This window comes from Podarcis bocagei (genome assembly GCF_964188305.1).
Source record: "Podarcis bocagei genome assembly, chromosome: 2".
Taxonomy (NCBI): Eukaryota; Metazoa; Chordata; class Lepidosauria; order Squamata; family Lacertidae; genus Podarcis; species Podarcis bocagei.
Window position 1 is genome coordinate 62,104,072 of NC_138126.1, and position 110,862 is coordinate 62,214,933.

The 110,862-nt window shown below is 44.2% G+C and overlaps 1 protein-coding gene and 1 long non-coding RNA gene across 3 annotated transcripts; both read right to left on the minus strand.

Moving 5' to 3' along the window:
• Positions 1-13,654: 13,654 nt before the first annotated feature.
• DAG1 (dystroglycan 1) lies at positions 13,655-85,181 on the minus strand. 2 transcript variants are annotated; one of them, XM_081185832.1, is made up of 3 exons: positions 85,026-85,181; positions 34,586-34,986; positions 13,655-18,675 (listed from the first exon to the last, which is right to left on the minus strand). In XM_081185832.1, the coding sequence occupies exons 2-3, from the start codon at positions 34,862-34,864 to the stop codon at positions 16,288-16,290; spliced, it is 2,667 nt and encodes an 888-aa protein (XP_081041958.1). In that variant the 5' UTR covers positions 34,865-34,986; positions 85,026-85,181; the 3' UTR covers positions 13,655-16,287. The 2 variants fall into 2 exon arrangements, with proteins under 2 accessions (XP_081041958.1, XP_081041959.1); XM_081185833.1 differs by lacking the exon at positions 85,026-85,181 and adding an exon at positions 84,572-84,870.
• Positions 85,182-90,880: 5,699 nt separating this feature from the next.
• LOC308582623 lies at positions 90,881-98,897 on the minus strand. Its single transcript, XR_014005775.1, has 3 exons — positions 98,789-98,897; positions 93,380-95,777; positions 90,881-93,343 (listed from the first exon to the last, which is right to left on the minus strand). It is a non-coding gene; the product is annotated as an uncharacterized lncRNA (long non-coding RNA).
• Between the last annotated feature and the right edge of the window lie 11,965 nt (positions 98,898-110,862).

Below are 110,862 nucleotides of genomic sequence, written 5' to 3' on the forward strand. Positions count from 1 at the left end.
TGGTGCAAGTGTGTATGGGCCAGAGCCCAGTTCTTCAGATGTATAACCTCATTGGATAGGTAGGTTTCCTCAAACATCAAGTGGAGATATTTTTAAGTGAGACCCAAGTGCTAACCTCTCTTCTCTCTTTGGCGATCACTGGTAGCAGAGTAAGATAGTCTTCCATGAACACAGTCTGTAAGTGACTGTGGAGGCCAGTTCTGGATCCACACATCCTTCCACAGTGGGGATATAGGTTTCTGGGCAGGAGTTGATCATGGTGAGAGTTTGCCAAACGCGCCTTCCTCTTAGCTTGTTTCTCCTTTTTGCCCTGCGTTTGTGCTTCTTCAAAGTCCACAACACCTTTGGTAAAGGCTGTTCTCCAGTTGGAGCACTCACAGGCCAGTGTTTCCCAGCTATCAGGGCTTATACTACATTTTCCCCCCAATTTGCCTTGAGAGTGTCTTTAAACCTCTTTTGTTGTCCATTGGTATTTCACTTTCCATTCTTAAGCTGGGAATAGAGTAATTGCTTTGGAAGATGATAATCAGGCATCCGAACTACTTTCATCTGGTTTATGAATAGACAAAGCTGTATCATTAGTGTGCAGAAATACCTAAAGAGTGACAATTACTTTCTGAAGTGAGCTAAATCACTCCTGTACTTGTGCTAGGAGTAAGCCTACTTTCATAAAGACTTCCATATATCCAAAAACTTGAGGTTGGTGGCAGTGCAGGGCATCTACTTACTTCAGGGTGCAAATCGCTTCCCATATCTAAAGGAATACACATGGGTATAGCCTTACGTTTTTTGCAGTTCAGTGATTTTTCAGTTTGGCAGTTAGTAGCTTTCTAATAATTTGTGTCTATCACATCATTTTATTGTTTTATTTGGTTACAATGTGGCCAGTGATGTTATTCACCTTGATATTGTACTGTTGGATAAAGTTTATTTCCCCGCCCGCACTTGAACAAAGCCAGCTCACACATGCATGTATCTATCATTTGACTGCTTAGCACTCAGCCAATCACAGTTTAATATATCAACTGACTCTACTGAAAAGCAGTGTGTTTGAGGAAATGTAAAGTGGTATGAAAGTCCTGTCTGTGGCGATTGATCTATAATGGCTCATGCATACATGCCAAATAGTCTGAAGCTGTTGTTGAGCAAAGAAGATTCATGTGTGAAGTACATTTTAAGCTTAATATTTAGCTTTTGTTAGTTTGGTCGTATCCACTTTAGAACACTTATCCTCCTGATTCAGCTATCCTACTCTTGTGGTAGGGCATGAGTGGGGAATCTGTGGTTGAATTTACACCCATAAGCGACAGTCAGCAGGAATGGTCAAGGATGATGGGCGTTGTAGTCCAACAACATTATGAGAGCCATAGTGCACAGTATCATATGGAACTGTTCTTCTGCAAATGTCATTGCCTGTGGCAGGGATGGCCAGCCTGCAGCCCTCCAGATGTTGTTGGACTGCAACTCCCATCACCCCTGACCATTGGCCATGCTCCTGGAGCTGCTGGGAACTGGAGGTCAACAATATAGGAAGTACTACAGTTTCCCCATTCCTCACTTAAAGGATCCTGATACATACATACCAAAAAAAAGAGCAAATCCACATCCAGTGCATAGAAAATAGTACAGCATTCCTCTTTGTGCAGATTAAAGAAATCCCATGCAAACCAACAGAGTGGATTTATAGATCTGTTATCATATTTCATGGTGTCATGGTGTCATGTGTGCAGAAACAGACATGCTGTTATTTAGCTTCTCTCAAAACAGCCACCCATATGTTAATGTACACTAAAGTATTTTTTCCTTCGTTTTTCTTAAAAACAATTTTTATGTGTTGTATTTAATTTTTAAAAAAGCATCCTAGGCAGTGCATTTGGTTTAAGCCTAGTCTTGTAGGCCTATTAACCACATTCTCCCCATATGAAGCTGCCCTATTCGGTCAGGCCATTGGTCTACTTGGCACGGTTTACTTTGCTTAGCAGCAGCTCTCCACATCCCATGCAACATTCTTCCCTCCCCTCTGATTCCTGCTACGAGAAATACTTTAACTGGATATGGTGGGCATTGTTCCTGGGATGTTCTGCATGAAAAGCATTTGCTCTCCTGCTGAGCTATGCCTCCTCACTTATTATTGGAGTGGATCTGCGGGAAATGTAGCCGTCCAGAACCAAGTGGTAAAAGTCCTCTGGCATCTTCAGCAAAGCTTTAGTCATTGATTTTCATTGGGAAAGATCTCCAATATCACGACTGAGAAGGACCTCTGCCCAAGATGTTCCGAGTCAGAGTAAAGAGAATGCTTCTAGATGGCCCAATGAACGATTTCATTAGAAGCCAACTTTGTATGTTTATATTGATTACAGAGTTCTTTGTAAAAGTGCATCTGTCTTTCACTGACTAATTGAAACATCCCTATAGTCAACCAGAAAATTAAATTAAATGAGAGAGGACTAGGCTTTTCAGACCTGGAAAATATATCTTACACACTACAGCGGTCCAGAGATCTAAAAGGTAACCAAACAGTAGTTTTATTAAGAATGCAGTGAAACAGCTTCCTTGTCTGAAAGTTGCTTAATTGCAGAAGAATATGTGGTAGTGCACATATGTGGTAGTGGACACGGGTGGCGCTGTGGGTAAAACCTCAGCGCCTAGGACTTGCCGATCGCATGGTCGGCGGTTTGAATCCCCGTGGCGGGGTGCGCTCCCGTTGCTTGGTCCCAGCGCCTGCCAACTTAGCAGTTTGAAAGCACCCCTGGGTGCAAGTAGATAAATAGGGACCGCTTACTAGCGGGAAGGTAAACGGCGTTTCCATGTGCGGCTCTGGCTCGCCAGAGCAGCTTCGTCACGCTGGCCACGTGACCCGGAAGTGTCTGCGGACAGCGCTGGCTCCCGGCCTATAGAGTGAGATGAGCGCACAACCCTAGAGTCTGTCAAGACTGGCCCGTACGGGCAGGGGTACCTTTACCTTTACCTTTTGTGGTAGTGCAAAGCATTATACAGTATTCATTCTGCCATTGCTCCATATTAATCTTTCAAACTGGCCTATATTTAGAACAACTCTAAACTTAATAACAATTCTAGATAAATTATGGCTCGCTTCTATTGTATGTAAGTATAATATCTGATTTATTACTATGCCTCTTGAAGAGTAAGCCTCTCCTTGTCACTTTGGGGTATTTATCTGCCATCTCTGGTTTGTACATGTTAAGAGATCTGACCAGAAATGTTCTTCTCCTGGTCTCTACTTTTTATCACAAGTCCTGTTGATTTAAATTATTTGAGGGAAATCAATCCATTCTTATAACTTCTGCTCTTTCAAGATTTGCAGCACCTATACAGGTCTACCCAGAAGAAAGACTTGTTGTTTTCAATAGGGTTTATTTCCAGGTAAATGAATATAGGATTTCAGCTTTAGGCTGTAATCTTATACATTCATCTGGGAGTAAACCCCATTTAATTTAATGGGATAAATTTCTGCTTAGACATAGAAGTGTGCTGATCATCTAGTTGTAAACTCTGTTGGAATTATTGACAGCTGAGAGATTATAAAATAGTTCAGTGATGGCAATTCATAGAATCATAGAACTGTAGAGTTAGAAGGGATCCCAAGGGTAATCCAGTGCAACCCCCTGCAATGTAGGAATCTCAACACACGGTCCTCCCATCCAATTTGAAACCATACCAGGCCCTGCTTAGCTTTGCAAATGTGCTAGCAAGTTTATTGCTGCACCAAATGATGATTCTGGATCAGGCCATATGAGCAAAGAAGGTTACAAGAGGGTCACATCCAGCACCCAGAATTGCCCATTTCTGGATCTAGACCATATTGCCAGACATACAGTCTGTGACATCAGCTGTCATACCACCTATCATCACTTGAATGATCTCAGGTGCTGTGCTTCTGCCTTAGGAGGTAAACAATTTTGAACCCAGCCTTCTATAGGTTTTGGGCTACAACACCCAACCAGCACAGCCAATGGGCAGGGATGATGGGAGTTGTAGTTCAAAACCTTTGGATGGCACCAGGTTGCAGAAGGCTGCTCTAAGCTCATATAGGGGCTATCAGTTTGGCATAATTTTTTACACTCAATAGCAACTGTGCAGCCTGCTACTGTGTACAGGCTGTGTTAGACCAAGGCCAGACCCTCTTGTTTTTCTACTGTACAAATCTTCATCTCTTACTTTTCTAAATAAATAAATAAATGTTTGGATTGGGGCATGTATGTCCGTTAGGTTCAATGTGGAGCTAAACATCTCTTTCATATAATTCAACAGGGCCTAAATTTGCTTAACTTTGTTTGGTTCATGCCCCTTGTTAGTGCAGGGGTAAGATGCATACAAAGAGTAGACTGGGGGCTTGGCAGAGCTGTTGGGAATTGGCACTGGATTGCAACAGCTGCTGTGTAGGATTCTGGCCTGCTTTGCAGAAAGAGCTTAGGGGAAAGACATACTTGTTAGGAACCCCTTGCTTGTCTTTCCAAGCCCATTCCTTGGAGCAGTGTTTGCAACAAATGTTGGGTTCCCAATGCCAGAGGGTAATCCTTTCCCACCAAGCTCAGAGCTTCTCAGAGATGGATCTCAGACACAGCTCTGTTGTCAGGGATCAGCTGGAGAACAGCTGCCTGTAGAACAATCTTCTCAGTGTGGGTAGCAGACAGCAGGCCAAACGGGTAAACCCAGGAGGAGACCCACCCCAGAAAACCTGGCCAGGAGCCTTGACTGCAATGCTATCTCTCTATTCCCGTTCATCACCCTGCCGAACTTCCCATACAATATGGCCTCTCCTGACACACCCATGTCTTTTCTAAATTGCCACTTGCCAGATCCAGCTCATCATTGATAGCCTCTCTACTGGTCTATTACACGGAGCTGAAAGGCTGAACACCCATCATTCCCACACACCATCCTCTCACTCCTCCATTGAGGCCCTGTTTGACGGGGGAGGGACCTGTTGCCCCAGATGTTGCTGGTCTCAAGTCCCCACTTTGGCTAAGCTGGCTGGGGCTGGTGGGAGTTGTAACCCATCAACAGTTGGGGAGCCACAGGTTCCCCACCACTACTGTTAATCAATGATACCTTTTTGTTGTTGGCATTTATGGAGCAGAATTAAGGTAGCCTATAGCCTATCATACTTCTACCATAAAGCTCATGTCATCCATACCAATGGTAAGTATTGTGTACTGCAGCTGTATGGAGAAAACTGGCCTGAATGACATTCACATAGACATAAGTGGTACCTCGGGTTAAGAACTTAATTCGTTCCGAAGGTCCGTTCTTAACCTGAAACTGTTCTTAACCTGAAGCACCACTTTAGCTAATGGGGCCTCCCGCTGCTGCCGTGCCGCCACAGTGCGATTTCTGTTCTCATCCTGAAGCAAAGTTCTTAACCCGAGGTACTATTTCTGGGTTAGCGGAGTCTGTAACCTGAAGTTGTCTGTAACCTGAAGCGTCTGTAACCTGAGGTACCACTGTATTTGAATAATGTGTGAGATGACTTCTGTGAAGTATGGTATTTCTTTATGGTGCACAGACTACCATGGAAGGATATCCTGGGCTTGATAACCAAAGAAAACAGAGGCGAAGTATGGACATGCATGATGTCCATTCATATGAAAATATGTGTAATGATGTTATGGCTGCTGTGGCTGCTCCTCATTGGTTTTCAGCGGTGTAGTTTCCTGAAAAATATTAGACTCATCATTTAACATAAATAGAAATTGTGTCTGGGAAATCTTTTTTAAAAGTTAAAAACAAAACCAGTCTTGGCTTATTCAAAAGAATATTGTGAGGATGTATGACTAGCAGATTACTTAACCCTGAAAGCAGATTGCTAGTCAGCTTGGTGAAAAAAGGAAATGGATCCAAAGGAGAGATACTGTAGCTGAACAGAAAGAAACATATTTCCTTTAAGAATGGGATTTCTACCTATTGGATTCATATTAAATAGGGTAACAGTGTTTAATTCTAAGGTGTAGAACTGAGACACTCTATAGGAATCTCTAATATGACCCTAACATGATGACACATAGTTCAACAATACATGGTGAGTGAAACGTTTCTGCCTTTTACTGTGCATTAAGGCCACATTTCTACACACACTTACCTGGGAGTCTCATCAAATGCACTGGGAATTAGTTCAGAGTAGACATTCACAGGATTACACGGTCAGGCTTGTTGATCATAAGATTTCTGATGCTTACTTGAGAGTAGGCCATTTCTCTCAGTGGGGTTTACTGTCAAGTAAATGTGCATAATACTGGGCTGCATGCAGAACAGCTGATCAGCTACAGTCTTAAAGACTAGCCATGTACAAACCTTCACTTCAAGGTAATGACTGTAAAAAAGGTTTCCTTGGCAAGGCTGCATTTAGTCCCGTGCTCCTGACAAAGCAGGCCATGATGGGGAACACCTGTCCCTTCTCATATGGCCCCAGCAGTTGGTAGCCAAAAGATATGCTGCCTTTGGATGTGGAATATGGGGACATCCATTGTGGGAGAGATCTACCTACTATGAATTTGCCAAATACTTTTTAAAAAGTTACTCGGTTTTACTGTTCTTGAGTACGTAGCAGAAGTCTAATCTATTGACTCAGCTCATTCCTATGCAGCCAGCAATTCTGTGCTCCTAATTCTTCCTAAACTCCTAGTTTAACCGTTGGCATCATGGGCCACTCCCTGCCCGACTCCTCTTGCACCTGCCCTTTATCCAGGCTCTGCTCGGCAATTTGCTGTCTGGCATGTGCCTCTTTTATAGCTACACTCTAAGGAGTGGGAAAGCCAAGATGGGGAGAGTGGGGGCGGGGGCAGAGAGGGAAAAGACAGGCACTTGGCTCTGCTTCAGTTGTGTGGTTCAAAGGCAAATATTTCTGCTGGGCAAGGGAAGCCTCTTCTGCTCTTGAAGAACGCCGACAAGGCGGCGGCGGGGGGGGGGGGAATACCCAGGCCTTTCACAACAAAGCAGCTCAGGCTGCTCCTCTGTGCCCTTGCAGTCACGGCAGGAGGCAGAGTTTTTAAAAGGTCTGCCACTGAACTTCGGAGAGAGGCTCGGATGGAACCAAAAATAGGGAAGGCCTACCAGTGACCGTGATGGGCATACAGAGCTATTGAGCTGCCATCACATAATCCTGCAGAAAGATCCCAAGGGAGATGGTAATTTCCCTGCACCCCCTTTGCCTGATCATGAGAGACAGGTAGAGCACAAGCTGACTGTTCTCCCAGTATTCATAATCACATCAAGGAAGTAGGTTAGTGGAAGCTGTCACTGGCTGCAGAGACACAATTTGGGATGACATGTACAGAGCGGCAGATGCGGTAGGGAAGCGAACAGGCGTCCGCAGCACACGGGAGGTCAACATTGTCTTATCAGACCACAGGAGAGGGATCCTTGGCCAACAGCAGCTCAGCGCAACAGGGCTCCAGAAAAAAAACCCCAAGGCCACGCTTGAACTTCCTGGGAGGCAATGCTCCCCCAAGGAAGGCAGAGCTCGGCGTTATGGCGGAGGCAGCGAAGCAAAACCCAGCACTGAAGCCTTCTGTGCCTCGCCCTCAAATTACAGCAAATGCTGCTGGAGTCAAATTACAAAATATAAAATTTGCTCCACCCACGAAGGCTAAAAATTGCTTGTTTGTCCCCAGCGAGTTTGGGGCAGGCTTGATGCTGGGCCTCTCAAATGAAATATTTTTTTTTTTTTAAAAAAGAAGAAATAATGAGCGGCCTGGGGTGAGGCAAGGAGCTCCCGAGCAAGTTTCTCTTTAAATGTAGCTAGTCTGGATAAGGGAGGGAGCCATGTGATGTGGGTAAACTTCTGCTGTTAAGAGAGCCATAAATAGGGAAGGCCTTTTACAGAACCTTCCTTTCTCCCATCCTGGCAGAGTTTAAAATAGATGGGATGGGCTTAATGACTGCTTGTAAGCTTGCCAAAGCGAGGCCTGGAGCAAAAAAGCTTTGGAGCAGCAACAGGGACTGGGAGGGAGGGAGGGAGCACACAGCCAAGGCCTTCCTTTCCTGCCCTTCTGCAGCAGAAAAGCTAACAAGGCTGGGCTGGGAATCTTATCAGAGGCGCCATGTGCTCCCCTTTCTCTTTTTGCAGGCACACACATACACAAGACTAGCAAATGGCACAGACTCCCAAAGAAAGAAGGTGGGGGGGGGGAGCTGCTCTGACAGTAGTGGGTACGGCTGGCGGTGGAACACATGGAGGCCTGCCACTCAGCCTCTTCAGAGGAGATGCTAGAAAGCTTTTAAGCATCCATTTTCTCATTCTCTCCACATTCTCCTTCTGAATGCGGCCTGATTAACACACGGCTGAACAATCCAATTCATAGCCTTAGGGTGCAGCAGGAGCCACACACCAAAAATAGCAGCAGGAAAGTTTCAAACTTGCAATTGCTGAATGCCAGAAGGCAGCAGCTGCACTGTGCTGCCAATTACCCACCTTGACAGAGGCCGATTTGCCTTCCAGAAAGAGAAGACAAACCACAGGCTCCATTCTATACTTCATGTCAATCAGTTGCCCAAAAGATGCATGCAAACCATCCTGGGCTTGCAGCATGCCCTAAGGTAGGACCTGTGAGTCTGCACTGCTGGAGTTAAAACAAGGCTTGTGGCAAGTTGAAGGTGAATCAATCTGTTGTTTCCAGGTGTGTGTTTTTTTCTCTGCAAGAGCCTAATGCACAACAAAGAGTCTTGTGGCACCTTAAATACGTAATGTCAAATGCAATGTGGCAGATGCTTTTGTGGACTAGAGTCCATCCACTTCATTGAATGCATGAAGATTTTCCTGAGTGGCTGGTATAGGCACATGTTTTAACTGATTTCAAGCTTGTATTTTTCTCTTGCTGTAACCTGCCCTGGGACTTTGTGGTGAAGGGAGGATAACATACATTCTTTTTGGGGTAGTGATGATGGTAAAAGATGAGGTCAGAGGAAATGCAATGCAAAGAAGTGCAATAGTCATTCCATTACTAACAGTGATAAATCACAAAGATTGTGTAGTCCAATCTTCAATTTGTGAAGATAGTAAACATAGCCTTAAAAATCTAAATATTAAAAACTTAATTTTGTCCTGCTTATGATGAAAATGGAAAAAGGATGTAGAAAATTGGAAAAATGTGACATTAACATGGCTGGTCAGAATAGCAGTAAGAAAAGAAAATATCACACCCAAGAGTCATGAAGAAGAAAACCCCACACACTCACTGGCCTGGGCTCCCCAGGAGGGAAGATGGAATCCTGTGTGTTCTATATAGCAGCCTTCACCAACCTGGTGCCCTCCAGGTAGATTTGGACTACAATTCCCATAATCCCCCGTCAGCACAAGCTAGCTGTGGCTGATGGGAATTGAAGTCCAAATATGCCTGGAGGGCACTAGGCTGACAAAGGCCAATATACAACATAATCGTAGAATCAATTCTGAACATTCTTCCAGACACTTAACGTGATAAAGAAATGCCTTCAGATCCATTCTCGCAGTAAGAGGGATCCTTGTGTGGAGAGCCAGTGAGGAGGAGTGGGAAGTGCTGGACTAGGATCTGGGAGATCAAGATTCAAATCCCTACTCAGGGTTGTTGTGAGGACAGAATGGAGATGGGGAGAAGTGTGTACCCCACCTGGAGCGCCTTGGAGGAAAGGTGGAATATAGAAATAAAAATCATAATGATAAAACATTCCTGGTGTGTGGGTGTAACACGGGTGAAGAATTTTTCAGCCCAAGGGTTGCATTCCCTTGTGGGGCTTCATGCCAGTGGTGGGTGGGAACAAAGGCAAAAAAGCAGTTAGTGCACTGGACACTTGAGGTCAGGATGAATCAGAGGTTTGCATGTACCGAGATTTCCTGCCAGGGAACAAAGAGGCACAGTCACAGTTCAAGGCACATTCCAGTCAGGCAAAGGCGGTCAAGGGAGGGTATGGAGGAGCAGGATTGGAGACAAGTACGGCCTGAGGACAAGCGTGTCCAAGGAAGAGCCCAAAGACCAGACAGAGATGCCTCATTTGGCCTCCAGGCCTGAGGCGTCTCCACTCATCCCATGCGTCTCTGTGAGCAGAGCAGAATGCAGAGATGTGCTATATCCAGGGAGGATCTTTATAATATGCAAGCACCCGCCCTCCCTGCCTATACCCATTCTTGTGACAGGCATTTTACTAGTTAATAAATCATGGCTAACTTTAAAAAAACACACACCAAAAACCAGACACATTTTAGGAAGATAGCAACACAGTAAGCAGAGTAGCTAACAATACATAAGCAAACCACCAATAGTAACTTAGAAGGAACTTCTGAATCATTCCTTGTATGTTGCAGTCCAGTTTGGCATATCCAGGGCCTTGCAAGGACACGTAACACAGTAGACTGTAGCACTAGATTCACTTCAATCCAGCAAGCCAATAAAGTTTACCAGTTTCCAGAACAGTGCTTGAAAGCAAGATGCACACAGAATCAATAAAATGTCAATCTTACTGACTGCAAGTCCATACCTACTACACATAAAATGTATAAATCATCACAGCTTTTTGCTCTATCACCAGCTGAGCATTTGAAATTTGAGCTGCAAGCTGAGTTCTGGTCACATGGTATTGTTTCAGGTTCCTCTGAGGATGAGCAATGTTTGAACCAATATGAATTTTGCATTTGTGAGCGAAGGAACGGCAATGCCTACCAATTAGGTTAAATTTCACAGAGAGATTTGCAGAAACTGATTTAACTTGCACGGTGTGCAAACCAGTGATGGAAATGGATTGCACATCTTGCCAGAATTCCCTCATCTTTTGCTGGTATGCTTAAACTCATTGATTGATGTGGTTAAAATGTTTTGGGAGTGCTCTGCACCTGGCTAACCATGGCAGCTTTCACCACTGGTTTAAAAACAAGTACAAATAAGGCAAGTTCTTGGTTCAAAAAAGATGAAATAAAAAATGCCTTGAGACGAGGTTGGTGACTTTTAACAACTGTGCATTAAGTTTTGTGGATAAATAATAATAGTAAGAGCTAGTGCTGCCATGAATCATTTCATGCTGCAGTCTTTTTAGAGGTGGTTAAGTTGAATGGCTAGTGTGCAACTGCTGTCACACAGGAACACCTCCATAACTGACCTTTGGTTCATTTCTGTGACTGCTTTACTATGGCCATTAAATCATTTCAGAGTCCTACCTGTTCTATGTGTTGTTGGTCCTCAAGGATAAACATATCTGAAAAATCATCTGAGTACAAGCTAATTTCTTCATCACTTGTCCTGTTGGTGTTGTTCATTTTAAAATTATGAGCATGTTTAAATCTCACTCAGGGTCAAACAAGTAGGTTGGTGTTGTGTGGATCAAAACTGGAACCACAGGAGGGAGAGGGTTAACCCTTGCCTGCCACACCACGGTTCCAAAGATCATGCTGCCCTCCCCTTTCCTCCAAATATAGTGCTTGGCATCTCCCTAGGCATGATCACCTCCACACCTGCCCTTTAAAGTGTGTGTGTGTGTGTATGTAGGACAACCATGCAAAACCAAGCAATGGGTTGTATCCAAAGTAGAGCTATGGGACTTGTTTTGTCAGTGCAAGGATTTCTGCTTGGACAATTGAACTTTCCCCTCTCTTTTGCCCACCATGCCTCCGCTAAATCTGTTCTAAGGGTTCCCCCAACCCTCCAGAACAGATGTGGAGAGGGCACACTTGGGGAAGAAGTGAAGGAGTTCCACCATGCAAGCAGAAATCCTTGTACTGACGGAACAAGTGCACTGGATACTGTTCTATGGGTTGTATCTAACTCAGAGAATTGAAATTAATGGTCCCAAGTTAGCCATGTCCATTGATTTCAATGGGTTTCCTTGGAGTGTGGCTAATGTTAGTTACAGCTTGGAAGCTAAAGGAGAATGAAAAGCACGGATGTTGAGATCAGTGAAATTGTTTTGGATGTAACCAACAACACCACTAGCTCCAGAACATAAATGGATTGTGCATTATAACCTTGCACACCCTGATCCTATGCATTTACTCATAAGTAAATCCCACAAAGGGTTTAATTAGATTTGCTTCCAAGTGAGCGAATATATACGGTAATTTTAACCAAGCAGCATATACATATTTAAGAACATAAGAAGCTGCTCAATGTCCGTCCACCTGTTCTCACCATGGCCAACTAGACTCTGCAGCAACAGGTATTCAGAAGCAAACTGCTGCCACCCATAGAGGCAAAGCATAGCCACCATGGCTAGCAGTCACTGGTAAGGCAGATTCATGCATGATAAAGCTAATTCTTTTTTAAAGTCATCCAAGTTGGTGGCTATCACTGCTTTGTTTTTTTAATCTTCTAAGGGACTTACTCTTTAATAAGTGAAATCTGGTCTGCAGCCATAGTGTGTTCCTGTGTACTCAGTTTCACTTTGTTCAATGAAGCTTACTCCGCAATAAGGCTTGAAGCCTTAACAATGTAGAAAAATATTAGCTAGTGCAGGTAAAAACCCAGTAAAACCAAATACAAACAGCTAAGTGTTGGTGACTTGTATGTGCAGGGAGACCCCTTTCCTATAGAATTGAAACTGTGGTACGTTAATACTCTAGTACATCTCATTTTATTGATATTTATTACTCTAGCTCAGTAATTTTAGGGTATAGAACAGCAATTGAGATGTTAAAGAAATGGATAGATGTTTCAGACGTGTTCCCAGTCTGAATTATAGAAAGGGAACAGGAAAACTGTACACCTTGAATCAAAGGAGTGACAGTTTAAATGTTCACTATGAAGCAATATAAATTAAAAAGGTGGCTATGAAGTCCAATTCTCTCCTACCCTATACCTTCTCCTAAGCCAGCATCTTGCAGATCTCTATTAAGGTTGTTGCTCTAGTCATCGGCAGGGAGAAGCCCATTCTTCCACTGCTAAGTGGGCAGAAAGCAAGCAAAGGTATGAGGCCATAAACTGCAAAAAACAGAAATACCATCCAGTATTGCTTTTACACAGTACAGTTGTCCTTTGATGACTTGGGACTCTTACTGGACTAAGAGATTTAAATTCATGTTCAGCCAAGAACACACTAGGTTGTCTTGATTAAGGGCTGCAATCTTATACCCACCTAACTAGGAGTAAGCCCCATTGTACTTAACATGTACATCACCATACCTCTATTTCTCATCTGTAAAATGGAACCTAGTGAGCTACAAAATAGGGTTGTTATGAGGATGCATAAGAATTGAGACGCACTTGACAAAACAACATAACATATATTTGTAACGTATATGGAGAACGGTGCCTTGGTATTTGAAGGCTGCGACTCCAGGAATCTTTTATTGGTTTGACACTCAAAATAATTCCTTCCAGTAACGCAACCTTTGTACTACTTGTCAACTTCACTCTGACCTTTTTCTTTTTTTAAAAAATGGAGAAATAAATCTTTCTTTCATCACCGGGGAGGATTTAAGCAGATATCATTGTGCTTTGTTTCTCACATCTCCTAAACTGTAAAATCTTTAAGCCAGTAATGAGTATACAGCCTTGAATTATGCAAAGCAGAATGGAGCTCACTTACTGCACTCAACAGAGCACCCTCGAGATCAATGGGATTCTTCTCCTGCACTTTCTACAGCTTCTTTTCCAGTCTGAGCTTTCTATGTTATGGGAATATTGTGTGCTGGGAACCCAGAGGGGTCTAACGGAAGAGCACACTAGCCTCTGCGTTTGTAGTAAAGTACACTGGTTTATTTACTTGATATGTTTCTTTACAGAATGCAGAAAACACATTTTTAAAATAATTATATAAGGACATAAAAACACATCAGTGGTTGGTGAACACTTTTAATACAAGATTTTCTCCCACCATTACAGTGTCTAGTGGCATAAATAAACAGCACTGGTGCTTAGGGGGAAGGCGGCTGATGAGAATGCCATTGTTATTATTCTGTTCACTGCCCCTTCGCCTCCAGTTTCTATGGTGACAGGTAGGCCCAGGCCTGAAACCGTTTGCGCTTGCGCATGACCATTATAAAGTGGCATCAGTTGCTAGGGACAACGGCACTGTTTGGAAGGCCCTTCTAACTTGCAGCATTTGGGCTTAGCAGGCTGTGTGTGTTGATAACTTGGAGACATCTGAAATGCAGGCCTGCCAGTATAGATTTTGGCACTGTGCTGCCATGGTTGCTAGCTTGTGGGGGGAGGCATTCTTACAAACGTATTTCTAGTGTCTGTTCAAAAGCAGTCTGCCCTAAGTGGTGCCACTTAATCCCTTTCCCTTCAACCAGCTCTCCTGTGTGTGGAGCGGAATCCATCGCTTCTTCTCATCTGAGACACACACCAACTTTCAAGCACTGAAGGGATAGAGGAGAGGTGTGTGGTTGTTTTTTTAAGGGGAAAAAAACTTTGTGGGGCAAATCTATACCTGTCAAACTAGACAAAGGCTAAACCTGAAGCATTCTTTACAGTCACCCTCACTTCAACACAAACCCCTCCAGCCCACCTCAGGGGGCAGAAGCAGAGTGCAGAACTATATGGGGCCATAGTCAAATTAACAATTGTTTTAATAGACAAAATCCTATTCAAGTAGTCAAAAAAAGGCTTGATGGGAAATGCCACCCTAGCAAGTTCAGAGGTGAAGGCCATTTTAGCCATTCATCCACTAGTGTGTTAACTGGCCATGTCAGCACACCATCATACTTTGCAAAACAGTCAATATGGCTTAAAAGTGTCTGCTTTGTGTGCAAAGTCAGCCAGAGGCTGCCCAGCCCCCAGCCAGGGGATGGACTAATTATTGCAAAGGGCTTTTCCTCCCTCTAATGTACCAAAAATAGTCTCAAATGGACAAGAAAAATTAATAACTCATGCTTAAAATCATTTTGTTGAAAGGGGGGGAGAAAGGCATGGGGGTGACCTTGACAGTCACTCCAACTTCCCAGGAGAGACATGTGGAAGTTCATTTTTTTAAAAAGGCAAGAAACCTAGACATGGCTCTAATATTTAAAAACAATGACTATGAGAGACCAAAAAGAAAGGGGAAAAAACCCAAAATGAGCAAAGCAGTCAGTCCCGTTGAATTGATACTAAGAAGCTAAGCTCATACAAACTGCTGGCAGCATTACCATTTTTAATCACTTTTTTTTTAATAAAACAATTTGAGGCTGTATCAAAAATTTAGTAAAAAATTAGAGCTGAGAGTTCACTGATTTTCGCTATGAACTATTTCTGGCGCGCACATGTTTTTTATTTTATTTTGCCAACCGCCAGACAGCTACTATTGCGTCTGTGTGTGTGCAGAGGACAGCAGTGAGTGATCGGGGGGGAAGAGGGACTGTTCCAATACTGTGGTCCAGGAGGAGTCTTGATGTGAGGAAACTGCATTACACTACATAAAAATATTGCATGTTCACCAAAATATCTCAAGAGTGTTTCGAAAGCCAAAGGATGCCTTCCAGATGAAAAATCTCAGCACAGCACCATGACCCTTGCAGCCTGCAGCTACCACTGTTGGGGCCCCAGTTTCCGAAAGGCAGCAAATGCTGCTACATAGCTAGATTCAACCCTCTCTCTCTCGCTTCTTTTTTCTTTTTGGTAATTGCAAAGAGCTCTCCAAACTCCATCCCTTTTTCAGAAACCTACGGCTATCGGCCTGGCATCGGTCCAGCAATGGCAGGCTGGAGCAACAAGAGCTTGCAAAAAGGACCCCAGCTGATGACTGAACTGTATAATGTGTGAAAAAATAGGATTCCTTTGATTAAAAAAGACGGTCCCTCAGCCTGACTGGCATTGGAAACACCCCTGGAGCTTATTTGTAGTAAAGCATTTCCCCTCCCCCTCCCCATTCTATACATACAAGTTTAGGTAACAGCAATTAAATGTAAAAACTTAACATTGACCTCAGAAAGTCCTCCGGTTTTAATTTTTTAGGCTACGTTTCATGTTATGCCCTGTAGCTAGACACACGTGAAATAGAAAAAACAGTACAGTTAGTTTTAAAGGCAAACAGCAGAGACCCAGCGTGCCACCCCTAGCGCTGCCTGCATGTCCAGCCATTCTCCCTTTGCACAAGATGCTTCGAGACGCCTGCTGTCAGAAATACTTTTTGAGCCAAGTAGATCCCCCCCCCCTATGAATAAACAAAACAAAAGCTGTTAGGCAAAAATAAAATCAGTGTCCCGAAAATTCCACAAGCACTGTGGTGTAGCAAACGCATTCGGAGAGAGGGCCTGCCGGGACCGGGCTACGTTTGAGCTTATGTATGTTGGTTTCCTAATTGGTAACGGATTCGCAGGCCACCGACCCCTACAGACAACACTGGTGTGGAACTATAGGCCCCATCTCCGCAAGCGCCTCTTGTTCATTAAGGGGGGACGTAGGGAGGTGGAGACCTGTAGGGGGTCATGTTCTTCGGACGGGAGCCTTTGCCCTCCATGGGTGCTGTGAAGGGAGGGGGTGGCTGGTAGGGCGGTGCGTTGGGGTCTTCGTCTCGCAGTGGCGTGTACTCTCCTATGGTGTCTTGGTTGAGCGGGGTGGTTTCTGGCATATTCTGATTTGGGTACTCTGGGGGCGGGAGAGGGGCTTTCTCCTCCTGTAGAATCAGCGGCATGCTGGAGGAAGGGGGAGGCTTGGAGTCATCCAGCTCATCGGCAAAGATGATGGGCACTCCCTTCTTGATAAAGGTGGCTTGGTCTTCTATGGTGAGCTTGCCTTTTCTCTTCTTGCGATAGCAAATCATAGCGATGATCCCAGCAATCAGCAGGATTGCTGCCACCACCACAGCGGGGATGACCGTGTGGAGGTACACATCGTCTTCGCTGGTCTTTTCTGGATCCCGCGGAAGCACAACTGTAGGCGGCGCCGTTGTAGGAAGTCCTTCTCTATAGAAAGGAATAAACTGAATGCGTCCGCAGCTACCAGCACCAATAACGGAAATGTTCTTAGCCGGGAACTCTGGCGCTAAGGCATTCTTGAAAGCGTGGCTTGGCTTGCCAGAATTATCAGCAATTTTTCTGCTCATGGTGCGAATCATCTCTTTGGGGCATGGATCCAAAGGCAGAGTATTGTTTGTCCACTCAACTATAATGGAGCCGTTGACAATGTTTTCTATGGTAATAGTGCTACTGTTTCTGTCTCCGAGGGCAAAAGCCAACTTCTTCACCAACAAAATTTTCTTATGAATGTCATTGACAACTGTAGTATAGTCTCCCTCTAATGCGGCTTTAAATTTAACGGGAGGCACCTCGTCGGCTCCAAGACCATGGACAAATATTTCAAATGCATCCACTGTTGAAAGGCCCCCTTTGTCTGTGGCATGCATGAAAAATTCATGCCTGCCTGAGTGTGTGCGATTGGGTAGTCCATACATTAGCTGACTAGTGCTATTGAACTGCACCCACGAGTTTTCTTCCAATGGCTTCTCATTTTCTAGTTTCATGGTCAACTGCAGTTTATCAGTGGTGGTATCTTCCTTGTCATAGAAAGTGTCTGAAGGTATCTTGAGTTCAAAGTATGTGCCCACCCACGCATCAACCCTGTCAATGTGGTTTTTCAGTTCTGGTGGATCATTGGGCACACGGGGAGTTCCAACTGTAGTGGTGCGTATGCGAGTTGGTGGCGAAACTCTTTCTGGTGGAATGAAAGGCGATTTAGTAGTCCCGGGAGTCTTTGGAGGTCGAGGAATTTTGGTGGGTCTGGGAGTTCTTCGTGTCGTGCTTGTATCGGTGGTTGATGGTGTGGACGGTTTTGGCGTGGTTCTTTTTGGTTTCTTTGTTGTGGGCGGTGTAACTGCTGCAGTAGGTTCAACTTGCCCAGTCATTGTTGGCCGGATCTGGACAGGGGTAGTAGAAACTGCTTCTATCATTCTGGTTGGCTGAATTGGTCCAAGGGTTGGTGTCTGAACAATGGCACCTCTTGTTCTAATAGTAACTGTGGGTTTCCTAGGCAATGGAACAGGCTCTCTTACTGGAGGAGCTGTTGTTTCAGTGGGAGGTGCAATGGCTGGGGAAGTGGGTGTGGGAACAATTCTAATTGGCGGTTCTTGGAGGGCTGTTGTCGGAGGCCCAACAGCAGTCACAGGGGTTGGTGTAGCATTAATCTGCCGCCTTATTCTCTTTGGAAGATTAGGCTTCTTGTTTGCAATGTGCCAGCCAACCACGGGGTAGCCAAGATGAGCAGACATTGTACCTTCCTTAGCTGGAGATTCAACATTGCTTATGTTTGGGACACTATTCTGGCTCAAAGAACAGCCTAGTTTCCAAGATAGTAAGGCTCCATTTTCCACCACTTTCTTTGCGTTCCCTGGGCCAGCCATGAAGGCTGACATGTCAAAGAGTCTATTATTTACAACAGGAACCAATTTCATGTTATAAAGTTCCACTTCTGAGAAGGTTTTCATTCGGTTTAAAAGTTCAATCCTCTGCTTTGGTGTCATTTTTGTTAAGTCAGCATCCAAAATTACAGTCAAAATAGTGACTGGTTCCTCTGCGCTACACACAAACGGTGCTACTTCATTCACATCTTGTGAAGCCACCCGTACCGACTGAGGTTCATTATGATCTTCTGGGTGAACCTCAATGGAAAAGACATTGGTGGTTTGGGGCACGTAGCTTCCATTAGATACCAGATGCATTGAATTCACTGAGATATAATGAATGCCTTTATCTGTATCAAGCGGGAGACCTTCCAAGGTGCTACTCTCTGGTTCCCAATGCAACCAAGAAGGCAAAGTTTCTTTCCCAGCTTCGGTAATCTATGAAAGAGAAAGAAAGAAACAGTCACAGGTAGTTACAACATTCGTTAGAAATAATAATAATAATAATAATAATAATAATAATAATAATAATAATAATAATAATTTTTATTTATACCCCGCCCTCCCCAGCCAAGGCCGGGCTCAGTATAAGTATAACAGTAAACTCTGGTCTTTAAAGTTTGTGCAACAGGCGTTTAAGAACCCCTCCAGCAAGTACACATGGAATGTAAATCTTGAGAAGTAGCTCAACTTGACAGGTCAAAGAGATTGAAAACAACCAATTAATAAATTAAAACAGGATTGAAAACAGACACTCACTTGGTTGGGTACCAAAAGGTTTTTCCTAATAAAAAGAAAACACATAATTGAAACTCTTCAACTATCAAATTTAAAATGATCAAAGTGGTACTTAAGCCGTGCACTCAGTGTGTCTAGTGTGTTCCAATGTAGACAGAGGACCCTGATTTTTCACTGCTTCTTTACAGTATGCCTAGCCATTTGCATCAGGGCAACATGAGCAAACACAAAGTTCTACCAGAAAAGTGGAAAGATACGTACTGTGCCAAAGGGCCACCAGGAGCCAGAAAGAACAAACAAGAGTCCCCTTTTAAGGTTCCTGCTGGTGGTTCTGTTAGACCAACTTTATTGCTTCAAATATACATAATTGAAACACTCTAGAAAAAGTTTTTCAGAAACTTAAGGACACCAGTTAAGGATTCAAGTGTACTAAGGTCTCCTAAGACATTTGTATTCAGGAACAGAACACTTGATTATATACTTTCTCATAAGTAACTCTGTTGCATGACATGCGGCAGCGCTTAGCTCTCAGAGTCCAATTACATATATGAATGTATACTCAAAATCCTCTGGCCTACTTTAGGAAGTGGAAACTTAATGTACGAAAAAAAGCAAAAAAAAGCATTCCCATATGTCAAAAAGGATCTTATTAGAGGTCACTGCACCTAGTTCCTCCTCTTTGATTCCTGTTCCTTATTTCATCCATTTCCCCTCAATTATATAGCTTTCGGTTATAACTCTGTATTTCATGGTGTTGTGGATAGGAAGGAAGGAAGGAAGGAAAAGGGGCATGGATGAAACCTGCATACTTTTGTTGGTTTCATGGGTAGCCATGGGACCCAAAATATCAGTTAGCAGACTGTATGTTTACTGGGATCCTGCTTTTTCTATAGCCATTTGTTATCAGAGTAACTATCTGATAGCATGCCAAGCTGAGTTTTCCTTCTTCAGGATAGATGGAAAAGCTACATAAAATCTATTTCTGTGCGAATTCCTGTATGCTTTGAAACCAAGAGAGTCCCAGCAACCATCCTGCCCAGCAGGAGGAGGCACCATTTTGGTTCCATTTCAGGCAGCAAAACATTTTATGACTGCTCTATCTGTGATCTTTACAGTGCATGGTGCTCCTTCAGAATTAAAATAATATTTTAAAATAAGTAGTAATGTTGATTTGGTGTCTAGAAACTGTATCCAACAGTTGAAACAGAACAGGGTCATCTTGTTTTATTGAGGTTTGGTTTTTTTTTTTTTTGCATTCCAATGTATTTTTTTATTGGGGTTTTGTTTTTTGCATTACAAGGTATTCTGGGTCATGAGTAGAATCTGGGTCTTTCTAGGTATAGTTCCAAATGACTTTGCTGCAGTCTAGTGCACAGCTGTGATTAAGCTTTCAGAGTAAAAGACATTTTTGTTTCTCTAAAGGTCTGTAGAATTCATATATTTCATGATTTGCCAAAACTCAAATTTATACTCTGGATCCATTGCATATGTACTGTACCTCCCTCCTCTTAAAAAAAAAAGGAAGCAAAAGGGGAAACATAATAGGTGAACAGAAAAAAATAGGTGAACAAAAAAAAAAAAAAAATACTACTTCCATAACAGATAGATATCCCAATCCCAACTTGTTTCAGACTGTACAGTCATTTTCCGGGGAAATATTCAATGTAAAGAATAGTAACTCAGTTGTATCTGCCTTAAGATGGTTCTCATTTAACTAATGTGATACATGCAAACTGAGCCTAAATTATGAAAATACTCTCTCATTCTGGCAAATTGCAAGTATTGTTTAGCCCTCAGAACAGCTAAAGTTGAGGAAACAATTACATTTCAATATCAACAACATTATACAACACACAAACACATTTTACAAAAGGAACAATTAAATACTTTTTTTGGAGAAAAATTGCATGAATCACTACAATAGATAATGGTTTAGATTTAATTTAGATAGCTGATTGCAACCAGCAGCTTTGATTTTATTTTTGGTAAGTGGTGTGTTAACAAGGTAAGGTAAGAAAGAAAGAATACCACAGATAGGTGAATGGAAAAGTTCGTTTTCTCAGAAAACTTACAGTGCAATACTTTATGTGTCTACCCAGAAGAAAGCCATTTTCATTTTACTCTATAAACGCAGCCTGCAGCCTGAGTGTAACACTGTTGTCCCACTGACATCAATGGGAGAATTAAGCAAATGCTAAAATTCATGAGTTAAAAAATGTTTACTTCTGGCCAGATCATTCCCCGTTTTTCTACAAATACTGCCAACCACCTGGAGGTGCAAACATCTCAGTAAGCAAAATGCTATCTATGCTAGCTCCTTCTGTCTTGGGTCCTTGATATTAACAGCTTTCTCTTGAGTAGTTAAAAGTGTTTGTGAACATTCTGTGATATCACAGCAAGGCAGCCCCACTGAGAACATCTTCAGTCAGGGGATAGTATCTGCTAAGTGCTGAATATACTGCTCCCTTTTGAGGATTAATGTTTTTTTAAAAAATCCATTTTAAGAAATGCCTTTAAAATTATTATTGTTATTATTATTAACAATAATAACCATGGACTATTACCATGGATTTTTAAGTAAGGAGAAATTTCAAAGTGTATGCCCAATTCTAGAAATGTTTCAACCATGTGCCTTCCTCTTTTGTTCACTGCAGTCACTGGGTCACTAAATCAGTTCAACAAAGCAAGGAATGCAGAACAGAACTGCCCAAATTTTGCCACCTTAACATTCTTCAGCAAGAGTAAACTCCAGCTTGGCAGGATGACAGCCGAGACCAGCTGTCAGACAGTGTGAGCCACACCTTAAATTTAAGCCTCTTACCTTGTCAAGGTACCATATGTGGAACTGCTTATAGAATATTTCACAATTCCTTACTGCGACTTTAAACCTTACTGAGGTGATGCTTGTATTCAATTCTGTCAAAATCACATTGCCAACTGAAGAGACACAGTACTGGACAGATTTTAAATGGCTATCGTTTTAGAAACTAGGTGGAAGCATGAGAGGACACGAATTTGATATGCCTGACTCACAAGCAGACATGTAGTTAAGTCTCGAGGTGATACTGCATAGAAAGATTTTATACTTGGCATCTTTACAGCACTTTGAATATTTCAATAATATATGTGAAGCTTCTTAAGTTTTTACAGTGGGTACCAAAGGTAAGCCAGTATTGCTACTATCCACACTACTGTATTTTCTGTAATTATAAGTTCTTAAAATGTTTTACTGTTCTATTTTAAATTGTACCCTGCCCTGGGACCTTAGGGTAAAGGGCATGTTGTGGTGGTGGTGGTCAACAGCAGTGATCTGAGTGAGGCCAACTAGTGAATTGCCGAGGCAAAGTCTTCCCAGTGCATAGCTTACATCCTTAGATCTGAAACTCTCCATTGCCGCTGGAGCTCTACTCTGCCTTTTATCCGTGACAGACTTCGGGAAACAGAAGCAAGAAAGCCAATGAAAGCTGGCAGAGTGCCCTGTGGGCACTAAAGCTGAATACTAGGAGAATGAATCCCCCATGGTTTCCAAGTATTAACATTATCACTTGAGGGGTGCAAATGATTTTTTTTGGGGGGAAGCACTTTGGTACTAACTCAGCCCAATATAATAGTTAAGAACAAGAAAGGAACTATGATTTGCAGGTATCTAGTGTTACATGTGAACTGGATCAAAGACAGATACACACCTTCAATTTCTAATTGAATAATAAAGCCAATAAATAAATGACAACAAAAACAACAACATACTATTTCTGCTTCAGCTGATTAGTACTATTTTCAAGAAGTATTCAAATCTGAGGGACAAAGATGAGTAATATTTCCCGCATGATGCTAAACAGGAATGAAGCAACAGTATGTTGCTTCCCTCGTAAAGCTAAAGCAGCTTTGCAGAACTTCCTCACGCTAGAGTTCAGGAAATAAAGTTAACTCTAGCTTCTTTAAGTGCATTTCATACTATGTAGTATAGTATTACGACCTCTAACTTCAAAAAGGAGACATGCAGCCCAAAATTCTAACACCAGACCTTTATGACAACCACAAAGTACGTTTCCCTGCAGCATCCACACAAGCATGACTATAATATGTATAACTCTGGACAGAATATGAAACAAGCCAACCACTACCAGTGCAGTTTATGTAACTGAGCTCCAAAAGGCAAATGCAAGTAAAAAGAATACCAAGTATGGATTATGCACCAGACACTGTTTATGTATGGGAATGGTGCCCTTTTCAATAGGGCTTTCACTGCTCATCCTTGCCCCAAGAGTAGCAGATCACTGACAATTTATGCCTATTTAAATATATACAGATTTCAATTTCTTTTCTTTACTCCTTCCCCGATAATCAAAGAAGATGGGAGACAAAGCCAATTCTCAGATAGTGAAAAGTGCAAGATAACTTTCTAGCACCATAATTTTGCCAAAGTGTAAACCAGGGTTAGTTGTTCCATAATATCTTGCCAATGCTGCAGCTGTGAACTTAAGAAAACCCCTGCAGGATCAGACCAGCCACCCATCTACTTGTCACTCTGTGCTTCAGATGCATCTGTGTGTCAAGGGACTATTATTTTGTTAATGCCGATTTCCACAAACAAACAAATCCCATATACAGTAATTGCATCCTCACACATAGTAAACTTTGCAAGCAGTCAGACTATGGCTTTGACAGCCACAATATTTTTTACTAAGATTTCACATACAAATATAAACCCAAGAAACACTTTTCTAGTCATACCGCATATATTGGCCAGAATATGTAGTGGAATCTAGAAGAAATTCCATGGTTAAAGCCTCACTTCGGTGTGTACAGACAAGTGGCTACATTAATTCCTAAAAAGTGCATGGCTGTGTTTGTGATATTGCCTCCCCATGCTATCTTAGCAGAATAGAAAGATATTCAAGCCTAAGATGACTACAGATGGATAGATGAAAGAAGGCAGAAAGGGAAAAGAAGCTAAAAGGCAGAGAGTCAGGTCACTAAAACCTAGGCAGATTGCATGATTCTCAGATTATCATATCAAGACTCCTATACAGCTGGCTACTTTTAAGAAAGAACTTTTACCGCTAATTTTGTTTTTCTGAAAACTTATAGCTCTGAACACAAACAAATAAGGGTTTGTTTTTGAAGGATACAGTCCTCTCAAAACAAGAAAGGAGAGGCTTTGAAAAGCGTGTTATTTGCATATTTGAAAGCTATTGAAGAACTACCGTATTTTTTGCCCTATAGGACGCACTTTTCCCCCTCCAAAAATGAAGGGGAAATGTGTGTGCGTCCTATGGGGCGAATGCAGGCTTTCGCTGAAGCCTGGGGAGCGAGAGGGGTCGGTGCGCACCGACCCCTCTCGCTCTCCAGGCTTCGCACACCTCTCCGCAAGCAGCAGGAGCCCGGCGCTGGGCTCTCGCCGCTTGCGGGGAGTTGCCTGCATGCTGAAGCCTGCGCGCGCCGAGCTCAGCACGTCCAGGCTTCGCGCACCTCTCCGCAAGCAGCGGGAGCCGGCGCTGGGCTCCCATGGCTTGCAGAGAGCTGCCTGTTCTGGGGGCTGGGGTCGGGGGAAGCTCGGGCTTCCCCTGCCCCAGCCCCGCACCTGGGGGAAAAAAAATAACCCCCCCCCCAAAAAAAAACTAGGTGCGCCTTATGGGACGGTGCGTCCTATAAGGCGAAAAATACGGTAACTGAAAAATTGCAATGTTCACCATGCAAGAGAATCAGGTTAGTCAGTTACACCAGAAAAAGCCAAGCATTTTTGTCTCTCTCAGTCACCATTCTGCTTTCATCCATTCAGTTGTCTAGTGAAGTCACCAAACTTACATCTTCCTCCTCAAGACATTGTTTCTGCCACTCACTGAAATGACATGCAGACAAACTTTCAACTGTTAACAAGCATATTGCCTCCCTGCTTTTGATTGCATAAAAAGCCCTAGATACAGTAAGCAACAAGACTTAGGGAATCTATTATACCAGCTTTGGAACAGCAGCATTGGCTACAGCCCTATCCAAGCACAATTCAAAGTAGACATCCCCAGAGACCATCCTCTTGAGCATGAGATATTCAGAAATGCCTCGGCGACCCGACTCCATATTCCCTGCCAAGTGAAGTAAGGGAAGTGGTAACCTGAGACACTCAAACCTTGTTACGGAGGTCCCTTCCAAGAGAGGTTTGCTTGGTGCTGCCTTTTTATTTTTGGCACCAAGTGCATACTTTAAGAAGGTCTGGGCAAGGGATATTGTAAGAAACCTTTCATATATTTTGTTCTGATTTACTGGTTTTACTGCTCAAGTGACTGCTATTTTTATTGATCTAGGTTTGTATTGGCTTCATGTAAGCTACATGTAAGGGATGCGGGTGGCGCTGTGGTCTAAACCACTGAGCCTCTTGGGCTTGCCAGTCAGAAGGCTGGCAGTTCAAATCCGCACAACGGGGTGAGCTCCTGTTGCTCTGTCCCAGCTCGTGCCTACCTAGCAGTTTGAAAGCATGCCATTGCAAGTAGATAAATAGGTACCACTGTGGCAGGAAGGTAAACGGCGTTTCCGTGCACTCTGGCTTCCATCATGGTGTTCCGTTGTGCCAGAAGCGGTTTTAACCATGCTGGCCACATGACTCAGAAAGCTGTCTGTGGACAAACGCCCGCTCCCACAGCCTGAAAGCGAGATGAGCGCTGCAACCCCATAGTCGCCTTTGACTGGACTTAACCACCCAGGGGTCCTTTACCTTTTACCTTTTTACCATGTAAGTTACTCTAGGAGTAAAACAAACAAACAATAGGAGGGACATATTAGTTCTTCCTTTAAGTATTATTTCTTCCACGCCATTAAGAGGGCATGAAGAGAGGGTAGGGATGTGCATGTTGAGCCTGCTCATCTATGCTTCCCCCCCCCCCAATCCATGCAATGGGGAGCTTGTCTGCATAGGGGAAACCTACTGAACATATGCTGGCTCTATTCGTGACTCGGAACCCTGCACTCACACCCACTCTCTCTATGAGACCTTAAATAGAGGAAATAGTGGGCTACTTGCTATTGTAAAGGGTAAGCCCCTAGAAGGGTACAATGTAACCCAAATAAATGAAATTAATTACTGAATGCAAGCATCTTAGTTCATAAAAGTGATCAATTTTCTTGGAAAAGGGTTGAATAGATGTGTGTATTGAAAACTCACACTCCCTCTCCCCCACAGCTTTGCTGCTGCTGGAGTTTGACTTCTGGGAGGTGCTTATTCCTAGATCTTAACAACTGAAGCCACCACAAAGCAGAACATGGAAGCAGTTGCAGGGAGGGTCTGATACAGAAGAGCGGCTATGTGAAGCCAGAAGCGGGAATGTCAGTGTGCAGATGCAGCAGTAAGTGTTTAGGGTGTTTGGACTCAAATATATCCCCAAAGTAACTTTTTGGGTTATCACATATTAACGCTATCCTGTATTTCAAACCCTCAAGCAATTCAGTTTGAGAAGCAGTTATGTTCAGCGCTGCCTGCCCACTATCATCAGCACGTCTGTGAACTCTGCCATTTGATGCAAGACAGAAATATCTCCTTGGATGCTAAGAAAAAGCCTGCTTTTGTTTCCAATTATTACAAACAAGCATATCTCAAGCAGCTTTCATGGAAGATGATCATGTTCCTATGACTCATGGCAAAAAAGTAATTTGTACTCCAAATGGAACAACAGTGATTTAGAACAATTTAGATTTCTAAAATTGCCATCAAGCTATTTATGAGGTAATGCCTAGTGTCAACAAATGCTTGAAAGTAGATTAATACCCTAATCACAGACCACCTTCACCCCTGCCATCTATAAAACTCAACGCCAACTTCTTGCTTCTGGAATGGATTTGATCTTGTCAGTTTTTGGGATCCACAGCACATCTGTTACTTCCTTTCAATGCACTGCCCAATTTACTAATTTGTACTCCATCTCTGGGGCTTATATTCATGCTGAAATCCATTATTTACAAGCCCCACACCCAGTATCCTGGATACTACTGCTATAATTTAATGTTTCCCCTCAGATTAATTTTTTAATTCCTGAAGATTTTCAGAAGATTTTTGTTTGTCTTGACTGCAGATGCCTCACCCTGACTGGATTTAACTGAAAAACGGATGTAGTGAGGTGGCCAAGTTTGCTGATGATACTCAATTGTTCAGTCATTAAAAGAAAAGGACCTCTCCAAACTGAGTGAATGGGCAGTAAAATGGAAAATGTACTGAAAGCCTGCTTAAGTATGTTTTATAATTTCCAGGAAATGTTTGGGTTTTGATGTTGATTGACCTATAGATCATAGGTAGGCAAACTAAGGCCTGGGGGCCGGATCTGGCCTAATCACCTTCTAGATCTGCCCACGGACGGTCCGGGAATCAGCATGTTTTTACATGAGTAGAATGTGTGCTTTTATTTGAAATGCATCTCTGGGTTATTTGTGGGGCATAGGAATTTGTTCATATTCCCCCCCCCCAAAAAAAAAATATAGTCCGGCCCACCACATGGTCTGAGAGACGGTAGACCGGCCCACAGCTGAAAAAGGTTGCTGACCCCTGCTCTAAGCAAAGGGTCACGCTTACGTCTCCTCCTTCTCCCAAACAATGGAGGCAACTGAAACAGGCAATATTCAGTTGAAAATTTGACCGTCTGAACAAGCTTGAATGCTGAAGCCATGTTGGTTTTGACTTCTCAGCATAACAAGGAATAGTCAGTGAATGAAAAGCAGATTGCAACTCATGAAGATTGCTTCAATTCTAAATTTAGGAGCAAAAGAACTCCCTTGCTGGGTAAGATCAAAAGTCTACATGGCCCAGCACTCTTTCTAACACTAGCTAACCAAATGCTCAAGATACTCACTCCAAGGGCATGATGCAATTAACCATCCACCATTTGTCCAAGCATCTGGCAATCAGATAAACTACTTTTGAATATGGAAGCTCTAATATTGATTGGGAGATCTATTCTCCATGTGTTTATATGTTCCCTTTTTAAAATAAAAAGAAACCTAAACCAGTAGCCATAACTACATTTTGTAGCGATCAATTCATTATTATACTTTGAATTAGAATTCCCTCGCATCTGTTCAAGACCTAAATGCAACATACTTCAAGCCATCTGGGACCTATTAGTCACAGCTGTATTTTATTGATCATGAATTTTAAGAGAGTCAGATTCAAAGGTCAGAAATTTAAGAAGAAAAGATGCACTATGATTGTTATCCTGGAAAAATAAGGACAAAAGCTGCATAAAACCAAATGCTGACCTTGAGAAAGCTATTTTTGATATGCAGTGAACATTCTGCCGTATGCCTTCTTCTGGGACCACCCAGGAACACCAGTCAAGCATCTGAACCTCTAGACATCCAATGTAACCACTAGAGGGAACTACGAGGCTCACTCAAGAATACTAACTAAGTAGTACTGACAACTAGGTGTGTTACGATAAAATGAAAAAAATGTAAGGAACATGCCTGGTTATTGTATAACAGTGGAACTGCATCCCAGATGCTAAATTCAAGGCACATTTTTTAATTTCTTGTTTCAAAACATTCAGTATATTCATCTGGAGAAAATGGAAACACTGAATAATCAGTAGGCAATTAGAATATTTCCACTATGCATACCAGACATTTAACCATACCCCGGCAAGATCTATTTTAAAGATGTGGAAATGACCCGTATTTGAAGTGACATTTGTCTTTGGTGTCTGTAATAAACAACTTCTCTATGAGATCACATTGTTCAAAACTCAGCAAAGTTCTGAGCAGCTGCTCCATCTAATACCATTCTGCCACTCCCACTGTAACGCCTTCCATTTCCAGATGTGCCCATATTTATTATAAAGGAACTATTCAGAGGACAACTCATTTCCTCTCTCATATGACAAGAGGGCATGCCAGTAATTTCACTGGGTGATCACTGCAAAACATTGACTGTCCGATGAAATGCTGCCGGTCTGAAAACATTTTGCTTAATCTAGAGTCTAGCAGGGTGCTTGAACAAGGGACCTGTTGCCTGAATCCTGCTCTGCGTTTTGTTGCTCACAGTCCAGGGCAGAATGCCAAATTTTGAAAGAGGGCACTTCTCCACACATGACCTTTTTGCAAGCAAAAGGCCAAAGGAAAAAGAATCTATGCTACAACATTTGCACCAGATGCTAGGCGCATATTGATGCTTTGGACTCCCAACTAATCACCACTTGCTGCTATTTCCCCAGCCAGCAGATATCCTGATGGCTGAATTGGCAGGAGGATTAAAACTTCTGCTAGTGACCTTCATCCAAGCCACGCAGACCATGTATACAATTACTTACTGGTTATCTTCTCCTTCTTTAAAATTCAATGCTAGAGGACACTCTTTCAGGAGCGGCAACGTCGAGAGACAAGGAACTGTCAGTGTGAAAAGTTCGTTTGTAATTAGACTGAGTCATATCTTCCAAGTGTGGAACCCACTGTTGGAAGCTAAAAGGCCAAAATCCGTCACAATGGGAGGCATACATGACTGCACCAGTGAAAAACTGGACAAGATCTTCTTTGAGTCTCTTAGTACATGCCTCTGTGACAATCCCTTTATATCCTGGGAGTCCACAGGTGTTACTGAAACTACGTACGGCAAACAGCATTAGGTTCCCACAGACCCAGGCATGCACAATTCTCAACCCATTAGTTAGCAGGCAGCCTGCCAAGTGCTCCCACTGCATTAGCTTGAAGCTTTCACAGAAAGTGCTCTTTGCACCACATTGACCCTGATCTTGAGTTCATGTTCAGTTAGAAATCCATGTGTTAATCTTCTTAACAGAAGGCCAGGAGAGAAAAATGCAGCATGGATGGCAACTCCTTGCTACATCCAAATGCCTCAGAAGAATGTCTCTCACAGTGCAGCTATTGCATTAATAGGGACAGAGCCCTGCCCATGTGACCCCACTCACAGCTGATAATGAGCCTGTTTGGTTTCTCTGAACAAAACTGCTCAGATCCTGTTTGTGGGATGAAATCTCCTTAATATCCGATAAGAATAAACCTGTTAAATAAACCTGTTAAATAAAAGCCTCTCCAGCAGATGGTGATAGTTATTGGACTTGTGAAAAGAAGTCTCCAGACCGCGCAAGCAAAGCAGCTTTGCATAGCTTTATTGCCAACTAGTCCGTCAGTCACAGAATACACCATTTAAATGGAGTCAACAATTAACCAAAGATTAAATGGATTTGGTTTTGCTCTTGACAATTCACTGACATGGCACCATCTGTGCATCAGTTATGTGTATGTACAGCACTGCAGAGAGGTTGACAGGAAGAAGATTCCATCTCCAAAGGAAATACTTTCCCATACTTCCATTTTGTTGGAGGTCACAGAACCTAACTATTGTAGCTTCCAAGGCAGATCCAGATTGGTCCTTCATTTGATTGCTACAGAAACACCTGCTGCCAAATGTTTATCTATTCCTGAACATGTTTTTGGGGGGGAGGGGGGATTCCATTTAAGAGTGTTCAACAAAAGTGATCACCACCAAAATACCCAATAATTGCCTCTTCTGTTTAGTAGGAACCTGCTTTGCTCTGCAGAATAATTGTTGAGATTTTACTCAGCAGTGTGACCAGAGAAAAAGGTAGAGTAATTATTTGCTAATTATTGTTGGTCCCTTAAGTATTAGACTGCACCCTTTTGGCAAGAAGACTAACACAGTTCTTAAAGCTCATGTAGGGTAGAAGAAACTATTTAAACATGGCATTGTGACCTTGATGTCAAAACAATGCAGGCTTGAAAACAGACATTTATCTGACCTGCAGTTAGTAAGACTCTCCTCCAGGTGACAAAGGAGAGAAGCTTTTGTAAAGCAAAGAGAAGTGCTGATTATTTTCTCTTCCTTTCATACGAATACAATTAATACCACATGGATGGGGCAAAGAGGCTACAAGAAATTGTTATGGGCAAGTAATTTCTGTGTATTTGCTTACAGATCTAAGGTGTTGTTGTTTAGTCGTGTCCGACTCTTCATGACCCCATGGACCAGAGCAGATCTAAGGTAACAAATCCAAATTGAAGGTTCACATGTCTAAAAAACAAACACTGAAAATACTATTTAGAAAAGTGTGGAGAGCTCAACATGTCAGAACTTCCCAAAAGGTTAAGATGTCATAAGACTGTGGGGATTAAGTATATTCAGGCATTCAAAGTGTTTGGGCACTAAAGAGCTAATCTACCGTATTTTTCGCTCTATAAGATGCACTTCCCCCTCCTAAAAAGCAAGGGGAAATGTGTGTGCATCTTAGGGAGTGAGTGCAGACGGGAGGCTCTGCTCAGCGCTCCCTTTAAAGAGCCCCGTGGAGCGTGTGTGTGGCTCGTGGGGGCTTTTCCCCAAGGAGGAAAAGCCCCCACGAGCCGCACACATGCTCCGCAAGCTCTTTAAAGGGAGAGCGGCTCTTGGGGGAGCCTTCTTCCCGCTGCCCGGGAGACACTGTGCGCGGCTATCCCAGAAGCCAGAACAGCAAGAGGCTATCCCAGAAGCCAGATCCCTCTTGCTGTTCTGGCTTCTGGGGTTCAGAATATATTTTTTTCTTGTTTTCCTCCTCCAAAAACGTAAGTGCGTCTTATGGTCTGGTGCGTCTTACAGAGAGAAAAATACAGTAAGTGAGGCACATATCAGGTCACGGGTGTCAGAAATAAGACTGCAAAATAAGGCATAAACTTGGGCATGGGGCTAATTAACCAAAAATGAAAGTAGTTTGGGGTTTTTTTACCCCGTGATTTTAAGTGAAAAGCAGTCTTTTGTAAAATAGAAGAGCAGATTATGCTGATTACTAATTCAGTTACTGAGTAAATTTCAATGGCCTGTATTATGCAGATTACAGGCCATAACTGTTATTAGTCCTCCTGGTTTTTAAATCCTATAGATGCTGCATAAAGCAAGATGAATAAAATAATTTCGCACGTTTCCAAGCATAGGTTGGCTGTTTAGCACAGTCAGCATAGGAAGTTTGGGCAGGATACGATTTCTTCTTTTGAGAAGATGTCAGGCTGCCTTTATCCTGCACTGAAATTCAGCCTGTAGTTCTGTAGGTCTTGTGAATCCTCCGAGGTTGTCCAAGCTTAACACACCTCTGGCATTGCCTAAAATAAGTTGCATCTCAAGATCTCTGAGCATCTTAGTGATTAAAACTAAATATCCTAAAAGGGAAGCAGGACTACAACTGGTCTTACAGTTTGGGAACTACTTAACAGATTACAAGCATATTCTTGCCCCTTACTTTCAGTTATCGGTACCTATCACTTTCTCTTGACCTTCAAGCTCTGTAAGGCAACACCCATCTGGCTTTCTATGAATGTACCATGTCAACAATGTTGCTAGCAAAGCACTAGTTCCAGCACAGGATAGCAAAGCAGTTCTTGCACAAAAACTGAGAAGGAAGCCTCAGTAACTAAGCTACACGTCTTTCAAGATATAAAAGAATGAGCATGGGTATGAATGATATCTCTTTTCGCCAGCCCATGTTGAGGCCTGGCAACCAGACAGTTGACTACATGCCAAGAACCTTTTTTAAAGCACAGGGCACAAAAAAAGTTATGATCACCTCTGAATTATCTCTGTTTGAGAGGTTCCAGCAAGGGGGGCTCTGCATCTTTGACTAACCCTTTAACTAACACTTTCTGCATACTCTCCACAATCCCAGTGCAGTCAATTATTCATATATGCCTTGTTTCCTTCCTCCACTCAAAGACACAGGCTCTTTCAACACAAAGACAAGCAAGTGACAAGATGGTCCAAACCTCCCTTTCGGGAATGCTTTTGGGCAAAAAATGGTTGCTCCCATTCTGGTACAAATCGCTGTGGTTAAATTTTTGTGTTTGCTGTATTCGGGGTTTTTCCTGTGCTGTTTTGTGGCTCTTTCACTGCTTTTATTGCATTTAATATTTTTTTAAAAATAGAAATAAAAAAGTGGTTCCTTAACTAAAAACAAGGAAGAAGAGGCAGGAAGGAGTGCAAAGTCAGCAAGTACTTCCTGATTATTTACAGGTCTTGTATCCCATAAATGATTCTAGGTTCTTTCTAATACAGCCTCAACTTTTTGGCTGAAAAGCTGTTGGTTAGGCAGGCTGGCTGACTAGTGGCAGAATTTATCTCTTCGGGCACTGCAACACCTTCCCCCAGAACAGCAAGTTTCACATCACTACCACAGCTACCTCTCCAGTTGGAGAAATGATACATTATTTGTCTGTAACATTTGAATTGTGACAGGCCATGTAAGCCCTGGACTCAGTGGTGGGCTAGGTGAGGGCCAATAAACTGACTCTTTCAAAATGGAGGCACTGTGTGAGAGCAGTTCCAAGTCTGGATAACTGATTAATTGCTTACTTTGAATGGGGCTATACAGAAGGAGCAGGTTTATAGTCTGGATGTCTCTATTGCTAGAGGCCCAGGTGACCTGGATGGTTAACAGTGCCTTTTATCAGGTATGACTGATAGATAGACTGACTTAGAAGCTGCAGCTGGTGCAGAATGGCTTGACTGCTCACCAGGGCAGAATATTATGCCGGTGCTGAAAGAATTACACAGCCTGCCAGTCATCTACTAGGCTAACTTCAAGGTGCAGGTATGGGTGTACAAAGCCTCACATAGCATGCAAAGTTTGAGAAGTTTTAAAGCAGGGGTTGGATGTCCATCTATCATGTATGAATTGGTTGAGATTCCTGTATGCCAGTTGTTTGGATTAGATGATCCTTGGGACCCCTTCCAACTCTACAATTCTATGATTCCTCTTTCAATAAGCCTTCTGAAATCTTTATCTTGGTTTTTGAATTGGTTTGATATACAGTGGTACCTTGGTTTACAACCACAATCCATTCTGTAGGTCCGGTTGTAAACCAAAACAGGTTGTAACCCAAGGCACGCTTTCACCAATGGGACCTCCCCCCAAAAATTGGTTGTAACCCCCCCCCCAAAAAATGGGTTGTAATCCAAAAAAAGGGACACGCACTTCCAGGTTTGACATGGTTGTAATCCAAAACGATTGTAATCCAAAGCGGTTGCAAACCAAGGTACCACTGTATGTGCTGTTGCTTTTTAAACTGTCCTTATAAAAATAATTGTTTTAAAGTTGTTTTTGTGTATGTGTGTTTTGCACATGTTTTTATTCTATTGCAAATTGCTTTGGGGTGTCTCATGGAAAGCGATTCATAAATAAACAATAAGATTACATTTAAAAATAAAATGTTAATAAAAATATCAATATGCAATAATGAAATAATTATAATACAACTAATAAATTAAAGCTGGGTTTGGCAGGCACTGTAGCATCCTAAGGCCAGGAAAGTACATCATGGCTGCCTGTTCCTACCAAAGTCAGAAGAGGAATGCAAAAATTTTATGCCTAGGAAAGTGACTATGCTTGGAGCGTGTTTATGACAAGTTCTCTTCCCCTAGCATCAAGTTTCAAATTCCATGAAAAGTCAACCCAGAATTCAAAATAGGATCATGTTAGACAAAATAGTATAGTCGATACTTATCCTGATCTTAGTCTCTGTGACATTTGGATGTAAAAGTCAATTTCTAAGCAAACCCATTGAGGAGAGAGAGAAGACAAAGACTAGTAAGATAGAAGTAAATATACGGCAGAAGATATTACAGCCCCAAACTTCTCACCTGGATAATTTCGCCATTAGAAGCTATTAGTTCTGTTGGGATGGTGACTCTGAAGGAACGACCCACTACAGCAGAGCTGTCAGGAATCCCCACCACCGCTGGCACATTCTCTCGGAGATCCGAAAGCACCGAATGCATGGAGGCCTCTAACTGGTTTTCCCAGTCCCGTACAACTTCTGAGGCCTCACTAGGCCAATGGCACTTAACAGTAGTAGTCACCATCAGCACTAGCAAAGTCCTCCCCAGTATTGGGGACAGCTGTATAAATCCAAGAGTCATTCTCTCAGCACGTGCCAAGTACTCCGTTGTAGCCAGAAAAGAGATCCAGGGCCCAGCAAGCTAAACAGAGCCGTGCAGTCACCAATCCTTCACACCAGATTCATTGTTGCTAGTCTTGGTACCTGTAAGAGAAACACACACACAGTCAATGAGCAGGTGAAGACAAACTTCATGATGACCCTTTGACTAAGGTTCTGTCATCTGGCTAGTGCATGAAGCCTTTCAGAAGCTTGAAGCCCAACTGCCCAAAGCACTCTCCCTCTACAGTGAAAATTATCCAGCTTCTGCCCCAGTCCAGTTCAATCTTTCTGTCAAGGCTTTTGTTGACCCTCCCACACCCACAATGTCTTCATCATTTTCCGCTTTTACATGGAGCTCCCAGGGGCCTACCATCCAATTTTCTGCAACAGTTTATAACTTCCTGGTTTCAGCAGCGCTGCAGCATTGAATGTTTCCAGGTTATTCACTCCCCATACCCCATATCTTTACTGATTCATAAAAGTATGTGAACAAAGGAAGAAATCAAACGATGTATCATCATAGAGCGGGGCAATCTTTCAAGAAAACAGTAGTAAGTTTGCACAGGGAGTTTGCACTTTAATTATCAGAACATAAGAGCCATTAGTGGAAGATGTTGCATGCCATTTAGTTCCGCTACTTTGAGCTCAACTCCACACTACAGTTTTCCTAGCCCCAAGTTGGAATGTCACAAACAAGTACTAAAGATGACAGCTGTTTTACATAGGTCACTGCTACCCGGATATTGCTTCTGCGTAGGAAATTCCATACAAACACCATGTTGCTTGAGAGAATTGTGTCTATATATTCTGAGAGGTGTGAATGCTGCAAGAATTATTTGCAAAATAGGCTTCCTGCTGCATGGACCAGAGACAAAATGCCTAAACACATCTGGGTACATGAAACTTCCTGCAGAAGAGCAACAGAATTCCATCCTGCGTGAAGACATTCGCTCTGTATTCCTTATTAGGCAGGTGCATATCTCTACCCATACTTTCTCTGACTGGAATCCCCTCTTGATATGAGACGCACACCCCCCACGCTTCTCACTTCTGTATTGCAAAAATTTCAATATTTTCCAATTTCAGAAGTTGCAACAAAAAGATAAATGGGGTCCTTTATTAGCTCTATCCATATTTATATACTGTACACAGACGACCTTTTCATTAGGTAGCAGACATTTTCAATACTACTGCTTTTAATAGGGGAAAGTATCAAATGTAATAGCTTTGCTGGGCGTTGACACATCATGCAAGCTTGTCTTTCACCAGCTAAAAAGAATCTACACTGACGAGCAATGTCTTTATAGTTTATACGAACACTTTGCTCCATGTACACTTGTAAAAAGCACAGGCCCAGAACTGCTCAGATAATACGTAAATAATAAACTAGACTAGCATTTGCTCTGATAAAACCATTAAAGGAAAGATCTTCAAGGTCAATGAGTAATAGAAGGCTTCCTTAAAGCTCATGAACCAAAGTGATGATGTGATTACAACAACTCCCAGTTAGGCACACCTTCTCTAGTGAACGGGAACATTCCTCCCATGCACTAAGTTGTGTCAGAACAAGTTCTGACCCAATTTGGAAGAATACTGATCTGCGGGTTAACATTTCATGTATGCATTCCAATGCACAATAAAGTGTCTGAACCAATAGCTTAGACAATCTTTGAATGCATGAATGTGCTTCTTACTACATTTTGGTAGCCTTGGGGCAGTAGTAATTTCTGTCTGGAGTGTGGAGGAAGGGGAGAGAACACAGGAAGGAGCATCACGGTGTCAGTGTGTGCGGACTATGAGGCTGTTGTTGTTTAGTTTAGTCGTGTCCGACTCTTCGTAACCCCATGGACCAGAGCACACCAGGCACTCCTGTCTTCCACTGCCTCCTGCAGTTTGGTCAAACTCATGCTGGTAGCTTCAAGAACACTACCCAACCATCTTGTCCTCTGTCGTCCACTTCTCCTTGTGCCCTTCATCTTTCCCAACATCAGGGTCTTTTCCAGGGAGTCTTCTCTTCTCATAAGGTGGCCAAAGTATTGGAGCCTCAGCTTCAGGATCTGTCCTTCCAGTGAGCACTCAGGGCTGATCTCCTTAAGAATGGATAGGTTTGATCTTCTTGCAGTCCATGGGACTCTCAAGAGTCTCCTCCAGCACCATAATTCAAAAGCATCTATGAGGCTAAAAGACAGCAACTATGGAGGTAGCTTCAGCCACATTAGTGCAAATGCACACCCAATGCATTAATGTTGCCTTATGCTTTGGGCAGAAGCTCCACGCCCACTGTGTGGCAATTGCACCATATGCTAATATGGAAAGACTCCACTTTGTGGGTGGGGCAGAAATTTCAGCTACCCAACTTCCCCCTTAAAGCCACCAGCGTCTTCAAACAGCTGTTAAGGCCTCATTACAGGTGCAGGGAGGGAGGGGCCTTTTCCCCACAACTATGCCATTTGATGCATCTATCTTGGAAACAAATGAGTAATTATGTACATTGAAATGAGCAGGCTCAGTCTTAAAAGCTACCTGGATGGAGAATCTGGGAACTACGCTTAAGCCACTGAGTTCTTTTGAAGACTAATCGGTTAGAGCAGTGAAAAAATATACTTATAGAATATAACTGGATTTGACTTCGTCTAGTCAGAGGGACCTCAGAGCTTCTTTGCACGGCTCAGCTGAGCATTAAACGGTCCCCACTCCACAGCTGAGAGAGCTAGGGCAGAAGCAGTTTAAAGAAGTTGAGGGAGGGACAAGCTGTATCGGGCCCGGTGGTACAGCTTGCTTCTCTCTCTGCAGTATAAGGGGCAGAGCAATGGTGGCTTCACTCGGCAGTATATCGCAGGTGAAACCACTGCTGCTCCTGAGTCCCTCTGCTACCAGAGGCTCAGTGCTGAAAGTGGCACGGGTAGCAGAGGGACTCAGAAGCAGTGTTGGTTTCACTTGCAATATACTGTTGGGTGAAGCCGCTATATATCACCCAGGCCCAGTTGAAACACCTCCTTCTAGAAGTGTCCCTGTTCAGGATGCCTACCAAGCCAGCCAGCCAGCCAGGCCCTTCTCCAATATACTATAGCTGTAAAGGAATTTAAGCAAGGCATTCTATTCTTCTCTCCTTCTGGTGCTCATGGTTCCCCAGAGTATGTCAATAGCTGCCTCTTATTTGTGAGTGGCTCTGTTTTGACACCATTTATGACAGCACTCACAACATGAGTTTGTTATTGGAGGGAGCAAATATTGAATGTGTTAATGGTTCCTTTGGACGAACTACTTACTACAAGATCAGCAAAGCTGCCTTGCAAATCAGGCACCTAGTCCTTTACACATTGCAGTACTAAAGACTGTGCGGAAGTTTCTGAAATGAACAGGAAAATAATCTAAAACAAAGTATACCTTTATTCCAGGTCCAAACATCAAAGAAAGCCGGTCACTTCAGTGCTTAACACTTGGCAATGCAGGCACTGCCTTTCCACCAGCTCATATGTTTACATAATGTGCTGCCCACCTGGATTTGGGAGCAAACACCTACAGGCTCCATTTATCAAAATGTGCTTACTTTAATTGTAAAAATATGATCCAGGAGTGCTTTGTTGCTGTTGGCCAGAACCACATTAGAGCACATAACATTAGTCTTTATGAACAAAAACACTAACTGCAAACAGCAACTGCTTGTGACAGAATGCATAAATCTTCATACAACAACTGCAAACAGCAAAGAGAACAAAACATTGGCCTCCAAAACCAAATAAGTTAAGGGAAGCCCCGAAAGCCCCTCAATACCTTAAGGACCGCCTCTCATACAAAGTGACCTGGACCCTGTGTTTGTCATCTGATGCCGTTCTCTGTGTCCTTCCTCCTTGATGGGTTCAGAGAGAGACCCCCCCCAACTGTGGAATGCTCTCCCCAGAGAAGCTCACCTGGTGCCATCATTACATTAGGCACCAGGCAAAAGCATTCTTCTTTAGCCAGGCCTTTAGCCACTGAATGGCCTGTTAAAGGTTTTTTGTGGGGGGAGCCAGGTCAATTGACTGTTATTATGATTAGTTTATTATTATGCTGACTGTTATTATGCTTTTTATTATGTTTTTATTATCAATAGTCCATAAAATGTGTTATTAATGCTGTATACCACCCTGGGAACTTTTGATAAAGGGTGGGATATAAACAGAATAAATAATAAAGAAAACAAAGCTGCTTCCAAAATTATGTAAAAACTTACACCATTTTGTAAAGCCAGATAATGCATATTATACAAGTCATCAATCCCACAGCAGGAAGAAATCATATCAAAGCCTTCTAGAAAAACTGCTCTAAGCAGTTACATTTCTACCCATATGAGATTTACTACCAACATTTCAAGATACATATAAGGGTTGCAAATAGAGACAATGCACGTATTTTTATAACCCAATAAAATCTTTAATAAAAAATATTTTTTTTTTAAAAAAAAAAGATGCATACAAGGGGGGAAAGCCCAGGAAGGCCTTCATGTAACCTTCACCCCCTGCTAGTAATGCCAATACTCCTCAGAAAGATAGATTTTCTTGAACCAATTTCATCTCTTAACAGGGACACATTTCTCCCAGAGGCTAAGAACTAACCTTGGAGAGTCTTTTCACCCCAAATCCCTCCTTAATCTAAATTCCTTTCCTCGATACTCCACAGCACCAAAATATGCAAGACCTTTGGACCACAAGTTCTGCAAACTGGAAGTTTTACTCTGACTCCCTGGGATGCTTTAGGCAAGGTTACTATGCAAATATTAGTCTTGCTAATCACATTTCAGGTATGTAATCAAGTAGACCAAAGGGAAGGACACAAGATAATGAATGTTCTGAAGTGAAAAACACGCAGTACTTCAGACAGTTCTGGTTTAACAGATAGATTGTGCAAGGAAGTAAAGCTGCATAATTGCTCATAGTTTTGTACTTACGCCTTCCTTTTTACATAGACATTATCTTAAGCAAAGGGCTGTTTTGAAGTTGGCCAGGTGGATTTGAGTTGTACATAGTATAGCTACTTCAAAATTCCTCATCTCTTGAAACTTAAGGCGTTTCTTTATTGTGACAACATGTTTTGAGGCTCTCCTCCAGTTCATTTATTCTTAGTCTCAGCAAAGTTAAAATAAATATAACTATTTGAAAGCTCTTCACACTACCCGCCACTGTTCCTCCTCTGTGGTATAAGATTATTCTGCTGCTATCATATGTACACTGCATGCATGAAAGGAAGTGGTCCCAATATATGAACCCTACTGCTTTTCAAAGAGGTGAAGAAAAGTATTTTTAGCAAATAAGTCTTGTACACTGCTTTGCATGAAGCATTCAGAACTACTACAGTATCCTAAAAGAGAGATTCTAGTATTTCCTTTAGATGTTATTAGATATCCAAGGTGAATAGATTTAACCACATGAAGTACATTCATTCCAATTTTAATGTTCTGGTTTTTGCTCCCTAGTGACTTCTGTTTGGTAATCTGTGTTATATGCCTGTCCTATGGAGTGAACTCTTCAAATGCACTGAAGATCCTGCAACTGAGCTGCACTACTGCTTTAAATTGGTTCTGTTCACAGCTATGTGAAGGGAAAGCACTGTGGTATGAAGGCAAGAAGCTGAGCAAAGCCACACTGACCAGCAACATTTTCTTTAAGTAGCTCAATTATGCTATATATGTCATGTCAGACTAACCTGATCTCGTTTTTTGCCAGAATTACAAGCCTGGTAGATGAAGGGAATGCAGTGGGTGTAGCCTACCTTGATTTCAGCAAGGCATTCGACAAGGTGCCCCATGATATTCTTGTAAAGAAGCTGGTAAAATGCGGTCTTGACTATGCTACCACTCAGTGGATTTGTAACTGGCTGACTGACCGAACCCAAAGGGTGCTCATCAATGGTTCCTCTTCATCCTGGAGAAGAGTGACTAGTGGGGTGCCACAGGGTTCTGTCTTGCGGCCGGTCTTATTCAACATCTTTATCAACGACTTGGATGATGGACTCAAGGGCATCCTGATCAAATTTGCAGATGACACCAAACTGGGAGGGGTGGCTAACACCCCAGAGGACAGGATCGCACTTCAAAACGACCTTGACAGATTAGGGAACTGGGCCAAAACAAACAAGATGAACTTTAACAGGGAGAAATGTAAAGTATTGCACTTGGGCAAAAAAATGAGAGGCACAAATACAAGATGGGTGACACCTGGCTTGAGAGCAGTACGTGTGAAAAGGATCTAGGAGTCTTGGTTGACCACAAACTTGACATGAGCCAACAGTGTGACGCGGCAGCTAAAAAAGCCAATGCAATTCTGGGCTACATCAATAGGAGTATAGCATCTAGATCAAGGGAAGTAATAGTGCCACTGTATTCTGCTCTGGTCAGACCTCACCTGGAGTACTGTGTCCAGTTCTGGGCACCACAGTTCAAGAAGGACACTGACAAACTGGAATGTGTCCAGAGGAGGGCAACCAAAATGGTCAAAGGCCTGGAAACGATGCCTTATGAGGAACGGCTAAGGGAGCTGGGCATGTTTAGCCTGGAGAAGAGGAGGTTAAGGGGTGATATGATAGCCATGTTCAAATATATAAAAGGATGTCATATAGAGGAGGGAGAAAGGTTGTTTTCTGCTGCTCCAGAGAAGCGGACACGGAGCAATGGATCCAAACTACAAGAAAGAAGATTCCACCTAAACATTAGGAAGAACTTCCTGACAGTAAGAGCTGTTCGACAGTGGAATTTGCTGTCAAGGAGTGTGGTGGAATCTCCTTCTTTGGAGGTCTTTAAGCAGAGGCTTGACAACCATATGTCAGGAGTGCTCTGATGGTGTTTCCTGCTTGGCAGGGGGTTGGACTCGATGGCCCTTGTGGTGTCTTCCAACTCTATGATTCTATGACATTACCAGGAACTTTTCTTAGAAGTAGATAAAAGTTTTAAAATAACCTCAAGTGGGCAGGAGTAATGAAACAAGTGTCACACTTCTCTTCCAAGTTGCGCTACATTAGACTCCTATTAAAACTGTAAGAGAAACTGCAGAGCGCCAAACTGCACTTGGGCAAGTAACACGCATCTATAGGAATCTATAGGTGTGTGTAGAGTATAGAATAGGCCATGGTGGACATCTAATCACCAGTTTATATAGGAAAGCTACTAGCTTCCACTCAGAACACACCACAAAGGAATCCACATGTCTACAGCCAAGCCCTACAATTGAATTTGTTCACAGACTCAGACAGAGAATTGCGACTTTCAATTTTTCACCAGACTTTCCTTGGAATCCAACACCCATGCAATGCATGGTACACAGGACTATTCTACTATAGTGCATATCCAGAAGAGAAAACTACAGATCGCCACTTGTCACTTTCAGCTCCCAGTTAAAACTAATCAAATATATAATGATCTATAGCAGTGTTTCCCAACCGGTGTTCCGCGGCACACTAGTGTGCCGTGAGACGTCGGCTGGTGTGCCGTGGGAGGGAGGCGGGCGAGTCGGGCGGCGAGAGGCGGCGGCGGCGAGGATCCGCGTCGAGCCGGGTGCGGCTCCGCGGTGGTGGTGCTGAGCGGCGGGTCAGCGCGTGCAAAAGGGAGGAGCGCGAGACAGTGGAGGAGGAGGAGGCCGGCATGTCCGGGCAGCAGCAGCAACAACAGCAGCAGCAACTCCCGCCGCCGCCCCCTCCTCCGCCCGCTATCGCCGCCACCACCACAACAGCCGCCGCCGCCTCAGCTGCCGCCGTCCCTCAGTCCCTCGCTCTGCTGCCTCCTCCCCCCCACCCCCAAAGCTTGGAGGTTCCCCGGCAAGGGGGAGGGAAAAAAATTAAAAACTTTCACTTTCGTGCGTCCCTCCCGGCGTGACGCTGCGCGCTGACGTCACGGGGCTGTAATGGTGGTGTGCCGCGAGATTTTTTTCATTAAACAGGTGTGCCGTTGCCCAAAAAAGGTTGGGAAACACTGATCTATACCACACTTTCTTCTCACAGGCTTTGGATGGCAGGCCCACACTTGTATAGAGACACCCTCTTAACCTAGAACAGCTACTCATGAACAACTGGCCATAAAACAGACATCAAGCCACTAGACCCTGCCACACTTCCAGAAACCCTGCCTCTGTCCCCATGTCAACTCCACAACATTACAAGATCTAATAACATCATTCCCATCACAGCTTCTAATATAATACAAGCCACCTGCCAACAATTCCCTTCTACATGGAGAGGTGGCCTGCTCTAGATCACCCACTGAAGAAGCAGGTATATAGTTAATTGGCTTCTCCATGATTCAACACAGTCACTGGAGATCCAGATGGAATTAGTGGCAAGGATTGCCTATGTCTAGCTCCAGCTACACCACCAGCTTTGGTAGGGCTACCTTGTGAAGATCTGAGAACTGCATTTTGTGCAAAATGTGACCACCAGATTGTTGAGTGGTGTATTTAATCAGAATCGTAACACACCACTCCTGTGAAAACTGCACTGACTGGCAGGATGCTATTGAGCCCAATTCAAGGTTCGACATTAACATATAAAGTCTTACATGACTTAGGTCCCAAATACTTGAAGAAATGTCTTGGCCTGAGCCTTAAATTCTGCTAGGAAGGCCCTTCACATGGTTGCACTGCTGGGCATAGCTTGATGTGAATGTGATGATACAGGAAAATACCTTCTTGATTACAGCAACACATCTGTGGAATTCCCTTCCCCTAGAACTGAACTGTGTGTTGTGACATGTTAGTGTATCGACTGCAGTATGTAGGTGTGTCGTGTGTATGCTCCACACTCTCCTCCAGGGGCTAGAAAGGGGTTAGTTTAAACTCTGGTTTGCTAGTAAAACTGAATTACTGTGTAGCGAAATGATGCAAAACTGAATTATTGTGTTGTGAAATGATGCATATCTAAAGTGTGTTGTCACCAATAGGAATAAAAATTTCTGTCTTTTGTAAACTGCCCTGAGATCTAATTAAGGGAAGTATAAAAATTTGATCAAATAATTAGAGATTGCTGCTTTCCCCCCAAAAAGGGCACGAATCTGAGATAAGAAATGTCAGTATCAGTGGGGGAACATTTCAAACACACTCTAACAGATCATAAGATAGCCATGATAGAATGCCAAAGGGAAACTGCAACATGAAACTGTTGGATTAGCATCAAACTTCTTGATGAATTCTTTCTTGTGAACCAAATTAGGATATCACACTGCTTGTTTCAATTGGCCAGGATGCCTATGTTAACGGAATATAATTATCACATTCTGCATTTTATTTCCTCCTGAACTTAAAGTTTATAATTCCCCTTCCCCCAACCGTAGATATGCATCTCTGCTGCAAATACAAACGCATCTGAAACAGTGGGCTGCCATCTACAAAAGCTTATACCGGGATAAACTTTGACAGTGTTTAAGGCATCACAAGACTTGGTCGTTTTCAGGAAAGTCTTTGCAAGTGATTTTGCAAGTAATGCTGACTACAGAAGTGGTTTTGGACTTTGCTCTCCTTCTCAGAGTAAGCCTTCATGCATTACAAAAAGATGACATGAAACACAAATCAAATCAAAACATACGCAAAACTACTTTAAGATTGGCCATATTCAAATACAGAAAAGAGGGTATGAGGTAGAGAAGGGAAGGGAACAGAAAAGAGGAATTTTAATTAGCAGGCACACTACATTTTCAACACAATTTTGCGGAGTCCATCTTCTTTTTCTTAATTGGTGATCATTCGTGGCTGAGTAAAATTAAGTAGTCCCGTACTGGGTAAGTGTATTGCAATTTTTTTGCATTTAGCTAACTTGGGTACATTTTCCATCCATGTAAGCGAAAGCATGCATCTGTGCAATGCAGAATCCAGCTAAAGCTCATTTGCTATTCATTTTTTTAAAACTTAAATTTCTATGTTACAATGGAAAATCAGTACAGTACAACCATACCAGCAAAGCACACTATGTGGGCTGTAGACCTGGAACAGAACTCTGGGTGTTTGTGAACAGGTCTTGTCCTATCCTCCTCGGCTTTTTGCTGAAACTAATTCAAACCATACATGAATTTGTTAGCCACCGATACTTCCTGTTTAGTCAGAGTCAGCATGATGTACTGGCTACAGTGTTTGACCTACATATGAGAAAACTAGGTGTGAATACTTGCTCAACTATGAAGCTCACTGGGTGGCCGTGGGAAGTCTCTCTCAGTCTAATGTTCCTCACAGATCTGCAAAAGCTAAAATTCTTCTTGGAGCCCTTTAGAGGAAAACCGGGGTACAAGTGTAGCAAATATATACAGTCCTGTGCAGCACTATGCATCTTATAGGAGGCTTTCTCTGCAGAGAACTGAAAGGGGGAAGCATGTACCTGTCCCATGTACCTGGTGAAAGCATGTACCAGCATAAGCTTTGTATGATTTTCTTTTCATCAACTACTTCTGTTTAAATAAAACTAAGCACACAGCAGCCCTGATCCCAGTGCTTCTAGGTTCCACTTATCTCAGAAAGCATTCGTGCATGTTCAGTAGCATATTAAGTATATTGTGTTAATAAAGGAATGAGCAATGCATCGTGTGTTGAGAGATTTTAGTCTTCAGGGCCAATATTTAGGTCATGTGCCTCCTGATTTTTAATATTTGAGGGTTTGGTGGGTGTTTTTTCTTTTATCTTGGGTGATGGCTGGGATAGCTAAAAGGAGAAGTGCAGACCTGCAGTCACCCTGCCCTCTCCCTCTCCACTCCCCAGAATGCCTCTGGGCTCAGGGAAAGTCTTCATAGGAAAAGGAGGGCAGGGCAGCTGGAGGCCAATGATTTGTTTTGCAGCCTGTGTAGGAGGGGGAAAAGGAATGCTGCCACTGTCTGGTGAATTTGGGGGAGGAGAAGTGACTTGGAAATATTTAGGGGACATATTTTACCTGGTTGTAGGTTCTGGTGTTACAAATTGGGGTTTTTTTGGCGGGAGGTGGAAGTTCCTGTTCTTTTTTGTTTAGGGGTATTAAATAAGAAAATAAGCCAACGTACCTGGATATGTAGATCTGTATTTATTTATAGAATTTATAGGCAAATAAAAACAAAATAGAAGGTTTTTAATTTAAACAACTAAAATATGCTAGCATTAAGAAATTTTACTGTGCATTCACGCTGTGTTTCCCAGAATTAAATATTAATATTACATTAATTCAGAGGGTCGTTTTTCTCACCTCTGCCACTGTGAAGTGAAGCAGAGAAACCCAAAGACTGATAAATGGCAGTCACAATCAACGGCAGGGTATGCCAGTTTCTCATTTACCGATCACTGAAATTATGTTCTCATGAACCTGAGCTTTGGAAAAAGCTGCTCTCACCTCGCACACCACAAGCCCACAGCTCCAGGTTGTGTCCAAGGATATGTGCCCCCCACAAGCTTCCTGTCCCACCCTGACAGAAATCATCTAAAAAACCCCAGATCTAATTTGTATACACTTTCCTCACCCTGCTCCAGATTATACCCCCCAAAATCAGTTTAAAGATAAAAAATAAAATCTGAACTTTCAAACTTACATTTATGCAAAGCAAGCAAATAATGTAGTAATCAATTATTTTGCATAATGCATTCTGTTCCAACATCTAAAAGTACATAAACCTTGACAAGAACCTACAGCAGTGGTTTTCAACCAGTGTGCCATGGCACCCTGGGGTGTCTTGAATGATGGTCAGGGGTGCCGTGGGCAACACTGGCCTCTGTCCCTCTTTCCTTCCCTCCCTTCCTCTGATGCCCTCTCACGTCTCTGCCTCCCAAAGGCTTGCACAGCTGGTCATTACAGCAGCCCTGGCCTCAAGCTCAGCAGGCGAATGGTGCCTCTGGGGCTGGCCAGGGGGGGCTGGTTGCAAGGAGCTGAGGTGGCCTTGGAGTTAAGCAAGCAAGCGGACGAGGGAGCCCAGCCAGCCCTTGCTGCTGGAAATGGACAGACTAGTGGCAGGCAGGGTGGACAGGCACTGGCCTTTCTTGTGCTTGCTGTGTGCAACACCTGCCTGGGAGCTGAGTGCCCAGTGCTGAAGGGGAGCCTTTCCGCCAGGCAGGCCCAGCAGCGCCCACTGCTGCCTCCCAAGGTACGGTGCTGGTCTCACATTCACCTTTGGCCAGTCTCTGTTGGGCCAGTATGGCTGGGGCCATCCTCTTCCTAAGCCCCTGTGGGTCACTGTGAGGAGGCACCTCTCTTTGGGGCAGAGAGGGCAGCTCAGAGACCAGGGGTGGCAGAAGTGGTTGCTCAGAAGACTCCCAAGGAGAGGGGAGAGGGGAGGAGTCAGAGGGAGCACTCCACAAGGGTGTTCAAAAAAGGGTGAGAGGCTGCCAGCTCTGCAGGGGTGACATAACTGGTCTCCTGAGCCCTATAAGGGCGCCACTGGAAGATTGCAGTTGGTCAAGGAGCCGTGGACTCAAAAAGGTTGAAAACCTCTTACACCAAATAGAAGCACCAAATCTGCACAGGCCTATGTATGTGCTAGTGAAGCAACGGGTGTGCAGGTGACCAATCACTTGGGGTTTTTACATCCCTGTTTAGTGGTATACAGTGGTACCTCGGTTTAAGAACTGTCCTGTTTATGAACGATTCAGTTTACGAACTCCGCAAAACCGGAAGTAGTGTCCCAGTTTGCAAACTTTACCTCGGTCTAAGAACGGAATCCGAACAGTGGAAGGGCATTGATGGCGGGAGGCCTCATTAGAGAAAGCGCGCCTTGGTTTAAGAATGGACTTCCGGAACGGATTAAGTTTGTAAACCGAGGTACCACTGTATAATTGATTTTTTCTATGTTACCTCAAACATATTCCAAAGGGTCAAAGCAGCATGGATAATATTACTCAACCTATACATGACAAAGGGGTGGGAGGAAATAAACCACTGAGGAGTATCATGTTAGTCTGTTTGAGGGTGTATTCCTAGACCTTACATAAAACACATGAAATTCAGCTGATCAGAACACAAACTTTGCCACACCATATCCAACATGCAACAGGTCTTTGCTTTAGAGGTCAAAGCTAATTTTGTATTGCACTCAGAAACTCTCTAGGAGCGAATATAGCCTATGGAACATACTGTAGGATAATATCCTACTCTGTAAATAGCACAGCTCACTCAGGCATTTCAGTCACCCAATGAAAACTAAATAAAAATAAAAATACACTGGTAGACCCTCTTGCAAGATTGGCACATCGCTGTTAAAAACAAGTCTCCTTTTTGCTATGCAACTGTTGCAATTAAGCTATCTGTTTATAGTTCATGCACAGTATTTGTTCTTGTTGCAAAATCTGGGACAAAAGGTTGAAAGTCAAGGAAAACTGGAGGGGAATAGAAAGGTTGCTAATCTCCCACAGAAGCATGGAATTTAATGAAACAGAGGACACCAATGTGATGCATCCTTGTTGTCCACAGGGACCCCTCCCCACATTGAAATCAGGCTTCGAAGAGGCATTCTATCATAGCCAACAGAATAGGTGGCAGAGTGTGTCTGGGGTGCCTGGTTTGAAAGTGTGCCCATGGGCCCCAAAAGGCCAGAGAACAAAAGGAAATTATTACCATGAATTTCTGTTCCCAGAGCCTTCTGGAGGACAGCCCTTTAGCTAGACAAGTGGGCTTTGTCTGACAAGGCCTTCAAGTAGGAAGGTACAACAGAGGGTGGTGCAGCCATTATACCTCTTCAAGCCCACTCGGCAAGCTCTGGTAAATCCCAGCAAGCTCTGGTAAAAATCACATTTAAAAAATAATAAATCCAAATCTTTATGAGTGCCACTTTCAAACCATCTCTGCAGAGGATGTAACAGAAGGATGGCTTTGCCTTTCTATCCCCGCCTTCCTGTCCTTGAAAGCCATAATGTCCCCTTCTCCAGTGTTTCAATCACACAATTACTAGCTACTTTATCTCCAGATCTAAATAGGCAGTAAGTTACCTCTGCATCTCAGTGAATCTGCCTGTTCTACAGCTGTATTAGTTATAGGCAGCTGACAGAAGAGATCTAAAAGAACAGACTATGTCTACAAGCCTAGATCTTTCTGCTTTAAATACATGCAGATTCATACTATGTCTTCCTAGCTTTTAGCTACCCTAGAACGAAGAAGAAAAACAAGGCTGGTGATTATTGTTGATTTACCATCTCTGCCTCTTGGCCAACAGTGTTTATGGTACCTCAGGTTCTCAATCACTTTACATACTTCAGATATTTTAGATTGTTGAAATTTCCTGTTCCTTAATGAGCTTAGTTAAAGATACAGTTGTAGGCATCAACACACACACACACACACACACACACACACACTTATTGCAGTCGTCTTTGTAACTGAAGTGAACAGAACTAAACTAAGTATTCCAAGTGTGGCCCATTCAGACACCCAAGCCTACAATATGTAAAGAAGGCATCCCCAAACTCGGACCTCCAGCTGTTTTGGGACTACAATTCCCATCAGCCCCGACCACTGGTCCTGTTAGCTAGGGCTGATGGGAGTTGTAGTCCCAAAACAGCTGGAGGGCCGAGTTTGGGGGTGCCTAACCTAAAGCATCACCTTGTAGCCATTAAGCACAAGCACAAACACACTACGTAAACCACACAGACTCCACGGCATTACTGCCTCCCTACTGACCATCATTATTTGGTCTGTCAAAATGCTATTTTAATATCTCCTTCCTGCTTTTCTTTATTTCATCCAATACTGATTTGCACAACTCAGAAATCCTTAAACTTGAAACTTCCTTTTCCAAGCACTCTTAAGAGCTGTTCAATTTTTAGCAATACTCAAAAAATAAAAGTCACCTCATTCCTTTCCAACTGGCCCATGCAATATGCTTACAGCCAAATCTATTTAAATTGTTTGGGCGAGGCGGTACAATATGTCTGGTGCTATTTTCAAAAATATGCAGTGTGGGTGATAGAAGCAAGCAAATAGTCATAGTCTAAGAGTGCTTGGATAAACTAGTAGTGACACTCCAGGTGCTCAGGGAGCAACAAGAAAAAGCCTCCCACAGATTGGGAAATGAGAGCACTGGGGTTTTGCTTTTTTTAAAAATCTACTTTATTCTCAGTCCTCCCCACATTCATCATAGGCAGAATAGTATATCTTACGACTCTGGAGCTAGCTCTAAACCCAATTAGAAAAATAGCAGAAATGGCAATTAATAAATCCAAATAAATTTAAATGCCGTTGTTCTGCTTTACAACAGTGATTTCGGTGTTTGTTGCCACTATGCAACTTGTAGCTTCTGATTTAGAAGTCAATGCCTCAGGAGAGTTTAAACATTCTTTCCAAAACAGAGGCTTATAGGATAAGCCACTTCCAGCCTCTGGATGTGGAACAGTAGAGTTTATAAACCCCTACAGGTAGCTCCATGTTACAAGTTAATTAGCACAGAGAGATCCTTCAGGAGATCTGGTCAACTTCACTGTGGTTAAGTGAAGAGTACAAGTTGTTTGAGAATACCCTCACTAATCCTGTCAATAAGGAGATAATACCAAGAGATACAAATTCCTTGGTATTTTAGAAGTAACAGCATATTAGAGAATCTGAAGCTTGCAAACTATCCCAATCTGAAAAAGAAGTCTGGTTTAGACATCATATTAAACAGCTTGTTGTAAATAAACGACGGTTTTGAACAAGCAGTGTGCTGGTGCACATTGCTCAAAAGTCCCTGCTTCGCGGTTGCCACGCTCCTCCTGTTGCTGCACCAGGCAGAAAACAAGCCAGAGGCTGGCTTTGCAATACTGTGAGCCAGAGCTGGTAGGTTGTTTCGCTAAAACAAGCCCAACTGGTAAGCTAAGCAACATCAGCTTCTACTCATGGTTTGTCTGGAAAGAAAAAACATGAGTGCCGGTTCACATGTAACTCAAAGCCACCTCCTGATTTGTTTCTGTCCCAGCTTGGCCACAGCAGGCAAAGTGGAGGCTTCTAAGCAATGTGAATCAGCTCATTCACATTCACATTCTCATTCACATTCATGGCTTGTATTTAACATGATCAAACATGATGTGCAAACCAAACCAATGTCTGAATGCAGTGCATTAAACCAAGAAGGTTCGATGTTTGAACTATTCTTTCCCAAACAGATTGAAATGGGGCAATATGGATTGCAAAGGACAGAATGTGTATTCAACCAAGGGAGACCAAGTCTTAAATACTTGCTCAGACATGAAGTTAAATGGGAATCTTTGGGCAATTTTGCAACTCTTATCTTAAAAGCATGGCAGGAATAAATATGGAATAAAACACGCTTGCACTCCAAAGTAGGGTAAATGAATAGCACCATCTAGGTTGTTGTGTTTCTAGGAACAAGGTGCTGGATGGCACATATATGTGATTTCTAATGGTCTTGCTGGAGCAAACCAACATTCATCTCCATCAGCACTCTGCTTACAACAGTTTTAACCCAGATGCCTCTGGAAGCTGACAAACTTAGACACAATAAAAAAATTCCTTCCAGTAGCACCTTAAAGACCAACTAAGTTAGTTCTTGGTATGAACACTGTGTATCTGAAGAAGTGTGCATGCACACGAAAGCTCATACCAAGAACTAACTTAGTTGGTCTTTAAGGTGCTACTGGAAGGAATTTTTTTATTTTGACTATGGCAGACCAACATGGCTACCTATCTGTAACTGAAACTTAGACACACTTGTAGTGGCCATTTTGTTTGCCCCTCATCTGATATTCAGAGCTATGCTGCCCCTGAAAATGGAAGTTCTTTAAATTAATAAGCTGAAATATGCAGTCCTTTGATCTGGAACCAAAACTGGAAAATTAAGGATGATTTGGGCAATACTCCATGGTCTTCTGGTCTACTTTTGTCTAAAAGACCTATTCCTGCAGATTTCCTTTGAATTTGATCAAGTCTTATTAGAGAAGTCTGTTTCAAAGCATTTGATCTGTGAACCACCTTTTGTCAGCATCTTGCAAAAAAAAAAAAATGTTAAGTGATAGCTGGGCAAGTGTTTTGAGAGTACAGAATATACTCTTTTCTCAACCCACTAAAATTTACTTCACAGCTGAATTCCATTCTTCCTCCTCCTCCACTCCCTAAAACATTTCCCATAACTTTCATCCACTATCAGCTGTGTGATTTGCTGTTCAGTAAACATACTGATGAGACCAGCCAAATGTGAATTATTAGGTCCAGTGAACAGAGGTCAAGCCAAGGTTTCAAGAACATCTTGCCATCTCCTTACTTTCATACAGTATTCTTTAAATCAGTGGTATTCACAACAGCACTTGTAAACCAGATTACAGCCAGAGCGGTGACCAATACTTAATAGCTGCATTCTGAAGCCAAATCAAGAAGAAAGGAAATCTGCAGTTAATCCCACAGCAAGGAAGATGCACATCTTTCAGTTCTGTATCGGCTGTTAAGTGACAATGGATATAGAAATCTGTTGCACGAGTCAGGTCACAGGTTTTTGTTTTTTTTAAAAACTACTCTCAGTAAAATATGTTGTGACAGATAAGCACATCTGCCTGTCCCCACCTGTTGCCAACATTCCACACATTCCCCAGAAACTTCTGCTGTGGCAATTGATAAGCAGCCTCCCCTCCATCAGAGGAAAAACGGCAGCAGAAAATTGGGAAACAAACAGGCTCTTACACAAACAAATGCTGCTCCAAGGCCTGAAAGAGGCCAGTGGATAGTAGTGGTAGAGGAGTGCTGGCATAGTATAGCGGCCACAAGACTAAATTATGGATCTGGGAAGGCCCCAGTGTGACTCTTGTCTCAGTCATGAACTCACTGGCATCTCAGTTCTTTGTCTCAGTTCTCCCATCAGTAATATGAGGGATAGTACAAGGCTGTTGTAAGGATTCCAAGATAGATAACGCACGCGAACCACTTTGAAAGCTTGAAAGTGCCTGACACAAATGGTTACGTAAATAGAGGGTGGAGCTGGGAGCAGTTGTGTTTGTGAAGACTTCATTAGCTGCTTCTTCTGTCAATCAATCTAAAATCTACCTCTTTTATTGTTAAAATTATTGGTTTCCATCAGGATGGAGAGGTGGCAGAATATGTTTATTCTTATTTCTTTGTGGATTTCTGAATATAGGTCCAATCACACTTTCCAAGTCCTTGTCAAGAATGACTTTACTTTTATGACTTCCCTCCACATTAGGTATGGGAATCCTGTGGCTCTCAAAATGATGTTGAACTACAATTCCCATCATTCCCCAAAATTGGTCATTTTGTAGTTTGGAGTTTAACAACATCTGGAGAGCTACATGTTCCCCATCCCTGCTCTATGTATACCTTACACATCCTTTTCCAAAGAGAAACAAGTTTCAGCTGCTACAGAGAGGCTCTGTCCATGCTGTTCGGCCATACCAAAAAACAAATGCATCTGATTGGCAGAATACAGTAACCACTATAAGAGCACAATCTCTTTGTCCCTTTCTAGAGGAAGTGACCCCATTAGCTGCCCAGGCAGCTGACAGAACAGATGGTGGAACAGCTGCAGCCCAGACTAGTTGAACCAGCCAATTCTTACAGGTACCAGTATATGAACTTTATTTAAACGTTCATACTTAGTTCACTGTAGTTGTGCTGTTAAGTCCACCAATTTAGTTAATTGTGCTTAGAAGTGCAGCTCTGAAACTACTGCCAACATAAAAAGTTTACCAAACTGCATATTCCACAAAGATGCATATAAAGAGTTATAAGAAGGCACACTTACTCCCCTTACTTGCCGCTTCTAAGTGTAAAATGATTGCCTACTATCTCACTAATGTGGCAATAACATGCCACACCATAATACATGTACATACAGTGGTGCCTCGCAAGACGAAATTAATTCGTTCCGCAAGTTTTTTCTTCTTGCGAGTTTTTCGTCTTGCGATGCACGGTTTCCCATAGGAATGCATTGAAAATCAATTAATGCGTTCCTAGGGAAACCGCCTTCAGACCAGGTCCGGGGACAGTCTGTCCCCCGACCTCTTCTGAAGGCTGGGGGGGGGGACAAGGGCTTTTCTTCCCACCCCCAGCCTTCAGAAAGCTGTTCTGAAGGCTGGTGGTGGGAAGAAAAGCCCTTCTTCCCACCTCCCGCCCCGCAAGCCCCGGGGACAGGAGGGCTTTGCTGCCGACCTCCAGCATTTTAAAAGCCCCTGCTGTCCCGGGGCGATTTTAAAATGCTGGCGGGCGGGAGCAGAGAAGCAGCCCCCTGCGACCCTCTCCCGGCTGGAGAGGTGACGTGCGCCTATGGCAGGAGCCTCCATAGGCGCGCGTCACCTCTCCAGCTGGGAGAGCGCGCGGGGGGCTAAAGCAGCCCCCTGCGGAGACTTCCGGGTTGGCGCGGACAGCTAATGGCGGATTCCCTCCGAGCTCCGGAGGGAATCGGCTCCGCTGGGGACGGGTCCTGCCGCGACGGCGACGCGGGGACCCTCAAAAACCTCAGGCGCGGATGCCTGAGGACCTGGTGACTCGGTGGGCACCTTAAGCGCCCTCCCCGATTCACGAAGAGCCTTTTTAAAGGCTACGGAGAGGATACGGAGAGTGGCGTGGTGCTGAGAGTAAACCGCTACCCCAGCGGAGCGGAGCCGTGTGCCATGGCTGAAGAGCGCTGACTTGCTTTCTTGAAAATTTGGACTGAAAGAATTACCCGTGAGTAAGACGGATTGGGACTTTAAAAAAAATTTTTCCCTGAATTGGAGACGACCGGGGGGTGTGCTAAAAGGAAGTCCGCACCCCCCCCCCCTGCAGACGATCTAAGCAACGACATAAGAGCTAAGCTGGAGAGCCTACCCTTGGTGGGGTGAGTTAAAAAGGACACTAACTTTCAAGATTTAGTTAAAGGAAATTTTGTGCTGGAGAGTGGAGTTTTGGAGACCCTCTTTATGTTTTGAGCAACCCCCCCTCCCGGGCTCGGGAACGTCCTGCCTTTGTGCCTGTGTAAGAGCTGCGGAGTTTGACAGCTGTCAAAGCTGTCAAACGGGCAGTTTAAAGTGGAAAAATCACTATTTAAGATCCCTCTGGATTAAGACGAGTTATAATTGAGTTAAAATTGTTGGAAACAAAGTAACAATAACAAGCTAAAGGACTGTTGGAGAAAAGACTAATAAGTAACCAGATTCCCTCTAGGGGGAATTCTGTGAAACTACAATGGATACAATGGCTGTGGATGGAAAGTTACTAGTGGAAATCGAAAGGATGTTTCAATTGGTGGGAATCTTACAAGAGCAGAGCTTAGCCATGAATAAACAACTTAACATTATGACCTTGGGAACAGGCAACTCTGCTGTTTGTATTGAGGACCTGAATGAGAAAGAATCCACAGCTGAATGGGAAACAATGTCTACAGAGGTGGAAGAGACTAAACAAGAAAAAGAGAAAGTAACCTTGGGAAGCAACAACCAAAAGCTGACATCTGTGGAACACAAGCAAGGAGACTCTGGGAACACATCTACCACAAGTCTGCGAAAGATGCAGAAGAAGAAGGAGGAGGTTCTGGGACAATGTGTACAGGAACTTAAAATAAAGAAATATGATTGGGGCCTCCGTTTGGACTTTGACTTTGAGGATACAGGCTTGGTGGAAATACTCCAGCAGTTGCTTTCAAATCTCCTTGTGGGAAGAGAATATGTTTTGATGGTGAAAGATCCTTTTCCAGACTCGACGACTGACATAAAGGACTACCAACGAGACCAGCGGAGAGGGACTGAAAGGGACTTGAAAGCCTCGGACGTGAGGAACCCAGGCTGAGAATCTTGACTTTGGATTTTTATTGGGAAGGGACAAAAACCGGGGATGGGAGGGAGGGAAGAGGAGATTCTTAAAAACTCTTAAGACTTTCATGTTTGGTTAATATGACTTTTATTCAAGACAAAATGAAAAATCGATGGAAGAGAACTTAAGTCCAACTTAGGAAAATCAAATTTTTTTTTTATTAGAAAAGAGGCAATAAAATGAATAAGATGGTTAAGAGGAGAAATACCAACTTGCTGATATAATCTTGGGAATTGGGATGCACGAGGGGGGGGTGGGGGGAAGTCAGGGAACAAGGTTATGAGAAGAGGATCTGCTGAATTTATACATGTTTGTCTCTTGTGTTATTGTTGTGTTTGTATTGTCTCTATAAAAGCGGAAAACCCAATAAAAATTTTATTAAAAAAAAAATAAAGCAGCCCCCTGCGACCCTCCCCCGGCTGGAGAGGTGACACGCGCCTATGGCAGGAGCCTCCATAGGCGCGCGTCACCTCTCCAGCTGGGAGAGCGCGCGCGGGGCTAAAGCAGCCCCCTGCGACCCTCCCCCGGCTGGAGAGGTGACGCGCGCCTATGGAGGCAACTGCCATAGGCGCGCGTCACCTCTCCAGCCGGGGGAGGGTCGCAGGGGGCTGCTTTAGCCCCCCCCCCGCGCGCTCTCCCAGTTGGAGAGGTGACCCGCGCCTATGGAGGCTCCTGCCATAGGCGCGCGTCACCTCTCCAACCGGGAGAGGGTCGCAGGGGGCTGCTTTAGCCCCGCGCGCCCTCTCCCAGCTGGAGAGGTGACGCGCGCCTATGGAGGCTCCTGCCCCGCTCGGGATGGCAGTCCCGGGACGGCAGACAGCTCTGCACCGGCATCCAGAGCGGGGCGGGACTTAGCGCCCCACTTGGGATGGCGGCGCAGATGTGCCTGCAGTCCCGGCAGGGCAGACCTCTCTGCGCCGCCATCCCGAGCGGGGCGGGACTTAGCGCCCCGCTCGGGATGGCGGCACAGATGTGCCTGCAGTCCCCGGACGGCAGACAGCTCTGCGCCGGCATCCAGAGCGGGGCGGGACTTAGCGCCCCGCTCGGGATGGTGGCGCAGATGTGCCTGCAGTCCCGGCAGGGCAGACAGCTCTGCGCCACCATCCCGAGCGGGGCGGGACTTAGCGCCCCGCTCGGGATGGCGGCACAGATGTGCCTGCAGTCCCCGGACGGCAGACAGCTCTGCGCCGGCATCCAGAGCGGGGCAGGACTTAGCGCCCCGCTCGGGATGGTGGCGCAGATGTGCCTGCAGTCCCGGCAGGGCAGACAGCTCTGCGCCGCCATCCCGAGCGGGGCGGGACTTAGCGCCCCGCTCGGGATGGTGGCGCAGATCCGCCTGCAGTCCCTGGACTGCAGGCAGCTTTGCGCGGCCATCTGGAGCGGGGCGGGCTTTGCCCCCGGCTCCCGATGGCCGTGCAGAGCCCGCACTGATCCCGGCACGGCAGACAGCTCTGCGCCGCCATCCCGAGCGGGGCGGGACTTCTCTGCTGTCCCGGGGAGATTTTAAAATGCTGGGGGTCGGCAGCGAACGCTTCGCTCCCGCCCGCCAGCATTTTAAGATCGCCCGGTGCAGCGGAGAAGTCTCCACTGTCCCGGGAAGGCAGGCGGGGGGGAGCAAAGACTTTTGCCCCCCGCCGGCCTTCAGAAGAGGTCCAGGACCTCTTCTGAAGGCCGGCTGTGGGCGAAAGTCTTTGCTCCCGACCGCCAGCAATTTAAAACAGGTCCCCGGAGATTTCCCTATGGGCTTTCGTCTTGCGAAGCAAGCCCATAGGGAAATTCGTCTTGCGAAGCGCCTCCGAAACAGAAAACCCTTTCGTCTTGCGGGTTTTCCGTCTTGCGAGGCATTCGTCTTGCGGGGTACCACTGTACACACAACCTTCTTTCTTTCCTGAAATACACCCAAGTCTCTGCTAAACTGTGGCCTGGACCTGAATAGGCCAATCTTTGAAGAACGGGTCATGCCTTGGAGCGTAGGTTTGGACTTAGTATTTTTATCTCTTCCAAACCTATGATTCTTTAAAATATAGGGTCAGAAGTGTTGTGACTAGTTTCAAATGAGTAATCATTTTTTTAAAAGCTTCACCTAAATCAGATATATATGGAAACACCTAAGTAAAAACAAAAACAACTACACAAGATGTTTAGTATCCTAAACAATACTTTTCATTCTTACTTCTTGAGACCTAAATAATGCTTCAGTGGAAAAGCAGGAAACTACCATTGAAAAATTGTACTGTTAAAGGGGTTTCTGTTTTGTTTTTAGTTTCCACTTGAGAACCAGGGAAACAACAGACGGCTCACTTTAATAAAACTGGGAATAGAAGCATTTTGCAAGCTAAAATGGAAAGTTCAAATACACCAGCAAGCTCAGAAGGCAGGTTTGTCCCAAACTACAAGGAACTATTTTATTCACATACAGACTCCATGAGGTCTCCGTTTTCGTAATACATATGAGACAATGTCCTTCTGATAAGCTCTCAATTACACCAGCACTCGGAAAATATTCCCACAGGAAAACACACATTCTTAACTGCTCACTAAACAGATTAGCTAGCTAATGAGTCTATATTTTGACTATCAGTTCTGAATTAATTTCATTTTGCATTCCCACATTATGTGCTAGTTCTAATACCATACTTTCCCTAATTAGGAAACATACTTGGCACTTGAAAAAGCAACTAGTCAAAGCATTTTGCGCATGAATCCTTTTTGTTCTTTTTCTTATAGTAAGAGGGGCAGCAGAACACCATTTTTGTTGCACTACAGATTTAGTCACTCAGCACTTTCTAAACATGAATACTTCAATACCTGGGATAGCTCAGTCAGTACAGCCTAAGACTCTTTATATCAGGGTCATGGGTTGAAGCCCCACATTGGGCAACATATTCCTACATGGCAGGGGTTTGGACTAGGTGACCCTCGTGGTCCCTTCCAACTCTACAATTCGATGATTCTATGAATGATGATTGGGTTTCCACAAAAGTTTGCACATTGTGACAGAGAATGAAAATCTGGACAAGGGAAAGGAAAGTATGGGGAAATAACTTGCTTGTTCAACAGAAGCAGAAACATGGCAGAGGGATCTCCAGTGAAAATGTCAGTATTTTCCTGCAAATGCCCCAGGGATAGCACCTGCACAAGATACAGGGGTGACCACAGCTCTGGGCACACCTACAGCATCTTCAGGCCAACCACAACCTATTGCAACTATTAACTGTATTCTAGAGATGAGGGCTGTCTACATAACAGATATCAATGTAAGCTTAGAGCTTGCTCAGAGCATTATTAGTACCTCCTGTTCTCAAAACAAGATTGAAACAGAATATGAGAATAGAAAAGGCACAGAGAGAGGCCAGACTGACTCCAGAAATCTAAAATAACCATGCCAAACTGCCTGAGAGACAGTAAAAATAGCTTGGCTTTCCCTTCCTTCCCAAGACATAACTTTGCAGGAAATGACTACACAGAGCGTCTCTAAATACTGAGCTTAAAAAGTAGCTACTTTAGAATATTTATCTCGAGATCTATCTGAAGAATGGCTAGCAAGTCAGAAAGCTGGCTTTTAAAATGTATCTGTTCTAGGCCTAGTTCCAAGCAGTGTCAGTTGCTGTGCTAATTTGAGATTATAACCTTATTTTAGACAACTAAACATCAAGAGAAAATCTCCCTCCAGCCTATGAACTGCTCATATATACAGGCACAAAGAGCAACACAGCAAACCAAATGAGCAAAGCACAGAAAATTCTCATACACTAAGAAGTTCAAGAAACAATACTGCCCACCTTGCAAATGTCAGAAGGTCAAAACTAACACCCCCATTAAAATTATAAGTGATTTATGCCCCGGAAGGAATTCCTGAGCTACTAAATGAAACACATCCAATAAAAATAACATTCTTTCTACATGGTTACCATATAGCTTAAATCACATGGTTATGTTTGAAGAGATTCAGAAACAACCATCCAGACCACCATGGCTGTGTTTTCTCACTAAGTGCACCAATTTCACACGGTAGTTCCATAAGCCAACTTTCCCAACTCAAACATTCCTGACATTCCTATGCTGAACTGCAGCTTCAGATATTAAAACACAGAAATCAAAGAAACATTGATTTAATCAGAAATAAGGATCTATAGCGACATTTGTATTTCTTTTGATAAGTCAGTCTCCCTGACAGATTTTAAACTCTTTTCTACATATCGTATCAAGTGAGCAATCACCACTTCATATGGCATGACTGCACCATCAGCACTAGTTCTGGAATAAGATCTTCATCAAATGCCCGTTATGATGTTTTCACTGTATCCTTTGCTGGATAAATGCCAGTCTACACCACAGAGCCAAAGCTTCTCTCATAAAGGTCAGCATCGAGGTTCCCCCTTTTCATCAGCCCCAGCTAACATGACCAATAGCATGATAGGAGCTGAATTCCATCGCCATCTGGAGAGCCAGAGGCTCAGATTTAGATGCTGCACAGAATCCTGTGGAATCTAACCTAGAAGAAGGGGTTCAGAAAGAATATATTCTGGCCCTACACATCCATTTGCACCGTAAATAAGGAGATTTGCACCACTTTGAATTGACTGCAATATATTCCTTTACAGCTGTACAGTGGTACCTCTGGTTGTGAACAGGATCTGTCCCGGAGGCTCGTTCGCAACCTGAAAAGAACACAACCTGCGCCTGCGCGTTGCGATTCACCGCTTCTGCACATGACGTCATTTTGTATGTCTGCGCATGCGCAAGCGGCGAAACCCGGAAGTAACCCTTTGCGGTACTTCTGGGTTGCCATGGGACGCAACCTGGAAATGTGCAACCTGAAGCAAATGTAACATGAGGTATGACTGTAGTTTCAAACTTCTTACTTTCAGGGAACCCTTTTCACACTTCTCTTGGGCTTCTAAAAAGCACACTCCATTCACTAGGGCTGGGCGATATATAGGACTGGTTTGAAGTTCACATTGCGATAACTGTTTCATAATATCTGAGCTGGCAATATATCGTGAATCACAATGTGAGTATGGTCTTGGCAAAATGAATCATGGTGAATACAACTAATCTGGGACTGCCAGACTGCTAGCAGGCCTGCTAGGAGGCAGAAGTAGCACCTTGCCATGACCGTGGTACGTGCTGTCAGTCGTGGTGACAACCTGCAAGGCCTTGTGTTGGCGATGGAAAGTGGTAGCAGTAACAGCAGCGGCCTGCAAGGCCTCATGACAGCAGTGAGAGGAAGTGACGGCAGCGGCAGCAGACTGCGAAGCCTTGCAGGCTGCAGATTATTGTGCCACTGCTGCCAGGCTGCTGCCGCTTCTGCCGCCTAGTGGGCCTGCTGGCAGTCCTAGATTATTTGTATGCACTATGACTCATCACCGTACTTTGGATTGTCCAGAATACCACCATTTAGCAGCCAAGCCCAAAATCAAAATTCCTGTTGGGGTGCATTTTGGCTTGCCTGCTGCTGAAAGTGACCGTGAAGTGATTGATAATATCATCATTTATCAGTTTTAGACCCTTAAGTAGTAGCAGCTGCCAGGACATTGTCCTGTTCACATTTACGTTGTTCCTTCTTTATTTCAGATATCATGATATATCGGTATATCACGATATATCACAATATTGAAAACCAGTTATCGCCCAGCCCTACCATTTACACAAGGTGCTGGTCAGGTCTGCTTGGCCTCAAAGCCCTGTGTGAACAAAATACACCTCAGATTTCTAATATTATCCATACGGAACTACAACATTCCGTGGATGTAGCTAGAAAAACAACTTATGTATTCAAGTCATCAGATGAAGAATCTTCTGCTGCTCAACCTTCCACCCCACCCAAAAAAGGCCTCTGGCAGTTTTGTACCAAAGCCCAGAACTGGTTCAGTGGTTGAAACACAGCATTTTACAAGACTTCTCTTACAATCATCTTGTCTAATAGAATACAGATAAAGTACTGAAAATACAAACACAGAAAACCCAGATTTATGGGGGGGAGGGTTAAAAAGAATGCTCACATTGTGGCTTAACTAGATCAATCATTGTGCATTTTCTAATGAAGTCTATCACAAGGTAATTCTAATAAATCTTCAGTTTAAAGAAAATAAACAAGAGATTAGAATACTGATATAATAACTGAACTGTAGAGATGTAAAAGCAAATGGAAAAATTCAGAATATGACTTCCCATTCTTATCACCACTACCTTAGATCACGGAAAGATACAGCAATTGGAAAGCTCTATAAAGTAGTTTCTCTTTTAGGATAATGAAATGTTTTAAAGCAGTGTCTTAAAATAATATTGTTTGAAATCAGCTATGGATCTTTCGGAACATGATGATATTGTTTGACAAATCATGGCTTAAATTGGACTGAAGAGGAGTGTTTGCATCTGTGTGCTGTCTCGTCTCTGCTTATGTCACCTAATTCTACACTTTGGGGGTTTATTTCTTGTTTCCCATTACTTCCAAACTGGGAAAGTGACTATAATTGTTGCTCACAAAATGGGAACAAACAGTAGCTTGCAATCCTGACTTACAGAGCTTCAGACACAGTCTTCCAGATTGTATGGAAAACTGGGAAACTATACATTAAAGAAACCCTACAAGCATCTGAGTGCAGAGGGAGTATTATAGATACAACACTCTTTCTTTGTTCAATAGCCTCTGCTTTATTGGACTGAGATTGTTTTATCTGAACTGGGCTGCTAACTGAGTAGAGGAATAAATGAGTTTTGCTAGATTTCATGAATCTAATTTACAATAAATGCATAAAAATAAATAGCTATTAGTTGAGAAAGAGTAACTTTTTGGATAAACTGCAACCAGATCTGATGCCTTTTACACAGAAGCAAGTCATGCTCAGATCAATAGGGTTTTCTCCAAGGAGTGCATCCCCACCCATTAGGAGTCTTGTTAATTTAAATTAATATCCAAATGTATTGCTGTTCCTTATAGTGATGCTTATCTTCTGAGCTCTTTAAAAATACAAGTTTCTTCTGTATGACAACTCTGAACAGGTCAAGATCTTAAGAGCTACTTTAAAGTGAACCCAAAGGCTTGGACATGCCCAGTAGGATTTAACTTTTCTTCCTTTGAATGGCAGAACCTCTGCCCCCAAGCCATACCAAACACTGCTTTTAAAATTCCCCTCAGAACAGGGATTCAAAAGAAGTTTCCCATGAAGCAAGGAGTTGGTCTTTTTCAAGAAACAAGCCCAATGCCTCTTTAGCAGCACGCTGAACTAGCTGCAAGAATCTTTGGATCCAGGCCACTCCATTCTAAATCCAAACAGAATCTTCCTTTTCTGCGTGACAATATTGTTTCTATTCTATTTATTCCAATTGCCAAGCTATGGTGCACTCTGATACTTTAGGGTACAACAGCTTAAGCTCCACGTTCAGAACTGTATATTTATAATTGTTTACATGCAGTAAAGGCACTAATACTTTTAAAGACTAACAAATGATGCAAACAATTTTATTAAAGTTTTCTCATTTAAAAAAAAGAAAGTCTGAATAACTAATTGGCCAGAGTTTGGATATATACAGAAAGTTAAGTGGGTTGCTTATTAAGGGTGAAGGTGGATTTCAAAAAGTTGAAGACAATTGCCTTCTGTAGACCAGTAAACTGAAGACTCGTGTTATAAAGGACAAGGGTAAAGGTAAAGGGACCCCTGACCATTAGGTCCAGTCGTAGCCGACTCTGGAGTTGTGTCACTCATCTCGCTTTATTGGCTGAGGGAGCCGGAGTACAGCATCCGGGTCATGTGGCCAGCGTAACTAAGCCGCTTCTGGCGAACCAGAGCAGTGCACGGAAACGCCGTTTACCTTCCCACCGGAGCAGTACCTATTTATCTACTTGCACTTTGATGTGCTTTCGAACTGCTAGGTTGGCAGGAGCAGGGACCGAGCAACGGGAGCTTCTGATCAGCAAGCCCTAGGCTCTGTGGTTTAACCCAAAGTGCCACCCGTGTCCCTCTAAGGCCAAGGGTACCATCAGTTGTTTGAGTACTGAACTGCACTGCCGGCGGCTGCTCTCAAAGTACAGTAATACGTCCTTTGACAGCTGAGGTGATATCTGTGGCTAGTTAAGATGCAGGGGGAGCTTGTATTATTTTAATCCAAATCATGAGATTTCAAGTCAAATGCCCTTCCCCATAAACACTAACAGAAACTTTTCTGAAATACTAATTTTCTGAGAATAAAAGCCCAGAGATTACCGTATTTTTCGCACCATTGGACGCACATTTTTTCCTTTAAAAACTAAGGTGAAATGTCTGTGCGTCCTATGGAGCGAATGTGTGGTCCTGGGACTTCCCCCTCCAAGCTCAGGTTGCAGCGGAGAGGCTGCGTGGGCGGCTGGGGAAACCCCGGGCTTCCCCATTCAGCCCGACAAACAGCTGAGAGGCTGCGTGGGCGGCTGGGGAAAGCCCTGGGCTTCCCCATTGAGTCGGAGGAGCTCAGGGCGGTCAGCGCGCAGCGGAGAGGCTGGCTGTAACTTGCCCTCCGTCCTGTGAGCCACTCTAGGAGGCTGGCTGGGAAAGCCCTGGGCTTCCCCATTGAGTCCCTCCGTCCTGTGAGCCACTCTAGGAGGCTGGCTGGGGAAGCCCTGGGGTTCCCTTGAGTCGGAGGAACTCAGGGCAGTCAGCGCGCAGCGGAGAGGCTGGCTGTAACTTGCCCTCCGTCCTGTAAGCCACTCTAGGAGGCTGGCTGGGGAAGCCCTGGGGTTCCCTTGAGTCAGAGGAACTCAGGGCAGTCAGCGGGCAGCGGAGAGGCTGGCTGTAACTTGCCCTCCGTCCTGTGAGCCACTCTAGGAGGCTGGCTGGGAAAGCCCTGGGCTTCCCCATTGAGTCCCTCCGTCCTGTGAGCCACTCTAGGAGGCTGGCTGGGGAAGCCCTGGGGTTCCCTTGAGTCGGAGGAACTCAGGGCAGTCAGCGCGCAGCGGAGAGGCTGGCTGTAACTTGCCCTCCGTCCTGTGAGCCACTCTAGGAGGCTGGCTGGGGAAGCCCTGGGGTTCCCTTGAGTCGGAGGAACTCAGGGCAGTCAGCGCGCAGCGGAGAGGCTGGCTGTAACTTGCCCTCTGTCCTGTGAGCCACTCTAGGAGGCTGGCTGGGAAAGCCCTGGGCTTTCCCATTGAGTCGGAGGAGCTCAGGGCGGTCAGCGCGCAGCGGAGAGGCTGGCTGTACCTTCCCTCCGTCCTGTGAGCCACTCTAGGAGGCTGGCTGGGAAAGCCCTGGGCTTCCCCATTGAGTCCCTCCGTCCTGTGAGCCACTCTAGGAGGCTGGCTGGGGAAGCCCTGGGGTTCCCTTGAGTCGGAGGAACTCAGGGCAGTCAGCGCGCAGCGGAGAGGCTGGCTGTAACTTGCCCTCCTTCCTGTGAGCCACTCTAGGAGGCTGGCTGGGAAAGCCCTGGGGTTCCCTTGAGTCGGAGGAACTCAGGGCAGTCAGCGCGCAGCGGAGAGGCTGGCTGTAACTTGCCCTCCGTCCTGTGAGCCACTCTAGGAGGCTGGCTGGGGAAGCCCTGGGGTTCCCTTGAGTCGGAGGAACTCAGGGCAGTCAGCGGGCAGCGGAGAGGCTGGCTGTAACTTGCCCTCCGTCCTGTGAGCCACTCTAGGAGGCTGGCTGGGGAAAGCCCTGGGCTTCTCCACTGAGTCCAACGTGAGCCGCTCTAGGGGGCTGGGGAAGCCCTTTACAATGGAAGATTTGGACATCCCCTTCCGCCCCTCCCCCCTGGTTATTGTGCTGGTAATTCCCAGCATTTCCTCCTTTTGCTCAGGTTCCACGAGGCAAGGCAGCTGCCCTCCACAGACATCCAGAAATGTGAGATCTCCCTCTCTCTTCCTACTTTCCCTCCCTCCCTCCCTCTTCCACCTTAAATAAAATATTGGGGGGGGGGGCAGTAAAGCCCTACCTCACATGCCACATTTCAGCCCTTCTCAACCTGTGGGTCCCCAGATGTGAATGCCTGCAGGTAGCAAGGCCAGAGCCCAGGGAAGATGGGAGTTGAGGGATGATAGGAGTTGTAGTCCAACAACATCTGGGGACCCACAGGCTGAGCTCTCCCCCTTCCTTCCTTCCTTCCTTCCTTCCCTCCCTCCCTCCCTCTTCCACCTTAAATAAAATATTGGGGGGGGCAGTAAAGCCCTACCTCACATACCACATTTCAGCCCTTCTCAACCTGTGGGTCCCCAGATGTGAACGCCTCTAGGTAGCAAGGCCAGAGCCCTGGGAAGATGGGAGTTGAGGGATGATAGGAGTTGTAGTCCAACAACATCTGGGGACCCACAGGCTGAGCTCTCCCCCTTCCTTCCTTCCTTCCTTCCTTCCTTCCTTCCCTCCCTCCCTCCCTCCCTCCCTCCCTCCCTCTTCCACCTTAAATAAAATATTGGGGGGGGCAGTAAAGCCCTACCTCACATACCACATTTCAGCCCTTCTCAACCTGTGGGTCCCCAGATGTGAACGCCTCTAGGTAGCAAGGCCAGAGCCCTGGGAAGATGGGAGTTGAGGGATGATAGGAGTTGTAGTCCAACAACATCTGGGGACCCACAGGCTGAGCTCTCCCCCTTCCTTTCTTCCTTCCTTCCTTCCTTCCTTCCCTCCCTCCCTCTTCCACCTTAAATAAAATATTGGGGGGGGGCAGTAAAGCCCTACCTCACATACCACATTTCAGCCCTTCTCAACCTGTGGGTCCCCAGATGTGAACGCCTCTAGGTAGCAAGGCCAGAGCCCTGGGAAGATGGGAGTTGAGGGATGATAGGAGTTGTAGTCCAACAACATCTGGGGACCCACAGGCTGAGCTCTCCCCCTTCCTTCCTTCCTTCCTTCCTTCCTTCCTTCCTTCCCTCCCTCCCTCCCTCCCTCCCTCTTCCAACTTAAAAATATTGGGGGGGGGGCAGTTAAGCGCCCAATAGTAAACATTGGAGATACTGTACTGTACATTACTGACAGTTCCTTACCACTGTATTTTCTTGCAGAAAACCTCCCCCATTCTGATAAGGATGATAAAGCATAAAAGACTAGCATATAAGATTCCTTTTAAACTAGAAGTAGTAAAATATGCTAAGGAGCATGGAAACAGAGCAGCAGAGAGACATTTTGGACCACCTCCAACTGAAAAAATGATAAGACAGTGGAGGAAACAGGAGGATCAGCTGCAAAAAGCAGATAAAAGCAAGCACACTTTTCGTGGACATGCTGCAAAGTGGCCACAGATGGACATTGCCACGAAAGAATGGATCACAAAACAGCGGAATAAAGGCTTCGCAGTCTCTACAAAAATGATAATATATGAAGCCAAACGCATTGCTTTAGAGAAAGGCATTCATGACTTTACTGGCTCACCATCATGGTGCTACAGATTTATGAAGCGATGTGGCCTTGCTATGCACACTAAAACTAGAACTGCACAAAAAATGCCAGAAGAATATGAATCTAAGATTCTGTCTTTTCATAAATTTGTAATTGATGCTAGGAAGAGAAATGGATTTGAAATTGGCCAGATTGGGAATATGGATGAAGTCCCTCTAACCTTTGATGTGCCATCAAATAGGACTGTTGATCGGAAAGGTGCCAAAACCATCGCCGTGAAAACCTCTGGACATGAGAAAACCCATTACACTGTTATGTTGTCTTGCTGTGCAGATGGCACCAAATTGCCACCCATGTTAATTTTCAAAAGGAAAACATTTCCAAAAGAAGTGATTCCACGAGGAGTTGTTGTACATGTTCATGAGAAAGGATGGATGGACGAAAATGGAATGAGAGTATGGGTTGAAAAAGTGTGGTCCAAACGTCCTGGAGGGCTTTTGAAAAAACCTGCCTTATTAGTACTTGACCAGTTTAGAGCACATATTAGTGAAACTACAAAAAAGTGCTTTAAGGAAGCGAAGACTCATCTAGCTGTAATTCCTGGAGGTCTTACCAGCCAACCTCTCGATGTCTCCATCAACAAGCCATTTAAGATCTTTATGCGAGAAGAGTGGAACAAATGGATGGCTGCTGGTAACCATGATCTAACACCCACTGGACGAATGAAGAGGCCCACTATCACTCAAGTTTGTGAATGGGTGAAAACATCATGGCACTCGGTGAAGGAGGAAATCGTTGTCCGGTCATTCAAAAAATGTGGCATTAGCAATGCTTTGGATGGTAACGAAGATGGTATTTTACATGAAGATAGTGAAGAAAGTGATGTCAGTGATTGTGAGCAACTGAGCTCCACAAATTCTGACTCTAGCAGTGATGAGTTCTTGGGGTTCACAGAAGACTAGAAGAGTACTCAAACTTTAAAGTCTCTCTTCATTTGTTAATGACAGTGATGATGGTTCTTAATGCCATTGTTGACTGCTGTTCACTTTACATGGCTGTAATATGATTCTGATATACTGGTTGTTTATTAAATACAGCAGTTTGTACAACATTTGATTCAGAATATTTTTTACTTGTTTTCCTCCTCTAAAAACTAGGTGCGTCCTTTGCTCCGGTGCGTCCAATGGTGCGAAAAATACGGTAGTTTGCAAAGACCAAAAAGTTCCTGTACTTAATGAAAACACACTTTTGACCCATTTTATCTTTGGGACTTATTCTTTTTCAAATAGCTAGCAGGAGTTGGGGTCCTGGTATCCCATTAATGGATTAACACCCCCCACCTCAACCTGCAGCTGAATAGTAATAAAATGATAGACAGTTGCTCCTAAAAACACATGTGGCTTAGACCACAGTGCTACCTGCGTCCCTTCTTCTCATATGCAAAGAATTAGGTCACAACTTATAAACTCAAAAAAACTGTACATTTAAAGCACAGCAATGGATGGAAGTCTTGTGGTGCGACTTTATGAATGAGTTTATAGTCTCAATTTAAACCAGCACAATCACTTATTATGCCTTAAGGTTCATTTGAAAATCAACTAGCTATACTTATAAGAGCTTTATTGTACTGTTCACCTTGTGAATTTCTTCTGAAATGGAAGCATCTGAAAATGTGGGTTTGTAAGACTTTCTATTATCCACTTTCAAATAGCAAGTGAAATTTAAAGCATTCCATGAATTAAGTAGCAGAAATATAAAGCAGCTCATCGAACACTATCTTTTCAGGGGTTTCAAGCTTGTTTCTCATTCTAACTTAGGCTCCGAGTCCTAGCTTGCACTTGGTTGGTTGGCATCTGTCTGTCTCGAGAGACAATGGAGTCCACGTCTGGGAGTGAAGTCAAACTGCTAAGTTAGCAACACCCAAGTGACCCCACCCCCCGGGGAACAAACCTGTGTGGTGTGTATGGAGGTTCTAGATTGTCCTAACAACAAGACCCCCCTCTTGACTTCAGAAGGAATGGAAAGCAATATGTTTGGCAATAGCTTGGCTGCAGGAGTTGCTGAAAGGAGACGTACAAGGTGCCATCCAACCGTCTCAGGGACTCCATTCCAGATATGTGTTTACTTGTTATTTTCTTCTACCGAAGATATCCCATACACCCCAAGCTTAAACTGGGAGACAAGAAAGCCTGCAGTCAAGAGTTCCGAGACCTTTACACATTCAGATTAACATAGGCAGCCAAGATCTATTCCAACCTTACTGTTATGATGGGTTCCTCACACCAGATTTCCATAACTTCACTAGTCTGGCAAGCCCCTGAACTTCTAGAAAGAGCTCAGTTCATCAAAAAGAAATCAACTAGTTTCTTTTACACATAACTTTGCGCAGAAAAGGAGGGATGGTTCTTCTCTTATATGTTGCATTGTCTTAAAAGTTATTACAAATACAAAGTTTGTTTTACACCTGGCAGAAGTTCCTTCAGTTAAGCAAATGCTCAAATGTGTTTCACAGCTTGATCCTATGCATGCTTACTTCTGAGTTACAGTGGTACCTTGGGTTACAGATGCTTCAGGTTACAGAGATGCTTCAGGTTACAGACTCTGCCAACCCAGAAATAGTACCTCGGGTTAAGAACTTTGCTACAGGATGAGAACAGAAATCACGTGGCAGTAGCGCAGCTCAGCGGGAGGCCTCATTAGCTAAAGTGGTACTGCAGGTTAAGAACAGGTTCAGGTTAAGAATGGACCTCCAGAATGAATTAAGTTCTTAACCCGAGGTACCACTGTACAGGGTTTAATGATGCTCACTCACATGTTAAGTGTGCACAGGATTGCAGTCCTACAAACATGTGAAATGTCAAGAGATCACAGTTGGGGAAAATCTGTAAATTTCAAAATCTGGTGTCAGGCAATAATTTTATTAGGACCAAAGTGCCACAAAATAACAAGCAAAGCTTCTGAGTTCACAGAACTCTTCGTATTACCCCTGAAACACATATTTCCACCACCCTGTTGGGGCCACTGAGAACTCAAAGTGACAAAAGCCTGTTTCCTAATGAATCCTGAATAGAAAATGAAGACCGCGTATAGTTTTCCAAATCCTGTTTCAGTGCTCTAGCTTGAAAAACTGTCCTTGAGACTGACTCTAGCTAATAAACACTCATGCCACATGACTCTTACCTGACATTCCTTACTAACTTTTGTAATAATTTATTGGACAGTTCATCAGAATAAGCCTCTACTGGGCAAAACTCTGACCCTCCCACATCTGAGGGTTTGCACCAAAAAAGGCAAACTTTTTTTAAAAAAAAATTGTGCTTAAAAAATGTATGGGTTATACCCAAGTTACACAAATAAAAATCTGCTCATTCAACTGAGCTTTACCAGACCCTTGTCCACAGTACAAGCTGCTGTTACTCCAAGGAAAGTGCTGGGATATGCAGGGGGCAGCTGCAGAGAGGAAGAAGGAAACTGGCAAAAGCAAAGCATTGGCAGTAATGGGAAGAACAGAGGAAGAAAGTCCTCTTCTCATGTAGACTTACACTCATGTAGTTTGGGATGTAACCCATGTTATTTACTATGGAGGGAAAGACCAAAAATCGGAAAGGAAAAGGTAAAGAATGTCATGTGTTCGTTAATTAAGATAAAACCTGAATTACTATATATTTCACTTCATTTTTATGAAACAGATACTGTTTTTAAATTGTGTATTGTATGGCTGTAATTTTATGGCAGGATTAGTCTTCACAGCCAGCCAGCAGCAAAACATGGTTGGAAACCAAAGCCAGACAGAAATTTGTGGCTACTTGTGAATGTAGCATTATCATGAGTCCATAGTGTGACTAGGCATCAAAATTAGTTTCCAGATGCCCCAGAGATTGTACAATAAGAATGTATATGGACTAATGCTCAAAGATTTTGGTATGAGAGAATAATGAGCTGTACGCCTTTGCTCGGGGATCCCATTGCGCTGGGGCTATACTGTTTGAAGCATAATGAGCTGTAAAGCAACACTCTCATGTCAAGAATCACTCGTCTCATTTTGTTCTGACCCTTTTCACAATTTACCAGATGTATTTTCAAGAAGAAAAATCATGTTTTGAAGACACATTGACATGTTTTATTACTCAGGAAGAACTCAGAGGCCAGATTAGTCCTTGTGTCAGGAATGCATGCCTGTCAAGAAGAGTGTGTAATACCTAATGATTTAACTAGATAATGGACATTGGTTGATAACAGTGCCCTCAATATCTGCTAGTCCTATTTCTTTGTTCAAACTTGTGTTATAGCCCCTACATTCTTCCTGGGAACAATATGTTTTCGGTCAAGAGCAGGGCAAATATACCACAATAACAAGGGGATTTTATCATCTGCTTAGGGTCTGGTAGTTTTGGCAGCTGCTGCCCAGCTAGTTCAAAACCACAGTTAACTCAGATGACAGGCTGACAGGAAATCAGAAGAACAAAAAAAAAGTTCTGTCAGGACAAAAATAAGAACAGAAACTTGTAGTATATTGGAAAGTTAGGAAGGACTTTCAGCAAAGAAGCTCAGTGGAGAAGCCAGCATAGCTATTACTATGCATAACAGAAAAAGTCTATTCTCTTAACTTGCTACTTAGGACATGCTTCTGTATTAGTGTGCCAAAATACTGCTATGTTCATCCTACAGCTGCCCGAGTTTATGATTCAGTGCTACGGCAAACAGAAGTGCTCCTGGGAGAAAGTTTATCTTCCACTCCCAGGACATTACCACCAAACCAAGCCAGTCACCCATGCAAAATGGGTCAGACCAGCAACCATCCCCAGGAGCCGCAAGCCAGGGAGGGAACAAACACACCTTGAACATCCTGCAAAAGAGGGTGATGAGGACTAGATTTTGTCTAATCTCCAAATAAAAATACGCAGCTGTGCCTCAAGTTGGCAGCTGTATCAAGTAACCATACAACTGAACCTGAAACGTCAGCTGCCAGAGACTCAAAAAAGCATTTTCAGATTGTAAGCTCCTTGCGGCAGAACTTGTCTGCTGTAAACCATCAAGAGTACTGATTATAAAAGTAACAATAAAACTACTACTACTACTAATACCACCATCAGAACTGCCATAGTTTAGTATTCTATAAATAAACCTTGCAGACGTGTTCCCTAGTTATTGGCCCACAAAAAATGTTTACTAGTCTGCCTGTCCACAGTATACCATTTCTGGCACATCTATAGACTAAAAGAGTCAGGTACCTGCTTCCAATATTCAAAAGCTTTCTTGCCTGGTGATTCCGGGTAATCTGGCAGGGGCAATTACAAACCTGATATAAATGCATTTTCAGTAATCTAACCAAAGCTGCCTTTTCCAAATTGGCAGAGATTAGGCCAGAACTGAAAGGTCAACTGATCCATTTACATGAATGAAGAAAATTGGTATTGCACAAAATGTTTGCTTGGAAGATTAGGAAAATAGATAACTGATGTTTGTTCATTCAACCCTGTGGCAACTAAGGGATTGGAAGTGACACAAAAAACAAAATAATTGGAAAACAATTGGTCTATCAAGACCATTTTGTTTGTTATGGCTAAGCTATGCTATGCAAGAAATATTGCTTGGCAATCCCTGCTAAAACCATTAAAAAAAACTTTTAAAGACTAAATTACATTCAAAAGGTTATTCAGATTATAACTTGCAGAATGAATGCTATATCATAAAGATGATAATTAAGTGGCAATAAATACTATCCAAGTCATCAAGGTAACAAAGTTAAAGGTTATCAGAACTGAGTACTTTCTTCTCGTCTTCAATTTCTAATTTTGGAGAGAATAAAAAATCTCAGATGAATATTATTGAAAAATATGAATTTAATCCTCAGTAGATTCAGTGATTACTTAAGTGCTAGAGGGGTCTAACAATGGATCGTTTTTGTCCAGCCCTTCAGAATCTCCCAGCAGGTCTTCAAGAAAGTTTCAGTCTAGCAACAGAGTAACTTTCAAAGTCACGGTAATAAGGCTAATTCCTTTCCAGTGAGTGGGTGGAAAGGGGTGGAGGGCTGGGGGAGGACTGTAAATGGAATAATTGTTTGCCTATGAATGTACTTTGCAAATCAGTTCAGTCTTCACATTGCTTCAAAGCCACAAGACATTAGCCTGATTGTAAACACTTTGATCTGTTCCTCACCCTCTCCCCAAGTTTTCATCACCTCAGTTAGGGCAAGGTTCCCCAAAGGAGAAAGTATTTATTGACCATTGTGGCTTCTCTACATCTAGGTATCAGCCACAACGATTTAAAGTTGCTATTATGCATTCGAATCTCCTAGTGTGTCTGGGATCAGCCCCAAAGAGCCAAGCCACCAACGGAGGAGGGTAATAAGACCTAAGAACCGTTATTTAAAGAACTATTTTGTGAAGTCTTTCATGATTGAACCAAGATTTGAACCTGCATGATGAAACTCCATGTCCAAAGCAACATCTACCCTAATCAAGCTCAAGTTTCATCTAGGAGACAGTGAAAAAGGACAAGGGAGTCAGCACAAATTTAATAAGCTTGTTTAAGTTCTATTTTAATTTCTCTTAAGTTCTTCCTTTTTATCTCATTGCATTCAGGGCTTTTTTCTAGAAAAAGAGGTGCCGTAACTTGTTGAGGTTTCTAAGGGGGAGCACCCACCCAAAGTTGTTTTGCACAAACAATATTAATATTGAATTTTAATTTTAATATTCTAAAAGGGTACAGGTCCAGAGCACATGAAACACATCTGAATGCTTCCAAGCATAAAAACAAGTTAAGGAGAAAACTAAGCAAGTCTCCCCACCCCCACCCCCGGGACATACTAGCTTTCCCAAACCCGGAAGCTCCATCCTTGGAGGATGATTCAAACATGCACTTCTCCATACAGTTTGAAGTAACAAACTCCAATAAAAATTACGTTCATTTTGAGAACATCAAATTCAGAATTTACATGTAGCAAGTATTGATCATGTCAATGGACATTAGATCATAGGGCCTAAAATTACAGGAGGTGGAAGGAAGAGGCTTTGGGAACAAAGCCCAATAACTTAAAAAATAATCTAATCTCTTCCCCAGTAGAAGCCAAGCAGTTCTGACCACCTGCTCAGAACTTTGCAATGAGGAGTGCCTTTAAAAGGATACTACATACAATTGCAATTATGTGTCCAGGTGTTAAGGAGAAAATGTAAAGAAATTCATTAGGCCTGATCAATTTCTGTAAAGATGCTTAATAAGAAAGCACAAAAATATTGTTGTTACAAGCGCAAAATTTAAGCAAACAACTAGCACAAGTAAAAAACCTACTCAGGAATAATTAACCTGTAACTGTGTGAAATGTGGGGCTTGCAAGCATTCACACCCTGCCTGCTCCATCCCCCAATTTTTCCATGTACAGCAGCAGGGTATGAAAGGAGCTTGCAAGCATGTTTGCTTGAACACACTTACAAGCCTTCCCGCCAGCAAGAGCCCTGTGTGATCAGGGTTGCCAACTGCAGGGAGGCTTATAAGTGTATTCAAGTGTGGCATGAGGTCTTGCCACTAAAAACAGCAAGGTTGGGGCAGAACACAGTTACAGATTAATAATTCCTGAACAGGACAAGATTTAGTACTAATTTGATAAACAGGCACCCAAGAATTCAATTTGAGGTACCCCAGACATGTTTCTTAGAGGACAGCTACGCTGAGTAAGTGCAAGGGTAGGCAAGCTAAGGCCTGGGGGCCGGATGCGGCCCAATCGCCTTCTAAATCCGGCCTGTGGACGGTCCAGGAATCAGTAATAATAATAATAATAATAATTTATTATTTGTACCCCGCCCATCTGGCTGGGTTTCCCCAGCCACTCTGGGCGGCTTCCACAGAAACCAAAAAACACTAAAATATCATACATTAAAAGCTTCCCTGAATAGGGCCGCCTTAAGATGTTTTCTGAATGTCAGGTAGTTGTCCATCACCTTGACATCCGATGGGAGGGCATTCCACAGGGCGGGCGCCACCACCGAAAAGGCCCTCTGCCTGGTTCCCTGTAGCTTCGCTTCTCGCAATGAGGGAACCGCCAGAAGGCCCTCGGCGCTGGACCTCAGTGTCCGGGCAGAACGATGGGGGTGGAGACGCTCCTTCAGGTATACTGGGCCGAAGCCGTTTAGGGCTTTAAAGGTCAACACCAACACTTTGAATTGTGCTCGGAAACGTACTGGGAGCCAATGTAGGTCTTTCAAGACCGGTGTTATGTGGTCTCGGCGGCCGCCCCCAGTCACCAGTCTAGCTGCCGCATTCTGGATTAGTTGTAGTTTCCGAGTCACCTTCAAAGGTAGCCCCACGTAGAGCGCATTGCAGTAGTCCAAGCGGGAGATAACTAGAGCATGCACCACTCTGGCCAGACAGTCAGCGGGCAGGTAGGGTCTCAGCCTGCGTACCAGGTGGAGTTGGTAGACAGCTGCCTTGGATACAGAATTGACCTGCGCCTCCATGGACAGCTGTGAGTCCAAAATGACTCCCAGGCTACGCACCTGGTCCTTCAGGGGCACAGTTACCCCATTCAGGACCAGGGAGTTCTCCACACCAGCCCGCCCCCTGTCCCCCAAAAACAGTACTTCTGTCTTGTCAGGATTCAACTTCAATCCATTAGCCGCCATCCATCCTCCAACCGCCTCCAGGCACTCACACAGGACCTTCACCGCCTTCACTGGTTCTGATTTGAAAGAAAGGTAGAGCTGGGTATCATCTGCATATTGATGGACACCCAGTCCAAACCCCCTGATGATCTCTCCCAGCGGCTTCATATAGATGTTAAAAAGCATGGGGGAGAGGACGGAACCCTGAGGCACCCCACAAGTGAGGGCCCAAGGGTCTGAACACTCATCCCCCACCACCACTTTCTGAACACGGCCCAGGAGAAAGGAGCGAAACCACTGTATAACAGTGCCCCCAGCTCCCAACCCCTCTAGACGGTCCAGAAGGATGTTATGGTCGATTGTATCAAAGGCCGCTGATACAATCAGCGTGTTTTTACATGAGTAGAATGTGTCCTTTTATTTAAAATGCATCTCTGGGTTATTTGTGGGTCATAGAAATTCGTTCATATATTTTTTCAAAATATTGTTCGGCCCAACACATGGCCTGAGGGACAGTGGACCGGCTCACGGCTGAAAAAGGTTGCTAGTACCTATGTTACAATGATATCATATCTTTGTTTAAAAAAAAGTTTTAAAATCTGCTCTCAGGAACTAGTACCTTTGACTCAGACATTTAGCTACTATTAAAAAAAACTATTAAATATCATTAAAGAAACATACAGAGCCAGCAGTAAAGACAACGGCACGGGAGACATCCAACATGAATCCAAGCCTATCTCACTGCAACATGTCACATGACATTCCATTCCAAGTACAAGTGCATTGGAAACAGATATACGTCCTATAGCTTAGTTTTAAAAAGTCTTCTCTGCAGAAAATTTTATTGATCTATAAAACTTCTCTATTTCTATTATGATATGAAAATTTAAGCCAAGGGAGGAAAAAGAGCTCAGTTGTCTGCAGCAGAACTCTAGAGACTGGGAAAGGATTAACCAGCTTTGACTCTGTCCTATTTTAGGATGCCTACTTGAAATATCTCCTGAACTAAATGACTAAACAAGCCCCCCCCCAATCAGAAAACAAACTGGAATTGTGAATAAGAATAAAATGACCATTCCTGGGCAGCATAAAATGATCGTTCCTGGGCAGGAACAATCGAACTTTTTTGACGCTGTAAAATCTCATGTCATACTGTACACGGCTGTTACAGCACCAGCAACAAGAAGCCAAGACAAGACCAAAAGTTTCATTTTAAGTCCAGTGGGAAATTGCTAGCCCGAAGACCATTCAGATATATTATGCTGCATGCACTGAAGTAGAAGTACTATCCATTCTGCTTCTTCCGTAGCAGGTTCCCAAGTCTCATCCCTCTGTACTGCAGGAGCTTAAGAGTCTGGCACAGCAAACTCTCTTCTAGCTGAGTGTTACAGAGGGAAACAGTATGCATATGGAAGTTTACAATAGCCTAGGAGACACTGATATAGTCCAGATGGAGCTCTAAATCCTATTGAGTTCAATATGTGCATAGGATTATTTCTTATAAGACACTCAAACTTGGGATATCCTCTGTGAATCTTCACTGCATAGTTCTGATGGCATTATTTCAACAGACATGTATGACATTGGGGACATCCCCCACAACTGTAAGGACAACCTCTCAGCTAAATGTATCCACACAAATACATGGTACAAAGGTAGGAATTTGCTCTTTTTCAGACAGGTTCTACCCTGATGACAGAAACTAAGGGGCTGAATAGGTACATGTTCTGCACGTAGAAAGACAACCAGTTCACTGGGAACTGACTTATATGCATTTGAAAATTGGTTTTGACCTATTGGCATGCCTCACTTCTGTTTTTTCCATGCAACAATTCTTCCGCTCAATGAGTGAAGTTCTGAATTTTCAATGTACCGTAGGTTGCAGGGATTATGCATTCAAATAAAATGATTTCAACATAAACTGATTTTCTACTTCAATGTCCCCAAAGCAGCTTACGATAAATGTAATAGGAACATAACACATTTAAAGTTAATAAAATAAACTCCCGGAAAACAATTAAAATGGCCTAGGGAAACCAGAACAGTCTCATGTTCAGAAACCAAATACATAACAAAGAAGATAAATTTTCTTCTGTCAAACTTCAATAAAATAGACCTGGCTGATCTCCCTTGGAAGTTCAATTGCGCAGATACCTATCACAGTAAAAGCTACGAACGAATGACGTCAGTGGCACATACAGAGTCATAGAATTGTAGAACTGGAAGGGACGCTGAGGTCTAGTCCAACCCCCTGCAATGCAGAAATCTCAACTAAAGCATCCATGGCAGATGGTCATCCTCGATATATTTACCGGTATTTACACCTTGCCTTTTCCCCTGACAGGGACATCGTTAGTTGATTTTTAATTCACAGGAAGGGGGAAGGCATGTAAGGGAGAAGATGTCCCCTAAGTAGTTCCAGGCCTTAAAAGGTCAAATACAGAACCTTAAATTATCTTTGGGGGTGGGGAGTGCTGTTGGCTTAGCCTGGATACTAGCTAGGCCAACATTTACTTGGACCTTTAGAAGTTTCTGAACTACTGAGGGGAGCTCCAGCTACAGAATATCTCTCAATAAAAACTAAAATTCTGAGCCCTTTGAATAATAAGTGTTGCATATTCTGGTTATAGTCCTTTCATCAAAATCTATGGAGTAAACCCTTGCAGTACTTCTCCAGAAACTGGAGTTCCAGAAGCTTCAGCTTTCTAGCAGAGCGTTCCAAATTGGCATGCTAACCTATATTTAAGATACTACTGTGGAACAACCAATATTAAGAGTAAGCAATTCAGTATGTAAGTATGTGAGTTTCTACCAAATGTTCTCTAGTGTGACCAAGAGACAGAATACAGGAACCTAGAAAGGAGGAGGGGACATGTCTTAGACATAATTCCTTTTCCATGCACGGAGCTGAACAGGTAGGAAAACTCAAACAAAAGGATACAGCATAAGCAACAAGAGGCCTGGCCTATACTGGGCCCATCCTCTTTTAGCACAAAACTAAAGATCCACATTCACTTTTAAATGAAAGAAGAGGAGGGAGCATGTCCACTAACAAGTGGATTTTGATTTGTAAAAGGTGCTTTAAACAAGTATTGCATACAATAATAATAATTTTATTATTTATACCCCACCCATCTGGTTGGGTTTCCACAGATACTGTATGTTGCTATCCTCCCCAAAATTTTCTTCCACCCCCTACCCCCATCTTCATTTTTTGCCATTGCTTTAAAATTTCCAGAAACTTTACATCTCTGATTCCACCCTGTATGCATATATTAGGGTGAGGGCAGCAAAAATCCTTCACTCAAACCAATTAATTGTTCTAAATATGTGTGAATTCTAGTTCTATACAGGGCTATCTAGTTTTTTGCTAGCTCCTAAGTGTCTCATAGTGACCTGACCTTTGTGACTGCAAATTAAGTAGCATAAGCAGCAATGCCTTAAGTGACATGAGGAATATATAACTACTCTGAAAGCCATAGCAGGAATCCCCTGCCCAAAAATGAAGTCTGTTGGAGTTTCTATGTAAAAATTTGGGAGTGTTTTAACATCACAGAGTATATTGAATGATATATGAGCTATAGGTTAGGACATCTACCTCTTTGCTTTATTTTTATGAGGAAAGCAAGACCTACAGTGGTGCCCCGCAAGATGAATGCCTCACTAGACGAAATTCCCTATGGGCTTGCTTCGCAAGACGAAGACGTCTTGCGCTTTTTTTTTAAAGCCGCTTGAAGAGGCGCAGTTGCGACGGACCGTGCTTCGCAAGACGAAAAACATCACAAGACGAAAAGACTCGTGGAACGAATTCTTTTCGCCTTGCGAGGCACCACTGTATTTCTTTAGGATGTTTTTTGGTAGAGGCGTTCCTGTAGATTTAGTTTACTACGTAACTGGATTTTGTCCTTATTAGTATCTTTAATTACTGGTGGTAAACTGCTTTGAGCAACCCGAAAAGACATGGAGCATGTCTTGTTGACATTTAAGAATTCACAAAGTTTATGGGAGGCAAGAAGCCACATTTATTACTTTATAGAAGCCACATTTATTAGTTCTCATTGATGCTTGTTCTTCTGTGTGTTTTAACAATTCAAGCTTTAGTAATACTTTCCACCAACTTATTAAGTTAATTACAGAGTTTAACAAAACACCCCCACCCTATGTTACTGTCTCATCTTCTGGTGAGATGGTAGATTTCTATAGCAAATTCCATATATTTAGAAAATCTAGTTTTATATTCAAGTTGTTTAAAAACTATGACTTGCTAATTTTTAATTTGTTAGCACTGGTTTTCAACCTTCGAGTCCGTGGCTCCCTTGACCAACCACGTTTTTTCTGTGGCTCTGCTGTGAGAGCCACTTACACTGGGGTTCCATTACAGGACATGTGTAAGTGGGGATTCTCCCATTCCGCCCCTGCCCCACCCTGTTCTGCCCCCGCTGAGTCCCCTGAATGTTCCTCAGGGAGAAAGAGAGAGATGTAATGCAGGAAGATGTGGGCTGCAAGTTAAGGAAAGAACATTCAAGGCTCCTTTGAACACTCCTCAAGTCTCCCCAGGGTGCCCCAGCACACTGGTTGACAACCAATGGAACTTTGAGTCTTGACACCGTTGTCTAACTACTATTTGATCTCTTTTCTTCTGACACTCTCCTCAAAGATGCAACATTTTATTTTATTTTTTTTAAGGATTAATAAGGGTTATGCAGTCCAGGACACCCATGTACCAATAAAACAAAAATCCTCAACATTCAAAAATTCTGTTTTTACACTGAAGTATTTCAGTAATTCTACCATATTTTGATATTGTAGCAGTTATACACTGAGGTCCGGCGCTGAGGGCCTTCTGGCAGTTCCCTCACTGAGAGAAGCAATGCTACAGGGAACCAGGCAGAGGGCCTTTTCGGTACCGCCCTGTGGAACGCCCTCCCATCAGATGTCAAAGAGATAAACAACTACCTGGCATTTAGAAGACAACTGAAGGCAGCTCTGTTCAGGGAAATTTTTAATGTGTGACATTTTAATGTATTTTTAATCTTTGTTGGAAGCCGCCCAGAGTGGCTGGGGAAGCCCAGCCAGATGGGCGGGGTACTAATAATAATAATAATAATAATAATAATAATAATAATACTTTTTATCTCATACATTACTTTGGAAAATAAAAGCCCCTACTTGGGATAAAGTCTTATGATCAACAGCTTGTCAAGAGAGTGAAATACTGAACTGCATTTAGTAATCCTAGTAATTATAATGGGTGCTTGCAGAGAACTAACAATGATACTCAAAACATACCAGAACCTCCCTCTTCACATGACTTCTAGGAGGTCATGGGAATAGTGAAAAAGTGGGACCTCACATGTATTGAGGTTTAAACTACTGAACTCAAGTATGTGTCAATCAATCTGCATTTAATAAGGAGGAGACTTGTGGAAGCTAAGGCTTCTCTCCCACATTTACTGAAACAAAGCCAAAATATTTAGCATCAAGAATGCATTCCTGGTTCTCCACACTGGTGCCAGAGGTTCCAGCACACTGTTTAGACAAAAGAACAACTGCAGGAAGCACATGTAAGAAAAATGGAAAACTGATCAAATGGAAACATCTAGGTATATGTGAATGGGTCCAAAGCTAACATCCCAGCATAAATAACAGCCAGGAAAGTCACCTATAAGTGCTGTCCTGTTTCAAATTTCATTACTCCAAAATGATCTAGAGTTTCAGAACCATGTTCTCAACACACTTCAGCTGTTTTCATTCAATGTTTCGCATGAAATAGGCATACAAACTCAAAAAACTCATTTGCAGTGGTCACAGGAGCTATGCTGATTGCCATCAGTCTAAAGTAGCACAGTAGCAAAGTAGCATAAACTTCAAGATGGGTAGAGAAGGATGCATTTTTCAGAATTAGAACTTGAGATATCTTATGCCTTGTGAAATGTTATTACCTGACTTTGCTTCTGTCTGAACTAATATTTAGGCTATGCATCCTGACATAGGCGCCGACTCCATGGGGCCTGAGGGGGCCCGAGCCCCCTCAAAAATTCATTTGGGGGGGCTCTGCCCCCCCAATAATCTTGGGCGCCCCTCCAGCAGAGCGCTACCGCCGCCCCTCCCCCAGCCCAAAATGCACAGGGTCGGGCTGCATGCCTCCTGCCCTCCCTCCCGAGCAAAAGCTCCACCCAATTTCCTTCGGAGCTGATTAATAGGCGCAGCACGCTCTCCCCTATTCGCTCACGAGGAGGCGGCGCCACTTTATCTGCATATTCATGAGCTTATTTATTATTCATGAGCTTTCCCGGGGCCCCCCAATATTTTTTATAAGTCCGCGCCCCTGCATCCTGAGTGGATGCAACAAGCACCTCCTCTCAAGGCAGGTAATTCAGCTGCATCTCTGAACTGGAGAGTAACTGAATACTCTACTGAAAACTAATGCAGAGACAGCAAAAAATTGCCCACCTCCAGTGGAAACCAACTGCAAGACATACACTCAGAACAGAAGATTGTGCAGAGTTGCAACAGAAAGCCTTTACTGTTAGTAGATAAATAAAGGAGCCTGGAAGTCCAAACTAATTAATTTATCATTGCATGTTTGCAGCACAGTACTGTACCTCCACACAGTTTAACAATTGGCAAATTAGCATAAAGTGGTGTGTAGATAATGGGCATTTTTGTCAAAAGGTCCCCCCCCACACGGTTTGATACTATACAGGGGCCACTTTTCTTCAGAAGAGAGGAACCCACTTCCACACATTAAACTTCCCCTAAATGCTTATCAGCCTCCACAGTCTGTAGGACACAAGGGTAGGAAAGTCATTACTTTTCAGCCAGCAGTGACAAACTAGAAGGCACCCACTCTGATTGCAAAAAGATTAACATCCATGAAAGCTTATGTCCTAATAAATCCATTACTCTTTAAGGTGCCACAACACTATCGGTTTTACTGTAACAGACTGCTGAGGCTTCCCCCTATGGAAGTTGTCATTTAGAACTGAGCTTTTATAGAACTGCTTCTTACTATTTTTTCATAGCACTGAATGTATACTTCACTTTAAAGGCTCCCTTCAGGAAACATCACATGTCCTAGCATATCTTCAGTTTACCAGCTAATAATAAATTTCTAGTTGGTCCAGAGAGTGTCAAGCATCCATATCTGTTCTTGTATCAAATACTTAGCTATCAGAAATGTATTCAAGGACCCGAATGTCTTAGAAACATGGTACAGGACTTTATCTGATAATCAGCAAGTGACATATAAATTGATATGGAAGTTGTTTACAATGTAACTTTCCACTGTGAAATATTAGTGGGAGAGAGCACAACAACAGAATGTCATGCTGCTCTCAAAGGGCTAATACCTAGTTTTATAGATCCAATGCATCACATGTAAAAACACAAAGCATGTTAAAGATGGAGCTATTTCCACGTTCTCAAAAAAATCTGAAGTTTTGTTAGGGTAAAAACAAGCTTCATTTTGGTCATACTACTTTCTCAAGTCATACAGGACAGAAATTGTTTTGCTAGCAAATATGCATACTAACAACGATTTTTTTTTTTTGCTAGATGAATGGCACAGCTATCTCTTCTAAGGAACCTCCCTACCTCACCTTCAGTGAATTTGCTTTAGAATAGTTGGTCAAGCTACCTGAAGAAGCATTTTAAAAAGAACTACATGTATAGTAGCTTAGTTTTCTAAAGTGTTTTCAGTGAAATTTAAACCAGTTATTTCCCCAGGACTCCAATCCATTAAACATCTTAACATGTGCCCTATTTAGAGGATCAAATATACAATTCAGCACATCCAATCCCTGCAGTGATTACACAGAGGGTACTTCAGTGCACACTGGTCCCCTAACCATGGACACAGCCAGCAAAAATTACTGGGAAATGTACTGAGTGATGTAAGGAAAAGGTACTGTATACTATACTGCCTTTTCTAGTCTCACTATTGCATTTCCAAATGTGCACTACAACACCAGACCAGGAAAGCTGCTGTTTTAACACGCCCTTACACGTTGCTTCTAAATATACTGAGCTTTTTTATAAGTTGTACTAGATGCCTGTACTGGATTAAGCTTTTGGAATGCAGTGCTCATTCTGCATGTGGTGGAACAGCCAGCAATTACTGGTATCATGACCGCATTACCTACAACAAGAATAATGGTTCCAAGGCATCGCTTTACAAGTCAATAGTACCTCTGGTGAATAAATTGATTTTTTAAAAAACAAACTTGCACTTAACATGTTCAGTGTCAATGATTCCTGCAGGCCTAGCTCTCCAGGATACAGACTCTACAGCAGTCCCAGCATATAAACATGTACCTACAGAGAAGCAATGGCTCCTACTTAGCAGTTATAAAGTTTCTAGCACTTCCAGCTGTAGATATTGGCCAAATAGTCCAGACCACAATAACAGCATAGAATTAGGTAGCAACCTTACAAGGATTACAGAGATTGTATGTGGAACACAGATCTGAGGCATTGAGTGGCATTGCTATTACTATAGTTAGCATCAAGTAATTCTATCAGCTACCACTTTCTTCTTAATCAGGGAACTGTGGGTGCAGATTGAGGGCCTTAGAAATTAGCATTGCTACATTAGATTGCAGATAGAAGGTTGAGCCATATAGCTAGATGTTTCTGAGATTCAGCATGACAGTATTATAAAAAGGGAGCTCCTGAAACACTTAGCCTAGGCCTTACAGCAGCTTGCTCGTCCAACACTAACTAACAGAGAACTCATTCCTCAACATGGCAGGCAACTGCAGAGTTTTTTTTAATGAAAGGGGGCCTGCAACACTCCCAAAATGGCAAAGGCACGGCAGCAATCTTCTAGCAGGACCTCAAAGATTTCCCTACACGTTAAAGATGGCCCAGTTTCCCAGTCTCAAGAAAACATCATGGTACCCCAAGGCCACTCGTTCCTACCGCCTAGCAATCCAGAGACCCTTCAATCGCAACCCAGTATCGCCGACCCTGCCTGCGGCGCACCTCAATGCTCAACACACACACACACGAGGAGAGCAGAGCAGTGCTCCCAGCGCCAATTGCACCTGCTCAGCCAGTATCGCACGTCCACCTGCATTCTGGTGGGTGCCGGATCTGCCCCCCCCCCATCTGCCTTACCATCAGACGCCCCTCCGGGAAGGGAAGACCGTGGCCCAGGCCCAAGGTGAGATGCTTCTCGTGGGGAGGAGGAAGCCCGAGAGTGGAGGAGATTCGGGGCGCAGGGAGAGCGAGCGAGCGCGGAGGGATCAGCGGAGGAGAGGTGAGAGTTTGAAATCCGCCAGGAGATCCAGCGCGAGCCAGAGCTCCTTGGAGAGGCCTCGGGGGCTCCCCGAATCCCGGGCCTGCGAGGGCCCCGCGCCGGTGCTGGCTGCCGCTGCCGCCGCCGTCGCCCCCACGGAGCTTCCCTGGCGCCAGGGCTCACCTACCGCGGCGCGCTCCCGTTCGTCCCCCGCCCGCCCGCCAGCCCCTGAGAAGCCCCAGCGAGGAGGCCGCTCCCTCCCGGGACTCGCCGCCGGCACAGTGACCGACAGAGGAGGCGACCGAGCAAGCGCGACGGCGCCGCGACACGTACCTGGGGGAGGGGCGGCGCACAGGAGCCTAGCAACCGCCGGCACGAGCGCGCCGCAACCAATCAACGAAACCTTTCCGCGGGCCGAGCCGCAGCGCAGCGCAGCTCGCCAGACTCTGCCCGTTTGGCTCGCGACAGCCCCGACCCAACCCGCCGGGCTCCGCCTCGCGCGCGCCCGGCCTCCCCCCACCCACCCCCAACCGCAGGACACGCCCTCTCGCCGAAGGAAACCACGCCCCTCCTCGGCGTACAGAAACGGGCGCACGCTCCCCTGGCCACACCCTCAGGGCTCTATATAGCACGCCCCCCCATCAAGGGACCGAGGCCACGCCCACCGCCAGACTTATTATTGGGCAGAGGTGGATAGAATTCCGGTTCTTCGTTTCCCGATTGGCCTGTCCTAAAAATTCTTGTGGGAGGGTAAAAGCGCAGCAAGCGCGCCTTGCCCCACCTGCAAACTCCGCCCACCGCTTCTCCTTTCTTCTTGGGGACAAAGACTGAGAAAGAGTGAAGAGCGTGATTATCCATCCCTAAAATTCGAAACCCGCCATCTAGCACTTGTTTTGTAAAATAAGCGATACTGAGGTCTTATCTGTTTAGAAGGCATGACTCTTAGCTCTAGATCAGAGATGTGATTATTCGCGAAAGGAATGCACTCTGCGCGCTCTCAGAAATACGTTCATCAGCAACCAAAGCACTTTAATGAAATACAAGCTCAGAACAAATGCAGTGGAAAAGCAATCCATAAAATATGAATGCTGTCTATATTAAGAGTGCTGAAGTACAGTGACTTAAGCATTGATTTAGATCAGAGGTTGTCATCCTTTTTGGGTCCCTTGACCAACTACCTTCTTTCTGTGGCACCCCTGTGGGGCTCAGGAGCCCAATTATGTCACCCCTTACCTGCAGAGCTGGCAGCCCCTCACCCTTTTTGGAACCCTCCCTTGTGGAGGGTTCCCTCAGCCTCTTCTTCTCCCCTCTCCTTGGGAGTCCTCTGGGCAGCCGCAGCTGCCGCCCCGGTCTCTGAGCTGTGCCACCTGCCCCAAAGAGAGATGCCTCCTCACATTGCCCCACAGGGGCCTGGGAAGCACTCCCTGGCCAGCAGCAGAGGCGCCATTTGCCTGGAGAGCTTGTAGCAAGAGCTGCTGTAACAAACAGTTGTGGAAGCCTTTGGGAGGTAGGGACGTGAGAGGGCATCAGAGAAAGGTAGGGAAGGAAAGAGGGGACAGAAGCCAGTGTTGCCCGTAGCACCCCTGACTATCATTCAAGGCACCACTGATTTAGATAATGCAACCTATTATGAAGGCTCAGATAGATATTGGAAGATTGCTATCATATCCCCTCTCAGCCTCCTCTTTACCAGGCATACCCAACTCCCTCAACTGTTCCTCATTAGGCTTGGTTTCCAGGCCCTTGAACATCTTGGTTGCCCTTCTCTGCACATATTTCAGCTTGTCAATATCCTCCTTAAATTGTGGTGCCCAGAAGTGGACACAGTACTCCAGGTGTGGTCAGACCAAGGCAAAATAGAGCAGAACTATAACATCCCTTGATCTAGACGCTATACTTTTGTTGATGTAGCCTAGAGTAGCATGAGCTTTTTTGCTGCTGCATCACACTGTTTACTCATGTTAAACTTGTGGTCTAAGACCCTTAGACCCTTTTCACATTTACTACTGGTAAGTCAGGTGTCTTCCACCTTACATTTGTATGGCTGGTTCTTCCTGCCTAAGTCTAGAACCTTATATTTGTCCCTACTGAAATTCAATTTTGAAATATAATTTTGTTAGTTTTAACCCAGTTCTCCAATCTGTTAAGGTCATCTTGAATCTTGACTCTGTCTTCAGTGGCATTGGCTCTCCCTCCCAGCTGGGCTACCCCTCCCAGTTTGCAACAACAACAACATGACAATTCTATATATGAAGTGATACTTTGACCGGCACACCAGTTTCACCTCCCTGCAGGCCAGTGTGGTGTAGTGGTTAAGAGCGGTAGTCTTGTAATCTGGGGAACCGGGTTCACGTCTCCGCTCCTCCACATGCAGCTGCTGGGTGACCTTGGGCTAGTCACACTTCTCTGAAGTCTCTCAGCCTCACTCACCTCACAGAGTGTTTGTTGTGGGGGAGGAAGGGAAAGGAGAATGTTAGCCGCTTTGAGACTCCTTCGGCTAGTGATAAAGCGGGATATCAAATCCAATCTCTTATCTTCTTCTTCTTCTGCACATCCATGAACATCTTAGTTCACAGAGTTGGTCAGAGTATGTTGCAACTAGGGCAATATAATCCACAAATTGGTAAGGAAAGAAGTTGAAGGATCCTGGAGCGCAGAAGCTGAGATGACCTTCACAAGGAAAGTGGGGTGGGGAGAGCTGAATGGGACTGGGGGCTGGCAGGAGCCCCTGGAGCAAATGAAGTGGGTGGAAGGTCAAGATGCCCAGGAGCCAGAGCGCTAGGGGTCTATAGGAACTGCAGAGTATGTTTATCTATGTGGGTGCAACATGAGGATCTTAAGCACATTCTTGAGATGCCCCCTAGTCAATGCTGCCATTGTCCTCTACTTTACATGCAGGCACAGGCCCGACTCTTGCTACCTCCAGCCCACGGCCTGAGGAATGCAGTATGCTTGGATTTGCCCTTTCTCAGTGCTGACTCTGGGATTTTCCAGGCATTAAACTTGCCATTTTGAGGCCAATCCCATTGCAGCAGGAGTAAGAAAGCCTAACTGACATTGCTGTAAATAAAGGACCCCAGCAGTTGATTTCCCTGCCCACACTCCTCCTGAGAGCAAGATCTAAGAGTACACTGCCTGGATCTCTATAACTGGGGGAACTGGCTGGCTAAGCTATCTGTGGTACCGTTTCTCACACCAACGGAAAAAGGGATGGTGCTGCCTGTAGTAGCCATTGTTGCTGGCACAATAACAACAATCTTGCTCTAGAAGGATAAGTAGAGATGCAGGAGGGTGGGTGAAGTGGCACGGTTCATCTGCCTTTGAACAGTTGAGTAAGAAATCAGGGTTGTCGCCAACTAAGTTATACTGAGAGTAGACCGATTAAAAGTAATGGACCTAAGTTAGTCACATCCATTGATTTCCATGGGTCTTCTCTGAGTAGAATTTGGATACAACCCACAGAAATGTACCTTTTCCCAAAGTAGATAAGCAGCGATGAACAAAGCTGCCTTCACCTGCAGTGGTCCCAGATACTTCCAGTCATGCTGGTGTAAATAGCAAAGTGCTCCCAGGAAAAAAGTCGGCATCCCTCACAATGGGTTAAGACCTTCAGTGCTGTCGCACATGGAGTAGGGACAGTGTCTCGCAGCCACCTGTTTCTACAGTGCTGTATTATTTCCCCACAGAGACCATCGCTCCTCCTCAGCCAGCAGCTGAGCAAACACTCCCTGCTTTCCCAGGCTGCACCCAGCTGAGTAGAACGGAAAAGGGGTGGGGGGGGGTGGGAGCAGCAAGTTTGTCAGGAACCACAAGTACTCAAGAGCTGAAGCAGCCTTGATTTCTTCAGGGTCAGGCGTTGGCCTAGAACCTTCCATATTGATTGGGAGCATATCTATGTGAACATAGGCTCTGGACTAGAGTATTGGATGATCCAAAGTCTGGGACTGGGAATTCAGAACAGGAGTCAAAGACGTGGTCCAAGCCAGGTTTGCAATACAGAGGGAAAGCAAGGGGCTGTGGAGCAGACACTGAGGCATCAAGGGAGGTGGGTCAGAGAAGTCTGGTATACTCGGTATAATGTCCCAGATCAAGGTCTCACACCAAAGTGCTCAGACTGAAAAGTTTAAGCTGTACAAAGTGCTATTGAAGTTTATAGGCTGCTTGGTTTTTCCTGACACAGCGGAACAGTCAGTAAGTTTTGGTTAAAGGCTCTGCAGTTATCAGGGTGGTGATATAGTGATCTGGTCCCCAATTTCCAGAAACCAAGGATTGAGACTCATGATGCCTGACTATCTACATCTGGCTGGCATAGGCAATCACTGATTTCCTCCACCACCACCAATTTTTTCCTCCTTTAAAAGATGGCCTATGTCTCAGAGCTCCATAAGATGGTTCTCAAACAAACATTAGGGTAGTCACACGTCTTGCTTCATAGAAAGTAGACTTCTATTTGAAAGAGTCTTCTAACTGAAGTGCTACCAGTCCATATCCAGTTTAAAGGTATACAGAACCCTAAGCAGGCAAAATGAGCAGGAGGGGGCTTGAAGTTACATACTTAGCATCTGGATGGCAAACTGAACAGGCAAACTTGGTCACAGCCAGTGTTCCTCACAATGGTGAATAAGATGTATTTCTATTTAAATACAGCAACTACTTCTAAATGTGTCCCTAAATCTATAAATTAGATTTTGCATATTATCCTCTTCTTTTTAAAACCTTTTTAAAACAAAGAAAAGCTTAGTATTGTGAGATACCACAACATTGTAACAGGTGGCTTGGCAGCAAAGCATACATTGAGCTGGTGGGTATCAGGCAGCAATGACTGAAAAGGGCAAATTGTAATCTATAAGGCATATGTTTGTGTCTGGTAATGATGGCAGGGCAGACCCAGGATGTTTTGCTTCTTGAAGTTTAGCAGCACATAGCAACACCAACAAGGTGCATACAGTACCCAGGGCTAGTCAAGATATTTTGAAGCTGAGACAGAAAATCTGACAAAATCCTCTTGTCTACTTAGCAGTAAGTAATCACTAAGTATCAAAATTAAATAAATAACTACTTTCTGCCTTTTCCCAACACCCCAAAATGAGCTGCCTAAGGCAGATTCCTCTCTCTCCCTAATGTTAGAGCTAGCCCTGGCTTTCCACCTAGGTACATGCGCTGGGCAGAATGGCCACACCATAGTCAGAAAGCCAGCCTGTAATTGTGGTTGTGAGGCAGGGGATTATATGCATTTGGCTTTGGCAGAGGGGCAAAATAGTAGGCCGCTGTATTGGAGCAGCAAACCAGGATTGGCTTCTGGTGGAAACAGCTGAAGTTGAGCTGACCGAATGGCAGCGTCTTTCCCTGCCCTTGTCTTGCTGTGTTTTCTGCACGTCTCCTTGTGTGTTGTTGGCTCTAGGGTATTTTTAGCTGCTCTCTTCTCTCTACAGGTCTACTGCACGCCTCTCGACTGACTCAGTGGCACCAAAATCCCAGTCCCTGGAATTGGACTTAGCTCATCTTACAGCTCTGTTTCCCTGTGTGTGAGACGTGCCAAACTGTAGGGCAGCAGCATACAGGACTGCCAGCAGGGGTGGATGAGAAGGAACTATGCTGTGAGCAGGGGGGATGGGCATTATGAATGAGAGGGCTGCACCCTCAGTGCTAAGCTCCAACTATGCTCTGGCCATTGCAGCTGCACTTTGAAGGGAAAGGGCTTGGGTGCTTTTGCCCTGAGTCACTAAGGGAGGGGTTATTTAACTGCCCATGGAAGCATGGAGAGTCAAGGCTCCACATATTTGCTTAAAAGCTTGACTTGCAGTCTCACTCTTATCCTCACACTAAAGAAGTTGGGAAAATCAGACTTCTAATGGGCCCAGTAGGTGAAAAACTGTCACGCAACTTTGCTGGTTTACTCAACCCTGGAGGCAAAGCAGTCAAGAATTTCACTTTGATCATATGTCTATTTACGTATTTTTTACACTTGGCAAAGGAAAGCTGGAAAACAAAAATATTCATTTTTTTTACCGAATTCCCCTTTCAACCCAGTCTTATGGTTGGACTAAACAATTACACATGTAACTACCCAGAGATATGAATTCTGGAAAACTGAATTTCCCACTGAAAATCAGAATCAAAATGATTATGATTATGACATCACTAGTCTGTTCCTCCAACTATTGCTTATCAGCCTACACTGGTGATGGATCACTAATGCAGCACCTGTGAGTTCCAGTGTATTTTCCAGTAGCTCCTATGCTGCCCCTCAAAAATCTACTGTAAGGGGCTGTATTCTTTCTGCCCAGTTCCTGTTTGCGTTGGCTCAGCCTGCGCCATATCCCAACAGAAGCCATTTCTTGTTTGGCATCAGTGGCATTTCCTTAAAATTCCAAATGCACCTGCTGACCAAAAAGATTAGTAACCCCTGGACTATAGGTATAGAGTTCAGTTTTCACCCTCTCCCATGCTAGAAACTTCCTTACTGGGCAGGCCCCAAAGTTTTATCACAAAGTGATAAAGTTCAAGTTTTTGTGAAAGATAGAGGCTGTGGCTGAGCTCAACTCGTTGCCTCTCTCCTTGCTTTCTTGAGCAATCTGTGGTCACTCTGGAGGACACCAAAATCCTGTCTTAGCACAGCAGACCTAGTGTGGATGTGGAGATTGCAGCCCTTATTATGTGTGGGAGATTGGGGGCCACTGAGGACTGTTCTACACCCGCATCTCAAGAGACTGAAGGAATGCACAGAAAGTGGGTGGGTGGGTGGAGAACCGAAGGCGGGAACAGCATCCAGCAGGAGGGAGTGTTAGATCTGAGGAAAGGAGAGGCCGGAAAGTGTTGTCTGTTGCTGAGGGAATTCCCCCTGGTTGCTGGGGGAGGGAGGCAAGAGATGGGATCAATAGAAGGGTTGCCTTGCCTCTGAAGTGTGAGGAATGGGGGGTGGGTTGAGGTTCCTTTCACTTCTTTTAGGTCATTTTAGTTTAGATGCCCCAAAAGAGGCATCAGGCAATTTTAAGAAAGAAAGAAAAAGTATTTTGGCACTTTAAAGATTAACAAGTATATTATGGCATAAACCTTTGTGGATTCAAGCCTACTTCATCAGATGCCTGAAGTGAAATCTTATTTGGTATGTAAGGAAGGAGAAAATTGCAAGGTGAGAGTTGAATGGCAATGGGATGCAAAAATTACAGTCAGAGATAATTAGAATTTAAACATATGTTTACATAGGCACACATTTTACAGCAGCAAATTAAGTTATTGCCAACCATCTCAGCAATACTGACTGAACAAACACCTTTAGTGGGGCAGGGAATCGTTCACAAGAAACAGACATAGATAGTAAATATATACTGGTATTAACAAGCCAATTAACATATATAATTTATTCCCAGTCCTCTAAAAAAATGAGGTGTCCTGCCCTGAAATCCTTGCTCTTTAATCCTAACTGTGACAGGCTGCAGTTGTTTGATGGAGGAAGTGCACTCTGTGCATGCTTATTCTGCACAAATTCCAAGGCTCAGCCTACTAGAGCTGACCTGTCCATAAATTAAGGTTTGCTCTCTAACTCCAACCAACCCATTCTCTCCCGAGTCACTACTTCTGAGTGGAGGAAAAGATTTAATTAGTGTGTTCTCTAGATAGCAAGAATTTTTCTGTCTTTCCAATTTTACTTGTAGTTCCATAGTTGTGCTGTTTACTTTGTTAGTATCTATAATCTATAACTGCTGCTGTACCTTGTGTAGTTTTTAATTAAAGTAAAGTAGGAATCTGGTTGGAAATGTGAATTTAAAGTGTAAAAGGTAAAGGGACCCCTGACCATTAGGTCCAGTCGTGGCCAACTCTGGGGTTGTGGCACTCATCTAGCTTTATTGGCCGAGGGAGCCGGCGGGCAGCTTCCGGGTCATGTGGCCAGCATGACTAAGCCGCTTCTGGCGAACCAGAGCAGCGCACAGAAATGCCGTTTACCTTCCCGCCGGAGCGGCACCTATTTATCTACTTGCACTTTGATGTGCTTTCGAACTGCTAGGTTGGCAGGAGCAGGGACCGAGCAACAGGAGCTCACCCCCACCCCATTGTGGGGATTTGAACCGCTGACCTTCTGATTGGCAAGTCCTAGACGTTAACACAAATTGTTGGGAAAGTGATATATGAAGGCTCTTTCAGGAAGTCTTTCGTGTACTCCTGGTAGCCTCCTACTCTGCTGACAGTGAATATTATATCACACAGCTGAAATTAAAGGTGTGAAAATCACAAGGAAATAAAGTGTAGAATCCTTTATTTAACATGCAGTTGCCACAGCTTCTCCTCAACTGCCATGATTTTCTGTTCCAAGCACCAATTAAATCCTTGTCCCAGGAAAACTCCATGAAACCCCTCACACAGCACAAGTAGCTGTCAATGACAGTATGGTTGAGAAGCTGAGGGAGAGAGGCCTCTTATAGCCCAAATGCTCTTTACCAATTAAAGGTGGTTTTAACCCAGGAGCTGTGTACTGATGCAGCCAGTGACATTTGGCTGTAAATGGTTAAAATCAGCCTTGACCGTTGGACTCCTCTGTCATGCAGTCATGGAGAGTAGTGTGTGGGCAGCGAGCAGGCAGCATAAGCCAGAGTTGCTATATTCAGAAAAGATATATAGAAACAGAACAAAGAACCTCCACTTTTCTCATATGCCTACATTGAAAATGTTTTTTTTTTTAAAAAAAAAACATACCTTTGAACGACTGATAATGGCCATTTGAATGCATAGGTTGCTTTGAAATGGTCATAGGAACACATACCAGTTTTCCAAATTGCTATTAGAATTCCCAGGCCTTCTCTCTCTCTCTCTCTCTCTCTCTCTCTCTCTCTCTCTCTCTCTCACACACACACACACACACACACACACCCTGACCCATTCCACATTTGTCTGTGGTGCAACCGTGGCAGTGAAAATAATTACAAAAGCAAAGCCACAACATCAGTGGGGCCTTTCCACTTTGTCAGGTGATCATGCCTCCTTAATCACAGCTCTGACTTTCTCTTCCTGTTGATCTCTTTCTAGGTTGTCAACAAATTCTGCACCCTCTACCTTTAGCTGATCTGAACAGCAGCGGTTTCTTCTCCTCTGCTGCCATTCAGAACAGCTGGTGGGCAGATGGGAACACTCTAGAATCATTAGCTTGTAGAGTTGGAAGGGACCCTGAGGGCCATCTAGTCCAACCCCTGCAAAGCAGGAATGTCAACTAAAGCATCCATGGCAGACGGCCATCCAACCTTTGCTTAAAAACCTCCAGTGGAGAGTCCACCACCTAATGATGACCAATCACTGTGGAAACCTCAGAACAGAGTGCCCCTTCCTGTTTTATGAAGCATCCCAACTGCTTCTCAGCATTTCTGAAAGGTGACAGCAAAGGAAGAGCTCATACTGAAGGAAAGTTCTCCTTCTCCACTATCTGACTTCTCCTAGCTTTCCTGGCAGTAACCTACCATGAAATTGAGGACACTGCTCATCAGTTAGGCCCCCAGGGCTACTGACACACCACACAGATAGCAAGGCGATGCACCAGGTGACAAATGCACACCCTTGCAAAGAACATACCTTCACATATGGAAGCTTCCATAAGCACACACCGTAATAATACATATTCAATTGCATGTTCTGAATCACATATCATTCACATGTTAAGTTATAAACCACACCCCCATGTTTTGAACAATACATGAAGTTATCAATGACAAAAACATAGGTCCAACTCATCTGTGCGTATTAAGCAAATACATATTAATTTTTCATGCACAATGCCATTGAAAATGCATGAACCCATTTCATTTACTCAAAACCCAAACCAACTACAAGCAAAGGGAATTTTTACAAGCATGCATCAGAACAGCAGGTGCTATTCAAGTTCCTGGTACTGGTGGCATACTCCTAGCAAGACATCCTGTGGTCAGCTTATCTCTTTTTCTACTTTGTTCATGTAGGATAGTGTCCATTATCTCTGGAATGTGTGACTTGGTCAGCCAGTACACACTATGGTCTCATAATCATATATCAAGGCAATTATCATTTTATTTTCCACTTGATGCCATTGCTAGTTGAACCACTGTCGCATCACAGGATTTCCTGTGCTGTCACGATGCTATGCTCTATAAACCAAAAGTTTAGCTTAGTCTTGCACAATTGCTATCACTGGAGCATCTGATCAAAACATATACATGGAAAGTCTTCTCGTCAAATCCCTCCACAAACACTTTTAAAAGTGTTGTGCAAAACACCAGTCTCCCAACCTCAGCCACTCATCTGCAGCGCCTTATAAAATGATACTAGGGCTCCTAGAACTATAGAGATAGCACTACATGAATGCTACGCAGTACAGGAGGACTGCATCTTACACACTTTTAACTTGTGCAACTTCAACCATACAACTACAAGGTTGAAGGCTTGCTTGTTTAAATCATGCAAGTTCAATGCAAGCAAGCTTTTTCCGGTATGGAAAGAGCTTTTAAGCTCTCCGCCTTGCTTGGGGTGGGGGGCAAGGTTCACTCAGCATGCGGCCTCTGGGATGCCACTGCTGTCACCTGGAGCGCAGCAGCTGGAGGAACAGACCAGGGATATTATAAGCTTCTCAGCCAATGGAGGGATAGGGAGGATTCAGTCTCTCCTGTTGCCAGGCAAATTATAGTAAGAGCAGCGATCCTTGCTCCTCTGTTTATTGAGTATGTAATTGATGCAATGATAGGACTGACAGTGAAATCCGATCGTTTGAAGAAATCTTCATTGTAAAGAAGTCTATGTGGGATACATTCCATCTTGTTTACCTGTGTCCCATATTACCTCAAGCTGCCTCCATCAACTATATTTGAAATTCTGCCACATTTCTGATTGTGGAACTCAAATTTTCAGGTGTCTGGATTTCAGTGAGCAAACATTTAACACCTAAGGAAGGCTATTACTTGCTGTCTTAGAAGTTTTGGTTCAGCCACTCTGGAACTTTGTTGCTGTGGGCAGGATGCTGTTATCAGAAGGCCACAGTGACAATGCAGTCCTCTTTGGCATTTTCACTATCAAATCCAAATTGTAGCATGTGCCATTCTTACCTGTCAATGGCTGGCATGTGGGTTTGCACTGTAGAGATGCAGAAGTAGAGAGTTGTCTTATCTACATTTACAGACTTCTGTACCCAAAGTCTAGGCTGCGTGTCACTTATTTATTTATTTATTTATTGCATTTATACCCCACCTTTTTCTCTAAGAAGCTCAAGGTGGTGTACACTGTTCTTCTATGCTTCATTTAATCCCTACAACAACCCTGTAAGGTAGGTTAAGCTGAGAAGCAGTGATTGGCCCAAGGTCACCAGGTGAGCTTCATGGCTGAGTGGGGATTTGAACCCTGCTCTCCCAGTTTCTAGTCCAACACTTTAACCACCACACCACCGCACTTCATTCCCCACCCCTATCTCGGCATTGTAGACATAACCTTGCCACTGTGTGCAACTGTCCCTCTGAGTAATATCCTATTGTAGATCCCCAAGTCTGTGATTTCTCAGCTTATAAGAACAACTCGTTCCTTTTGCTGGAGTTATTTGAGAACATTATTCTTCTCTCCAAGCCCAACTAACCAGCCTGAACTCCAGAGGAGCCAGGAATTAAACTGCCATGCTGTGTTTTAAAACTGTTGGAATCCCTGGCCGTTATCCCTGGAAGGCATGGAGACAAGTTTTGTAGCCAGGTTGTATTTCCTTTTAACATGTAATTGGGCCTTTGAACTCTCACACAACAGCCCAGCCATGGACTGGCCCGACCAGTTTATACTCAGAGGGTCATTGTTCTGAGTCATTAAGAGATATCTCCGGGCCTGGCTCACTACCCACCCACATCCTGCCATACAAAAGAGGGCAGAGCATAAACAAAGGCACCCTCTTAATGGAACAACTGTGTGACATTAAAGAGCCAAATGTTTCAAACACAGTACCTGCTGCCTTCGGTCACAGAGGTGAAACACAGCGTCTGGCCACATTCAGCTTTTGCAATACGTGCATATTTATAGGATGAGTTCAGCTTCCAGTATCTGGAGCAGAGCTGAGCTGGGGTATCGGAAATCAGCTATGCAATTTCTGCGCATGCAGAATGTTGCTGACAGCCTCTGCTATACAACCCCACCTCTAGCAGAGAAATGACTGACCAGGCAAACTTGAAAGGATGGGAAAACAAACTCACATCTCATTCCATTATCAATTCTGTTCATGCAGAATCCTATTGTCTGTGCCGTCCTCCGCCCTTCATGGGCTTATCAGAGGAGGCAGGTATGAACGTATGAAGGGGAATCATACTGAATTCAACCACCAGCCCATCTAGACCAGTATTGCCTCTTCTGAAAGGAGGCAGTTCTCCAAAGTCTTCCTGCAGATATCTGTACCAGCTACAGATCTGGGATCCTCTAAATGGAAGATGTCACAGACTGAAACTGGGAAACTGAGCAAAATACTATATGTTGTACCACTGTGCCATGGTCCCTCCACATGGAAGAGGAGGGGATAAAGTGGGCTCCTCTGTCTTCTTTCGGTTACTTACAACATGTTACCATTAGCATTACCATTGAATTTGAATTGATGCTTTTGAATTATGGTGCTGGAGGAGACTATTGAGAGTCCAATGGACTGCAAGAAGATAAAACACATCCATTCTTAAGGAAATTAGCTCTGAGTGCTCACTGGAAGGACAGATCGTGAAGCTGAGGCTCCAATACTTTGGCCACCTCATGAGAAGAGAAGACTCCCTGGAAAAGACCCTGATGTTGGGAAAGATGGAGGGTACAAGGAGAAGGGGACGACAGAGGACGAGATGGTTGGACAGTGTTCTCGAAGCTACAAACAGGAGTCTGACCAAACTGCGGAAGGCAGTGGAAGACAGGAGTGCCTGGCGTGCTCTGGTCCATGGGGTCACGAAGAGTCGGACACGACTAAACAACAACAACAACCATTAGCAGAGAACCCCCCTGAAATGTCTACCTGAGAAACTTCTTTTCACCCTGCACTTAAAAACTGACCTCATTTATATCATCACCTTCTTCTGCTCATTCTTGAAAGCAAGGCATTGGACATATAAAATTTAGATTAGGACAAAAGCAGAGCAGATCTAACTTTGTGACCTCTGCAACCCGAGTCTTTCTAACCAGGAACATTTCAGAAGTGATTCAAAGAACCCCAGGCCACTAAGCTGAGTCTCAGGATTTACAACGAAACAACTTGTGTGCACAGCAGACTGGAGTCTAAGGGCAAAGGTATCCCTAGCATTGTGTAATCTTTATTGCCACTTTGGTTTTAGTCTGCTGAGCTACCCCAAAATAGTTTTCACTGATGCAAAAACTTGATGAAATCAAAGGGCCCTGATCTATCTAAAAGTAGTCATAGCCTATCCAATTAAACCTAATGGAACAAGAAAGTAAGAACTATCCCAACTCAGTCCATTTAGCGATAATAAAAATAGACACCCTCCACCCCTGCTTAATACAGTGGTACCTCGGGTTAAGGACTTAATTCATTCTGGAGGCCCCTTTTTAACCTGAAACTGTTCTTAACCTGAAGTACCACTTTAGCTAATGGGGCCTCCTGCTGCTGCCGCGCTACCACCACGTGATTTCTGTTCTCATCCTGAAGCAAAGTTTTTAACCTGAGGTACTATTTCTGGGTTAGTGGAGTCTGTAACCTGAAGCGTCTGTAACCCGAGGTACCACTGTAGTCTAACTGGATACAGTGGCAGACTTTGGGATTTAAAATTTTAGCAGTGCCCTATGTGAGGCCAAAATTTGCCACCACCACCCCACCTCTTGCCTTCTGTTGCTCATCATTGTTGCAGCAAACCCTGTGGTGTCCTCTCGGCTCAGTGCCCAGTGAGGGCAAACCAGTTGCACTTCCCTAAATTCACCTCTGCTGGTTAGAGCATGGATTAACAAATATGCACACACATAGTTTGGTCCTTTGCAATGGCTCCCTATAATATATTGGGACCTTTCTTAGGTTACCCAACACTACACCAAATATTTTAGCCACTTCAAGTTGTTAGTTGGGCTCTTGTGACTTTGTGCTCAGTGTCATACTTCTTGTACCTAAAAGATTATAATAGTAAAACAGGTCTCACCTTACGGAAAGAGTGACAACTTTCTGGGTATCGAACTGTGTCTGCAGCTTTTTGGAGTTGCACAATCTACAGACTGGCCCTTCTCAGTATTTTCCTGTGTCATTAGAATCCTTGAATATGTAATGCTGTACTGTTTTTAACACTGATTGGGAGCCGCCCAGAGTGGCTGGGGAAACTCAGCCAGATGAGCGGGGTATAAATAATAAATTATTATTATTATTATTATTATTATTATTATTATTATTATTATTATTATTATTATTATTGAATAAAGGCTGGGAATTAAGTCCACGGGAATTAAGTGTAGCTGAGACCTCCTGAAATGATGAGCTGGTTGTTGGATCAAACAAAAACAACAGAGACTTGGATTGGTTAAGTTACAGATAGGTAGCCGTGTTGGTCTGCCATAGTCAAAATGTATCTGAAGAAGTGTGCATGCACACGAAAGCTTATACCAAGAACTAACTTAGTTGGTCTTTAAGGTGCTACAGGAAGGAATTTTTTTATTTTGGATTGGTTAAGTGTTCCTAAACCAGGAATTCCATCTTACATAGCTTGAAATGCCATGCAAACTATGACATTTTCTCTCATATATATATATATATATATATGCAGGTTTTGGTGTCTTCGGGTATCTTCCCGTGTAAGAGTTGGGGTGTCTAGGCGACGTTTCGACAGGCTGGGTTTGGGTCTTACACGGGAAGATACCCGAAGACACCAAAACCTGCATTCCTGTACCCGTGAAAATCTACGAAAGCATATATATATATATATATATATATATATATATATATATATATATATGCAGGTTTTGGTGTCTTCGGGTGTCTTCCCGTGTAAGAGTTGGGGTGTCTAGGCGACGTTTCGACGAGGTCTCACTCGTCATCTTCAGGCTGGTGCTTTCGGCTTCTTGTTACTGGAACAGAGCAGGATCTCAGTGTTTGAGTTCCTATAAATACTGTTGAGGGGGTGTGGTGTATAGCCTCCAACGTTCTGGGCAGAGAGGAAGTTCCCAGGTTAGTGTGCCTTTTCTTCTTTTGTTCATTAATTACTTGAGGGATATCTTGAGTGATTTCTTGAGTGATATTCTGAGTACCAATTAGGAGGGTCATTAGGTGTGGATTAGTTGCTAAAGCTTTCGTGTCTTGACCTCTTGAGCTTGTGAAGAGTTTTTCTGAGAAGATGGCTGTACTGCAAATAGTTGTGCTCTGGCTTGGCTTCGTGTATAGGGGCGAGCTGTGGTTTTGTGCCCTGTGCCAGCCAGATCTGTGTAGGGATTGCAGGGGGGTGCAGCATCCGGAGGTGCCACTATGGTTTGGCTACTGGATGGTGTCTGTAATTTATCTGTGGAGAGGGTCTGGGTTTGGGTCTGGTGTGGTTGATTGGAGATGGCGTTCTGTGTGCCTCTGGTTCTGGTGTCGGTTTTTGTGGGGAGGGCTAATTTCCAGATGTCTGGCAGGCGGGACGTGTCGTCACGCTTGTTCATGTTGTGAGGGTGTTTCTCTATCTCGATGGCTTCCATGATTATTCTCTTGTGGTGATGTTCCATGTTAAAGAGCAATTTGGAATCTGCAAAATTAATTTCGTGTCCTGTTTCTTTCATGTGTTGGTAAAGAGAGGAAGTTTTTTCTTCTTTTTTGACGGCATTCTTGTGTTCTGCGATACGTGCATTTATTCGTCTGTTTGTTTGTCCAATGTACGTGGCTGGGCAGACTTTGCAGGGTATTTCATAGACCCCTTGGTTTTCTAACTGGATTTTATCTTTGGGGTTTCTGAGGATATTGGCTATTTTTTGGTTGGTGCAAAAGGCTGTTTTGATATTGTGTTTATGGAGGATTTTGCTAATTTTATCTGTAGTGCCCTTGATATAAGGAAGGAGGGCCATGCCATTGTTTTCTTCTGTGTCTTGGTTTTTGGGGGGTGTTTCTTTTTGGATTAGCTTCGTAACCCTGTTTTGCTGGTATCCGTTGGCGATTAACACATTTGAGAGATTCTGTAACTCAGTTGTCAAGTGGTCTTTGTCAGCCAGGCGTTTGGTTCTGGAGATGAGAGTCTTGGCTACAGAGTTTATTTGTGCAGGGTGGTGGTGTGATTGTGCATGTAAGTAGCGGTTGGTGTGTGTTTTTTTCCGGTAGATAGTGTGTCCTAGGGAGCCATCAGGTTTTTTGTAGATTAGGACGTCAAGGAAGGGAAGTTGGTTGTTGGCTTCTATTTCCATAGTGAATTGTATTTTGGGGTGTAGGCTGTTGAGATGTGTGAGGAAGCTATCTAGTTTTTCCTTCCCGTGTGGCCAAATTACAAAGGTGTCGTCAACATATCTGAGCCAAAGTTTGGGTTTGTGTTCTGACTTGTCTAAAGCATTGGTTTCAAAGTGTTCCATGTACAGATTTGCGATGACCGGAGAGAGGGGTGATCCCATAGGTGCTCCTTCTATCTGTTTGTATCTTTGTCCATTGTGGATGAAGTACGTGTTGGTTAGGCAGTGGTTGGTCAGGTCCAGGATGTATTCGGGGGGATTGTATTTGTTTTGAATGGCTGTCAAGGCTTCATTAATGGGCACTTGTGTGAAGAGAGATACAACATCGAAGCTCACAAGTAGGTCATCGGGATGTAGGTTTTGCTTCTTTATTGTTTCTATGAACTGGAAGGAGTTTGTAACGTGTGAAGCGATAGATTCTGCATAGGGCTGAAGTTGCTTAGCGAGAAATTTAGCGAGATTTTGTAGAGGTGAGCCTATGGAGCTGACTATTGGTCTGAGTGGTGTTCCTTCTTTGTGTATCTTGGGGAGACCGTAGAGTTTGGGGCATCTGGATGATTTTTCTCTGGGGATGATTCTTAGCTGGATTTCTTCACTGATAGGAGAGGCTTTTATTTTGGATTTGGTGGTTTTTTCCAGATAGGTGGTGGGATCTGTTTTTATAGGTTGGTAGGTAGGGTCTTGGAGTAGATTTGATAGTTTTGCTTGGTAGTCCGATGTGTTCATCACAACAGTGGCATTACCTTTGTCTGCTGGGAGAATGATTATGTTGTTGTCTTTCCTCAGGTTGGTGAGTGCTTTCCGTTCTTCTTTGTGTAAATTGCTTCTGGGTGGTTTGCTGGAGCAGAGGATGTTGGTGACTTCAAGTCTGATTTTATTGGCTTCATCTGGGTTGATTTTGGTTAGGCTAGCTTCGACTCCGCATATGATGTTTTCCGTGGGGATGCGTCTCGGGGCGACTGCAAAGTTGAAACCTTTGGAGAGTACTTTGGTTTCAGTTGAGGTGAGGATCCTGTCTGATATGTTATGTACTGTTTGTTTCATGGGTTGTTGTGGAGGGTGGCTGGGCTTCTGGCGTTTCTCTAGTTTGTGGAGTTTGTTGGTGTGTGTGTCTGTCTTGTGAGAGGACTCAGTTTCAGCTCTCCAAACGGCTAGTTGTTTGCATTTGTCCCAGAGTGCAGGGTGGATTTTGTTACAGAGTTTGAGGTGAAGAGTGAGCAGATCTTTGTTGGTTTGGTTTAGTAGGTATCTTTTCTTATGTAGTTCGTTTCTGATTAGGGATAGTTCAGTTCGTTTCAGGATCCTTTCGGTAGCTGGGGTTTTAGAGTGGAATTTAAGTTGGAAGCATGTGGGAATTAAGTTGTTGTCTCGGCAGTTGCGTAGGAACAAGAGATCACATAAGATGGTGGCTCTTCGGATTTCTAGTTTCTCGTAGGTTCTTGTCAGCTGGAAGGTTTCCTCCCCGTAGAGGTGAGATATTTGCTTTCGTAGATTTTCACGGGTAATATCCTCAGAAACCAATATCCAATATCCTCAGAAACCCCAAAGATAAAATCCAGTTAGAAAACCAAGGGGTCTATGAAATACCCTGCAAAGTCTGCCCAGCCACGTACATTGGACAAACAAACAGACGAATAAATGCACGTATCGCAGAACACAAGAATGCCGTCAAAAAAGAAGAAAAAACTTCCTCTCTTTACCAACACATGAAAGAAACAGGACACGAAATTAATTTTGCAGATTCCAAATTGCTCTTTAACATGGAACATCACCACAAGAGAATAATCATGGAAGCCATCGAGATAGAGAAACACCCTCACAACATGAACAAGCGTGACGACACGTCCCGCCTGCCAGACATCTGGAAATTAGCCCTCCCCACAAAAACCGACACCAGAACCAGAGGCACACAGAACGCCATCTCCAATCAACCACACCAGACCCAAACCCAGACCCTCTCCACAGATAAATTACAGACACCATCCAGTAGCCAAACCATAGTGGCACCTCCGGATGCTGCACCCCCCTGCAATCCCTACACAGATCTGGCTGGCACAGGGCACAAAACCACAGCTCGCCCCTATACACGAAGCCAAGCCAGAGCACAACTATTTGCAGTACAGCCATCTTCTCAGAAAAACTCTTCACAAGCTCAAGAGGTCAAGACACGAAAGCTTTAGCAACTAATCCACACCTAATGACCCTCCTAATTGGTACTCAGAATATCACTCAAGAAATCACTCAAGATATCCCTCAAGTAATTAATGAACAAAAGAAGAAAAGGCACACTAACCTGGGAACTTCCTCTCTGCCCAGAACGTTGGAGGCTATACACCACACCCCCTCAACAGTATTTATAGGAACTCAAACACTGAGATCCTGCTCTGTTCCAGTAACAAGAAGCCGAAAGCACCAGCCTGAAGATGACGAGTGAGACCTCGTCGAAACGTCGCCTAGACACCCCAACTCTTACACGGGAAGACACCCGAAGACACCAAAACCTGCATTCCTGTACCCGTGAAAATCTACGAAAGCAAATATCTCACCTCTACGGGGAGGAAACCTTCCAGCTGACAAGAACCTACGAGAAACTAGAAATCCGAAGAGCCACCATCTTATGTGATCTCTTGTTCCTACGCAACTGCCGAGACAACAACTTAATTCCCACATGCTTCCAACTTAAATTCCACTCTAAAACCCCAGCTACCGAAAGGATCCTGAAACGAACTGAACTATCCCTAATCAGAAACGAACTACATAAGAAAAGATACCTACTAAACCAAACCAACAAAGATCTGCTCACTCTTCACCTCAAACTCTGTAACAAAATCCACCCTGCACTCTGGGACAAATGCAAACAACTAGCCGTTTGGAGAGCTGAAACTGAGTCCTCTCACAAGACAGACACACACACCAACAAACTCCACAAACTAGAGAAACGCCAGAAGCCCAGCCACCCTCCACAACAACCCATGAAACAAACAGTACATAACATATCAGACAGGATCCTCACCTCAACTGAAACCAAAGTACTCTCCAAAGGTTTCAACTTTGCAGTCGCCCCGAGACGCATCCCCACGGAAAACATCATATGCGGAGTCGAAGCTAGCCTAACCAAAATCAACCCAGATGAAGCCAATAAAATCAGACTTGAAGTCACCAACATCCTCTGCTCCAGCAAACCACCCAGAAGCAATTTACACAAAGAAGAACGGAAAGCACTCACCAACCTGAGGAAAGACAACAACATAATCATTCTCCCAGCAGACAAAGGTAATGCCACTGTTGTGATGAACACATCGGACTACCAAGCAAAACTATCAAATCTACTCCAAGACCCTACCTACCAACCTATAAAAACAGATCCCACCACCTATCTGGAAAAAACCACCAAATCCAAAATAAAAGCCTCTCCTATCAGTGAAGAAATCCAGCTAAGAATCATCCCCAGAGAAAAATCATCCAGATGCCCCAAACTCTACGGTCTCCCCAAGATACACAAAGAAGGAACACCACTCAGACCAATAGTCAGCTCCATAGGCTCACCTCTACAAAATCTCGCTAAATTTCTCGCTAAGCAACTTCAGCCCTATGCAGAATCTATCGCTTCACACGTTACAAACTCCTTCCAGTTCATAGAAACAATAAAGAAGCAAAACCTACATCCCGATGACCTACTTGTGAGCTTCGATGTTGTATCTCTCTTCACACAAGTGCCCATTAATGAAGCCTTGACAGCCATTCAAAACAAATACAATCCCCCCGAATACATCCTGGACCTGACCAACCACTGCCTAACCAACACGTACTTCATCCACAATGGACAAAGATACAAACAGATAGAAGGAGCACCTATGGGATCACCCCTCTCTCCGGTCATCGCAAATCTGTACATGGAACACTTTGAAACCAATGCTTTAGACAAGTCAGAACACAAACCCAAACTTTGGCTCAGATATGTTGACGACACCTTTGTAATTTGGCCACACGGGAAGGAAAAACTAGATAGCTTCCTCACACATCTCAACAGCCTACACCCCAAAATACAATTCACTATGGAAATAGAAGCCAACAACCAACTTCCCTTCCTTGACGTCCTAATCTACAAAAAACCTGATGGCTCCCTAGGACACACTATCTACCGGAAAAAAACACACACCAACCGCTACTTACATGCACAATCACACCACCACCCTGCACAAATAAACTCTGTAGCCAAGACTCTCATCTCCAGAACCAAACGCCTGGCTGACAAAGACCACTTGACAACTGAGTTACAGAATCTCTCAAATGTGTTAATCGCCAACGGATACCAGCAAAACAGGGTTACGAAGCTAATCCAAAAAGAAACACCCCCCAAAAACCAAGACACAGAAGAAAACAATGGCATGGCCCTCCTTCCTTATATCAAGGGCACTACAGATAAAATTAGCAAAATCCTCCATAAACACAATATCAAAACAGCCTTTTGCACCAACCAAAAAATAGCCAATATCCTCAGAAACCCCAAAGATAAAATCCAGTTAGAAAACCAAGGGGTCTATGAAATACCCTGCAAAGTCTGCCCAGCCACGTACATTGGACAAACAAACAGACGAATAAATGCACGTATCGCAGAACACAAGAATGCCGTCAAAAAAGAAGAAAAAACTTCCTCTCTTTACCAACACATGAAAGAAACAGGACACGAAATTAATTTTGCAGATTCCAAATTGCTCTTTAACATGGAACATCACCACAAGAGAATAATCATGGAAGCCATCGAGATAGAGAAACACCCTCACAACATGAACAAGCGTGACGACACGTCCCGCCTGCCAGACATCTGGAAATTAGCCCTCCCCACAAAAACCGACACCAGAACCAGAGGCACACAGAACGCCATCTCCAATCAACCACACCAGACCCAAACCCAGACCCTCTCCACAGATAAATTACAGACACCATCCAGTAGCCAAACCATAGTGGCACCTCCGGATGCTGCACCCCCCTGCAATCCCTACACAGATCTGGCTGGCACAGGGCACAAAACCACAGCTCGCCCCTATACACGAAGCCAAGCCAGAGCACAACTATTTGCAGTACAGCCATCTTCTCAGAAAAACTCTTCACAAGCTCAAGAGGTCAAGACACGAAAGCTTTAGCAACTAATCCACACCTAATGACCCTCCTAATTGGTACTCAGAATATCACTCAAGAAATCACTCAAGATATCCCAAGTAATTAATGAACAAAAGAAGAAAAGGCACACTAACCTGGGAACTTCCTCTCTGCCCAGAACGTTGGAGGCTATACACCACACCCCCTCAACAGTATTTATAGGAACTCAAACACTGAGATCCTGCTCTGTTCCAGTAACAAGAAGCCGAAAGCACCAGCCTGAAGATGACGAGTGAGACCTCGTCGAAACGTCGCCTAGACACCCCAACTCTTACACGGGAAGACACCCGAAGACACCAAAACCTGCATTCCTGTACCCGTGAAAATCTACGAAAGCAAATATATATATATATATATATATATATATATATATATATATATATATATATATATATTATTAAGTTTCCAATATACATTCCACCAAAATTTAACATCCATCTCTAACATATACATATTTTAGACTTCCCTCAGCCTGTCTGACAATTTTCCATATTATCACAATTACTCACATTTCTTAAATTTATATTGCACTTTAACAATCTTAATCTTATCATATCTTTTAAGCAATATTTCTACCAGTCATTTTCACAGAGCTTCTTGAAAGCCAACAAGTGTTAATTGTTCCTCACATATGTTTTTGATATACTCTGTAAATTCATTCCAGTCCTCGGTGAATCTCTGATCGCGTTGGTTCCGAATTCTCCCTGTTAATTTGTCCATTTCAGCGTGCAAAGTATGACATTTTTATACACATTAAATTAATGTGTTGCATAGAACAGTTATCATTTTGCAACCTTAACATGGTGCTGGACAGAGGATTGTGTTGAAGACAACTGAAGAATGTCTGGGAAGGGTACTTCACATGTTGCAGCTTTAAGATGTACACTTATACACCATCTCCAGCTTGCTCACAATTTTGTGACATTTTGGTTGGCCCTCATAAATTTATTCCTCTACGGTGATTTTGGTATTCCTCCCACCCATTGATCAACACGGCTACCTACATCTAAAGCTGTAATACCTGATGTCCATATGCAGTTTTTTAAACTCCAAGGAACTATACCAGGGCAGTCTGCCAAGGGTTTTGTATGCTCTTAATTGCTACAGTTTTAGGAGGTACACAACAAAGGTCTAAAACATGTACTAATTAAAATCACAATAAGCAAAGCAGCCCTCAGAGAGGAAGGGGGAAGGAGGTTGTGGGGAAGACAAAATAGGAAGCCTTCTGTCTTTTACTGGGCTACCTTAAGTGAAGGATTTTATAAACCCAAAGGCTTGCTCATTCCCCAGTAATACTATCTGCATTTCTTGCAAATGATCGGCCTCTCCTTCCCTGGGGTCAGCCCAGCAACAGGCCAAACACCTTCCCCACCTCCCAGTGCTTTGTCAGCAGGTGGGACATCCAGGATGGAATTGAAGGGCTGATCATCTGCATCTGTCATTCTTGTCCATTCCTGCTCTCTGTGTGATTCAAATGGCTGGGCTTTATCTGGCAAACAGATGAATGACTAGGAAGGAATGTTTATGGGTGAGGGGAGATAAGCAACTGCATTCTCCAACCTTGCCCAGACCTGCTGAGAACTAGTGGCCAAATCCTCTCTCACCTGCCAGCAGCTCAGTAATGTTTCCAGTTCAAATACAGCAGCCTTTTAATTTGAGCAATGAAAGAATGCATTTATTCCATCACACCTTTGTCCCTGGTGTAAGAATCTTGCATTTGCACTCCACAGAGTAGAGAACCCAAGCGACACCACAAGCTACGCACAAAGGCTCATTTTCCTCACAATGTGTCAGGCAACAGCTCCCTTGTTTAGGACAAAGACCTAGTGAAGTCCATAATACGAAAAGCAATTTCACAAATGCTGCTTAAAGCACTTTTGAATCTTGCTCGCAGTGTATGAAAGTCAAAAATACATTTTTAAATGTGCCGGTATCAGGTTTTTTAATCAATTTACAGCCATACAGGAAGGTGGGTTTCAAATCACATTTCAAACTTCCTGCATCTTTCCAAAGAGATTGATAATAATAATAATAATAATAATAATAATAATAATAATAATAATAATAATAATAATAATTTATTATTTATATCCCGCCCATCTGGCTGAGTTTCCCCAGCCACTCTGGGTGGCTCCCAATCAAGTGTTAAAAACAATACAGCATCAAGTATTAAAAACTTCCATAAACAGGGCTGCCTTCAGATGTCTTTTAAAGAGAAGATAGCTGCTTATTTCCTTCACAGGGCGTTCCACAGGGCAGGCGCCACTAACGAGAAGGCCCTCTGTCTGGTTCCCTGTAACCTCACTTCTCACAATGAGGGAACCGTCAGAAGGCCCTCGGAGCTGGATCTCAGTGTCTGGGCTGAATGATGGGGGTGGAGACGCTCCTTCAGGTATACAGGACCGAGGCCGTTTAGGGCTTTAAAGGTCAGCACCAACACTTTAAATTGTGCTCAGAAATGTACTGGGAGCCAATACAGATTTCTCAGGACCGGTGTTATGTGGTCCCAGCGGCAACTCCCAGTCACCATTCTAGCTGCCACATTCTAGATTAATTGCAGTTTCCGGGTCACCTTCAAAGGTAGCCCCACGTAGAGCACATTGCAGTAGTCCAAGCGGGAGATAACTAGAGCATGCCCCACTCTGGCAAGACAGTCCGCAGGCAGGTAGGGTCTCAGCCTGCGTACCAGGTGGAGCTGGTAGACAGCTGCCCCGGACACAGAATTAACCTGCGCCTCCATGGACAACTGTGAGTCCAAAATGACTCCCAGGCTGCGCACCTGGTCCTTCAGGGGCACAGTTACCCCATTCAGGACCAGGGAGTCCCCCACACCCGCCTGTCCCCATCTTGTACTTCTGTCTTGTCAGGATTCAACCTCAATCTGTTAGCCGCCATCCATCCTCCAACCGCCTCCAGGCACTCACACAGGATCTTCACTGCCTTCACTGGTTCTGATTTAAAAGAGAGGTAGAACTGGGTGTCATCTGCATACTGATGAACACCCAGCCAAACCCCCTGATAATCTCTCCCAGCGCATTCATATACAGTGGTGCCTCGCAAGACGAAATTAATTCGTTCCGCAAGTCTCTTCGTCTTGCGAGTTTTTCGTCTTGCGATGCACGGTTTCCCATAGGAATGCATTGAAAATCAATTAATGCGTTCCTAGGGAAACCGCCTTCAGACCAGGTCCGGGGACAAAGCCCCTGGGAAGGCAGGCAGGGGGGACAAAGACTTTCGCCCCCCCGCCCGCCTTCAGAAGGTGTTCCCGCCCCCCGCCCCGCTTCGGAACAGCGTTCCGAAGTGGGGCAGCTGGGGCAGGTGTTCCCGCCCCCCCCGCCCCGCTTCGGAACAGCGTTCCAAAGTGGGGCGGCTGGGGCAGGTGTTCCCGCCCCCCGCCAAGCTTCGGAACAGCGTTCCGAAGTGGGGCGGCTGGGGCAGGTGTTCCCGCCCCCCGCCCCCCTTTGGAACAGCGTTCCGAAGTGGGGCGGCTGGGGCAGGTGTTCCCGCCCCCCCGCCCCGCTTCGGAACAGCGTTTTAAAATGCTGGGGGTCGGCAGCGAACGCTTCGCTCCCGCCCGCCAGCATTTTACGATCGCCCGGGGCAGGCGGGGGGAAGGCAGGCGGGGGGGGGGAGCAAAGACTTTTGCCCTCCGCCGGCCTTCAGAAGAGGTCCTCTTCTGAAGGCCGGCTGTGGGCGAAAGTCTTTGCTCCCGACCGCCAGCATTTCCCTATGGGCTTTCGTCTTGCGATGCAAGCCCATAGGGAAACTCGTCTTGCGAAGCGCCTCCAAAACAGAAAACCCTTTCGTCTTGCGGGTTTTCCGTCTTGCGAGGCATTCGTCTTGCGGGGTACCACTGTAGATATTAAAAAGCATAGGGGAGAGGACGGAACCCTGAGGCACCCCACAAGTGAGAGCCCAGGGATCTGAACACTCACCCCCCAACACCACTTTCTGGACACGGCCCAGGAGAAAGGAGTGGAACCACTGTATAACAGTGCCCCCAGCTCCCAGCCCCTCAAGACGGTCCAGAAGGATGCTATGGTCGATGGTGTCAAAGGCCGCTGAGAGATCCAGCAGAACTAGGAAACAGCTTTCACCTTTGTCCCTAGCCCGCCGGAGATCATCAACCAGTGCGACCAAGGCAGTTTCAGTCCCATGGTGAGGCCTGAATCCCGACTGGAAGGGATCCAAGTGGTCCGAATCCTCCAGGCGTGCTTGGAGTTGTTCAGCAACCACCCGCTCAATCACCTTGCCCAAGAATGGAAGATTTGAGACTGGGCAATAGTGGGCCATTATGACCAGGTCTAAAGATGTTTTTTTAAGAAGCGGTTTAATGACCGCCTCTTTCAGTGGGTCTGGGAAGGCTCCCTCGCAGAGGGAAGCATTCACCACCCCACGGAGCCCATCACCCAGCCCTTCCCAGCTTGCTTTTATCAGCCAGGATGGACAAGGATCAAGAAGACAGGTGGTTGGTTTCACTCGTCCAAGCAGCCTGTCCACATCCTCAGAGGTAACAGATTGAAATTGCTCCCATATAACATGACTAGACAGGATAGGTGTGTGGCATGGCTCTCTTTCCTACTTCCCCCTCCTTTTGCACGACTGTAAGCATCAGTGGCATCATTGACCATTGCTGGACTCCAGTGAAATTGGCAAG

What these genes read in the sequence shown, in the direction of transcription:
- DAG1 (XM_081185832.1), bottom strand. Translation starts at nt 34,864, where the DNA reads ATGACTCTTGGATTTATACAGCTGTCCCCAATACTGGGGAGGACTTTG. An exon ending in CTAATGGCGAAATTATCCAG is followed by an intron (nt 18,676 to 34,585) that starts GTGAGAAGTTTG and finishes TCTCTTTCATAG; the next exon opens with ATTACCGAAGCTGGGAAAGA.